At 42.1% G+C, this 144,179-nt stretch overlaps 3 protein-coding genes across 3 annotated transcripts in view; 2 read left to right on the top strand and 1 right to left on the bottom strand.

Annotated features, from left to right (window-relative positions):
• Window positions 1-38,965: 38,965 nt before the first annotated feature.
• RIGI (RNA sensor RIG-I) lies at window positions 38,966-66,794 on the top strand (the record flags this gene model as incomplete). Its single annotated transcript, XM_082497782.1, has 18 exons — window positions 38,966-39,071; window positions 39,221-39,352; window positions 41,229-41,407; window positions 42,762-42,912; window positions 46,758-46,877; window positions 47,695-47,808; window positions 48,793-48,946; window positions 49,858-50,116; window positions 50,901-51,063; window positions 51,481-51,582; window positions 53,712-53,869; window positions 54,928-55,063; window positions 56,133-56,281; window positions 57,566-57,656; window positions 58,374-58,544; window positions 60,103-60,254; window positions 65,440-65,586; window positions 66,209-66,794. The coding sequence occupies 18 exons, from the start codon at window positions 38,966-38,968 to the stop codon at window positions 66,506-66,508; spliced, it is 2,784 nt and encodes a 927-aa protein (XP_082353908.1). The 3' UTR covers window positions 66,509-66,794.
• A 1,944-nt stretch (window positions 66,795-68,738) lies between these two features.
• On the bottom strand, window positions 68,739-105,774 carry ACO1 (aconitase 1). The gene is made up of 21 exons (XM_082497471.1): window positions 105,746-105,774; window positions 95,259-95,379; window positions 93,458-93,626; window positions 90,339-90,476; window positions 88,406-88,475; window positions 88,113-88,296; window positions 85,185-85,324; window positions 84,000-84,171; window positions 83,397-83,497; window positions 82,243-82,359; window positions 80,809-80,968; window positions 77,427-77,562; window positions 76,827-76,911; window positions 76,424-76,580; window positions 75,737-75,861; window positions 74,889-74,993; window positions 74,061-74,203; window positions 72,455-72,602; window positions 71,915-72,037; window positions 70,707-70,892; window positions 68,739-69,451 (listed from the first exon to the last, which is right to left on the bottom strand). Exons 2-21 carry the CDS (start codon window positions 95,353-95,355, stop codon window positions 69,338-69,340), a joined length of 2,670 nt encoding a protein of 889 aa, XP_082353597.1. The 5' UTR covers window positions 95,356-95,379; window positions 105,746-105,774; the 3' UTR covers window positions 68,739-69,337.
• A 23,992-nt stretch (window positions 105,775-129,766) lies between these two features.
• DGKQ (diacylglycerol kinase theta) overlaps window positions 129,767-144,179 on the top strand; it is a gene marked incomplete at its 5' end in the record, with an annotated part of 91,020 nt that continues 76,607 nt past the window's right edge. The window contains one exon of the mRNA XM_082497516.1: window positions 129,767-129,983. Within this exon, the coding sequence (XP_082353642.1) occupies window positions 129,767-129,983 (217 nt within the window). The remainder of the gene's footprint in view (window positions 129,984-144,179) is intronic.

The following is a 144,179-nucleotide window of genomic DNA, read 5'->3' as shown; positions in this document are numbered from 1 at the left end:
ATTTGGGTTCTCCCTCAAACCAAACATTTTGCATATTTCTCACTAACATCTCTTCCTTATTTCTATATTATTTAACACACACACACCCCTTTTTTTTTCTTAAATTAGGTCCCATTTCCAAGAAAAATGCATTTTCAAAACTAGGAGTAAAAGTGTTCTCTTTTGAAAAAGGGGAACAAATGTGGACGTTTTCCAAATGGAATACATGCTGAAAAAAATTGTGAAGTTTTAAAAAATCTTCCTATGCTTTTTTTTTAAGATACATTTTGATAAATTTGCTCATGATTTGTGAGTATTTGTTCTCCCTGTGCTACTTCTTTTTCCAGTGTAGTGACAATTTATTTGAATGTTTTGTCCAGCTCTATTCCAGCCACTTGCTTGCCACACACAAGCACTTAAGTATCATCTGTGGTTCCTTATTCCTTGGATGTGGTGGAGAGCAAGAAAAGAGAAATCGTCTTACTTGAAGAGCTATGTGTTAGTTATTACTAATTTCCTGCAAAGCTTAGCCTAAGCATATCCACAGAACCACTCCTACTTGTATATACTATTCCCAGCTCAATTGTTAGTGTTCCTGCTGCACAATACTTTAGAAGATGCTTAGACAGTCTGTTCATCTTCAGGGAAACCCCTAGCTTTCCTTTCCTATTATTCATGGGGATTTCCCAGTCTGCTGCAGAAAAAACAAAGATCAAAGTATTGTACATGCTGACGGATATCTCCAGCTTCTTCATTGCACTTAAAAGCTTAAGCAAGCGAGTGGCCAGAAATAGAATTATTGAAACAATAGAAGTGGGAGGACTACAAGCAAATTTTACAAACTGTTTTATTAAAAAACATTCATAACACAGCTTGAGGGTTTAGTTTTTACTATATATCAGGGTGTACTGGAGAACAAAAGGAAGTCCATCTGCAGTTTTGTAACTGTAATTTTTCTAGCAAGTTAAGTAGTAGAGGGGGAATAAAGTTAGGGAGATATCTTAAACCCAAACGAATTAGAGATAGACCTGAGTGTGCTGTTTGAGATCTATTGGTGTAATCAGCTCGTTTAAGGACAAAGTATTCAACAACATAGATCTTTCAAGACAAACTGAGGGCCTTGGGCTAGAGCGTGGATTTGTGTCTGCTTTGTTAGTTAAATACAGCAGGAGAACAGCCCAGTTCTGCAGTTTGTTCTGGGTTTCAGAAATCACAGGTCTCCCACCTATGCATCTGGAGCACCTGGCCCTGCCTCCCATTGCTCACCAAGCTGTTAAAAGAAAATGTCATGTTATGCGCACATACATTTCCCTAAAATGTAGTAGAAAAGAACGCCATACCCAGAGAAGGTATTTGCACACGTAGTGGGTAATTGCTAGTAATTAGCCTGTTATCAGGCTGCGGAGAGATGCTAGAAGAAGCTACCTCAAGCGCCTCTACCCAGAATTTCTGCAGGAGCAGGGCACTCTCTGCTTTGGCTCATTTCCCTTCCTAAAAGAGTCATTTAGACCCTCAGACCTCTGTGCTAATAAAGTAATGATCCTGCAGGACTGTCTCTCCGTGGTGGCACCCTCTGACATCGCTGTAGTGGACAGCAGTGATGTTGCCAGACTTGTTATCTGCTGTGAGGGGGACTGGAGCTGGGAAAAAAAATGTTTCTCTTGCTGCAGTGGTGGTTGCTCTGTGCACAAATGCACATATGAAATACACTGCTCATGCGAGGTTTAGCTGTGAAATACGCATGCATTCAAATATTATTCTAATGCTTAGGCTTCCGGAATTATGAAAACGAAACTCCTCATTTCTTTTCTTCTAAGTAATATAAATAAAGAGAAAACTCTTATCCTAAAACCAAAGGCTTCATCCAGACCAGTCTGGACAATAAGCGTAAAGCTTAGCAAAGCAAAGCTTTCCAAGCCTGGCAGCTGCTTGATTTGCTAAAAGGTGAGCACTAAAATTGTCGCAGCATTGTACCTCTTTTTCTCGAAAGATGGGCTCCAGGATGATGTCATTTATTGTTATTCAGGTTGTTTGCATTACACGTTGTTCAGATGAACGATGTAGTAACAGAGTCCGTAACTCTTCCTGCCACCTTTCTTGTGATGGGACAAGGCTGTACAGGGCTGGGTCACACCGTGCGTTTTCCAAATGTCAACGCTAGATGGTGTCCCTAAACCTCCCGAAAAAAACACTCAGCCTGGTCTCAGCTTGGAAATCTCAGAAACAGTTAAAAGAGTGGAGTGATGCGATGCGATGCGATGCGATGCGATGCGATGCGATGCGATGCGATGTGATGTGATGTGATGTGATGTGTGTGTGTGTGTCTGTGTGTTCTAACTCCCACTCACTATTTACATGCTTGGTTAATGACATGTGAAACAATTTTCTCTGTTAGTCCCCAGTAATTATTTTAAGCAGGCACATGCTTTTCCTTTCCTGTTTTCCTCAAACACCCACACGGAACTGGAGGCGAGTTGATTTGAGGGCATGTTAATGATATTTCCAGAAGACAGGACAGATGTTAGGAGTTCAAGCGAGCACTCCCTATGTAAAGGGCAGCTCTCATAATGCAGGTTGCCTCCTTGAATTTCATGGCAGTGTTTCTGTGCGTGTATCTTTGCCAGTCTGGGATCTGCATGTCCACAAATGTCTCTCTAATATAACTTTTTCTACACATGATGCTGAAGCTAATAGCAATACACTTTTAAGGCTTGATTCTGCTCATACCTGAGAAAAACATACATAACTTCATTTGTGAGAGAAATATCCACAGGCATTCTTGAGTCTGAAAAATTGGATATGAAGGATTTTTCACCCTGGTTTTACAGTGCTTAGGGTGTTTTGGTTTGGTTTTGGTTTGTTTCCCCCCCTCCCCCATCCCCCGTGTACAGCAAATAGCATGGAAATTGCAGGGAGATGTGCAGGTTGCAGTGTGGATAAAAGAGGAACAGACACTGAATTTGCATTCATATTGTATCTTTCCTGAAGGTGCAGCATCTTTTAAAGAGGAGCCAGTTCAGTCATAAACACCTGCAAAAATCCATGCCCTGTAACTCAAGGCACCCACCTGCACTTGTAAAATCAACTGGCTGATTTGATTGTATAGACAATGAGCTGGGAAAGATGGACATTCCCAGCAGGTGACCTTGAAGAGACGTTTAACTCCTCTGACTGCAAGGGGGGAACCCCAGAGAGACAAGTTTCCAGTTTAGCTGGCATGAAGTAATTCAGTGGGTGTGGAAACCAAAGTGAAATGACTGCCACTCACCCAATTACTCACCACAGGATGCATTTGTTATTGATGTTAGCCTTTACTTTCTGTTATCACACTAGAACTGTAACTGGTGTTGCCTTATGGCCAAATATTTCAGGTTTTTTGCAAGACGTTGTACTTAGAGGTTTTCACAGAATCACAGAATCACAGAATCACAGAATTATCACAGTTGGAAGGGACCTCTAGAGATCAGATTTTCTTCAAGTCTTATTTCCTGAAAAAGGGACAGTGTGACATAATCGCTTTTTCTTCCCTGTTTAGTTAATTTCTAGAAAGAAAAGGATCATTTCAAGTTTTTATTATTGATTTGGAATGCCTCAACATTTGAAAGAGCTGGCGGCCGATGTGCTGTGGGTTCTATACTGTTTCACATCCCCTTGCAGCCTGCTGTGCCACCAACACCTCACCCCACCTCTGCCAAATGGCCCTGAGCACCTTCTGCAGAAATCTGCAAGCTCTCATCCCTTGGATGGATCAGCTCAGAACTGCATTGTGAGTCTGGCTGGTTCATCTGGGAGCTCTCTTTGCTGCCTGCACATCCCTGAAGGAAGTGATGGGAAGAGATGGACAGAGGTTAAAGCAGGAGTGGGTCCTGAGCAGCGGTTCACTATCGCCAGCACAGCAGGTGGCACATCTGCACTTTCTTTAGCATCTTCACAAGCTTTTCTGTAGTTGCAAACTGCAGGGCATCATCTGCTGGCAGTGCAGTGGTGGAGCTGGGTGACACCTCAGGACGAGAGGCTGGAGTCATGCCTCCAGTGCCCACAAAACACAGCAATCAGCAGTCGGGTCAGGTGTGTTTTGGTCCAGTTTTTGCCCCCGTGTGTGGCTTGCGCTGGCTGGCGTGCTGAGGGCTCCCTCTCCCGTTCCCACGCACCATGGCCGCTCACCCCCCCCCTTGCCTGCACCAGGCGCTTCCAAGGGTGGTTAATTCCCCAACTGCTCGTGGTCATGGCGTGTTGCAAAAGGTGAGCCATGCTGAGGCCAGGGCTGGTGACAGCTGGTTTGAACCCTCCTACTGCTTGTATAGCCTCGCTCTTGTTGCTCCGGGGTTAAACTCCATCCGTGAGTGGTACTTGCATGAGATAATTGTTCTAGACCTCAAGGGGAAATGAAGTAACTGCTGTAAGGAGAAGAGGTTAATGGGGCTGTGCAGCTGCTTCCCCTGACAGTGTCCACTGCTGATGTTAGCAGCTGCAGCCAGTTTATATCTCTAAGGTTAAGGATGCGGTGAGCTTTAGGGTCAGAATTTCTGGAAGGTAGAAAGTGTGAGTCTGGGTGATTTATTTTAGTTTTAGAAGGCGGAGTCAGATTAAGGTTGGGATTTGATCATAGCAAATTTGGGATTAGAAGTTGTTGGCATCTTGTTGGAGGAGGTGGCTATGCTAAGATGTTGGTAAGGACTGCCAGCCGCCTTTGGGAGAAGGAAGGCATGAAAGGAAGAGGAGAGTGGGCTCTGCTTACATTTCCTGCCAAAAAGTTGTTTCCTTATTGCCCTCTTTTCCAATTGAGTAGGCACGGTAGGTAAACTCTAAGGCTGGGATTACAGGCAGACTTTAATAACTGGGTTATTAAAGTCCTCTGAAAAGTGGGGGCAACCCTAATTCAGGACAGTTTCTGGTTAAGATCACTAAGCAATGGTCAGACCTGGGCTGAAATAGCTCACTATGGCTGAGCTTTTTTTCCTTTGAAAGGGAGGACTGTGGGGAGGTGCAAGAAAGGGCTGAAAGGTATCCCAGTAATGATGGTGTGGTGTGGCGTGGGCAGGGGAGCCATGTCCCTTTTATGGCTCTTAACAAATCACCATGTTCCCTTCTGAGTTAATAGGTTACCTGGTGGGTTAAGCTTAGGGAAGGTTTAGGGTTTAGGAATGGGAAATACATAGAGATAGGGTATTATGTGTTTGCAAAACTGGACCCAGGTGATTTCAGGAGCGGCACCAAAGTATTTCTTCAGGGTATTCTCCAGGGCAGGCCAACTGAGTAGGCCCTCGCTGATGTTTTCGTCAAAGCTGAATTTAAGTGAGCATCAGAAATTGTTGAGAAAAGTCTGTGCTGGGATGAAAAGGGGCAAACAGCCTTTTTTAATGCCTGTTGCCTAAAAGAGTTTGCTGGCTGCTGTTTCTTTCTGCAGTTGGTGGTTACAGTTGGGCCAAACTCTTATGCTGAGGATCTATAAAGGAAAAAGTATGGAATTAGTGCAGGAGTATCTTAGATGTTGCGAGGTTGCTTGAGGTTGGTTTGAGGCTTGCTTTTTGACATGTTAGGACCATTCTTTTGGTGGAAACTGAGTGCAAAACTCTTGCTGTTAGAGGGTTTCACTAGAAAAAAAATTGGGAGTTTTAGTGCTGCACGCAATTTCTCTCTTTTTACCTATTACTTTTCTGCTTATTTCATGGGGCTTATAGACACTGTTAGTATAGTGGAAATTTAGCACTCTAATGGTAAACACGTGTATTAATCACCTCATTAGGAGTACCCCATGTGAAAGACACATGCATTTGTGACTCTGAGTGACTACACGTTGCACTAAGTTTCTAAGAGACCTTCAGAAAAGCATAGTAAGCAAAATAAAACCCAATATGGTAGGACAAGAAAGGAGATTATCATTGGGAGAGCTTTGTTTGACTTCTAGTTGGTTATATCGTCATACAACATTGATCCCCAAGTCTTTCAATTTTTTGCTTTTGTAAGTCACCAGAACACCTGCAGGTGTTGTGTTTGTCATGTTTTTGAATATAGTGTTAGAATATCTGATCACTAGAAATTAATTACCCACAATAGCATTATTTAAACATCATTATGTTGTGATAGAATTGATTGAAAAAAGTAGGAATAGTTTAAATGTTGTTTAATATTTTTTTTTGGTTGGAATTTGAACCAGTCTCAACAGACTTCAAAGACATGTTTTGCTAAATGTTTATGTCAGCTGTGATTTGAGCAATTCCAAAATAAGGCTTTGTTTCATAAAGGATTCAGAATATGGATGACTCTTATGTGTGAAAAATAGGCAACTTAATCCATGCAAGGAATGTTTATACAACTACTTGCAATACCTCATTTTGCCAACAGATGCCGAAAGGGAAAAGCTGTAACTGAATTTGATGCTGTAAAACATAGCACCATCGTTTGGCTTCTTTGCTCAAGAGAATGGAGTCAAAATGTCTTCCCTGTCTGACCCCAAAATTGTAAGCTTCTCACTTCTCATAGTAATAGGGGTCAAAGAAGTGCTTTAGGTATAATTGCAAAATGGCTCTCTTCTGCTGTGCTGAAAATTTCCCCATATATTCCCTTCATACCCTAGGGAAATGCAGTTCCAAGCCTAAGTTATTGAAACTAACTTGTCTTTTGAACTCTTGGGTTGTTCTTGGTGATTCTGTGCAGGTCCACAAAGACTGGTTTATCATCCATGGACAAACCAAAATAACGAGCGAAATGTTCTTAGTTATACATTCCTTCAGAGAGTCAGAAGTGGTCTCCTATTTTGTTGAGAAAAATGTAAATAGGATTTTCACTAATCTTCTATCTCTTAAGTCCACATTTTTTCAGATTTGGCTTATCAATGTGTGGCTTAATGACAGAGGATAGATGTACATTCTAAAATATCATCAAAGACTAATCAGAAGGGGGGTGTGTGTATGTCTCTCTAAATACAACCATGCAAAAGGCAGTGACGCATTTAAAGGCCTGAAAGGCCTTACCATCTGGATTTCCAGAAGTTAGATGAACAAAGGAAGGAATAAAAGAGAAATATTAAACACTCTGAGATCCTTACAATGGGTTCTCAAAGGGAAAAAAGCCAAGTGGGAAAAGGTAATGTTTCATAAAAAATGTTCCATAACTTGCTTTTTGTTTCTCTGTGTGATTTAAAGAGAAATAAATCATTTACAGGTATATCTGGTGAGACATGTAAGTAAAGACCCAGATTCTGCCCAGTAGTGCCCAGTGAAAAGACAAGAGGTGATGGACACAAAATAAAATACAGAAAATTTTACTTAAAAACAATCGGTATTTTTTTCACTGTAAGGGTAATTCAGCACTGGAGCAGATTGCCCAGAGAGGTTGTGGAGTCTCCATCCTTGGAAATATTCAAAGCCTGAGTGGAAACAGGCCTGGACACCTTGCACTGGTTGACCCTGCTTTGGGCAGGGGACCAGACTATGCAATTTCTGGAGGTGTCCCCAGCCTCAGCTGTTCTCTCATTGTGTGAAATACATTTTCATATAGAATAACTTTTATGATTCTAGATTAACCACAGTAATAAGAAAGAGGAACACTCAATACACTAATAGGAAATTGTCAAGGTAATTAAGAACCTAAAAAAATTAAAAATGTATGATTGGGGTTTTAAGACCTAAGTGTCAGAAGTCTGTTTTGAGAGGTCAACACGTGCCCCATTCGATTCTATATTAGTTTGCAAATCTGGACTTCGGGTCCTTGAACACTCAACTTATTTTGAAAAACATACTTCAAAACTGCTGTTTTCCCGGAGTTGCATGGGAATTGAGCTTTACAATGAAGTTCTGCTCTGAACTACAGTGCACATTTTTCAGGCATGCTCTAATGGCTTGGTGCGCTGCCCACAAGCATAAACTGCTACTTGATCCAACCTGAACTCTGACAAAAAACATTTCTCCCCATGCTACTTTATCACCTGATGTTGTGACATTTGAAATGATTAGCTGATTACGTTGGGCTTTGTTCAGAAGAGCTTTTATAGCCACAAGCTCAGCCAAAAGGGGCAGATTTATTGTATTTCAACATTTTCTTCTAGATGTGCTTTCTTAGAAGAGTAAAAAACTGGTTCCTTAATTTCATTTTCCATTAAAAACTCAATGATATCTGCTCAGCACATTAATAGTTCTTGTAATTACAGAATTACAAAGTGAGGGGGTATTTTCCCATGTACAGTTATGTCTTTGTGTGTCTGACCAATGTGGCTCTGAGCAATGATGTCATGGATTCAAAGTATTTATCTTGCTGGAAAATAACTTCCAACATTTTTCAGGGAGGTTGGAAGAAGACCCCTGCTTCAGTGCCACAGGTTGCATACAGCAGCATCAGCATGAGCAACAACGAACTTCAAATATTAACATTTTAGAAATATTTCATTGTTTAATTCATGTTCCCAGAGGAGGGAGGTCTGTCACCCATGAGCAGGCACGTCCTCAGGGAGTGCCTTTGCCAAATGGTGCAGGTGTGCTCCTGGCCCTCACCCCTGGTGAGACGTGGGCAGGCAATGCCTGTACCGTGGGAGCAGGACAGCGTGGGAACTGCTGCCTTGTCTTCCCTCCCAGGTCTTTCAGATATTCTATGCTCACAGCCAATTTCTTGGCCTGTTTTCTGGGAGAAGGACCTTGCCTAGTAGATACATCAAAATCAGTTGTGTCACCACTGAGACCAGCAGATACTGTTGGTTTCCTAGTTTCCAAGTCTATAATCCATGACATATCACAAATTTCTGTCCAGCAGACCACTGCAAACATGACTTGGATGATTAATTATTTCTGAAATGTGCCAGCAAGCACAATTGGGTTAGCAAGTACAACTTGATGTTGGCAAAAACAAAGTTCCACACGTTTAAATAGACTGGCGCTCTGTTTTTCACAGGGAAGTTAGCCTTCGTGCTGTGGCATTTTCACAAGCCACCTTGTAGTGACTGGACAGTAGGATCACATGTGGGAATTTAGGAAACGTGAGAAGTTGCTGGGTACGTTCATTTAATGAGAACAGTGCATTTGTGCTTACAGAGAGAAATTTTATCAGAGGATAACAACGTATGCTCACAGGGTAGTACACCACAGAGCTGGTCATTGCCGAAGGACCCTGGGACTGCTTCTCAGCTTGCTGCTTGGATTGCAGCTCAGGGTCACATCCAGGGAGGTCAGTGGTGTCACATCAGCAGAAAGGTAGCCTGAGAGGGTAGTCAGAGGTTAAAGAACTCGTCAGACCCACGTGAGTCATCCTGTGCTTAGTCCACTGACTCATTCGTGCTTTCCAGTGTGACTACCTTTACTGTGTTCTAAGCACAGATGCTGAGACAAGAACTCCCGCTTTTTCATAAATTCTTGGCTCTGAATAAATCACAAAACTTGACAACAGCTCTGGACCTAGTGAGTTTTTTCCGTTGCACTTTGAAAATAAAACCTGTTACCATCCTGTGATAAATACTGAAGGGAAAAGTTAGATACTCAGGACAAAAGCTGAAGGAATAACCAGCCACATTTGGATGGTGTAGCATGCAGTTAAGTTCAGTTTCTGATTCAGGTCACCAGCCAATGATCAGTTAATAAAGGAGCATCTGCCTAACTGTATTATAGGGCTACCGTTGTTATTTTAAATAATATGATCAATTTTTATTTTCTGTAAATCTGATAATGGTTTCTGGCAAGAACAGGACAATATTGTCCTTTCCCAGGACATGTCTCCTCAATACCTGAGTGTGCTAGTTTTGAATGTACCATGGAGTGAAATGTATTGCACAGTTTGGTTGAACTGGTTTCAACTAAGGCATAAATCAGAGAATGGAAAAAGTAAGTGGGAAATTGTATGTGGATTAAAGAAAAAGGAGTTAAGAAGACTTAGGAGTGGCTGAGGTCACTTGGTTTGTTCAGCTTGGAGAAGAGAAGGCTGAGGGGTGACCACATGACAGTCTACAACTTCCTCAAGGGGGGCAGCGGAGGGGGAGGTGCTGATCTCCTCTCTCTGGTGACCAGTGATAGGACATGAGGAAATCGAATGAAGCTGCATCAGAGGAAGTTCAGACTGGACACTAGAAAAAAGTTCTTCACTGGTAGGGTGGTCGATCACTGGAAAAAGGTCCCCAGGGAAGTGGTCACAGCACCAAGCCTGTCAGAGTTCAAGGAGTGTCTGGATGACGCTCTTAGTCATATGGTTTAGTTTTAGGGAGTCCTGCAAGAAGCAGGGATTTGGAATTGATGATCCTTATGGGTCCCTTCCAACTTCAGATAGTCTATGATTTTAAGGAAAAAAACCTCTTACTGTAATCTGTGGACTGGAATGAAGAGTTTCCTGTAAAAGTTGACAACATAATCGAATTTCTTACTTTCATGCCACTGTATGAGGAAAACTATATTCTGAGACTACAATATGTGTGTGCATACATCAATGAGTTGAACATAATGTAGTGAATTTCACAGTTTAGGGTGTAGTACTAAAATTGATGGTGTTATTGACATATGACCAGCCTTCTTCCAGTTTTCAGTATTTTGCAGTAGACTGAGGATGTTTGATCTCAGATGAAAAATGTCTTTTGACCTTCACACAGAAGTGAAAAATACTTTTTCCAATTGCATAATGAAAGAAGCTGACTAAACTGACAGCTTCTCATAACGGAAGCTGTGCAGTTTGTTCTTGCTGTATGTCAAAGCTGCATTCTTCCTGTAAGCCATTGCATTCCAATTATCCAATTACTCTATTAAAGGATAGAAGTCAGAAAATGGAAAAAAAATAGGGGTTTTCATTAACTCTGCAGTCAAATCAAGTCATTGTTGATTTTAAAGTATTTATAAATTAAATATTTAGTGGAAAAGAGTTAGGTGTCATGCAATTTTTTAAATAGGGCTATATAAGAAAACAATTATGTAGTTAATATAATTGCCAATATTTTTTTTTTTTTTACTTAGTAGCAATAGAAGACATCATGACTTTTCTGAATCCATTGGTGGCTGAGTAAGCATGTAGCATGCTTGCTCAACATAAGCATTTTTCATTCATTTACTCAAAGAGGAACCCAAAGGAGGCTCAGCCAGGTACAGTTATGTTTATATACATATTTTTATATTTTTGCTCAGGCCACAGGTAATGATCATGAAGTCTGAACTGGCTGATAATTCTGACTATTTCCTATTCATTACCTCATGCAGGAGGGAGCCTTTTTGGCCAATCAAGTCTGTAAACTCTCTAAGGAGTATTAATCAGTTGAATATAAGTGCTTCTTGCTAACTATGGGACATGAGCGCACTGAATAATGCGGGGAATACACGTGATTATCCCAGAGATTTGCTTTCCAGTATAAGCCTTCTATTGATAAAGTGGACAATAGAATAACCGAGGTAATGAAGATTTGGGGTCCTTCAGTTGCTGTCAGTCATAAATGCCCACTGTCATCGTATTGCACTACTTCTCAGGATTTAAAAAGTACATTGGACCAATGGCATATTTTGTAGGAGAAGACTGTGGAGTACCAAAAGCCTGTTGAAAAACAGCACTGAAATATCATACACATTGGTTGACAGAGAAGCTTTAGAAGTCTTGTGAAAAATAAATGCAGCTCCCAGATGGGCAGGTTTTTTTGGAACTGAATAGCACTGCTGGCAGCACTCACTGGGTCTGCTCCTTGGGCCACAAACACTAACGGCAGTGGTCAGCCCCTGTGCTCTGCTCTCTGCTTTTTTGTATGTTAAACTCCCGGGTTTAGGTGTAGTTTCTGTCTCACTGTATCAGGACCCAAAGGGCTTGAGAAAAAATGTATTCGAATGAAAAATTATGTTCATTTCACAGGGGAATGCTGGAAGCATTAGAGGAGATTCAGGTTGTCTTAAATGACAGTACCTTGAAGAGTTTCCCGCAGCTAACGATAAAAGAGAGCAACAGGGCTCATTTCTCTGTTACAAAGCTATTTCCAAACTGTTCTGAATTCCTGACATAGTGCATGCAAAGATAATATAAATAATCTTTTCTTCCATTTCTTGTCCTTTGCTCTATCATAATTTTATTATTTTCTAAGAGCTTTGCATGGTCCCTTCCCATGCCTTTGTGAATGAGTGAATATAGAAACCTTCAGAAAAGAGAAACACTTTTTTAAGGTGGACAAAAAACAATTTTAAACCACAGAAATAATGTTTTTTTCCCATGAAACATAAAACATCATGCCAAACTTCACTTTCAAAGGGCATCACCTGCTCTTGCAGGTTAACCCTCTGGAAGGCTCAATGGAACCAAATGGAGATGTCACCAAGGAAGGAGAACAATGGTGTTTGTCCAAATGCTGTTCTGGAGCCTTGGCTGAGTGCCAGAGACCTGTGAGGATCCTGCAGGTGGAGGCTACTGGAGAGACATTAGATACTGCGGCGATGCACCTAGCCCAGGTGCTGCAGCTTATTTTGAAGCATACCCACGTGTTCTGCAGTAATGAAAGGATTAGAGCGTGCAGCCCTCCTCGTGTGGTGTCCTCCATCAAAACCTTTGTGCTTCTCTCCTGCCACAATGGAATCTAGCAACTGGTCTCACCTGTCATTAATTTCTATTTAATTATTAAATTTAATTATTTTTTACTAATTATTCTCTGCATAGCAGTAAGTTATTGATGAACTTACCTATAAAGATGGGCAGTTTTAAAGATCACCTTCGATTCATGCTGTAAAAATAAAACTATGCTCAGAAAGCTGCTATTGATTTGACTTTTAGGTCTGATACAAGCCTTGATCACCAGAGGGAGTTAGAGCATAATTTATTAAAGCATTTCACAGGCGCGTATACTGTCGTTCAAGTCTTCCACACAAAACATGAGGAACTTAACAGATCTACTTCAATTTGTATGGATGTTCATGGTTAGTGTTTCTTAACTACTTGCTGTACATATAATGCTGTGCACTCAGGACCATCGAAGAGCTCTTTTGGGTCTCAGGGCCAAAGAAACACTTGCTCCTGTGTACTTTACTTTTACCAGCATTAGGCATGGAAAGCCTGAGCAGGCATCTGTGCACGTTGCAAACAGCCAAGTGAGGAATGGAGACCCTTGGAGAGCGAGATGGGGATGCACGGAAAGAGCCAGGCTGGAAAAAGGGCAGTCTGGCTCCCACAGGGACCTTACCTGATGCCAGATCCCCTTGTCCCACAGCAGCCCCGCTCCCATGTTTTGGCCAGTTCAGTCCTTAAACACAGGCATCAGCCCACAAGCAGCCCTTTTGCCAAAGACTAGTATGATGGAAAGAAGGCCTCTGGAATTCCTGGGTTTTCCTGTTAATATTCTTTTGACTTACAGAAAGGAAATGCAATTACCCATGGAAGGCTGGCTTGTCCACCCGGGCACCGCAATCCATGTGCTGCTCTGGCTCAGGCTGGCTGGCATCAGGTTTGCATGGCAAGCTGTGACAAACACTTTTGCAAAGCTCCTTAGTGAACTTTATAGCCCCTTGTCTGGGCTATGAGAGACGGGCAAATGGCTGCCTACGACTCTTCAGTCTCTCTCCAGCAGCAAATCAAGGTCTCTGCGTATTCTGGCACAGGTCTCTCACCATAAGCTGAAACACAAGACAGTGGTTGTTGTCTCCAGCACTGTAAAAATAACAGTTCTAGACAAAATATGGCTACTTTCTCGTCACTCTTAGTTGACTTGTAGGACTGAAATATGAGGGAATAATTGTATTTTATTTTACACTGAAAGTTATTTAAAACATCGTTATGAAAACTGTAGGATTTGGATTCAAATGAAAGAAAACCCTACAGAGTAAAGCTGTGAAAAATCTGCTGAGACACCTGCAAGCATCTCAAATTCTAAACTGTGGGCCCTTTGTCTGTATGTGTGACAACAAAATTTGACCCGAAGTGTAAGCACTGCTTTGAAGTTCATGCCAGCAGTGTGCAGACAATCTTGTGAATCTTTCAGCCTAGAGAGGAAATTCATGGGTTCAGTGCAGAACTGGACATCTGTAGGATAATTACATTCTTAGAGGTGGCAAATTTTAGTGGCTGGTGCAAATTTTGGAAGAGATGTAAATGCCGTGCTTCAGATCTGTCTAATCTCTAGCAGTTAGAGATCTGGATGCTTGACAGAGCGGTCTAATATGAGGGGGTCTAGCACCTTCTGAGGAGATGGTACTAGAGAGGATGCTGGGATAAACCAACCTCATCTTTCATCTTACATAAAAACTCCTGAAAACTCTTGGGGCTTTATTTTGCCTTTTTTTTTGTTTTTATTTGAGGCCTGTGGTTACTTCCCGAATGTTCCCTCTTGACTTCTTTCCAGACTTCTTTCCAGACTTCTTTGACAACACCAGATGCCTTTTTCCCAATCTCAGTTGCTCTGTGCATTCAAAATGTAAGCTCTCCGTGGCAGCATCTGTCTCAGGCCACATGGTTGTACAGTTTCTGGAGGTGTCATACAAACAAACAGCAACAGCAAGCCAGATTCTGCAGTGTCCCCATTCATACTACGTTACAGAAAACTAAGATACGGCTGGAGGTTTCCCAGTTAAAATGACATCCTCATTGTTTGCAGCTACCAAAAATTTTATGCTCTAGAAATTGCAATCCATGTTGATTTGTTTAACAAACCATAACTCAAGGACAAGCATGTCAGTAAACCTTCAAAAAGGCTCAGCACACAGAAGAGTTGGCACATCCTTCCTTCAAAAAAATATATCCCATATAAAATTTATCCCTGTTTTTTCTGAAGGACTAAATTGTGTCTTCTGCTCTGCATTTTCTATGGGAGGAAAAGGTATAGCATTAGGTTTTCTGAGGGGGGGTGGCTTTTTTTTTTTTAAATAAAAGGTAGCAATATGCATCATCTTTACTGCAGATCCCTAAGGGAAATCAAACATATCACAGAATCCCAGAATAGTCATGGGAAGGGACCTCTGGAGATCATCTAGTCCAACCCCCCTGCCACAGCAGGTTCACCTACAGCAGCTTGCACAGGAATCATGTTGTTTTCTTCCAATATGTAACTCCTCCCCCCTGCTTGGACACTTTACATGACACAACAAGAACAGAGTTTTGAAATAGTGCCCATGGCTGTGAGCGTGGCGCATGGACAATACCTGCCATCATATGTCTCTTGCACTCAAGTAGAAGTGTCCCAGAGATGTGCTCAATCTGACCAGTCGCACGCGGTTCATTGCAGACTGTCTCTAGGCAGCACACAGATCTGGATGTAAGAAGTGTGTTATTTCGTATTAGCTAGTTGATTCAATGCATAGTGTCACCCGCAGCACAGAAAAGCCTGCTGCCCTGTTTGTTTTAAATCAGAGGCTTTAATATTGAAATCCAAGAATTTAAAACCTGGCAGGATTTGAAGAGACCAAGAACATGATATTATGCAAAAATTGCAGAAACCTGAGCTTCTCTACTCCCCAGCATTTCTTTGCCTGGATGATTGAATATACCTTACAAAAAAAAAAAAAAATCTTTTCCTTAGACAGACACTCTTAGTTTATTCCAGTGTGATATCTTTTTAGGTACCTTATATACCACTTTTTTGATATGGTGGTGTCAATTTAGGCATTAAGTTGATTACGAAAGAACACTCCAAATAAGCCTGATTTGCTTTCTGTTGATTAAATAGTGGTGTTCTTTGTATGTGCAGGGGTTTGTTTTGATTTGTTTTGTTTTGCTTTTATGAAATGTACTGAACACACATGTAAGTCTCTGGCAGCATAGTTTGTCTTGTTTTCATCCCAGAGGTGACAAAATTCAGTCTGACCTACTCTGTTGAGAAGCCTTGAGTTGGCTCCACTCAGATAAACCAGAATATAACTACACAAACACTTGGGCAACCTGGGACTACAATCGCCATTCTTGTGTACATTGTACTTTATCATACCCACAGAACAGATGTAATTATGTAAACAGATGTGACTGGGACAAGAACTGACTGAGAATGACTAAACCCAGACAGCCTCCAAATTATTACCATTAAGTGGGATTATTTATATAGATATCAATGATGGCATTTGTAAAATGTATCATCTGTATGTCTGCTCTGCTGAAGTGGTTTAGGACTCATAAATCATTAAGGCAACCAAGCACAAGTTTGTATTTTCAGTCAAAACAGTGCAAGCACTTCTTTTAAAGATCTTTTGCAATTGAAGATAGGTTAAATGGATCTGAAAATCACGTGGAACAATTTTATAGACTAGCGCGTGTTTAAATACCGACCAGTAGATTTAGCTACTTTCACTGCCCAGTTCCAAATGCAGAAAATTGAGTTCCATATTGGGGACAAAAAAATTCATTTTCAAGAAAGGATCATACGTGGTTGTGTAGAAGTGTTATAGACACTTAATTTCCTTTCCAGAAAACTATTTCTTTCTTGCTTGGAGCATAGCGATGTGCACCTTTCCATATGCCATTGTATGCCAGTGTTGTTTTTGTTCTGTGTTGTCTTTGCCTTTGCTAGTATTTGGTTCAAAATAAAATAAGGAGCAATTTATTTGCTAGACTTCGGTGTATGTGTACAAAAGTATTTAGGATATAAATAGTTGCTCAAATGGCTTCAGTAACCCATGTGTATGAAGCTCATATGTGTGTACTACAACAGACATGAGCTAATAATGCCTAATGAACTTCTCAGAAAATTAGGAAAAAGAGGAAATGTGGGGTTTCTCATTTTTTTTTGCTTTTGAGAGGAAGAAAGTGAAACATAATGCATCAAGCTTCCCCCCCCCCCCCATGTTTTGAATAGGAAAAAGATACTTGCCATTCCTTTTTCAACAGGCACTAGCCAACCCTCTGCAGTTTGGGGACGCAGGGAGACATAATTAGGTCCGCAATGAATCATGCCATATATTACACGGCAGTTCAAGCCAACTGTCTCCACAAATCACAAACTCACTTCTCCATCTACAGCACAGGCTATACTATTTCCTAACAATTAGCTTCTTGATCACCAGAACATGAAGAGCTGGTGATGCATAATTAACAGTCCAGTACAATCTTAAGTGGGAATAATGGTTTAGTCATTGCCACCATCTGCCTGTAGCTGAGAGACTAAAGATCTAATTCCTAAGGGTAAATTCTTCTCCCTTACAGAAAAGGAAGTGTGCTTGCATGTGTGGAGACTCCTGATGGCAGGCTAATTGTTTTTGGAGGTTTTGGAAGGACATTTTTAACACTTGACCTGAAAATTTGTTAGCTGAAATTTCTTTGAAGAAAGGATGAAATGCTGAAATTTATGTTTTCTGTTCATGGTGAATCTAAATACGTGTACCCATAAACCAATGAGAAAGACATCTCTGAAAATCATAAATAGGGTGAGTGATTAAAGAACTGTGGGTTTTTTATATGTATATGTAATGTATATAAAGCTATTTTATTAGAAATACCAAGAAAACATATATAAAACTTATTCTATACATAGGATATAACATAAATAGGACATACACATATCCTGTGTATCCTAATTTTAAAAAATTATACTGTGTTGCAAATTTTACAGATGCTGTAGTTGCTATGCAATATCTGCTTGAGCTGGAGTTAATTGGCTTCTAAAACCTGGAAAAATTAAGCAAAGCTTTTGCTTGCTTTTTTAGAATTGCATTCCCATTGACAAAAGCTGCTGAGTCCATCTGTGGCCCCTTGAAATGAGTTACCATGTTTCATTACGCATCAGCACTACCGAACAGGTTACTACTGTGAGGAGGCACAGTGCATTAGAGATAATGTCTGTGATTTTTTATTCTGCTTGTGTAAGTACCTGTAAGACTGGAGCAGCTCCAAACACTTCAGTGCTCACACCACTATCTTTCTGTCCTAGGGACTGGTCTTGGGGGACAAGAGCACTATGAAATCTAAGTTGTACATAGTTTTTCACTTCATATACGATGCACACTTCACCAGAAGATCACACAACGTCCATCCAATATCATCCCTCAGTGCCACAAATTCCAAACATAAAAAAGAGCAAGATCTTGCGGTTTTTGACCCATCTGTGAGGATAATGAGAAGGGGAACTGGCAGAAAAAAAAAAAGAGAAAATTGATTTCAGTTGTAGTGATTTGGCTTCTCAGGGTTTGTTCTGCATGAAGATAAAAACTTCCTTTGCTTTTTTTTTTTCCCCAAAAGGAGGCACAGAACTTTTCCTGCAGTGAAGTACTTTACTTTTCAAAATGCAAGAAATTTTGAAAGATCCTAATAGAGTAAATTTGGTAGAGATTTTGACCATGTCGCTATCTTCAGATATGATGAATAATCGTCATTTGTGAGTCACTGATGGTGAAACAAAAGACAGATCTGTGAGTGGAAAGAAATGCTTACAGCTTTGTTTTGTTAGCAACAGAGTATTTCGTTCAGCTCTACTGATGCGATTCCATTTTCCATTCCATTGTACCTAAGAGCACTTTACAAACTTCGAAATAATTTGTTTGAGGAACACGTTTTGCGTTGGTTTTATATATATATATATAAAATTGACTTGGTGACATTAAAGGGCTTGTTTTCACTGTACTAGTTGGACTATGTGCCCAGGAACTGTAGCTGTGGGTTGGCCGTCTGGAAAAACAAGCTGCTCAACAACCATGTAATTTGTCTTTTGTCTGGCTTCTGGTAGTTTTTTTGGATTAGTGCTGAGCAAACACTACAAAGGAGCTTTCCTTGAAGCAATCTCCCTTCTCTAAGTGGCACCTTATTCACTTACAAATTAACAAATGGTCTAATGCTGCTGAAAGCTTTTGTTAACAGCATTTCTGTATAACTCGATTCCGTAAGAGAAAACATGTCCTTTCCTTTCCCTTTTCTGTGACCCCAAAGCAGAAGTAATTCACAGACTTAACAGCTTTGGAACCAAAATGTAGCTGCCTGCCACTTTTCTTGATGGAAAGTCCTGAGAGGAAATACTTAACTCTGTGTCTCTCTATCTTTCATGTTAAAACAAGTGGTATTTAAGAAAAGAGCACCTTCTCTATGGAATAGCGCTCCATATCCCCAGTGGTGACCAGATCTGATCAAAAGGAGGCACTGACATGGGACTTAAGTGATTAATGTTTAATTGATTTGGTGAGACATAAAACATCAGAATTGGCTTTTGAGGGAATGTGGGTATTTAAAATCTTAATAGGAATGATTTAACTTACTGTCCTGGCCAAAATTCAGAGCTTGGCTCATTCTGTTAATTCTGACTATTAAGCTGATCTGGTCTGACATCCTGTAAAATGTAGGCTGAAGAACACAAACCACTTGCATTCCCTTCAAGTCAAATACTTTTTATTTAAACTACAAACATAACTTTTGAGAAAGACATCCAACTTTGTTTAAAGAATTCAAAGTAGTGAGAAATCCATCTCTTCTACTGGTAAACTCTTCCATTTAACTTATTGCTAAAAACCAAGTTCCTTACTTCCAGTAGGGGTTTTATTATTCATTTAATTGTTATTAAAATTTATACCACATCCGTCTGCGAGACTGTTCAAACCTAAGCTATTGCACATCTTTCTTAGGCTGACCAGAGGCTCTGAAAAAATATGTCTCAATTGAGCAACCTCTCCCCAGTGAGAGAGGCACAGGTGTTTCAAGAACAAATTTTATTTATGGAGATGCCAAAAAAACTCAGTCACTCAAAAATTTCCTCTAAACCCACAACCAAATCCTATTCCATTTGTGTCCTGTCCTGAAAATATGAATGATATTTTTTAGGCTAACATGTAAAACAGAAATAAAATAATAATCTATTTTTGTAGGAGAGAGCAGACAAAGCAAAAAAAAAAATGAACAAGCAATGTCTTGTTATGTCAGCTGCTGTAACCATCTTTTTGCTTATGTCTTATCATCTCACTCTGCATCTTGACCTAGTATATGGGAAAGCTACAATTATAAGAAACTAAAGTCACTTTTGTTTCACCTTCATCTAGGCCGGCTTTTGTTGTTTCTTGTCAAGTCCAATGAAGTCAGCCTGAGCCCAAGAATATATTTTTTTTAATACAACCTCGACTGCTCTAAATAAAGTGGTTACTCCTCATTATAACTTTGACATAGAGATAGAAGAATTGATCATTTGAGGTGAACCAGGAGCTGATGAGTCACTTAAGCCTTTAAAGTAAACAAAAGACAAATTAGGAATGTATAAGATTTTTTGTTTCTTCAAAGTCCACAGTGGTTTGAAAGTAATCTCAGGGTTGGAAAACTTGAGATAACTCTTGTTTCCGATGTTTTCCTTGTGTCTGATTTGCAATCCTGTCTGTACCTCTGAACATAAATGAAAACATAGGTATAGTTTTGCATTTATCACAAAAGCTCCTCATTTAAAATCTCAGTTGACTTTGTTAATTGGTCTGCTAAAGTCAAGAATGTGAACCCTGTTCTGTTTTGTTACACCTACTTTATGTCTGTGTCATTCACTGATTTCACCAGTGCCGTTCACGGAATCACGGAATCACGGAGTTTTCAGAGTTGGAAGGGACCTCAGAGATCATCTAGTCCAACTCCCCTGCCAAAGCAGGATTGCCCAGAGCACATTACTCAGGACTGCATCCAGGCGGGTCTTGAAAACCTCCAGAGAAGGGGACTCCACAACCTCCCTGGGCAGCCTGTGCCAGTGCTCTGGCACCCTCACCGTAAAAAAGTTCTTCCGTGTATTTGAACGGATCTTCCTGTGTTCTAACTTGTGCCCATTGCCCCCCGTCCTGTCACTGGGAACCATTGAGAAGAGCCTGGCTCCATCCTCCTTCAGCCCACCCTTTAGATACTTGTACGCCATAATAAGGTCTCCCCTCAGCCTTCTCTTCTCCAGGCTAAAGAGTCCCAGCTCTCTCAGCCTTTCCTCATAAGGGAGATGCTCCAAGCCCTTAATCATCTTAGTTGCCCATTCATTTGAAAAAAGAGAAGTCGTGATACAGACCTGAAGTGCAACTGGAATTGAACTCTCAGCTCTTCCAAGTCAGCCTTTTTCAGTAGATCTGGCATGTTTATTCTCACTTGGAGTTTCAAAAATAAGACTTAATGTCTTTGTAAAAGGCTTGATGTGACTTTTACACAGTCGATGGGCAAGAGGCAGGTATCTCTGAATGCAATTCTGCAGGGCCCTTTACCCAGAAACACAAAGCACACTAAGTCATCAAATTTTATGTTCTGGTATTTCAACAAAAAGTAAGGAGGAAGTGACAAGGAATAGTTAGAGGAAGGTCAAACTTTCAGCAAGAGTGATGACATTTTTCTCAGAAGAGATGTATAATTCACAAACCCTTTTAGACATCATAGCCTCATCTTTTGATTATTTTTTTTTGGCAACTGCTGTGCATTGCATTCCTTGTTGACTTACATTGGAAGAAGACGGTAGATGGAGAATTATCAAAGCTTTTCCACCACTGCCATAAACTACCTGTAGTAGCACAGGCAACACAACAGGTGGTACCTAACCCCTGTTCACAGACATGAAAGCTGGATGCCACTGAAATGGCAGAGAGTGCAAAATACAGATATTTGTATCTGGGCATATATTATGCCTTAGTTTCCTCTTTATAAAATGGAGGTGATATGAAAGTGGTGTTAAGAAAAAGTAAATAGGACAGTGAAAGTCTATGTTTTTTACATCTATGAAAATCAAGCCATTTTACATCTGGCTGAATATTCAAGAAACACTCAATTATTGGCCTTTTGGAATAATTACAATTCCAGCTGAGATTAAGGTAGGATGTGGGTGCTTAGCCTCTTGGAAGCCTGGATGCAACAGCATCAAAAGTGATATTGCAGTTGAAGGAAACAATCCTCCCTCCCAATGAGGGATTTGTTTCAACCTGCACACTCAGGAATTTTCCAGACACCACGGAGGAAAAAGCCCAACCCCACCGATTTTTGTCTTTAATGCATAGAAAATTGGTTATGTAAGGACCTGAACTCAGTGCTGGTTAGTATATATGTCTTGCCTTTACCATGAGAGTTAAACATAGTTGCCAAGATCTGTTCAATTCTTTGACCTGTGATTCTCTCAATGACACAACATGAAACCTGTTTCTTGAAGGAAAAGTGTGTATCATTCTTCACTGTTTCTAAGGAGTACTCTTCTTAGTACACATAAAGCTTATTTATGTTGTCCAGATGATGTACACAAAATGGGATACTTGCCCGGCAGCGGACAACCCATAAGACAAAAAAGAAACTTCAGTATTTTACTGTCACTAAAGTTTGATGTGGGACTGGAGTAGTGTTAGATTTTTCCCAGTGCTGGTTACAAAGACAATAATTGCGTGGACGTCCTTGACAGTTAGTATAGTAAAACAGAGACATTTTCTTGGTCATGTTTCTTAACAGCTTGGCAGTGAGTGAAATGAAATGAAATGAAATGAAATGAAATGAAAATGTTCTTTTGAAATCATGGTGGGTGCCCTATTCCCACTGGAGTTTAGTGGGATTTGGGTGCTTTTTTCCAGTTGGAACCCTGAAGTGAGGGCACGGGCCACAATAAGTTCCTGATGACGGATGGTCAACCTTCTTCCCATTACAGAGCTGTGCCTGTTGCACGTTCTTTTCTCCTTTTTTTTAGTGCTTATGTTAAAAATGCCTGGAATCCGCTACTGTAGTCAGTACTGAAAAGCAACAGAGAAGAAAATATGGCTTTGAGTAATTAAAACAATAAAAATGTTTAGAAAAAAGTGCAAATCTATTTGAGTCTGACTTAACATCGCTTATCTGGAGAGACAAATAAAACATGGTAAAACATTACTCAGTTATATAGCTTTGAAAACTGTGTTCTGCATTTTCCTCTGTATCTGAGATGAACAGTTCATAATTTACCTTTTACAAAAGGAAATTATATTAGCATCCTTGTATTCTGGTGGCCCAAGTAAGATATGTAGACATTAATTCAAATACCAAAATGGTAAGGTTTTGTGGTTGGGCTTGGTTGTTTTTTTTTCCTTCCAGAATATGCCCAGCTATTTATTCCTCCAAAGTGCACAGAGGTACCTGAAGGTGCCTGCACTTGGTAGCAGCTCCAGAAAATATGCTATTAAGCTTCAGCCTTCCAACTCATTTCACTTACATGCTAATCTGAAACTGAACAAATCGACCAACATTTCTCCCACATGACCAGGTGTGCGCATGTTTTCTGAGAAATTTGTAAAGCATACCTGTGCCCCACTGAATATTCTGTTAATATCAAACTGTAAGAGACGAAAAGCGGCTGTCATGCCTAAACAAACCAAAAATAAAAATAAAATAAAAATGGGGGTTACTCTTTGTGTTATCTTCATCTGAAGGAGCAGACAACTACTGGGGAAGATGGACACAGAAAATCATGGTGAGATTTCCATAGAGCCAAGTAGTTACCCTTATACAGCAGGCTGGTTAGTTAAAGCTATCAGGTGGAATAGAGTTGGGAAGTTTTTAGTTATTTAGAGGCAAATCTTCACTATAATCCTTTCTGCCTTATCCACTGTCTCTTCTCCTGCCTGCTTTTCCAATCTCACCGGCATTATTCTGTGGCAAGAACAGGGGGCAATGACTTTCGTGCTCTTTTCTTTGAGCTTTTGTGCATATTTTCCATGGTTTAGGGCTGCATCGTCATCTGGCTTTTCACTCCTGCCCTTAGTCATTGTCTGGAAATCAGCCGCACCTTCCCCAGCCGACCCATGCTGCAAGTGGATCATGTAACATCAAGTGTTATGTCATGTCTTGCTGTCCCTAGAGTTTCTGGGCTTCGGGAGAAACTGAGGACAGATGTGAGCTATGCTGGCTTATGTGGAGTATTTGCTTTAGATCTATGGGAAATTTTTACTACAAAGGATGTAAAAGGAAGAAAATAATAGGGAAACAAAAGGAAGATCAACAGCCTTTCAAATAGCACATTTTGTTTGGCAAAAAGAAAGTACTTTTTAAAAGCAACACTTAATTTACTCAGATATTATCATGATCTCTGAAGAATAAATTGTATTTTGGGTTGTTCTTTTTCCTGTTTTGCATTCCTACCTCAGTAAAGCTTAAACACATGTAACCGGAGAAGGTATTCTGAAGGTAATCCTGCCCAAAGGCTAAGCTTTTACATCTATTGTTATATATTTGTTCTTCTTCACTAAATCATTCTTGAACACACTGACCCTAAATTAACTCTTTCCTTTATTCTTCATATTTTTCCTTGCCCCATTTTTGAAAACGAACCATGAAAGAACACTTATCTCCTTCTTCTGCGTGTGTCTGCCAGTGTTTCAAACAGCAGGTTCTCCACCTTCTCCTCTCATTACATGTTTGTTTAATTGAAGCTTGCAAGGAACGAGGGAGGGAGAAGTCTTTAGCACTAATTCACACATAATGGTGTCACAGCAAATCTTAGATGAAGGTTGAGATCTGTATAAAGAATATACCTTTTCAATGTAATAGATGGACTGTTTCCTAGATCTTTCTGCTTAGCCCAAAGGGAAACAGGGTTGATCTGCAGAGTGACCAGTGCCAGTTTCAAAGGCAGAAGCAGCTCTTTCCTCCTCGTTTCACAATATTCTGGCAGTTTGGCTGTTGACCTTTGTGCAACCAAACTGAAGACTGCTTCTGTGGAACATTTGGCCCACCTCTTCTCAGCAGAGCCAATAACCGAATTATATGACTGTGTCCACAAAGCAGGAAGGATAACAGCCAAGCAGAGAGCCTAGGTGGCAAGGTTGCTCAAAGCTCCATCCAACCTGGCCTTGAACGCCTCCAGGGATGGGGCATATATAACAAAGATATAACAAAGCTATGTAGGGGGAAAATGAGAAGGGCCAAAGCTCAATCAGGACTCAGCTTGGCCACTGCAGTTAAAGACAATAAGAAGAGATTCTTTGAGTATATCAATAGAAAAAGGAAGACTAGGGAAAATGTAGGCCCACTGGTGAATGAGACAGGTGCCCTAGTGGTGAAGGATGCAGAGAAGGCAGAGTTACTGAATGCCTTCTTTTCTTCAGTCTTCACTGCTAAAGCTGTCCCTCACGAATCCCATACTCTGAAGGCAACGGGGAAGCTCTGGAGAGAGGAAGATTTTCCCTCAGTTGAGGAGGACTGTGTCAGAGACCACTTGGCCAAGCTGGACATTCACAAGTCCATGGGCCCTGATGGCATGCACCCGCGAGTGCTGAGAGAGCTGGTGGATGTTATTGCTAGACCACCCTCCATCGTCTTTGAACGGTCATGGAGAACAGGAGAGGTGCCTGAGGACTGGAGGAAGGCTGACATTACTCCGATCTTCAAAAAAGGCAAGAAGGAGGACCCAGGGAACTACAGACCAGTTAGTCTCACCTCTGTCCCTGGGAAGGTAATGGAGCGACTCATCCTGGATATCATCTCCAAACACGTTGAGGAACAGGAAGTTATTGGAAGTGGTCAACATGGATGTACCAAGGGTAGATCATGCTTGACCAATCTGATAGCTTTCTATGATGTTATAATGGGCTGGCTGGATGAGGGGAGAGTCGCGGATGTCATCTACCTTGACTTCAGCAAGGCTTTTGACACTGTCTCCCATGACATCCTCATTAGGAAGCTGAGGAAGTATGGGCTAGATGAGGTGACAGTGAGGTGGATTGAGAATTGGCTGCGGGACAGAACTCAGAGGGTTGTGATCAGCGGCACAGAGTCTAGTTGGAGGCCTGTAACCAGTGGTGTCCCCCAAGGGTCAATACTTGGTCCAATTTTGTTTAATATATTCATTAATGACCTGGATGAGGGGACAGAGTATATCCTCAGCAAGTTTGCTGATGATACCAAACTGGGTGGGGTGGCTGACACCCCAGAGGGCTGTGCTGCCATCCAGCGCGACCTGGACAGGCTGGAGAGCTGGGCAGAGAAGAACCTAATGAGGTTCAACAAAAGCAAGTGCAAGGTCCTGCACCTGGGGAGGAAGAATGCTAGGCACCAGTACAGGTTAGGGGCGGACCTGCTGGGAAGTAGCTTGGAGGAGAAGGATCTGGGGGTTGTGGTAGACAGTAAATTATCCATGGCCCAGCAATGTGCCCTTGTTGCCAAAAAGGCCAATGGAATCCTGGGCTGCATAGGGAAGAGTGTGGCCAGTAGGTCGAGGGAGGTCATTCTCCCCCTCTACTCTGCACTGGTGAGGCCACAACTGGAATACTGTGTCCAGTTTTGGGCTCTCCAGTTCAAGAGGGACAGGGAACTGCTGGAGCGAGTCCAGCGAAGGGCAACTAAGATGATTAAGGGCTTGGAGCATCTCCCTTATGAGGAAAGGCTGAGAGAGCTGGGACTCTTTAGCCTGGAGAAGAGAAGGCTGAGGGGAGACCTTATTATGGCGTACAAGTATCTAAAGGGTGGGCTGAAGGAGGATGGAGCCAGGCTCTTTTCAGTGGTTCCAAGTAGCAGGACAAGGGGCAATGGGCACAAGTTAGAACACAGGAAGATCCGTTCAAATACACGGAAACACTTTTTTACGGTGAGGGTGACAGAGCACTGGCACAGGCTGCCCAGGGAGGGTGTGGAGTCCCCTTCTCTGGAGATTTTCAAGACCCGCCTGGATGCAGTCCTGTGTAATGTGCTCTGGGCAATCCTGCTTTAGCAGGGGAGTTGGACTAGATGATCTCTAGAGGTCCCTTCCAACTCTGAAAATTCTGTGATTCTGTGATTCACAGCTTCTCTGGGCAACCTGTTCCACTGCCTCACCAACCTCACAGTAGGGAATTTCTTCCTAATACCTAATCTAAATCTTCCATCCTTTAAAACCATTACACCTTGTCCTATTGCTACACTCCCCGATAAAGAGCCCCTCCTTGTCTTTCCTGTAGGTCCCCTTTAAGTACTGGAATGATGCTACAAGGTCTCCCTGGAGCCTTCTCTTCTCCAGGTTAAACAACCCCAACTTTCTCAGCCTGTCCTCATATGGGAGGTGCTCCAACCTCTGACCATCTTGTAAACATCATCTAAACGTTGTCTTAAAAGTATGTCATTAAAGCTTAAGGTAGAATCATAGAATAATTTAGGTTGGAAAAGACCTTTAAGATCATTGAGTCCAACCACAAACCTAACACTGCCAAGTCCACCACTAAACCATGTCCCTAAGCACCATGTATACCTGTCTTTTAAATACCTCCAGGGATGGTGATTCAACCACTTCCCTGGGCAGCCTGTTCCAATGCTTGACAACTGTTTTGGTGAAGAAATTTTTCCTAATAACCCATCTAAATCTCCCCTGGTGCCACTTGAGGCCATTCCCTCTTGTCCTAGCACTTGTTACTTGGGAGAAGAGACTGAAACCCACCTTGCTACAACCTCCTTTCGGGCAGTTGTAGAGAGCAATAAGGTCTCCCCTCTGCCTCCTTTTCTCCAGGCTGAACAATCCCAGTTCCCTCAGCTGCTCCTCATAAGTCTCCAGACCCCTCACCAGCTTCATTGCAATTCTTTGGACATATTCCAGCACCTTGTTGTCATTCCTGTAGTGGGGTGCCCAAAACTGAACACAGTACTCGAAGTGGAGCCTCACCGGTGTGTACTCACAAGTACAGGGGGACAATCACGTCCCTAGTCCTGCTGGCCACACTATTCCTGATACAGGCCAGGATGCTGTTGGCCTTCTTGGCCGGGCACACTGCTGGCTCATGTTCATCCGGCTGTCAACCAACACCCCCAGGTCCTTTTCTGCCGGGCAGCTTTCCAGCCACTCTTCCCCAAGCCTGTAGCACTGCATGGGGTTGTTATGACCCAGGGTCAGGACCCAGCACTTGACCTTGTTGAACCTCATACTGTTGGCCTCAGCCTATTGATCCAGCCTGTACAGACCCTTCTGCAGAGCCATCCTACCCCCAAGCAGATCAACAATCCCACCTAACTTGGTGTCCTCTGCAAAATTCCTGAGGGTCCACTTGATCCCCTTGTCCAGATCATTGATAAAGATATTAAAGAGAACCGGGCCCAGTACAGAGCCCCGGGGAACAGCACTTATGACCAGCTATCAACTGGATTTAAATCCATTCACCACAACTATTTGGGCCTGGCCATCCAGCCAGTTTTTTACCCAGTGAAGCATATGCCCATCCAAGCCATGAGCAGCCAGTTTCTCCAGGAAAATGCTGTGGGAAACAGCATCAAAGGCTTTACTAAAGCCAGGCAAACAACATCCACAGCCTTTCTCTTATCCACTAAGTGGGTCACCTTGTCATAGAAGGAGATAAGATTAGTCAAGCAGGACCTGCCTTTCGTAAACCCATGCTGACTGGGCTTGGTAAGCAGAACGCTGTATGTTTGTAAACCATGATGGAGCCATATGAAAACAAGAGTTTCACTGAGAAAGTGCTTCACATTCACTCAGGGGACAAAAGAGCCCACTAAGTCCTAGGAGTTCATAGCAAAGGGTCAAATATGTCATCACTTTTGGCATTAAGAATATTTCCTATGCCTTTCAGCATTGGCAGACAATAAAATAGATAAAGAACCTCATTCAAGATATGGCAAGAGGAGCTTGGCTATTTCCCCATCCATCTGCACTCTGCAGCCAAATAGCTAGGTTTTGCTGTAAGAATAATAAGGATGTTCTTTTTATGTAGGAAATAATGCCCTGCTTAAACATCCGATCACCAGAGTCCCAAAGCCAGTGGTACACAAAGCAACATCACCAACACTGCTGTTATCACGAATCTTTATCTTCTGGATGTTCTTATCTAACAACACTAAAGAAAATTGCTAACATTTTCCTCCACCTTGCAACGAGCAAGCTACTCAAACTGTTGGACTTTTCTAAGGAAGAGGAGGTGCTAAGCAGGTCTGAGGTCTTCTTCAGTAGGCAAGGTGCTCCTGAGAGGCTACAGAGTGTTCCTAAGTGTGCTGTGCTTCATCTCTCTTTCTTAAATTCAGTGGGAAAATTTCTGAATAGCAAATATGATTCATGTTAGCTTCCAAAGAGGTAGAGTTTTACCCAAAAGGTTCTGATTTGGAGCAATAAGAATAACTGGTTTTGATTTTGTAAAATCAAACCAATATCAGCAACACTAAATTTCTGAAAGCAACCTCCTCCAAAACTCTGCCTTCAAACAGTGTATGAAGTCATAAAATAAATGTTATGCTTCATACTTCTACTTCATTTATGCCTTCTTTGTTAAAATAGAAACCACCAGACTATGTCTTAGTTAGAACAGGGGAAGAAATTTTAAACCAAATCCCCTCTTCCTGCAAAGACTTACACGACTGTGTGTCTGTAGGAACATGAACAGTAGCAGTGGATACAGTGGGACTGCATTTAAGAGAGAGCTGTGCAACAGCAACTCATTCTGCAACTAGTCCATCAAACTGCAATAACCTTAATATTACTAAGCATACTTTCTTATTAAAAGTTTCCTGTCAGTAATAGATTGCAGATTCTTCACAAAATATTGGGAAATTATGGTTATTTTCAACAACTTCTTGTGCTTATTGACAAAAAAAGTAAAAATTGGAGGCCTACAATTAGCCTAGAGAAAGCTTTTTAGGTGTATAGGAATTAGCAAGGCAGTATGATTTAGAAGGAATAGAAAAGGTAGGTGTAGCTTGAAGAGAGAAGAGATGAGACACAGAAAAGGAGTGGCAGGAACTAGCGATAAATAAATAACACTAGCCCAGGCAAGAAAAATTAAAAGACAAAGAAAATGAACAAGTGATTTGACTTAAGCAGATTCAGCTTTATTTACACTCACTGGAAGTGTGCATACATGGTCCTGACTATCTAGAGGCACCAAAAAGAAAGTATTTTAAGTGAATTCTTCAAATCTATTGGCTATTAAACCTCTGTGTGAATTCTCATTTAGTATTACATTTGATGTTCTTTAGTTCTAAAGTATGTTAAATGAAATTGAATCAAAGCCATTTAATTTTCATTAAGAGTATTCACAACAGTGTTTTTCTTTATTTCGATAAATCTACCTAAAATTCTTATCTTTGGACTGACTTGCTCATCACTCTTCATGCCTACAGATGTCCATGTGTTTCACTTGGATGGCAAGATAGAGCTACTATACAAATTTTACAAATCAGGATTTCAATGCTTTGATTGCAGTGGTCATAATAATATAAAGTTTGGGGTTTTTTTAAATCCATTTAAGAAATTCTCCAGGCTTCTGCAGCATCCCCAAAGAAAGCCACTAATAGAGAACACAAATCTATTTATGACGTCTGTCAGTCATGTTAAATAGTTCACATTTTACCATCTTAGGACAAGAAAACAGTAACAAATGAAAAAAAACAATACCATGTCAGGTGCATTAAATATGTCTATAGCCTGAAGCTTCTGCTGCCTGCTGGTACTTGCCTTGGTGTTGTTAGTGATGGCTGTGTACAGCTTCAGGAAGGGGGTAATTTTAATTTCCCCTGTTTTTGCTTTCCTTCCAATTAAAAATACATCAACAGTGAACATCTCTCTGTTGGCATACAGTCATAATTACCTCACAAAGTCAAACAACAGTTGCCTCGGTCTTCAAACAAATATAAAACTTTTCACAGCTGGTTTTCTTTGCAATTTGTATTGGAAAATAGCAACTTTAGCAAACCCAGGATGATAAACTGCTGTGGAATCTTCTTTTTTGTGCACTTCTCTTGCCTGTCTCTTGAGGTCCCAGTGAAATGTTAGATCGTGACATGAGGATGAAATGTAAACAAACCAACGACTGATGTGTGTGTTGGAATTTCCGATGTCTCGTTATTTTAATTAACTCTTACAAAAAACACCTGCCCCCTTTCATTCCATTGCCTCGCTCTCTCAGCAGTTGCACTTATGAGGGTAGGGACTAGCAAATTTGCCAATAGAGGTGATTGCAACCTCCTACTGTGGCTCAGAGGTACCTGACAAATCTCACATCACTGGGAGTGCCGGGGAGAGGGGAACCGTGGGGGCACACTACGCTCCCTGCTCCCATGGTGTGTGGGGACTGAAAAATGCCCAATTTTCAGGGTTGCCCAGCAAGGACAGCCCCTGCCTCTGTGCACAGGTGGGTATCTCCACAGCCCAGCAGCCTCCACACCAGTTTGCCAGTGCCACCAAGCTGTAGGATGTTGCCTCAAGACAGAGACGGCTGAATTGCTCAGACCCCTTGTTGCCTGGGGCTAAATGCTAGCAAATTGTGACTGAACACCAAAACTAAATGGGAATGTCAGGATCTCTCTCTTATATGAATATCAACTTGAAAACAGTAGCTAAGTGTCCACTAGGAAAAAAAAATAACAAAAAACCCCAACCCAACCCCCGGGATCCTAGAAATTAGTACAAAAAGAGTAAAGAATAAAACAGAGAATTTTGTTATGTCCTTTTACAGCTCCATGGTGTCCCTGCCTCTTAAATTCTTTTGGCAGGTCTGATTTCCTGCCCCCCCCCCCCGATCTCTGAGTGGCAACATGAAAGCTCAAATTTGTGTGATTGTTCCCCTGTGAAAACCAGACTATGGTCAAAAAAGCAGACATGAATATGGTAAAAATCTATAAAATCATGTGCAAGATGGAAAAAAGAAAAGAAAAAGTTCTCATGTATGGGAGCGAGAGAACAGCAGGTGGAACCAAACGGTGTCAGGTTCAAAAGGGAATGAAACAATTTTTCCCATAACATGTTGATAACCTGTGGAAGTGATTGTCACAAGACGTTGTGAGTGATGAAACTGTATAAGGATTCCAAGAGCTTTAGACAAGTTCATGAAAGAAAAAATAAACACTAAAGACTATAAAACATAAAGATGCCACCTCTGGTGAAGAAGTCCAAGGTGCAGGTGACTGGAAATGAGAAGAGTAACAACTGAGAGGTACCATTGTTTGTTTGCCTTTATCTTATACTTTTGTTTGACATCTGCAATTGGCTGCTAAGTTTGAAAGGCCTTGTGGTCCAAGAAAATTCTTCTGTGAAACATCACAAAAGACAGAGGACAACCGAAAATCAGACCATCAACCTGTGTTTTGGGCACTGGTGTCCCTGAAGTAGTGGCTTGATAAACTGCCATGAGACGGGGTCAGTTTAACAGAGCTGTGTGGACTGCTTGCACTGTGCAAAGCAAAGGAAAGGACTTGGAGACCAAGGCAGAGCGACTGGATATGGACTCCCAGGGCACTGCCTTACCTTAGAAGCACGTACACCTCACCTAGATGAATTAGTATCCCAAAGAGACCATGTCTTTCTTCTCTTGCCTTCTTCTCTGCCTTACAGGAACACGGAATACAGTGCTCTCCATGAGTCTGGCTTTGCTCTACAGACTGTTTTAGTACCTGATCCAAAGATTCACCAGTGTTAAATACATAAAAGAGTCTCCTGAGGCTTCCAAAAATATGAGACACGTGGGAAATCCTTAGTTCTTAACCAATTCATTAATGTTGCCAGGCTTCTGATATCTAGTCAACACCTCTTCTCATACATCTGTCTAAGCTCACAGAAATATTATTTATAGAAAAATGCATAGGAGGATACCAGGCACTGTTGCCATACAGCTACAGTGGCTGCTCCCTGGTTATGGAGATTTAACATATAAAAAGCCTTTAAAAGAAGCATATTTCTCTGTGTGTGAGTGCATTTGTATTCCAACAAAGTGGTTTCTACTTCCACTGCTCAGTAAGAAAACATTTTTCTTATACTGCAAGTTTTAAAAGCCTTTCTCAAACTTCCTCGTGTTGTTCACATGATTCTATGATATGAATGAACTTCTGTTAGCAGGACACAGAGCTGGAGGAGGAATTTATTCCTTTCAACTGCATATTTCCATTGCTGATCAGGTGTTTTCTGCCCTTGGATATACAAACTCAGAGGAATGACTGCCCCTCTCGGCTGAGGATGGACGAGGACTCTGGGCATTCTCTGCCGGGGCTGCTCTCATCACCAATGCTGAAGTGAACAGGGACTTCACCAGGGCAAAGCCAGAGCTTTCCTGAGCAGGTATTACGTTGATGCAAAAAGCTGGAACCCAAATGACGGTGGCACATTTATGGTGTGATGATTAAGCAAGTGACAAGCGTCTGCAGGCAAGTGCTGGACTGCAGAACGTACAAAATTCCTACTTCCCACCCTGAAGTTCAAACATTTCAGATGAATATTCTTTTGAATTGTGGCATTTTTAAATGCTTAGTTTACCTAATGTATTATAAAACAAGAAAACACAGTTTATTTTCCCACTAGAAATCAGCGAGCAAGTTTGAGTATGCTTTTTTAATATATTTTTTCTCAGATCTTTTATAAGCGGTTTCTGTAATGTTGTTTTGTTTCCCTGGCCCGTTTTTCCCTTGGTGTGTTCCATAATCGGAATATTTTTGTCATCATCATCATTACTGATCAACAGAGATTTTAAGTACTAGTTCAAGCCAGTTTCATTTTAAAAAGCTGAATAGTCCACCTATTAAAATCCAGTTCTCTTCAAACAATTCAGACATATCAGGATTAATTTTCAGGCTAGTTTTCAGAGACTCCTATCAACATTTTCTTCAGTTATATTGAAACACGTTTGTTCACTAAGTTGAACTAAGTTAACCTAGGTTGCACCAGTTCCTCAAATCCTCACTTTTCATTCAGTTTTAATGATAAGCTAACACACCCCACCCCGTATTTCTTTAAATGTTTTCACTCTGAATAAACACACTGGAAACCTGAGTTTCCATTTCTCTGTGGTGTGCTGTCCTTTAAAAATCTACGGGAATAATCTGAGGGACTCAGAAGGGGGGACACAGCTAACCCCGAGGCTGAGCAACAGGAGTGAAGGTTCAGAGAAGGCATTAGGAAGGCTGGCTGCCACGATTTGGGTGTCTATTGCAAGAGATTTCACAGAGCTGTGAAGATATATCTTCTGAACACCAGGATTCAGATTCTGTTTAGCTTGTCAAATTTGAAGTATCAGAATGGCATTTTGAAGTTTCTAATTTAGAAGATGGCATTTTATTTCTCATTTCTGCTGTGGGCTCCTAGTATAGCATCTCGATTAAGATTTTTAGCTTTTTCAAATGTATAAAATTATCTAAGTCACACTTCCAAGTAATTAATTCCTTCACAACCCTTTAAGTACTTCTTACTCAGAGAATACACCTATTCCTTTGTATATACCATTTCTGAACAGAACATTTCCTTCATTATTCAAAACCATTTGATTGAGAAATTAATAAATCAAGGTGGATTTTTTTTCCCCCATTTTGAGCAGCGTGGGAAAATTTGCAGAATTTAATTGACACCTTCTATTACTGAACTCTGCCTTGGCTTGTAAGTTTCCTTGTATACTACTACTTGTCATATTTTATCTACAAAAGGAAAACATTACCAATATTTCTTTCTAATTCAATATTTAATTCTTATTCCCATCCTTTGTTAAGGTTTGTACTGGCCATAATCGCAGTGTATTAGTGAATTTCATCAGGGTTTTGCCTAAGGTCTAGTAGGGAAAAACCCCCAATTATTCTGATTTCAGGCCCGGTTCTGACCTCAATTCCAATGAGAAAAGGCACGGTACTAAAATATTATGAGGCAGGCTTTCACCTCTGGTAAATCAATGGAAGTTTACCAGGGGTATTGGGAGGAAAAGAAGATGTCAGACAAATGTTGATTATGAAAGTGACTGCTTCAGACAAGTCCTGGGAAGGGCTCACTGGAGTTCTGAGCAGGAATATTCAGTATCTGACACCTAGGAGATATGCAGCAGATATTCAGCAGAAATCTCAATTTCTGAAGAACACCCATGATAGTTATACTTTGAGGTCTGCTTTAGGCTTTTTATTTCACCTATTAAATAACGTTAGCCAGTACAATTTTAAAGCATTTCTCTTTATAGACTTTGTGCTGTGCACCAGACCTTCGTCGAACCTTGGAAAGACCTACAGAAAGCGGGCGCCACCTCCAGCCCATGCTGGTTCACCGCAGCTAGGTATGTTGGTTTGTAAGGATTATTTTACCTGCAGAGGGGCAGGTGTTTCTTCTACATTGGTAGCCGAATTTTTTCTTCCGTGATTAAATTACAGAGTTCCCGGTTGCGACTGGTTGCAGTACATACGAAAACGTGTGTCTAGGAGTGTAATTATCAGCAAACAAGGCTGATGCAAAGATTTATGTCTGCTGCCTTTTCCTTTCTCTCCATAGTATACCGTTGAATGGAGGGTCTTGAGTGAGATCCCTGTAACTAGTGAAAATGCCTCTTAGGTACGGTGCTTTGACATGTGTCATTCAAATACTTTGCTTTGGGCATGTTAAGTCGTCCTCTTCGGTGGAAGCATTTGTATGAGCCAAGTTGTGTTCCCATAAGCTGTTACAAGGCTGGAGACACAAAGCTATGCCCTCCCTAGGGTTGTTAAACATTCAGCAATCACTGCACTTTCAAGCTGGTTTTGTTTTTCCACGTAGAGGAAAAAGTGTGGGTGCATATTTGTGAGTATTTAAAAAGGCCAGTTAGTGTCTCCATCAAGTGCTGGGAATTTTGTAAGTGCTCAGAGGACTCAGTTGAGCAAAAGGAAAGTTTTAATGGGTTATGAAAAAGACTATATTTAACAGTACTTGTTAAATTGCATTTTTAAAAATTAATTCTTTTCACTGAAGTATGGAGCAATTTAATCACTGAAGTATGGAGCAATTTATTCTCAGTGGAAGGGCTGAGTGTGCTTTAGGGATGAGGGGTGATCTTCTGGTGAAAACTTCCTAAGACAATTCACTAGATGTTTTTACTTAATTTTCTGATGTTTTAGGAACCACCAGGATTCAGAAATGCAGTTAAACGTGTGCACAGTGGGTACCTGTGTCTAGGCTAAAGACCATCGCATACATACACACACACACACAGAGTCTGTAGGTCCCTACAGTAACTGGCCTTACATGCTCAGTCTACCCAGCAAATGTCATTGGCCTGGTAGCCCCTTTCCCCCATTTCCCCCCTCTGAAGTAAACAATATCTGCCTCATTCATGTTTTCTTCATTTGCCCACGTCCTGCTGACTCAGCACCCTTATTTACTGACTCCACACTCATGCTCAGCAACACCAGTAAATCTTTTGTTACCCTTCAGCTTCCCGATAGACCCTTTCCACACCTTTGCTGTGGTAGTTTTTCCCATTACTGCCTTACTACTCCACGGGCAGGTCACAGCTGGCCAAACACTCTTTTGTCACATGCTTGCCATGCTTGGTAGTTTCTTTCCTTGTGTTCCCATCAGTTTAACTTTGGGATAAGGCTGACCTTCAGCCTCAAGACCACCTGTGGTGCTTCACACTCTGCCATGTGGACGATTACTTGGCACTCTCCATGTGGTGATCCTGGGGAAAATCTACAGCTGGCAACCTCTAAGAAGTTGGACCTGAAAAATCTAAAGCGAAGGATTGCAAACACAGGCTCTGCTCTGAAAATGGCAGAAAAATGTGACTTATGGACAACAGCAGCAGCGTTCCCCTCATCAGCTGCTGTGCTGCACTCTAAAGCAAGATCTGGTGCATCGCCTGTGGATCTTTCCAAGCACCACAAGAACTTCAGAAGGAAAAACTAATACTTTTGCTGCATCCTGGCCTAGAAACATCTCCAAGAAACTGCTCAGTGCCATGACTTGCAGCAGCATGAGCAGGTTAAGGTGTTCCCAGCGCCATGGCCACCACAACCCACTGCTTGCGCTGCAGCACCCAGACACCAAGTGCAAGAGCAGCATAAAACAGCCACCACCATGGACATGAGTGTGAGAGGTTCAACTGACCACAGCCCAGCTCACTACACCGCCACCCTGCAAACATTTAAAGGCAGACACAAGCCCGGGAGAGCTGCCTGCTCTCACCAGGTGCATCTCCAGCCTGGTGGGACTGGGCCCCACTCTCTGTGGGACCCAGCCTAGAGCCACCCTGCCAGTAGGTGCCATCCCACCTCCTGTATGCAGGTGCTTTTTCCCCGGGCCAGCTTTGAGCAAGAACAGTGTGTCTATCTGCAAACCCGGAGAAGCAACCGGCAAGGAGAGTGTTTCCCTCTTGCCCTCAGACAAAGCACATGACTGGGTTTCTGCACGGCAGGGTGTTTCCTACCCAGCTGCAACACTGGCTTTTGAGTCCCTGAACACACTCTCTGGTAGACAGAGCCTGAGTGCTAAAATCTTTTGTCACTGGTAGAGTGAAAGCTGTAACAGGCACTTCTGAAGTCAGCTGCTGGTCGGGAAAGGCTCTCTGCTATGTCTGTTATTGGCCCATCCGACAGCTGCGCTCTGCAGGGTGAGCTGGGTGACTAGCATGAAGGCTGACACTTCCACCCTGCTACACGCAAGGAGACTAAGCCCTAAGGGATCTTCTTACTGCAGCAGAACGGATAAACAAAACTAAAAGTGATCCCTGAGAAGTCAAAGCAGGCTGTTTGCTACATAATCAGGCTGCAAATTAACCAACTTCACTCATTTTATGGAGGTGAATGGGAACAGTCGGTGTCCGTCCTTTCCATACCAAATAAGAAGATGGAAGGTATAATGTCAAACCAGAATCCCAGACTCATTACCTGACCAATTCTGTAATTATGTATATGATTTATTGATTGAGAACCATGTATGTGCTCTTGAAGTGTGGGTGTACTGCTTGGGGGTATTCACAGAGCTAAGGGGCAGGGTGGCCTGTGTCTCTGCCTGGAAATACTGGTGGTTGGAGGGAGAATAATAATTTGGGGGCTTTTGGAGGAGAAGGTTTGAGTTCTCAGTTCTAGGAAATCTGGGCTCCCCTGGGAGGGTGCAAAGCATGATCAAGGGGAAAAAATTAACCCACCTGTTTGCTCATTTTAATATTGAACTCATGAGTGGTTATTTCTATTCTGTAATTGAGTGCTGATGTGCCTTTCTGTGGAAGCTGAGCTCAGGCACAGCGAGGTCCAGGAGCTCCTGCTTTTTTCACAGCTCAGGAGAAACATGTGGGAGCAAAGTACAAAGAATGGAGAGTTGACTGATACTGCCAGTTAGGGCTTATTCACCTGTCTTTTTCTTGCCATAGAAGCTGCCCTCTCCCAGTTGTTTGACATTTCCCCAGCTAGGGAAGGGTAACCTTCAGCTGAGTGTGACATTTCCCTGATCTGTTTCACTGCATAGGCTTAATACTAAGAGTCCAAATGTGAGTCTTTCCTATCCTAGGGCCCTTTGAGAGGACAATGGCCAATGATACTGCATCATGGTGGTAAAGGGGATGTTTCAAATGAGATTTCCTATAATCCCTCTAGAACTGGGTGGAATAGACAAAAGAGGAGACTCAAGAGAAAGGAAAGAAAGAGTATTAAATATTTGAGAGTAAAGATGCACTAGAACAGAGTAGAAAATGTGATGTCAATGGTAGCACTTCCTTCTGCCTCCCCCCATGCATCCTTCCAGTGCAAGCCTATCACCCAGTGGTCTTGTGTTACCATGGCTTTAGAAAACGGTATCTTGTATTTGGGCCAGTAGCTGTTAGTGGTCCATTTGAACATGAGATTTATGAAGCTGCAAACAGCAGGGACATCCACTCTATCCATTAATGGTTAGAGGGAATCTTGCATATTGAGTTGTCATGTTTAGCAGCACTTATGAACCATGGGTGCTTTCAGCTCTGCAACCTACTGGCCCTCTTTGATGCTCACTTTCCCAAGCTATACTGATACCAGCGGCATAGCAAGCACTTGCTCAGAGCATGTAGAGGCCTTGCCGCAGAAAATTATTTTTTCAGCCTCTTAAAAAACAGGATACAGCCTGCAAATCCAGTTCAGGGTTGTCTAGGGGCAAAAAGGGACGAGGGGGTAGAGCGTCGCCTTTATTTCTATTACCTTGCTGCGCCCTCCCTCACCCTGCCTGCCCTAAACGGCTGGCCGCAGGCTCTCCTACCGTGTGCATATGCTTGCCTTTTTTTTTTTTCCTGTTTCTCTTGCGAAGGGCAGACGGCAGCACACTCCATGCCTGCGCCGGTGGCCCGGCCCCTTCCTCCGGGGCCGCTTTCGGTTTCTATTCTCCCTCTGGCCTCAGGTTTCTTTTTCCCATCCTCTCCCAGCCTCCGGGGAGGGAGGGGTGGGTTGTTCCTCTCGCGCCCCGCCGGCTCTCTCCGTGCCAGGGCAGGGTGCTCCGCGCCCCCGACGCAGCCGGAGCCGGGAGCGGGAGCGGTGGTGCCACCGCCGCCGGCGGTGGGGAGCCGGCCTTGCCATGACGGCGGAGGAGAAGAGGAGCCTGCAGTGCTACAGGCGGTACATCGAGAAGATCCTGAACCCCGTCTACATCCTGAGCAACATGACGGAGTGGTTGCCCGACGGTGAGGGGCCGTCAGCGGCGTGCTCCCCCCCCGGCGCTGCCCCGCGACCGCATCCTTCCCGCTGCCGGCGTGGGTGGGGGGGCTTCCCGCGCCCCGCCGCCCCTTCTGGCCTCCTCCCTTACTTTTTCCCTGCTTCGGGTTTTTCCTAGAGGTGGAGGAGAAAATCCGGAAGGAAGAGGAGAAGGGGGTGACGGCGGCCGCCGCTCTGTTTCTGGATGCCATCCTGCAGCTGGAGGTGGAGGGATGGTTCCGGGGCTTCCTGGACGCCCTGGGTGCAGCAGGTCAGTTCCCACTCGCACGCGTGGTCTCCTCCGCTTCTCCCTTTCCTTGCCAGAGCCACAGCCGCCCGCATTCTGTTGGGCAAACCAGCCCAGCGCCCCCGGGATGTGAGGCATCGCTCCGTTATCCTTCGGCTTCTGCTGTCGGGTCTTGTCACATCGGATGTAGTGTGGTAGGGAAAACTAGGTTGATAGAGAACGGAAATTAAACTCCTCGAAGTCACGGGGAAAGGCCCATCTGAGAAGCAGCTGGAACAATTTAGCTTATGGAGAAGGTCAATGAAGGATGAAGGGATGCAGAATAAAGCCTCATTGACAGGAGACTTGTCTCTCTTGGGGCGTTTAGAGAAGACACATTGTTCTCACCAAATATAATTAAAGAAAGCTAAATCCTCTGAAAGAGAAAGCTAGATTGGTTTCAGGATGTGCACGTGGGTTAACTGGTAGCATGGGATAACTTAATTCAAGGACAGAGTCTTAAATTAGAAACTGATTTTTAAAAATTATTCAGAGGTCTTAAAAGTGTTATGTTTCAAGAAGTAAGTAACCATTAATATTTTATAAATGAAATGATTGTTCCTCAGTAGCTATGACTGCTTGATGCGTGAGGTCCTACTGCAATTTCCTTTCTAAAATGTGACAGAGGAGATTGTGAAGGTGTAAAATTTCCAGGATTTGCCAGCTTTCCCCTATACTTGTAGGTTTTATCATAAAATCTTGTTGGTAATTTGTTAGGTATCTTGAACCCCAAAATCTCATGCCATAAGCCATTTATTTATTTATTTATTTATTTACTCATGATTAACTGCAGATATTTCCTATATGTCAGTGAGCAATTGTTACAAAATTTCTTATCACTTTGATGTAGCCCACTCTCCCTGTAAAGCAAATACTAGGTCCAGAGCAACTTTTTACCAGCCTGTGATAGTCCTAATTTGGGAATTGCACAAATACCTTCTTTAAACATGTTGATAGCGTTCAGTTTGGTGTATCTTCAGCAGAAAATTGAAAAAAGTTAGCATTCTGACTCCAAGTGCTGTCCCAAGTACTCACTGGCTCGGCCGGAGACTAGAATATAGCATTACTCTTGTATTTGCCAGATGGAGAGATAGGTGATAATTAGATTAAAGAGATTGTGGTGGTAAGTATCCATGCTTCTCTCCTGCTCCTCCAAAAGGAAATAAAAAATTAGGCAAATTCCTTCGTTTTGCCCACAGTTCCTCTGGGGCCCTGACCTGCCTTCTTCCACCTCTGGAGCCTACACAGCAAATCACACAAGTCCTCTAAATATGATTCCCTGCTACTGTCTGTTCCAGGCCGGTATTTTCAGCTGTTTGCTGACCCTCTAGGCGGCAGGTGTCTGGGTTGCTTTCAGTCAGGGACTGACTTGAATCCAGTACAAAAAAGATTTTTGAAGGAGGGTGGAGCCAGGGACAGGACTAAAAGGTAAAGGGCTGGTAAGTAAAAGAAAGGGGGACCAAAGGTGCTTGTGATCCTGCGCAGTGTCCTGTGGTCTGGGAATTCGTGTGGAAGAGTCTCATTGCCTGTAGGGATCCAAGGATGGTATGGATCAAAGGAAGGGGGTTGTTACAGTTGCTTGGGTGATGTAAGCTGTGACATTGAGTAGCTCCTTTTTCTCTTAGCAGGTGTTACTGCTCTTTTAGCACAGGCTTTTTCATGTTATACATACAGGTGCTGTAAAGGAAAACAACCACTTAATATATATAAATTGTTTGCGATTCACCTAGATTTTTGTCAGTTACAGGCCAAAGTGATTTTAATTTCTCCAGTGTGACTGAGAAAGTGTTTTTTTCAGCTTGTTCCTACCTATTCTAGCTAGAGAGTGAATTCACAGTAACAATCTCTCTTTTTCTGAAAGGTTACAGTGGACTGGCAGAAGCAATTGAAAACTGGGACTTCAGCAAACTGGAAAAACTGGAGTTGCACAGACAGCTGTTGAAGCGGATAGAAGCAACAATGCTAGAAATTGATCCAGTAGAGCTCATGCCCTACATAAACACGTGCCTGATAGAAAGGGAGTGTGACGAGATCCTGCAGGTATGGTTAATGGTAACATCCAGCTATTTGCCCAGTTTTGCTGTGGAGAAGCGCTGGCTGCCTCACTTGTGGGATTAACTGGTGCCCATCCATCAGGCTGCTGAGTGAGGAGGATGGCCAGCCACGGTCCCCTGGGGAGGGATGTCACTTTCTTCTGCTTAGAGGAGGCTTTGCTGTGTGGCTGCAGCTTTCCACAGCAGTGCTGCCTGTAACACTGGCACATCTCATTCTTCACCCGTCCAGCCCGATGGATAAGGTGGTGTGTGAAAGGGCTGCAGGCAGGAAAGCAGGATGGCTTTGGCATTGACAGTGCTCAGCTGTATGTCTTTGCAGAGTCCAGGCTCCCATGAAGAGACCACAGGGCCTCTGGAAGGTACCATGGTACAGTGAAATGGGTGCCTTGCCATGCCTTTGAAATAGAACCCTTTCTGGAGCGTTTACACTTCATTAACACTCCTAAAAATACAGATGGAAGTAGGCAAAGTGGCATTTAGATGTTGCCTCAATTGATTCCTGTTTGTCATGGGATTTGATGTAGTCTGTTACCCTAACTGTGGCAACCCTTAGAAACTTTGTGTGGCTCTTTGAGTTTTGTCAGCACCCAAATTACAGAGGAATGATTATAGAGTGAAATGAAACTTCTGGTCTGAAGCCATTAGATAAATGCTGTGGCACAGAAGTCAACAACATTTTCATTGGCTTTGGATATGAATCTGCTGTCCTGTTACCCACTTTGAGCTCAGTGTCATTATTGCTGACTGGTAACAAGTGATATTACCAATCACTCATTGTTTACAACTGGTTAGTAATAAGTTATTGATGCCATGTGAAAGAGTCTTTTAGGTGTTCTTGCTCCTTGTGACTCCTGAGAAGGATTGTTCGCAGTTATTTTATTTTTAAAGCGGTATTTCTTTACAGAGATGCATAACATTTGGAAAGCTATTGTATGTCACCAAACATCAAGCCTCCATAAATTCTGTACTTTGGCATTTTCCTATTCTGAAATGTTTTTTAATCAGTTTGGCCTCGGCGGTTTATGGCAGATACGGCCTATTACAAGGACCTTGCCAGATGAAAATTCACAGAATAGCTCTGCAATGTTTCAGACCTTGTGAATATTCAAGCAAATAGCCTACCTGTTGATGTAGTTCAGCTAAGTTTAATGTATGCCTAAGATGGCAGAATTGCAGCAGTAGTAGGTAAATGACTGAATTTTATTGGAAACCTTTTATTCTCTGAGAAGGAAATGCAATTTTCAACTGAACATCAAACAAAACAAATCAAAATATCAGTCAAAGAACACTGGTTTTGATCACTTGGAAGCTACAGCAACTTCTGTTTGTTGTGTGTGCAGATTAGCGAATACAGAAGCAAAACAGCCGGGATAACTAAACTCATTGAATGTCTCTGTCGATCGGATAAGGAAAACTGGCCGAAAAGCCTTCAACTGGCACTAGATAACACAGGATATTACAATGCAAGTGATCTGTGGGATATGAGAGAAGGTAAACTGTGAATTGTTTTTATGATGCTCTTTTTCAATTCTTGTACCAGAGAGTAATTTTTTTCCAGGAGAATAAGGCCAATTTAAAAGGATACCATCAGACTGCATTGCTTATTGTTGTTTAAAACCAAAACCCTTTTTAAAAAAAAATAAAATATCTTTTATATAAAATTAAATATAGGTACTACCCTACAAACCATCAGAAACTATTTTTGGGGGTATTTTTCCTCCCATGTAACTCCTAGGCAGATTTACTGAATGCTGCCTTTGCTTCGGTCTTTACTGCTAAGGCCACTCCTCAGGAATCCCAGACCCTGGAGATAAGAGAAAAAGTCTGGAGGAGGGAAGACTTTCCCTTGGTTGAGGAGGATCAGGTTAGAGATCATTTAGGCAAACTCAACACCCACAAATCCACGGTCCCCAATGGGATGTAGCCACGAGTGCTGAGGGAGAGGCAGATGTTATCGCCTCTCTCCATCGATTTTGAAAGGTCCTGGAGAACAGGGGAGGTGCCTGAGGACTGGAGGAAAGCCAATGTCGCTCCAGTCTTCAGAAAAGGCAAGGAGGACCCAGGAAACTACAGGCCAGTCAGCCTCACCTCCATCCTTAGAAAGGTGATGGAACAGCTCATTCTGGATGTCATCTCTAAGCATATGGAGGAAAAGAAGGTTATCAGGAGTGGTCAACATGGATTCACCAAGGGGAAATCATGCTTGACCAATCCAATAGCCTTCTATGATGGAATGACTGGCTGGGTGGATGAGGGGATAGCGGTGGACGTTGTCTACCTCAACTTCAGCAAGGCTTTTGACACTGTCTCCCATAAGATCCTCATAGGTAAGCTTAGGAAGTGAGGATTAGATGAGTAGACAGTGAGGTTAACTGAGAACTGGCTGAATGGCAGAGCTCAGAGGGCTGTGATCAGCGGTGCAGAGTCTAGTTGGAGGTCTGTAACAAGTGGTGTTCCCCAGGGGTCAGTACTGGGTCCAGTCCTGTTCAATATATTCATCAATGACCTGGATGAGGGGACAGAGTGTAAGTTTGCTGATGACACAAAACTGGGAGGAGTGGCTGACACACCAGAACGCTGTTCTGCCATTCAGCAAGACCTGGACAGGCTGGAGAGTTAGGCAGAGAGGAACCTTATAAAGTTCAACAAGGGCAAGCGTAGGGTGCTGTACCTGGGGAGGAATAACCCCATGCATCAGTACAGGTTGGGGGCTGACCTCCTGGAGAGCAGCTCTGTGGAAAGGGACCTGGGAGTCCTGGTGGACAACAGGATGACCATGAGCCAGCAATGTGCCCTTGTGGCCAAGAAGGCCAGTGGTATCCTGGGGTGCATTAAAAAGAGCGTGGCCAGCAGGATGAGGGAGGTCATCCTCCCTCTATACCTTGCCCTGGTGAGGTCACATCTGGAGTAATCTGTCCAGTTCTGGGGTCCCCAGTTCAAAAAAGACAGGGAACTACTGGACAGAGTCCAGCGGAGGGCTATGAAGATGATCAGGGCAATGGAGCACCTCTCTTACAAGGAAAGGCTGAGAGACCCGGGTCTGTTTAGCCTGGAGAAGAGAAAGCTGAGAGGGGGTCCCATCAATGCTTATAAATATCTAAAGGGTGGGTGTCAAAAGGATGGGGCCAGACTCTTCAGTGGTGCCCAGCGACAGGACAAGGGGCAACAAGCACAAGCTGGAACAGAGGAAATTCCTTTTCAACGTGAGGGAAAACTTCTTCACTTTGAGGGTGGCAGAGCACTGGCACAGGCTGCCCAGAGAGGCTGTGGAGTCTCCCACTCTGGAGATACTCAAAATCCTCCTGGACACTGTCCTGTGCAACCTGCTGTAGGTGACCCTGCTCTGGCAGGGGGGTAGGCTAGATGACCTCCAGAGGTCCCTTCCAACCCTGACCATTCTGATTCTGTGATACAGTTATGAATGATGTCTTTTTTTTTTGATAAACGGAATCAGACAGCATACAAGGCTCTGAAGGCACAAAACTAACAAAATGTAATTCACCTTTTGCCATCTTTTTGGTTGCTTGAGTTGTGATAGATGCAAAGTTTTCTGATAAAATATGATTAGTAATTTGATATTCTAGAAAGTGATATACTTCTGTGATCCAAAGAGCAGATCATACACTTTTTTCTTTGAGAAATCGATAAGGTGCATTTACTACAGGATTGTGTTCATTTTTTGTAAAAAATGCAGAACTTCACCTCATAAGATTTTGCTTTTGTCATTGAATTTACCTTTTTCCACTTGAAAAATACCTATGTGAGTACCCTGCAGCATGGGAGAATTTAGAGCGGAATACAGTATTTCACTATAAAATAACTATGAAAGACAAGTGATTTTAGATAAACAGGATTGTATTTCTTTATATCCACATTTGTTGTCTCCCAAACCATAAATGATTGTTTGAATTGTTTTTAATTAGCAACTGGGACAAGCTATTTTTAAGTTGCTTCTTAAACAGTATTTCTTATTTTGAAATGTTTTTATTGCTGTGGTCAAATGTGTGTAATTTCTTATCTGGATAATTAGTTATATATATAAAATTATATACATAGTTAATAAATTTATAAATAATTATATATAAAATATATAAGAATAATACTTATATGTATATAGATATTGTTTTATGTAGCTGGTGGCTATACATATAGCCATAGTCTCCAGGGACTCTTTAGCCTGGAGAAGAGAAGGCTGAGGGGAGACCTTATTATGGCGTACAAGTATCTAAAGGGTGGGCTGAAGGAGGATGGAGCCAGGCTCTTTTCAATGGTTCCCAGTGACAGGACGAAGGGTAATGGGCACAAGTTAGAACACAGGAAGTTCCGTTCAAATACACGGAAGAACTTCTTTACGGTGAGGGTGCCAGAGCACTGGAACAGGCTGCCCAGGGAGGTTGTGGAGTCCCCTTCTCTGGAGATTTTCAAGACCCGCCTGGATGCAGTCCTGAGTAATGTGCTCTGGGCAATCCTGCTTTGGCAGGGGAGTTGGACTAGATGATCTCTAGAGGTCCCTTCCAACTCTGAAAACTCTGTGATTCTGTGATATTATTTAGTTAACAGCTATATTTTATAAGTTAAAGATATCACTGTCTTTTGGGGCAGCTTCTGCTAACATCCAACTTAAAAAAGTCACAGTCAGTCTACTGAAGAAACCTTGTCCTTATTGGAAACATTTTAATGCTAGCAGTTAAGAAGCATTGCTAGTAGAAATTAACTGGAGATACTATATGCTTTCTGGAGCTGAATTAGGGTGCAAATGTGCTCTTTCTCTCCAAAAGCAGCGCTTTGTGATCATGTTGTCTGTTTGCAATGAGACTCTTCATGCAAAGCCCAGTGACAGTTCTTTGAGAAGGTAATAATCACACGGCCAAATAAAATTTTAGCAAGCATCTTTGGAACCTCTCTTGATTGTCATGTAAGATAAAGGATGGAGATAGTCTTGCAGTTTCTAGGTCCTTCCAAAAGGTGGGGGTAAAGGGAGAACAAAGTCTTGAATTTACAAAGCTTCTTTGAACTCCTAAGTATTTTTCATGCTTGTGGTTAATGTCCATGTTAATCTGTAATCTTGTCACTAAACACAAAGGATATAACTTTTCTCCCATTCTGTTATCTCCCTTGATTTTTAAGGGATAGATAAACGTGCGTTAAGTATGTGGGTCTTCTGAACACAAGACTCGGTGCCATCCATCTTACTTGAAAGGGAGCCTGTCTGCAGCATCTTTTTATGTAGTCTTTCCATGCTACCAACCAACTTCTTCACCTTGTCATCCCAGAAAATACAACATTTTGAAATCAAAAGGATCAATAAAATGCCTTTTTTTTTTGTGATTGTACAGACAATGGCAAAGATGTTGATGGTGAAATCACAGATGCCTCTGAGAACAGCTTTGAAACGATGACATTTTCTGAAGAAGCAGAATGTGATAATCTCAGTGAAAATCTCTGTTCAGCTTTAGGTAAGGCTTAGCACCTCAAAACAGCTTGTGGCAGGAATTCTCCATTTCCTTAGACTCCTGAAGCATGCAGATGCAGTGCGCCACAAAGGAAGGTACTGAGGAACCAGTACAAATCTCTGACTTGATTTAGCTGTTTTCTGTTTTAAAGAATCTTGTACTGGGCATTGCACGTGTTAGGGATTGCTCCTCACTCACCACATTTCTAGTGCAAAGTTGATCTGTCAGCACATTATGAAAAAGGTCTCCAAAACCAGACTGTTGTTGATGAATCTCTTCTCTGATATAATTTACATGTGACCTGATGTTAGCCAGTTTATAGAGCTGAACGTGGCCGCAAAGGATCTGTGCAGTGGCTGTCATGTCTTGTATGGGAAATTTTGCTCCACTAGTGGTTTCTAGTTCCAGTTCCTTAAGTGCAAACCCTCTCATAAGACCACAATTTAAGACAATATTATCTTCAAAAGTCTGCAGAGCAGAAGGCAAAAATGAATACTGTGCATATATCTGGGGGGAAATAAGCCCTTGTGTTTCCTTTCTGAGTTGAAAAAGACCAGTTGAAGGTGAGAGCTGTCAGCCAAGACCTTCAAATGAGTTCATTTTAGGAAGCACAGTCGAGTGGTAACAAAAGTGTGCTATTGAACCTACACAAAACTCATCTGGTGTGTATGTCCTGTTAAAAGACTTGTCTATCAGAGAATGCTTTGTGTAGACTGTGAGGACTCTACCTCTATCATTTTAGATAGCAACTGTATGGGGTGCAATATATTTTACGCATTTCTGTTGCAACACTCTTCACAAAAACATGGTTCTCTCCTAGAAGGGGTCTATCAGTCTTCACCTGCTTATGAACCAAAGAAGGCTTGGAGCTACCAGACTGAACTGGCGCAGCCTGCTATCAATGGGAAAAACACGTTGATATGTGCCCCCACAGGTAGGACAACACATGTTTCTTAGAAAAATTCTCTTGGTGGAGAAGGTTATGAAGGATAAGGAAGGGTAAAGGTTGAATCAAACTTTTCTAGCTGTTTATTTAAAAGTAGTCTTCCTTGCAGGAATAGATCCAGATCTAACCTGAAATTAATGACCAAGCACAGCACAGAGACTGAGTAAGACAGATGAGTCTCTTGGCACTTCAGTGCCATTCAGATTCACATGTTCTGTCCTCTGATTTCTCACTTCCCAGTGTGGACTTCTGAGTTAAAATCACTCACTGATCTCTGGAGATCTTTAAGAAATTTGGCTTGCAAATTGAAGGAAAAATAGGACGAGTTGCCCTGAGACTCCCCTGTCTTCTGCATGGCAATGCCTGCAAAATCCATCCAAACAGCACAGGAAACTTTTGCAGTAGGTCAGGACTGAGTTAAGAAGATTGAAGTTCAGCAGCGAAAGAGAGGTCAACCAGCTGTTCCTCTGCACCGGTGTTTCCCATGTTGCTAGCCTGATTCTCCCCTGGGCCCTGGAGAGGCAGGCGGGGTCGCAGAGGCAGGGACACAGAAGAGCTCTGGGTGGTCTGCACAGCCAGCCCAAGTGCTGAAGGAAAAGACATGCGAGAGGAACAAGGCTGCATAGGGAAGGATGGAACTGAAAATGCCTGGTGCTGTACCATGGTCTGATTTGATGTGGCAAACGCTCTAAGGGCAGAAGTAGACTCAATGAACTCAAAACTGCAAATGGATTTTTCTTCCCAACGACTGCCACACGGTCTTTACAGACTGAGACAGCAAGAGAGAAAGGGATGATTACCCACCTGAGTAAGCAGCAAGCGTGTGTTGAAATCTGTCCCCAGAGAGTTTGGAAGTGTTACGGCCCCCTTGTCAGCTCCCCATGGTTATAGGGCATCCAGATGACCCAGGCTCCTGCTTATAAACACGCCCTTTCATACTAGTGCATTGCCTTTCATGTTCTTTGTTTAAAGGATCTGGAAAAACTTTTGTGGCGCTTCTGATTTGTGAACACCATTTCCAAAACATGCCTGCAGGACAAAAAGCGAAAGTTGTGTTTCTTGCAACTAAAGTGCCAGTGTACGAACAACAGAAAACTGTGTTCAAGCAGCATTTTGAAAGAAGCGGGTAAGTGTAAATCTACCTGGTGGCTTCCTCCACAGAAAATCAACTGCCCTCTAGGTCAGCTGTGGCCAGGGCAAAATGTAATGGGTTTACTGGTGAGAAGAGTGTTTGGCATTAACATAAGGATGATGCCTAGTGGTAAAAAATGGCAAGTTACCATGGTAGACTTTGTTTAGAGAGTCTGAAGTCTGCTTTTGGTTTAAGTACTGGTTGTGCAGCATCTATGGAAATGGACAAACTATACCTGTGCTTGCCTCTGGAAAAGGGTGAAGTGTGTTCCCTCTTGAGACTCCTTTCAACCCTCCTTCCAAAGATGAGACAGTTCCAGGCAGCAGCAGTGGGATTTTTCTGGTCATTCTCAAATGGCAGAGCTTCTCCTTCTTTTTCAAATGGAAGGGCCCAAACTTCTTTGGGTTTTCAACCTCTAATCAGAAAATGACGGTCCACCTCTCAGATGGAACTGAAAGTTGCTTAGGGGAATACCGACAGCCCATAGCTTCTGATTTTGAAGGAACTGATTACTGAATATCCACATAAGAATCCTTGTAGTTATGGGAAAAGGAGGGTGCTGGACAGAAAGCAGTCCCGTGCTGCCAGACATACACAGAAAAGGGATGAAGGGCAGGTTCTCCAAATACAGCTTACGTGTGAATTGACACATAGAGCTTAAATGTACAAAATCACCACCCCTCAAATCTAATATATTTTAGTTAATCAGAGTTGAAAATCCAGTTGTTTACCCTCAGCCATTTGTTTTTTTCAGCTTCTGTGGGTCAAACTGCTGGCCCCAATAATTTGACATTCTGAATTTAGTCAGTACCCTTCAGGCTTGCTGAAAAGCCCACCCTTCTAGATTTTTTTTTGCACTGCAAGATATCCTTTTTCATACTCTATCTTTTGCTTCTTCTTCCTAGATATTCTGTTCAAGGAATTAGTGGTGAAACAGTTGCACATGTGTCTGTAGAAAAGGTTATACAGGACAGTGACATCATTGTGCTGACGCCCCAGATTCTTGTGAATGCTATCGAGGAAGGGATCCTGAGCTCCCTCTCCATCTTCACTCTGATGATATTTGATGAGTGCCACAACACTACGGGCAACCACCCTTACAATGTGTTAATGACCAGATACCTGGAACAAAAATTTGACTCCTCTGCAAAGCAGCTGCCTCAGGTAAGGGTCAGCCTGTCAGTGGTGGAAACATTAGAGAAAAGTATTTTGCAGTGCAGCTGGCAAAGCCTGACTGAGGTCCTGCCTTTTGTGTTAATCCAGTTCAAACTCCCATTTAACAATGGCTGCAAATTGAAACGGTAGCATCTGCCATGCTTTTTCCCTCTTCTTGGACACCTCCAGGCTGTTTTCCCATGTTAAATCTTCTCTCCAGCTGCCAAGAAGGACTGATCAAGCATGACAGGGGGGACTGAAGTACTTGAGTGCAACAGGATTGCTGGTCTGGGAAGAAAGCAGGTGCCACAGAACGTAGTAATCTCGTTGTCACCTCTCTGTTGCTGTCTTCTGCAACAATAAAATGGGGCCACTGCCTCCGCTCACAGGAGATTTTGGTCCAGCTGAGAAGACATGTTTTCTCAGAAGAAGAGAGCAGGAGAAGAGAAGCATGATAAGACAATGAATGCGGAGGACAATTGTGGGGGTGGATTTGCTCTTTCTGTGTATGATGAGCACTAGCAATTACAGCTGATTATGGATTTAAGTGGGTGGATAATTTATTTATTTTCAGTTTGAATACTCTAAGTGTGAGTGCCTTGGAGAGGGTGTGAGTGGGGACGAGGTTTGGCTCTCGAGATTTAGTCCTTGCACTCATGTTTACTTCAGCTGCCTATTTTGTTTCCTTGTTTTTGAAGACGGTGACAACTTGGTGATTAGTAACAATGTCTCCTGATTTTTTTTCTTCATTTGTGACAAAGGAACAACCACTGCTATTCATGTGTGTGCTCAGATTGTAGGTTTAACTGCTTCTGTTGGAGTTGGTAATGCCAAGAGCATCAAGGAAACGATAGAGCACATCTGTACCCTCTGCTCCTACCTTGACATACAGGCCATATCCACTGTCAGAGAGAACAAACAGGATCTGCAGAGATTCGGAAACAAGCCAGAAACATGTAAGCACGCTTCATTTTTATTTTCCCATAAGATGCAGAGCACTGTAGTTAAGGCAGCTATCCAATTCCCCTTTGCTCAGGTGAAGTTAAAAGTTTAAAACTAAGCTGGAGCTTTGCTTTCTGCTAGCTTGAAAGGAGTTTAAACATGCATTTCACTGTTGCTCTGCAGTATGGCAGTACCCATTTGGGCAAATTTTTTCTTTGCTGAGATCCACAACCTCTAGTTTTTATTCAGTTCTGGCAGTGAAGATTGAGGGCTGTTTCTTTCTGTGCAACTATAATGCTTATTAACAGTAAACATCATTATGATTGTGTAGAGCACCATATGTAGCATTCTTCTAGACAAGAATTTGTTTTGTGCTGCTCAGGGAAATGTTTTACTTATTCAGGCCACTCACTCACATTTCTTGTCTCTAGATGTCAGATGGGTTAAAATGCGAGTTCAGAATCACTTTGCAGACATTATCTCAGGCCTGATGTCTGAGACAGAAGTGTTGATGAGGACGATTTACTCAGTGGGTAAGATACTGTAATATGCCTATAACTGAGATTCAGTCTGTGATTACATCAGTGTGAATCCTCACGGCTGCTAGAACAGTCCCTCTTTTCCCACTTCTCCTCCTCCCTTTTTATTTGCCTCTAACCATTATTTCCTAAATAAGAAATTACAGGTAGAAGAGTCAACTATTTTCCTGTTATATGGGATTAGTTTGATAATCATAAATATTTTTGCTTGGATTTCAACCTGTGTTTCATGCAGCTAAGAATGATCTGCTTTTCACACTGTGAAATCATTTTGAATGTTTAAAGAATCTGAAATAAAACTACAAAAGGGCTTGCTTTCAAAATGCAGTGAGCTGGATTTCATTGATGAGAGATACCTGTATGTTCTTATTTAAGCATTTCTCCAAATGCTTCGTACCTAAATCTGTCTCTGTTAAGGAAAACAAGAAGGGTGTCAGTAATGGTGTTACTCTGAATGTTGTGATTTCCTCCTCTCAGCAAAAGTTTCCTTTCACTCTTGCTGCTCTGACACTTCTCATATTTTCACTGGCCTCTCTGAGTTGCGCTCAGAGTTATTTCTAGGGTGCCCTGCCCACCTTTTCTGATCAGCAGTTTGCCCTCCTTCTACCTCTAGATACCCCTATTTCCACTGTTTATTTGTATTTGCTTCCTTGTTTTCTACTGAAAAGAATTCAAGGTAATTTTACAGAGAAGGATCTGTGGGACATGAACACCACCAGAGGATATGGCTGCCTAAGAAAGGAGACACTTGTCTGTAGGATTCCAGCCCCAGGAGCTGCAGTGGTGTGAAGCTTTGCAGAGATGGAGGTGCATGGCTGTGAGAAGAGAACAGGTCTCACAGTCATGAGACCTAATTCTGCAGCCTTGCAGAAATTGATTGGTATTTTCTGCTTTTAAAGAGTTCCTAAGTGGTATCCAGTAAGTGGCTGTTATCAACAAGTTTGAGAGCTACAGGGGGTACAAAGCAGAGACCAATAGATGGCTATGATCAGGATCAGCCTTGGTCTGTCCAGCTCTGAATTACAGGATATTTTTCTGTGCTTAGACTGGCTTTTGCAAACTGACTAGGGTGCCTTAAGCCTGTTACCTCAGTCCTATACTTTCTAGATTTCGCCCCCTCCCCCCCTACTTTCCAGATATTGGAGAGTGAACTATATTCTGGGGCACGAAGGGAGAATTAAAAAAAGTGACTGAAGCAAAAAAACCCCACCCAACCAAATAAAACCCAACCCAAAACCCAAGAAACACCAACAAAGAGCAAAGACAGTGGGATTTTCAAACTGAACACTAAATGAAGCAAATACTTCTGAAACTTATCTCTGCATCACTATTGCTCTTGCATGAACACCATTGGCTTCCCTTCTGTGGACCCTCTGATTACTGAAGTTTGTGAATCACTGAGAAAGAGTATGTATGTGACAAATAGGTACTGACTAGTTCTGCCTCAAGAACAGGTCCTTGGATAACATACCTTTAAGTACTATGGACCGTTTAGCAAATGAATACTTCACTACTGACTAGCTGCTAATTCAAGGAGCAATGCCTATACAGTGTCTTGAATACTGGAAGCTTCTTACAGGACAAGTGAGTTCTAATTTTATTGCTAAAGACTCTGCAGATGTGTGTGTGTACACAGATCCTCAGTTGAATTGTACCAGGTTAATTTTAGCCTAACATCTGGGTATGCATTGAAACACAGGGAGTGAAGAAGACAGAGCCAAACTCTTCTCAGATGGTTCCAAGAGGCAGGACAAGAGGCAGTGGGCACAAACAGAAATACTTAAACAACAGGAAGAACTTCTTTGCTGTAAGAGTGATGAAACACTGGAATGGGTTGCCCAGAGAAGTTGTGGAGTACTGCACAACTTGGAGTTGCTCAAAATCCATTTGGACGTGATACTGACCAACCAGCTCTACGTGACCCTGTTTTGAGCAGAGGGTTGGTCTAAAGACCTCCACATGTGCCTTCCAGCCTTGGTGATTCTGTGACTATATCATACAGTGTTATTCTGCATAGGCTTTTGAGACCTAACATACACAGCAAATGTGTTACCTTCTAACAAACTGTTCTGTTTTTTTGTTAGTGAAGATGCAAAAATGTTTGTTTCCTCCTTCTTTACTAGATACTATCTCCCAAGTCAACAAGAATGATTTTGGAACACAGAAATATGAACACTGGATAGTTGCCACTCAGAAGAAATGCAGACTGTTGCAACTGGCAGATAAGGAGAAGGAGAGCAGCATTTGTAGAGACCTTTTCATTTGCACTGAACACTTGCGGGTAAGTGCATATCCTCTTTCCTTCCATACAGAGGTGGAGCCATCCTGTTCCTTCTGATACAGGTATGCTCACCTATGAGCAGGTTTTGAACATAATGTGCAAGGTCCTACATCTGGGACGGGATAATCCCAAGCACAAATACAAGCTTGGCAGGGAATGGCTGGAGAGCAGCCCTGAGGAGAAGGACCCGGGGGTGCTGACTGACAAGAAGCTCAACATGAGCCAGCAGTGTGTGATCGCAGCCCAGAAGGCCAACCGTATCCTGGGCTGCATCAGAAGTGTGGCCAGCGGGTCAAAGGAGGTGATTCTGCCCCTCTACACTCTCGTGAGACCCCACCTGGAGCGCTGCATCCATAAGAAGGACATGGGCCTGTTGGAGCGCGTCCAGAGGAGGGCCATGAGGATGATCCGAGGGCTGGAGTACCTCTCCCGTGAGGAGAGGCTGAAAGAGTTGGGGCTGTTCAGCCTGGAGAAGGCTGCAGGGAGATCTTATTGCGGCCTTCCAGTACCTAAAGGGGGCCTACAGGAGAGCTGGGGAAGGACTTTTTACTAGGGCATGTAGCGATAGGATGAGGGGGAATGGCTTTAAACTGGAAGAGAGCAGGTTTAGATTAAACATTAGGAAGAAATTTTTCTCTTTGATGGCGGTAAGGCACTGGAACAGGTTGCCCAGAGAGGTTGTTGAGGCCCCATCCCTGGAGGTGTTCAAGGCCAGGCTGGACGTGGCCTTGGGCAACCTGGTCTAGTGGGAGGTGTCCCTGCTTATGGCAGGGGGGTTGGAACTCAATGATCTTCAAGGTCCCTTCCAACCTAAACCATTCTATGATTCTATAATAATTTTATTTGGCACAGGCTAAAGCATAATGTGTAAGAGTTATGTCTTAAGATACTCACTAAGAACAGTATAGTGCAGAGGAGACTTTGTAATGCTTGTGTTGTCATGCAAATGGAAGAACAACACAAGTTTGTAATACTTAATCTAGCTAAATAAAACCTGCGATTATCCCCTTTCCCATGCAAAATGAGACTTAAATATGTATGTCTCTCTTTCTGAGCAGAAATTCAATGATGCTCTCATCATCAGTGAAGATGCCCGCATCGAAGATGCTTTAGCCTACCTAACTGAATTTTTCACAAATGTCAAAAATGGACCATATACAGAGTTAGAGAAGCAACTGACAGCCAAATTTCAAGGTATTTCACACAGTCCCTGTGACAGTTGCAGGGGAGAAGAGGGCTTACGGTAGGATGATCCAAGTGTTTTCTTCAGAATAAGTGCAGTTGTTTTTCCAGAAACTTTACACTTTTCAGAAGATCTAGTGTCCACATGGGTGCAAATGTAGTGTTAGAGTAGGTAGGGGGGAATGTACTTTCTGGGACTTTAAGATTCCAGTGCAGGAGCTAAGGAAGTAGTAGTAATTGCAGCTAGATGCTGTAGTAGGTTCTTACATGCCTGACTTGGAGATAAAGCAGCGGTGACTTGCTGAGACGAACAGCTCTGGTGCAGGCACGTCTGCAGTGGAGCCAGCCGATCTCAGCAATAAAGGGGCTTTTGCTGAGCTTTTTTGAGCCAGGGAAGTGCCAGGGCAGTGCAGGGACGTGCAGGGCATTGGCAGCTTGAGCGAGAGCAGCTGAAGTGACATGATTCTATGATTTTATGTCCTTAAGGGTGTGCACCACAAGTAGGGGGATGGTCTACAATCATGGCAGCATTAGATAAGGCAACACACACTGCTGAGTGCACTGCCTAGCCTCCTCCTGCCCAGTGCTCCTGGACAAACCCCAAACTTCTGGGAAGAAGCAGGTGGCCCTTGTATGCTTCTGATTTAAAATTAGATGTTGCACGGTTCTCTAATTCCTGATTTAGTAGCAGCATGCTGCAAACCAGCCTGTGATCTGGTGTGTTGCAGTGTTGACTGCAATTTCAAATCACTGGGCTGTCTGCCCCTAGCGTCAGTTGTTTCCTAAGAAACAGCACCGCTTTTGCAAGAACTGAGTTTATTTTGTTGCTGTCTTCGGATGCATAGAATGTCACAGAAGTTGTCCTGTCAGTTTTCTACAAAATGTGAGAGATTCAGATATTTTTTTTTTCCTGGGGATTTTGTTGCATTTAACCAATAGCTTACTTTGCTTGCATCTGAATGAATGGTATAGAAAATAAAAATAGATGCTAAAGAGAATGTGGGTGGCATTTGAAAGTAGGTTTGGGTGAGAACTGCATGAAAGAAGGTAAATTATTCAAGACACTGCTGTTTTCTTCCAGACAAAGAACCGGAACTGACTGCCCTTTCAAAAGATGAATCAAATGAGAATCCCAAGCTGGAAGAGCTTGCTTGCATCCTGGATGAAGCATACCGCTATAACCCACAGACTCGCACCCTCCTCTTTGCTAAGACAAGAGCCTTAGTAGCTGTAAGATGTTTCTTTTTAAAGGTCCTAAAATGGGAAGTGAGAAAATATAATGCCTTATCTATTACTCTTCCCATTTTGATCTGGAAATAGAAAAATATGCATGTATTTGATCTTCCTAAGAAAATAGATAACTTTCTATGTCTTCCTAAGAACTGATGCTCTGAGACAGGATGAGTTTGTTTTTTGTTTATTCTTTTTTCTAAAAAGTACAGTACGGGGGTGGTGTCCTTCATCACCTCTCCTTACTACATATCATAGTTGATCATTAAGACATCAGATTTTTACTTTAGGTCTGAAGTCAGTTTTAACAAGACATGTTATAATGTTTTGGGCTTTAATAACCAGTGTTATAAACCAGCAGCTCTGCTCTATTACTGACTGCACATCAGGAGGTATTTAGAGGTTTCCTGGAGGATTCCTATGGGCCCAAAGGAGGTCTGTGCCCTAGCATGTGTTCTTGATCAAGACAATGGAAAGACTTTGTGGAGCAGATGTTCTCTGGACCCTTCTGATGCACTAGTCTATTTCATACTTGCCTAGGATCAAGGATGTAGGCTGAATGATCTTTTCTCTCCCTTCCAATACCTTGTTCCCAGAAAAAGTTCATGCTTGATGTAAGTGTGCAGCTAATCATTAGCTTCAGTAGCTCTTAAACATTTACTGCAAGGTAACATAGTCTCTGGCTACTGTAAACAGATTTATCGGCTGAGAGTCCCAACCCCCATTTTATCCTTGGGTATAGACATGCTGGATGAATTGCAAACCAGAAAAAAATTAAAGGCAGGCTAAAGTCCAAACTAACAACACAAAGCATCTACTGGCAATTTTCCATTATAGATGTAAAAGCCTACTGTAGGTTGACTGAATTTTGTTCTTAGGTAAGAGCAGTTTTAAGGTGCTACTTTCACTGTGCAGTGATAAAGTGCAGTTTCTAAAGATCCTTTAGATCCCAGAGGCGTAGTATTCAGTGATCTGTTGGTTTATAAGAGAAAAAGGCATACTTTGTAGCAGTGAAAGGCTGCTTGCTCTCTAGCCGGCCTTTAAGTTGCAGGGGTGGGAAAAGTGGAAATCAGCTGTGGGATGGTTGGATCTGGCATCATGGCTGTGACCCTTGCTTTCTCACCTGTTAACAAATGTTCCCTCCAGACACAGACTTCCACCTTTTTTTCTGCTTTTGTTCTTGGAAATATTAATTGTCTAGGCAAGCATGGGCAGGATCTACCTATCTATCCCAAACTAGCATTTAGTCTGGACAGGGATCTAACTCCCTGATTTGCTTTCCAGGCCTTGAAGAAGTGGGTAGAAGCAAACCCTCTACTTAGCCACATAAAGCCAGATGTGTTGATGGGTCGTGGAAGAAGAGATCAAAAAACAAGTACGCAGGTTTGCACTGAGGAATACCAGTTGCTAGACCTATGGCGGCTACACTACTAAAATTGTTCTACTCTCCCTTTGTTCACGTCTGTGCTTTTAAACAGAGGAACGCCATGCAAGTTTGTGCTATGCTTTCTTCCATATCTAGAAGACTTTTAACCAATCCTAAGAAGACGCTTGCTATTTCTGTCCAGAATTTTTGGTTAAAGCAGCAGTAACACTGCCAGTGACCCTTTGCTCCAGGATTCTTTTGCTAGTTCTGAAGAAGTTTAGAAACCGTTTGCTATGATGGCTTCTTGTCATTACGTCTAGTGGTATTTTCTCCATTCCTTTTACAGATCTCTTTTTTTGTGTGTTTGGTGGCACAAAGACATTTTAAGGTAGAATGGAAGCTACAGCCAAAATGAATTACACATGGCTTAAGTTAAAACTTAGCTTGGGCTTAAAATAACTAGGCTGTATGGGTCTCTCTAATAAAGATCAGCTAGGTGTTGTGTTGGAAATGGTGTTCCCCAGGATGACAATTCTTGTGGCACATCGACAGGAATTCCTGGTCAGTGGGTAAAGTACGCAGCCAGCTGGATATGCAAACTTAAAGTACTTTTCTAGATCAAAAGGACATGCTCCTTTTTAATTGCTTAAGTAAGAGCAAATGCAGGGATCTTGCTCAAGGAACTCTTGAGTGTGTTTTTTTCCTGACAGTTTCTTGGTATTGTAGGTATGACCCTCCCAATGCAGAAGGGGGTACTGGATGCATTCAAAAACAACAAAGACAGCAGACTGCTAATTGCTACATCTGTTGCTGATGAAGGCATTGATATTTCTGAATGCAACCTTGTTGTGCTCTATGAATACTTCGGTAATGTCACCAAAATGATCCAAGTCAGAGGTACGGAATTTTAGCTATTACTTTAGAAATATTATATATTACGTTAGTGTTTATTGTATATTACTTTAGTGTTTTGGCCCAGAAACGGACATAAAGTGCTAGTGATTGGCACTTTGGAAATACTATAGTAATATGTGCATGTCTTGCTGTTGTTCCTCTGTGCCCCTGAGTGAAATGAGATGAATGATGGTATTGGACATGACAAATTCGTTCACAGAACTGAGTCCTTGATGTTGTGTGACTTTTCTTTTGCCATGCAAATTAGCCATGCTGCACAGGGTTATTGAACTGTTGAGTACTGATTCCTCAAGTGGATAATTATACATGTAAGCAGAAGTATGGCTAGAAGAGCTGTAGTCAGAAATAGCACAAATCATTCTGACTGTGGCAATTTACAAAGGACTGCTGCAATGGAGTTTCACGTATTGCCTTGGCTTCTGAAGACCTTCCCATGTCCAGTGGCTTATTCCCAACTCAGCTACTCATGGGTTCCCCAAGGCCTTCGTATGTGCAGGTCTCTAACATTCAAGACAAAATCAAAGCAACCAAACAAAAACTGGTTTTGTCTTGGTTTGTCTAAAAAAGTCTGTCAAGACTTTGGTCTTGAATCTTGGTGATTTCACCATACGGCCAGTAGAGGGGAATGAAGAGCCACGCCAAATACCGGGTTTTCTTTAACATTCCTAAATGTCATAAAACTGCCTACATCTTTCAAGGGTGCATCTGCAATATTTTGTCATCTCACCCGGGTAGTTAACTTCATAATTTGACGGGAATAGATCTCCATTGTACTTAGTCCTTTGCTTTCAGGGTTTGTGTCCTGTGATTTTCTTATTTTTGTCCAGAATTCACCTGTATGGGTGAAAGGGTAGTGTTTATTCTTAACAAGCCATTAAAAATGCAAAGAAAATAGGTTGTGTCAGTTTTAAACCACATAAAATCATGATCTTGGGGGAATGGGAGCTCAAAACCAAACGTGAACATTTTTTCTAACTGAAATACTTCTAAACTGGTATAAAATCCCTGTAGTTGTTAGTTTGCCTGTGCCACAGCAGCAAAAAGCAGGCAGGCAGTATGCATAGACAGGTGGAAGAGATGGCACTTGCTCTTGTTGTCTCTTTTCTTGCCAGCACTTTCCAGTTCCCCGGGATTTTTGTGATACTTATTTTTTTTTTTGTGGACACCAATTAGTAGGGCAGAAAGTAAGACTAAGATGAACTTTTCTCTTCTTGCTTTTGTTTCCACAAAAAGGCAGCAAGATGCTGTACAATAACTGAAGTGTCAAGCATGCTTGAGCTTAACTGAGGCATGCACAGAAGTAGGCAATACAGCACTGGGGATATCTGTGAGAAGACCTGGAAGGGGACATCTTGTTCTGGTTTGTGATCAAAGAAGAAAGCGTTGAGAGAATGTTGTTTAGAAGCAGTATTATCTGAATCTGAACATGGGAAACAAAAGCAGCCACTCAGGAAGTCCTTAAAGCTCTTTTATGGCATAGCTGTTCCTTTCACACATCTTGTTAAGAGTAACTAAAGAGAATAAATGTGTTTCTGTATAGGTCGTGGAAGGGCAAGAGACAGCAAATGCATCCTTGTGACAAGCAAAACAGAAGTGGTTGAGAATGAGAAATACAACCGTCATAAGGAAGAAATGATGAATGAAGCTATTGAGAAGCTACAGAATTGGGATGAAACAACATTTGCAAGAACGGTTTGTACTTCTGTGGAATTTTCATACTCTACAAGCATAATATATATCAGCCTTCATCTACAAGGGCTCTATCTAGGACCAAATGATAACCTGAGGAAAGCGTTCACTGTATTTGGTTTCAGACCAAGGCTAGATCAGCAGAGAAAGGGGTAGTGTGTAGAACCAGCTTCCAGAATGTCATCTGTACTGTAACTGCAAAAAACTTGGAAGCTGAGGTAGAATTTATACAAAGTTCTGAGCTTAGAAATAAAATATAAATATTCCGTCCACTGAAAGGAAAATATTGCTCTGTCTGCTTGGGATAGTGGACAGGGAGATGGGAAACTATGCAGATGGTGGTAATATGTCTATCCATAATCATGTTCAGAAGCACTTTATCTTTGCTGCAGGTCAGTATAAGTGCTTTTTCTAAAGTTTGTTGTCATGCCATGAGCTTGTTGATTTCAGAGCAGTGGTTTCTGGGAGATTTCAAGAAACCATTGCCTGGAACAGTAATAGGATGACATTTGGGTTTGTACATGCTCTTCTGCTGGTGACTTCTTTTGCACTGCCTACAGTACTGTTCATCTTTGCTTCAAGCAATGTCTGACAGATGAAAAAGCCTAGTAGAACACCTCAGCACAATGTTCAGTGCTTTACATTCACGCTGCTGTGTGCTGCACACTTACCAGATCAGAAAACATCATGAGTGTAGAAAGAAGTGCCAAGAAGTTCTGGTGCTGAGGTGATATGCAAGAGGTGTCGCGGGCTAAGCCAATGATGGACTTTTGGTCAGGCAGGGTGCTGCCCAGCGCAGCAGGCGCATATGCTCTGTGACCACCCCACCTTCCCAGGTGCCCTTGCATAACAGGTACAAGGCTTTGCAAGTGGAACAAAACAATGCCAAGGATGATGGTTCATCTAGCTTAGAGGCATCACCAAGGTTAAGTCAGCCTATGCCCTGCATCAAAACCACTTCCATAAAGACAAAAAGATGAGTTATTTTCATAGGAGACTCTACTGAGGGGAACAGCAGGCCCAATATGCTGACTGGACCCACCTACTGCCTCTCTGGGGCCCAGGTTTAAGACATGAAGACATTAAGACATGACTTCCTATCCTGGTACAGCCCTCAGATTATTATATGTTGTTGATTTTTCATGTAGGCAGCAGAAGTCAAGAAGTTTGAGTGCAATCAAGAGAGACTTCAGGGCCTTGGGACAACTGGTTAAGGAATTGGGAGCACAAGTAGTGGTCTCTATTCTTCTAGTTGCAGGGAACGATGAGGGAAGAAACAGAAAGAGCCAGCAGATTAATACATGGCTCTGATCCTGGTGTCACCAGCAGAATTTGGGGTTTTTTGATCACCGGTTGGTCTACACAACACCAGGCCTGCTGGCAACAGAAAGGATATACCTGTCTTAAAAAGGGAAAAAAGATCTTTGGGCAGGAGTTAGCGGGGCTCCTTGAAAGAACTTTAAACTAGATTTGAAGGGGAAAGGGATAAAACTAGGCTCACTAGAGATAAGCCTGGGGGAGGCATGTCAATGTTTGAGGGACAGTGTGCTACTGAGGTCCTTTGGTCTGCTGTCTCAGTGGAGGTAGGTGATGGAGATCCATGAGGCAGCCAACACACAAGGGTTATTGACATTTTAGAAATCATGGAAGCACCTCAGAACACTCACATAGGAGATAGGGCTTCTCCCCCCAAAAGGTGGTGGGACCTATAGCCCAACTGAAGCACATCTACACTAATGCATGCAGTATGGGCAACAAACAGGAGGAATTGGAAGCCATTCTGCAGGTGGAAAACTATGATAGAGTTGCAATCATGGAAATGGTGGGATGACTCACACAACTGGAGTGCTGCAAAGGATGGCTATAAACTCTTCAGAATGGATAGGCAAGGAAGGTGGGGTGGCCCTGTATGTTCTGAAACTAAATGATGGTGACAACAGGGTTGAGTGTTTAAGGGTAAGATTCACAGGGAGGGCCAATAATGCAGATATCATAGTAGGAGTCTGTTACAGACCACCCACCCAGGATGAAGAGGCAGATGAAATATTGTATAAGAAGCTGGGAGAAGTCTCACAATTGCTAGCTCTTGTCCTTGTGCGGGACTTCAACTTACCAGATGTCTGCTGGAAATACAATACAGTGGAGAGGAAACAGTGTAGGAGATTCCTGGAGTGTGTGGAAGATAGCTTCCTGACACAGCTGGTGAGGGAGCCAACTAGCAAAAGCACCCTGCTGGACCTGTTGTTTGCGAGCAGAGAAGGACTTGTAGGTCATGTGATGGTTGGAGGCCATCTTGGGCACAGCAATCATGAAATGATAAGAGTTTTTGATTCTCAGAGAACTAAGCAGAACTGCTACCTTGGACTTCCAGAAGGCAGACTTTGGCCTGTTTAGGGACCTGGTTGACAGAGTCCCTTGGGAGGCAATCCTGAAGGGCAAAGGAGTCCAGGAAGGCTGGACATTCTTCAAGAAGGAAATCTTAAGGCCGTCCCCATGTGCCAAAAGACAAGCTGCCGGGGAATAAGACCAGCCTGTCTGAGCAGAGAGCTTTGACTGGAGCTCAGGGGAAAAAAGGAGAGTTTATGACCTTTGGAAGATGGGGCAGGCAACTCAGGAGGACTACAAGGATGTTGTGAGGTTATGGAGAGATAAAATTAGAAAGGCCAAAGCCCAACTAGAACTTAATCTGGCTACTCCTGTAAAAGACAATTAAAAATGTTTCTATAAATACATTATCAACAAAAGGAGGACTAAAGAGAATCTCCATCCTTTACTGGATGCAGAGGGAAACACAGTAACAAAGGATTAGGAAAAGGCTAAGGTACTTAATGCCTTCTTTGCCTTAGTCTTTCATAGTAAGACCAGGTGTTCTCTGGCTACCCAGGCCTCTGAGCTGAAAGACACAGACAGGGAGCAGAATGAAGCCCCCATAATCCAAGGGGAAATGGTTAGTGACCTGCTACACCATTTAGACACACATAAGTCTATAGTGCCGGATAGGATCCACCTAAGGGTACTGAGGGAACTGGTGGAAGTGCCACTAAGCAACTTTCCATCATTTATCAGCAGTCCTGGATAACCAGGGAGGTCCTAGTTAACTGGAGGATAGCAAATGTGGTGCCCATCTACAAGAAGGGTTGGAAGGAGGATCTGGGGAACAACAGGCCTGTCGGTCTGACCTTGGTGCTGGGGAAGGTTATCAAGCAGATCATTTTAAGTGCCATCACACGGCATGTACAGGACATCCAGATGATCAGGCCCAGTCAGCATGGGTTTATGGAAGGCAGGTCCTACTTCACTAATCTGATCTCCTTCTATGACAAGGTAACCCGCTTAGTGGATGAGGGAAAGGCTGTGGATGTTGTTTACCTGGACTTAAGTAAAGCCTTTGACACCATTTCTCACAGCATTCTCCTGGAGAAACTGGCTGCTCATGGCTTGGATGGGCATATGCTTCACTGGGTAAAAAACTGGCTGGATGGCCGGGCCCAAGGAGGTGTAGTGAATGGATTTAAATCCAGTTGGTGGCCGGTCACAAGTGCTGTTCCCCAGGGCTCAATACTGGAGCCGGTTCTCTTTAATATCTTTATCAATGATCTGGACGAGGGGATCAAGTGCACCCTCACTCAGTTTGCAGATGACACCACGTTGGGCGGGAGTATTGATCTGTTTGGGGTAGGAAGGCTCTCCAGACGGATCTGAACAGGCTGGATCAATGGGCTGAGGACAATGGTAGAGGTTCAACAAGGCCAAGTGCCAGGTCCTGCACTTGGGTCACAATAGCCTCATGCAGTGTTAAAGGCTTGGGGAAGAGTGACTGGAAACATTCCCAGCAGAAAAAGACCTGGGGGTGTTGGTCTGCAGCCAGCTGAATATGAGCCAGCAGTGTGCTCAGCTGGCCAAGAAGGCAAACAGCATCCTGGCCTGCATCAGGAATAGAGTGGTCAGCAGGACTAGGGATGTGATTGTCCCCCTGTACTTATGAGTACACACTGGTAAGGCCCCACCTTGAGTACTGTGTTCAGTTTTGGGCCCCTCACTACAAGAAAGACATTGAGGTGCTGGAGCATGTCCAGAGAAGGGCAATGAAGCTGGTGAGGGGTCTTGAGAATAAGTCTTAAGAGGAGTGGCTGAGGGAACAGGTTGTTTAGCCTGAGGGGAGACCTTGTTGCTCTCTATTACTACCAGAAAGGAGGTTGTAGCAAGGTGGGGTTCAGTCTCTTCTCCCAAGTAACAAACGATAGGACAAAAGGGAATGGCCTTGGGTTGCACCAGGGGAGGTTTAGATTGGGTATTAGGAAGAACTTCTACACTGAAAGTGTTATCCAAGATTGGAACAGGCTGCCCAGGGAAGTGGTTTAATCAACATCCTTGGAGGTATTTAAAAGACGGTAGATGTGGCACTTCGGGACGTGGTTAGTGGGACTTGGCAGTGTTAGGTTTGTGGTTGGACTCAATGATCTTAAAGGTCTTTTCCAACCTAAATGATCCTATGCTTCTATCTGCCTAGACCTTTGTGACAGATTTCCCAGAGAAGACTGACATAAGCCAGTGGTAGCCACTACAAATAAAAAGGCTTTGTACAGTCCTGTCATATCCCTGTGGATTTGCAGATCACCCCATGTTTTCAGGCAAGCTTTCAGAGACTGAGCTGTTTAACAAAGAATGTCCAATGTGAAGTTTCTTCTCCCATCTTTGAGGCTTGGTTTGGTTGCTCTTGCTTCTTTTCAGACGGTTCTGTTTCTGCATAAGCTGCAGGTTCCCAGCTCTAGGCTGTGGCTTTTGCCTCTTTCTCTGTGTGCAATTTCTGTGGTCTCTGGAGCCTACTTTCCAAATGGTGATCTTCCCAGAGCAGCAGTGCTACTTCTGCTGTAGGGAGTCTCATATGACTTAGTCTTCACATGGACTTAACAGCATTATGACCAAAGGGGCTATAGGAGGGTTGGGGGGAGAAGGAACAGATGGCATAAATGCTGTCCATCATGTAGTCTTATTCTAGCCTTGTGTTCTTAACCCGACAACCGTACCACTTTCTTTCTTTCGTATGAGTTGCTAGAACAAGGCATGTTTTGTTTGTTTGCTTTTAAGTAACAGAATCCAGATGTTACATATCTTGAGTCATGTTTAGACAGACATTGGGGCTTCTCTTAATTTCACAATGATCTTGATTTTTATTTATTTATTAAAGATACATGACCTGCAAATGAAGGAAAAGGTATTGCGAGATTCCAGGAAGAAAGCAACAAGACCTATGGTAGTGGAAGGGAAAAGAAATCTTCTGTGTGGAAAATGCAAAGCATATGCCTGCAGTACAGATGACATCAGAATTATAAAGGTATGTCTCTGTATGGAAACCTACATCCATGAATAACCAGGGAAGTCAGAATTAGTGAACTAATGGCACTATTTATCAGTATGGAAAGTAGGCTATTTTATGCAAAATGGAGCAGAAAAAAATCCAAGTATGTATTATATATTGTATAGGTATTGTATATCAAGTATTCTTGATGATGTCCAAGGTGTGTAAATATGTAATATGATGGGAATCACTTCAGTTTTCCTGAACCCCCTTCTGTTAGAAATTGATTAATTTTGTGAAAAAACATATGATCTTCAATGACGTAACCTACTTGTGTAACTGCTGGATATTTACTTTCTCAATTAGCATAAGATTGGAACTCTTCCTGCAGTTGAGAGATTTCTCCCACCATTTCTGTTGACTGAAAATTATCCATACAAAGTACTGAGATAAGCTCACTGTTTAAGTCCTTGGCTTATGGGCCAATTTTCAGTTTTGAAAGGAAAGGAAAACCACGTTTTTACAAGAGGAGGTAAGCCTCCTGAACAGGACACACCTTACCAGGGAAATGGTATTTGTGAGGGGAAGGGGAGTGTCAGGAAAAAAAATGAGGAATGGTGTTTTTACTATTAAGTGGTTCTGGCCTGTGTTGTTTCAGGAATCTCACCACACTGTCCTTGGAGAAGCATTCAAGCAGCGTTACATAACAAAGCCTCACCAGAAAGCAGTCCAGTTTGATTGTTTTGAGAAAAAAAGCAAGATGCATTGCCAAAATACTAGTTGCCAGCATGACTGGGGAATTACAGTGAAGTACAAGACATTTGATAATCTACCAGTGATCAAGATCAAAAGCTTTGTAGTAGAGAACGTTGAAACTGGGATACAAATGGATTTTCAGAAATGGAAAAATATTAATTTTTCTTTGAAGAATTTTGACGTTGAAGAAACATCCAATTGAACTCAGCATTTTAGTGAGTGGATCACCCTGTTGCACTAAGCTGAAATAGCGGATGATTTGTTTCCACGTAGAAAAAAAATCTCTTGTTCTTTATGCTGCCTGATATGCTAGGTCCCTCATCAGCATCTGACTAGATTAAAAAATACCAACATGGTCAATAAAAGAAAATTGATACCTAATGAAATGTTTCACTATTAAGTTTTAATATAAGCGTGGAGAAACAAGTGCCTAAGCATACAGATCTTAATGCTTGCTGCTGTGAAGAAGCTGGTCTGAAAAAAACAAAATCAAGTTGAATGACTAAATAAACATATAATTTTAGGTGACAGGCCACAACTTCAAGTATTTCTGTGTGACTCAATCTTCTTTGTTACTGGTAACTTCTGGTTGGATTGTACTTCCATGCAGACAACATCACTTATGCACACTGACACTTTAAGCACTACCTTAGCTACTTTTAAAGCTTTTTAAAAATTACTTTTAATGCTCTAGGCATTTTGGTACATAGAAAATTAAGAGAAAATGTCCACTAACTTTTCTGTAAGAAAGATATTGCATCTTTTAAATCCATCTTTAATAGAGAATGCTTCTGCAACAATATGAGAAAAGCAGTAGGGCTTCACAGAGCCCTCTTGGAAGAGACATCTTCTGGATTAAAATGGTAGCACTGTTTTCTTCTACCACTGCACATTTGTCAAGTTGCTGTTGCTGAAACTGCAGAACGAACACCTTTCTATGTGTTACTTAACTGAACAAGCCCCAAGAGGGACAAGGCAGTGCCTTGTAAGATGGGTGAAGGCTTAACTTAAATGGTAATTAGCATTTCCCCTGATGTCCTGTCTCACGAATTGTCATCTGAAATCTCTCAAGACACTAACATTAATTCTGCAAGTTTCCTGTCAGAGCTGATCTACAACTGGAACAAAGTCTGGGCGTTAGTGTCCTCCCCACCCAGATCCCAGACTTCGCTCAGAAAAAGAGAAATTGCTTACAGATGCAGTTACGAAACAATTGTTAAACTTTAAAGCACCTTTGTTTCTACATATCTGCAATGAGCTTAATCATCAATATTTCTAGATCCAAGATCAAATATATTTTCTGTTCACTTTATGCATTTGATAGTGTAGTAAGGTATGTATGTAGAAGAATTACGTGTATGAAACACCTGAACTCTGAAGAAAACAAACCACCTTGAACAGGAACCTAACTCAGAGCCCCAAAATTATTTAAACTACCTAAGCCCTAATCAGTGAGACTTGTGGTGTTGTTTTAAACATTGTTATGTGGCATTAAAAGCAAAACAGCTTTTTAAGCACTGCTTCATGTTCCACCCCAATCCATGTCTTTTACTGTGAAAGCTGTATGCACTGTACAGGAAGCCTGAATCTTAGTCCTACAGTAACTTACTCTGTGCTTAGTTTTTACCTGGTAAATTTGCTGTTCTTATAGCTGCTTCCAAAAAGGAAACACAGAACAACAGATAAAGATGACTTGTGGTTGGATAATGCCTCCCCTCCAAAAATACTAGGTGCTGGCTTGTTCTCATGAGAGATGCTTCAGACCCTGCAACATCTTATTGGGCATCTGCTGGACTCACTAGAGGAGCTCTGTTTGCTGTAATCAAGCAAGAATAGCCTGTTGCAGGAACAGTGCAATCTCTATTCCCTCCTTAAGCCTCCTGAGGCTTAGTTCTTTCAGAAATATTTGCGCTGTTTTTTTTTTTTCCCTAGATACAGCTGGAGCCAACTGCACTAAAAATACATTAGGATATTACTTTGAAAGAATTTCCCCACTATATTAATTGTTGTGGCAGTTGCTCTAAATGAATTTAAGAGTAAGAATTAGTACTATAACTTTGTTTATCTCTGAGTAAGAGTACTTTTGTTATCACTGTAAATAGATTCATATGGTATTGTGGATTTGGCAGTCAATTTAATGAATGCATTAGAGTAATCACTGGTTGCTAACTGCCATCAAAATTGCTGACAAGGATCTTGAAGTTGTGGTAGTAGTATTTTGTTGGGTTACAGAAGACTACCAGTATCTGACAGTATTTGTATTCATCCTGTCTCATGCAGATTATTCAAAGAAACAAGAATTAAAATCTGAGAAATCAAAACTTGTATGACTCTGCTCCTACAGGGACAATGAGAAGAGTTTGAAAGTCAAAGCTTTGTTCTGCATCTCTGTACTGAGGATAACATGACAAAACACACCAAAAGTTCTTGAAAATAAATTTAATTTTATCCATTAGAAATATTATCCCCAATAGGTCCACCTTTCCACAAAGGCTTAGGTTTTAAACAACAAAGTTCACATTTTTTAGAATTAATAGACAGCTAAATAATTAACTTCAGTATTAGATTCAGATTCTGGTCAACTGAATAAGAAAGCAAGTCAATATCAGGTAATTAGGAAAAAATAATAATTATTTTTTATACTGTCAGTTAATTTTTGGACCACCGATATGAGCATAGAACTTAACTTCAGAGTCAAACTAAATGGACCAAATATATGAAATCAGCACATGATCTTCAACAGTTCCACAGATCCCAGCAATATTTTAATGACTTTTGCACTGTATTCTATGGTAAGTCAAGCCAACCACCATACAAAACAAATAATAAATGCTGTTTACTTAAATTGGGCAAGTGTGTCCAGTTTCCTGATACACAAAATAATTCAGCATTGTAAACAAGCCTTCTAATACACTCCATGAAAAAATTTGTTCACTTTATGGTTCATGCTTTCAAATTTATGATTACCACAGTTTTATTGTGCTCACCAGAAGCAGGCTTGTACCTGGACGTTTTTGCTTAATGTTTTTGATTAGGATGCCATTTTACGGATCATGTAGTTCAGAATGCCACCATTGTGGAAGTAAGTGAGCTCCACATCAGTGTCAAATCTCATGATGGCTTGAAAGGTTTTCCCAGTATCCAGCTGTTGGGGTCAAAGAAAGTCATTCAAGCAGCAGAACCTTCCATATGTTACATGACATCATAGTAAAATAAGGACTATTACAAAAGTGAACAAGCACTGGACATCAGTATTTCTTTCCACACTAAACTACAGCCAGCTGCTTAAGAGGAAAGTGGTTTAAAACAAATGATAATAAACACAGTATGGAATCTCCTTGCATTGCATTTGCTGCCTTGCCTCATTTAGATTTAGTGTTGATATAATCCTAGAGGCATGAAAGCTGACCATCCTTTCAAGTGGTTATACTAATTCTTGCTGTTCTTCTATGTAGTCATTCTTCTGGCTTAGGTACAACTAATTTCATTAGCTGTCTCTGAGGTCTAGTGTTTGGGAATCAGAAAAGCACAAATACAAGTGCATGAAGTGAATTATGTTTTACTGAAGAGTCCCCTAGTCAGGTACTTCCAGGTGAATGCACAATGTTCATCTGTGACTGATAAGCTCACCCACTCTTTGGGATATAAACTTTCTGAATTTCAGGGCAATTAATGAGGCATATGTAAACAACTATTGTTAGAAACTAATCCAGGTAGACCACCTGCATTAAATGAACATGCTGTAAGTAGATTGTTTTACTAACCACATTAAAAAAACCAAACAAACAGACTTTGATGCTATTAGGTTAAATAAGTCAGTTTTACAGATATTCCAATAAAGGATAAACAAAATTTTTATCGTAGATGCTAATATTTTTCAAAAAAGGGCATAAGTTTGGAGGCAAAGCTAGACAAAAAGCAGTCTTTCAAATACAGGGCCTGAAGTTTACCTAGATTTTATGCTGGGTATGCTTAGACTTCACTTTGAATGCTGCAGCATACAATATTCTGTCAGTTGAATTGTCAATGAACTACTTTAATTCTAAATTCATTTAAATAAATTAGTTTAATTTATTTAATTTAATACTTACAGTTCACTTTTTATTGTGCTTCAAATATTTAACTGAGACAAAAAAATTTATAATGGACTTTGAAAGACTGGTCCAAAACACAGGACTGCTTTGTGCTAAATAAAGCAGTCTGGGCATGCTGCTTTTATATCCCATCATAGCAAATCCCTATTACAATGACTGTTTAAATCCCCTTCACCATCTCAATTCTTCTCCTTTCCTCAAGTAAGAGGAGCTTACTACTATATGAAAGCACGTTGTTTGAAGAGACAGTGAATTTTGAGTGAAATTACAGTGATTCAGAAAATTCAGCCCATAGGTGTTGCATACCTTAATCTGGATCTTCATCTGCGGTTTTAGTTTTTCAGGAATTATAATGGTGTAACGCTCCCGTCCAGTGAGTCCTAAAGTTCCTGCATCCTCTCCAGGTAAATACTGCAGAGGAATCACTCCCATACCTACTAGGTTGCTTCGATGAATTCTCTCATAGCTTTCAGCAAGCACAGCCTTGACACCCTGGGAAATACACAACGGGTATAGTTATCCTCATGGTTCCTGATTGTCTTTCTGTGCTCATAGGAGGGAAATTGTTATGTTTGTGGTCCCCTCTATTTCATTTATCAGCTACTGGTAGAGTCAGCAGATCTGTCTTACAGTGAACTGTCCAGGATGACTTGATTATAAGTTAACTTTCAAGTATTTTTAAAAGAAGTCTGATCGTCAAAAAATTACATAGGCTTTCTCAGGAATACCGCATCCTTCTTTAACATGTCTCATGCAGAGCACCACTAGTCATCTCCATAACTCTTGCTAATTCAGTCTTGCCCTCCTACACTACAAGCTCCAGGATGCATTTTAATTAATTTCTGATTTTTTACATGTTAATACAGTTAAGACAATAAAATCACCACTGGAAAAAAAAAAAAAAAAAAAACAAAAAAAAACACATAACCCAAAAAACTTAAACAAATGTAATCTTAAACACCAACTTTGTTAAATAATACACACACTTTTGCCTTCACAAACTCCACACCAAGAAAGTTTCAATCAGAGTTGGGCTGGTAGGTCAGGACAAGGAACAAAACAGATATTTCACTGTACATGGATTTCTATTAGGCTCCTGTAACAATACTGCTAAACATCCCTGCATTCTGCATGGTGAAGCCATGCTAAGTTTCATTTTCACTGATACTACTTTTCTCTTACACTTTCTATCTTCCCTGCTAAGTGAGCTGAAGGAGGAAGCTGGAAGCAGACCCAAGGTTTACAGAGTTATGGGAAGCAGAAGTAAAGAAACTGGCTTTCTGGTGTAGCCTTGTGGATTTCTAGCTGAAGATCAGTCAAGGTTTCCAGTCTGGATGGTATCTATCAATATTTAAATAGCTTTTGCAACTCTGGAGGCAGCTGGGATTTCAAAATAGCTCTTGCTACCAAAAGTGAGAATGAGCTACCCAGGATGTTGGTCATAAGCTAGTCTTCCTGACAAATTAATGCACTTTTAAGTACTGTCCTCCTTCTAGTTTACTGTAGTTACTCACCAAGAGGAATGGTCCTTTAGCTGCCCAGTCTCTGGAACTTCCTGCACCATATTCTTTCCCAGCCAGCACAATCAGGGGATGGCCAGCCTGCTTGTATCTGTCTGCAGCATCAAACACATCCAGCTGGAATGAAAATGCCAAATACTTTATATACTTTTTGGGGGTGGAATCACAGTTCCAGGGAAACAAAGAAAAAAAGGGTCCCCACATAAACAGCTGAAGCCCACACTTTTTGACAAACAGGATATTTAAGGACATCAACCATACAGTGCTTTGTGGCTTCTAGCCTGATCTCAGTCCGAACACAAACCTACACCTTCCACTACGGCTTCTACAGTGGCTGTACTCTCCACTGATATGCCTGGTAGCACATTATGTAGGTATGTGTGACCTGCTTCCCTAGGTCAATACAGCTCCTGTCCCCTCATGAGCTTTACTTAAAGGACACTTCAGTAAATGACCTAAGCTGTAAGAAGGAAAGCCAGTACTAATCCACTCTACTGTCAGTGAGTCTCAGTTTAGAGCAGCCTGTGTACTTACAGTTTCCCCAGAAGGGAAATGGACAGTCTGAGGTCCTTGTTTATCAATAAATTTGTTCACCAAGCGAATGTTTGCAAATGTTCCTCTGGCCATGACAGCATCGTTCCCTCTGCGGGAGCCATAAGAATTGAACTCTCGAGGAGTCAAGCTATTAAGGGAAAAGAAAACAAAGAAAAAAAGGAAACCGTGTTGTTTTTAGACTGAAGTACTCTGTGCTTTAAAAAAAGAAAGTAATGAACTGGTGTTTCTGAGGCAGGTATGTACATAGTTCCCATCATGGCAGTAGCATCCAGTTAGCTGGTACTTCGACTTTTAAGATTTTTTTTTAAGGAAAAAAAAAATAATTAAAAAAATAGAAGCCTGTCTACACCTTGGTCACAGAAAGCAGCTTCCATAGTATTCTCATCCCTTACCCTAGAAAACAGTATCTGACAGTGATGGAAGGATATAGCCCATGTTAAGAAAAGAACTGTATTGCATCTTCTGATCTAATAGCTGGCTACTGAAAATCCTCCTTGTTATTTGTATTACCATAGCATCTTGAACAAACATAGAGACACCACTATGCTAACCATCCAAAAGGCAGAGAGAGCCCCTGCTGCAAGTTAGAACTACAGAAGAAAAAGTTCATTTGCAAACAGAGATATGGGAATAACGGGACTGTCCAGCCTAACCAATAAATAAAACATGTGCTGGAATGTGACAGAAAATTGGACTGTTTGCATTGGGCTACATCCAAACAGCAGCTATGACATGCAACATCTGTTTTGTAATGTGTGTAGGGCTGTTTAGATATTTCAAAGTGACTGATAGCAGAGGGCCAAAAAGTCCAGAGCAGACAGTTTTCAGTAGATCACGTTGGTTTAATCAATTTCCTCTCCAGAATTATGAGGTCTAGTGAAAATATTCTTTTTTATATAATGTCAGTGCTGTTCCTCAAAACACCTTGAAGCTGTAAGAAGTCCTAAACCAGAGAATAAAAGTATTATGTTATCTGTGAAGACTGAATGGGGCAACTCAGCAAGTCCTAGTCTTGCCTTAAGTTGCACCCAGAGTACTAAACTGACAAGCTGGCCATAGAAAAAGACCAACATTTTACAGCAGTTTGGACTCACAACCACAATAGTTTTGCCAGTTTTCACAGCTACGCCGAAACCTAAATCTCTAGAAGTTCTGTAGCTCCTGATAGCCTAGATCTATGAAATAGTTGCACATGCTAGAAGAAGTGAGTATAAAACCAATTTTTCGCATGAAGGACCATGATTATTTTGCTACGATAAGAAGACAAATCCTGATTTTGTTACTTACAAACAGGCACTGCAAAAACTAGCCTGGGAGTTACCTTCTTCCCCTCTGTCCCTACAAAGGTCTTCAGCTCTCCAGTGTAATAGACATGCACACTCTATGCAAGTTCTTACACTTGCTGAGAGCTGCTGAAACAGCAGAGAAAGAAATGCTTTTCTTCTTTTATATATTCTGCAGGCATCTGTCAAATTATACAAGCGTATGTGAACAGACAGCAGATGTGTGTGCCTGTAACACGGTATAGTAGCTGTGGCTTGTTTGCCCTTCTCAATTTATAAAAAGAACATGAAGTAGTGCTTACCCTCTGCTAGTCAAGTAACGGGCTGCAGGACTATTTCTTGCTATATTCCCAGCTGGAGATATGTGGTCGGTTGTCACAGAATCCCCAAAACTCAACAAGACATAAGCATTTTCTATTGTTTTTGGGGTCTGAAGAGCCAAAGTCTAAACAGTCATAAGCACAAACAAAATCATTAAAATATGACACAGAATTCCTTTACCTTTCTCCAAAGCACAAATTACAAAATAAAGTCTCCCTTTTTATATAAGGTAGAAAAAACAAAAGACCCATGCAGATTAAAAATGTTTATGTTCTCGAATAAAATATGATGTTCTGGCTGTCTGTCAGGAAGTTCATGCATGAAGAAAATAGAAGAGGCAAAAAAATTAGCTGAGGCTTCCTGTCGTACATGCATGAACACAGACAAAAAATCCAGGATACCTAGACATCTTCACACATTGAAATCTGTGTTTGCTTTTAAATGGTACTGAAATAGCAATCTGAACACTGAACTACTTGGTGCAAAATGCAGGCAGGCAGAATTGTGGGTTTGGTTTCCTGTCCTTTTCTCTCACTTGCTTTGTGACTATTTAAAAGTATTTCAGCTTAAAACGAAAAGGAGACTTTTCAAAAGCCCTGAAGTGACAGAGAATCCTTATAATTTTCAGATTCACTCATGCCTTTGTATTACAATGAATACAATAGTGTAATTCTAACATTTGAGAACCCAGGCCTCAATAGGCTATGAGGGATGCTCCCAGGCCCCTTGAAGTGGCTTTGCTTCACCTTTAACATTAGTCAAGGTCACTACACACTTTGGCTTGATTCAAAGGGAAAGCGTGCACGTACCAGACCATCAAAGAAAGGTGGAGACTTGATGTAAGTTGACTTGGGATTCCAAGTATATAGTTTATCTGAAGGAGCATCTAAGGCATTCCAAGATTTGTTTACTGTCTGAAAAACACACAAAAACATCCCACTGATTTATAAGTTCTCAGAAGCAACAGAATTACTTCAGAATCCAGGTAAAATTACACATTTGACTTCAACAAAAGCCGCGCGTATTTCTTAAAGCACTTTGGGAAATTCCTATGACAATATACATTATGTTTGTTGGTTTTTTTTTTTAATGATTATAGATATTAAAAGACTTAAGAAAACCCTCACTTCATTACAAAAGAAGAGTTGCTCATCCAGTTTTCTGACAGTAATCTGTTTTATGTACACAGATAACACTTTATAATTCTCAAGTGTATTTATCAGTAATCTTAAGAAGCCTTCCTAACATATAAACCCTACAAATATTTTGTTTCAAGACCTGAGAAAGGCTTCCCAAAAGGCATTACCAAGTACAATTTTTCTTCTGATGTGAATGCTATTAAGTAATGCAAATGAATTTTATGTCAGCTGAAAAAAACCCAAACATCTGTAAAGCTGGAATATCTCACTTTCTAATATCAACCTGGGACGGCTGTTTAAAACACATCATCTCTATGTCACATTTAAAAAAATCATTAAGGAGCAATTTTCAAGACATGATTGTCTGTAAGAACCAATTAATTAACCAGAAAACATTTAAAAAAAAAATCTCATTTGACTACTTGTCAGAAGGTTTGTTTCATTATCAAGACCAGCTTATTTAACATCTTCAGAATAGCACACTAACTATCAAACTACTGCCCAGGGGATTAATTCACCTCTATTTTTTGGTAGACCTCCTTGAACATTCCAGGAATAACAAACTGACGCTCAACAGCCTGAATCTCGTTTCTTGTTGGCCAAATATCTTTCAGGAAAATCTTCTTCCCTGAAGCATTTATTCCTGTAGAAAATGCTATTGTTATGTTTGTTGCAAAAGTTTCCCATTAAGAAAGAAAGAAAAAGTTTAGCATGGTGTCCTTTAGCAATGTGTTCCATCTAACCTTGCCAACACTCATGAGACACTTTATTTCCCCTGCAAGGATCTGACAGAAAAGGGCCTCATAAACTTGATGATGCCTGTACATACACCTTCTTTTGTGATTTTCAATGGCCTTCCAGAATAATTTATAGAATAATTGACATTGGAAAGGATCTTTGAGGGTTGTCTAGCTGAACTACCTGCTCAAAGGATGTCTACAAGGTCAGGTTGCTTATGAGAGACTGCCACCCAGATATAACCAAAAAGATGCCCCTGTGAAATTAGAATACTGGTCAGGCTTGGCTTCTCCCTTTCTCTATCATACAGTCTCCTTGCTGCTCTGTTTCTTAACAATTGCATGCTTTGTGTCTCAGAAGTACTCAGTCATTTGAGGCATCTCCCTAGGACAAATGTTGCCGAAGGGCTTAATTCCAACCAATTTAGTTTACAAGCTGTGAAAAGAAGCACCCTGATATTGTCTTACCCAAAGGCTCTTTCTCAAAGTCGATCCGGACAGTCCCTGCAATTGCATAGGCTATTACCAGTGGTGGGGAGGCTAGGTAGTTAGCACGGGTGTTGGGATGGACACGCCCTTCAAAATTCCTATTGCCAGACAACACACCCACTGCGACAAGGTCTCCCTGTAAGAGAGAGTTTGAGACAAAGGTAGCTGAGGTGCTTGCAGACTCCACACACCCATCAGGTCTGCAGAGCTGCACCATGCTGCGACATCAATGACTGGACAGTCACAGAACTGTCTCATCCAAACAATCCCAACGAACACTTCCCACAGAAAAGAATATAGACCGAATTTACTTTGCATGCAGCTGAGAGGAGTTAGTGCACAGGATACCACAACTCAGAACAGCACACAAAAAAACGCATACCTGTGTAATGGCCTCAACAACAGACTCTGGTAGGGGTCCACTATTACCAATACAAGTCATACAGCCATAACCCACCACATCAAACCTAGACAGAGCACAAAAACGATCAGTGAACAAAAAGCTATTTTGGAGCAAGACGTTTAACCCCTTAGCAGTTGGCTAGGGTTACTTTCAGAAGATGTACTGTTTTAACAAATGAATTGCTGCCGAAAACAGCGTTTTTGAGAAAGCTCAATTTTTATCATTTCAGTGACTGTCCATGCACACAGAATGAAGATCTGGGAAATGTGTTATCCAGCAAGATGAACAACAATATAGTGTCATTTATGCTATTTTAAAACCATTAGTCTTGAAAAATAAAACATTTTCCTGCTTAAGAACATGTGTCTTCAAGAAGCTACAGCAGGCAACAGGCCCCCTCTCTCGTTTGCACAAAGTCAGCCAGCACAACAGCAATGCATTAACTCATGCAGGATCCTGCCATAGGGTACCTGCCATATCTTTTATGCTGTACGGAGAAATAGTTATTCTACTGCATCGCTTGTTGTCAATGCTTTTAGTTAAGCAGCCATAGGACAACAGTAAGAAAAGCACTCTTACCCTAGTTGGGAAAGGTAACTCATAACTCCACTCTCCCTCAGATAGTAAGTGACAACCCCGCTTCCTGGGGACAGGCTAGTTTTAATGTATGGCTTCACTGTCAAACCAGCTTCAACAGCTTTCTTAGCAAGCAATCCTGAAAAATGCAAAGGATAGTTGCAGTTTTTCTGGAAGTGCAACAGTTTGGTGGATCAACAGGTTAACAGAAGTACCATTAAATAACTGGAAAACAGAAAAGGCTCAATTTCCAGCAATAAAATGGTACAGCGAGCCAACAGCACTAATCCCAGAATAACCAGCTAGAGGTCAAGTGCTCTGTTGAACTGTAGGTCTAGTCTGCAATTTCCCCTCCACTGGAAAGTTGCTCGAAGTTGCATATAACAAAATGAACTCACACTGGGGCAGCACGTAGACATTCAAAACTCAGAACACTATTCATAAAACAAGCGTCTCGCAAAAAAAGCAATGAAGAATTGTTAACTTCCCACTTATGGCAGTCTAGAGATCCAGTGCTGAAATAACTGCCAACATATGACCTGCTGTCCTCAGAAGCAGATGGTTATGAGAGCATCAACTCTGGCCCTTGTCACAAACAAGCTATCGCACAAAATATACAGCTTGTTGCAGGAGCGCTGTTTTACCACTCCTGGATTTGTAACATGCTTACAGATGTTTTAGTGGAGTGTACGTGTTACCAGAAACATATTTATCCTGAATTTCTTCTTTCAAATGAATTGTCCATACACGGATAGAGGGCACTTGTTTTCTGAACATTCATCTCTTTCCCAAGATGGCCCATAAAAGAAGCAGCAGCTATGCAAACTGTGCAAAACTTCACATTCCCATGCCTCCTCATTCTCTCTCTCTCACACATCCACTTAGATAAGAAAAAATACATCAGCTCTGCTTTGAGGCAACATGATCTCCAATAGGAAGACATCAAACTGTTTTGTCTTTGCCAGCTGTTTGGCAGCTCTGTTAGACATGACTGGAAACATCCACTTTTAAGTGTTGTGTGAAAAGCCCTACACTGATAGATTTGGATTCCTAAAGGTAGATGAATTTAAAAAGCAGTCCTATTTCTGAAATTGCTGAGGCTCCTTCGCCACCAGAGGAAGCTGTTGAAACGGAAGCTCTTGGATACTTTTGAAAATGCGACCATGAACAAGTGATCATCCTAGGACCTAAGGGCCTGACAACATTTTTGAAAGTGTTGGCTTCTGTTTTCCTGCAAATACCAGTTCTGAAAAGAATGCAAGGTCAAACTCTAAAAACTGGCAAGGAAATGCCAGGACTTAGGTTGCTTTGAGCAACCTTAATCCAACACCTCTGTAAAGTCAGATTAGGCTGTCAAGGCTACTACAGCATACAGTCAGTATCCCCACAGACACAGCCCTTGCACATCATTTAGTGCACAGGATATGCAGTAGTAGTTAGAAACAAATATTCATATTTTGGATTTCTTTTAGCTTGGTTACTTAGTGTGGGAGCAACGTATGTTTTATTTACTTTCATTTCAAACCCTACTCTGAAGATTGAAGAAATGTGATGTTTCTTGTGAGTATCTAGGGGGCTCTCAACACTGTAGTGTACAAACAGTTACCAGAGACTGACAGAATTACTTTTTTCCTCCTAGTCAAGGTCAAAGCATAAGCACTGCTGTATGGAATGGCAGCAAAGGTAAGAGTACTCACTAAATCTGAGTGCATAGGATGAGATCCTTATGACTATATTCTTCAGGCTGCTGTGCATTAAGTAGTAGTGAACATGTTTGAAGTACCAACTTTACTTGTATATGCAGAGCATTCTCCACTTTAAACACATAGAGCTATTAAGCCAAGCAAGCTGAAAAATCAGCATCCCTACTGCCACACAGAGAGTTAAAAATGCATGCCATTAGCCTGGGAGCCAAACACTTGGAAAAACTATATCCTAAGCAGGCAGCACAATTGAGGGCACACCTACGTCTTGATCCTTAGAAGAAATAAATACAGCTCTATTTCTGTGATCATGATCAGGACAGACCTAGAGATAGTAGCACACAGATTTGTCTGTCCCGTCAAGGGCAAGTAAACTCTGAGACTGTGTTCAATTCTGTTCCTCTCAAAGGGGTAAAGAAATAGAGCAGTTCTCTCCTCCGCTTCCCTTTCCACCCCACATCCTGGTTTATGATGGACTTTGTCCCTGTTGCTAGGAATTAAAAGACCTTTTGTGCCTGGGAACAGGGGGAGGGCTGGTACTATAGAGTACCCAAAGAAAGATGCTAGCCCAAGAACAGATGACAAATACCACATCAACAAACTAAACACAAAGCGATTGCTGTCAGAAGCTATTCACAAGCCAAGATCTTCCCAGCAACACACAGGAACAAAGGAGAAAAATTACATGATTACAACCAGTAAGTAATCCTCTCTGGTCAAGCATCCTTGCATTACCCATTGCACATCCCTTCCAACCTTTGTAGAAAATAAGCCTGCATCCTACAAACAGTCTGACAGACTAGGAAGCCCTAATGCAGTGATGATCTTACAGTGACAGATAACATCTATTTATATGTTTGCAGATGAGAGAAAGAAATGTGTGAGCGTGTAGCCAAGCACCTGAGAAAGAGGGCTGAACTGGGCTAGTATAGACTGAACCCTTTGAGGTGACTATCTTAATTCATATTTTGTTGCCAGAAGCACACATTTGGAATGAGAAATTTTCTGCCCAGCAAGCCAGGTTAAAAATGAACAACCTCCTAACCTGAAATTTAACACAACAACTCAAACCAACCATTTTATAGTATTTGAATGGTGATAACCAAGAAAGTGGGGAGATATAAGGCTCATCTCCGACCACTTCTTGGATGCAGATAAGATGCAAATGGCAAGGCTCTGAAAGATGGCAATCCCTGAGAACACAGTTTTCCTCCTCTGCTCACCCCCCCACTTGCCCTCAGACTCTTGCTGTAACAACTCGATACACCTCTAGCTAAGTGTGTGTTTTGTACTCTGCTGCCAGATCAGAGCACCTTCAGACTTAAACCCATAGACTGTTCTTCACTGTCCCTCTTCTTGTGGCTCTGATTTTCAATAGCCTCTTCTCAGCTCTATATAACAGCTTCTGTGCATTTCAACAAGCGTCAGAGGTGCTGGTTAATTCAGTTCCAGCTTGCCCTGTAGAGAAAATGGTGCAGGAAAAGTACATTTTCTTCAATCCACGCTTCCAGCTACCATTTCCAGAATCCCTTCTGCTGCCCTTAGGGACTAAGCTCAGTTTTAGCACTCCAAATGACAAAAACAGCACTGTGTACGTAGAATTACATCAGAGTTGTATTTGTCTTTAGGACGCACAGCCAGAGCCATAGAGAAACTACTGCACATTAAGCAAATAAACTTACCTGCTCCCAACATAACTGAAGGGTTACTGGTGTTTGTACAGCTTGTAATGGCAGCAATCACTACTGAACCATGAGCAAGCTCGAAGTCACAGCCCTCAAAATTAAATTTGACTACGCTGTTGTGTCGGTCTGGGGCAATTTGGAATCCCTTGAATCCTTGCTGTAAGAAAAGAAAGAAAAGGAAGGACAAAGAAAAAAGGAAGGATGTGGTTAACAGAGATATTTTGACTGGAAATTAATATGGGCTGGGAATTTCACAAATAAGAAACACCTGTCAGTCACAACCATACTTGCACTTTTAGGTCTGGTGGTGAAGGCTTGCACCTCTGGTCAGCCAAAGTGGAGGACAAAAATTATTTTTCTAGGGTCTATCCTATTCTCTGTTTACCAGTAAAAGAGGCAGCCTTTGCAGCAAAACGTATTTGTGTTTTCTTCCTGCATGAATATATCCTTCGTCAGATTGCTCAGATGTTTCTTGCTCCCATATGTCCAGATTCCTTACCACATATAGTCTTGTTACACAAACTAGTCCTGAGATTTCTAGCAGGAACACTTAAGATTTGTAAGCCATGAATATCAAACAATTCAAACTTATACTAAGAGCTGACTCGAGAGGCTAAAGCCTGATAGTTGGAAAACAAAACAAAGAGCAAGAAGGCACTGTTCACACCACGAAAAATTACGATTAGACACCCGAATGCATAAGGTTATTTAATGGAGTTTGGAACATGTACCAAACCAGTAATTGTTGGGAATTGCTTTAGCTTAGGTTTCTTGATTTACATCAATATAATTCTGCATTGCCTTTAACAAAGGCCGTTACTGTGTCAGGTGAGGATTCAAACTGATTTCGGAAACTTAAGTGTCTGGGTATATTAATTCAAATTAAAATCTTGCTCTTCTTTCGATAACCATTTTTGACTGGATAATGTAGAAAGAAGTCTTTTTTTCTGTCTTTACCACCAACATCAAAGAGTCATGGAGACACATGCAGTTCTGATTGGCTGAATAGATTCAGTACTGAATGCAAAACTATGTTGGGGTGCTTATGACATAACCTGCTTGGAAAGCTGAAGAGCTGGGTAGTTCGGACAGGGCTCAGTGCAGTAGCTACTTGGTCGACTACTAACATCACCCATTGTGGCTAGTTCACAGAAATCCCTAGTGGATGTCAAAATCACGTTAGGTCTAGGACTGATCTAAAATCAGAAAGTACTACTTCAGTAGGACATGAACACCTTCATGTGTTCGTCACCCCAACTTTAAACTACCCATTGTTGATGTCATCTCCTAAACTGCATTCAAACATCCTCACTTACTTTTCAATAGGCAAACAAACAACACACAAGTTAACCCCAGAATGTAGTTCCTGAACACCAGACAACATTTAGAAACATGCATTAGTTTGTATGCCCAAATGTTCCTAGTCCTTACCTTGGCTCCCAGACAAGCCTCAAAGTCATTCTTCATATCTGACACAGCAACTTTGTCCTGAGGTCTTTTTGGTCCACTGCAGCAAGGCACAACAGTATGGAGATCCAACTCAACAACCTATTCAATAAGAGGAACAGAGAGTGGTTGAGCACTCCATGACAAGTTGAAGCCAGTAGAGCCACAGATATGCTTACCTCTGCTGCTGAAACAAGGCTAAGTCTGCACATCTTTATGTTTGTTTGCAGAAATTATCAAAGAGAAGGGAAAGGTTAGAAGAAGAGGAACAGTTCTACTTTTAGATCCTACCAGCTCCCAGGTATGGCTCTCAAAAGTACCCCAGTTATTGAAAACCCAAGGTGTGACTACAGCCTCTAAACAATATAGATGATTTTGAGAATTATGTCCTTTCACATGCTAGCAGCAGGGTCCTCTTCAGAAAACAATGATGTGAAGAAATCCTGGCACTGGCATAAACCAAAGCAGACTATTCATCTTGGCCTTACGGAAAACGTTCAGTTTATTATGAAACAGAGATTATCATATTTTCCCGTTGCTCACCCATGTTTCAACTTTGTTTTTATAGTGTCATGCATCTTTCCATATTTACTAAGGTTTTTGAATAATTGTGCAAACTTGAACATAAGTTACAAGGTAAATTCTTACTGTAGAGAAAACCAGGAATATTGTTGAGTTTCCTAGACACAGAGTAAGATCTTGATTTTACTGCATAGGAAATGGCTTGTGTGGTCTGTGGTTACCACACACAGCTTCTAGGGTGTCCTGATTCACACAGCAAAATAAGTTGCTGAACAGAAGGGTAAAACTGGGACAAGGCTTACACAGACAATATCCACATTTTCTTCATAGCTGTTTTTGAGTCTGGACTGGACTTCTCAAAACTGCATGGATCAAATTGCACAATCTGCACCAGCCGGAGCTCAACTGAGAGCCAATTTATACCTATGCTCAAGTTTTCACACCTGGAGAGACAGCTGACTCATTCCACTGGGCTCTAAGTTAAGACAGCTCTGTGGACCAAGCCAAAGGATAAGGAGTTCCTTGACTACTTTTCAGTTTCTGTGAAAAAGACAATTGTCACACTAAAATAGGGCAGGGCATAAAGCAAGGAATCAGAAGACATAGTAGTTTCTAACCTGTGTGAAGTCCGGATCCTGAGAGGAATTCTTGAAATCTCTTAGCATTCCCACAGCCTCGAGATACTTTTTTGTGCATGTAACTTTCTCTTTATCACGGCCTACAGTGAAAGCCAGATAAAGCAAAATAAAAATGCAAATGAAACTGAGGAACTACTATGTGACAGAAAAAAGAAAAAAAAGGCATAACAGGCTATTTCACTGTTCACACTGTATTACCTTGCACTACAAATAGGGCACTGTTCACACTGCACAACAAGACCCTTCCAGAACAAATATTAGAGACTTACTAGAAACAAAGCAATAGAGCAGACTTAGTGGCTTTTACAGAACAAAAACCTAGGTTCCTGTACCTGTCATCTGGACAACTTAGATTTGGGCAGGGCTAAGCAGGCAGTTAGCTGTGAAACAGTCTAAAACTCGTTTTTTCCTAAACATGGACTCTAAGCACAAGACACATCCTGAATAAGCCAGTATGGATAAAAAAAGCACTCAAGCTCAGAATGCTCCACCTGATTCAACCCCATTGCTTACTACACCGTATATACCTGGAGTCCTTGCTTTCAATTACACATTTAACTTGTGGTCTCTTCTTACACTCACCAGTTTGTATCAGGTACCCGATGCTAATATCATCCACTGGAAAATAGGCAGCTGTTGCTCCGTACTCTGGACACATATTGGCAATGGTGGCTCGGTCAGCAATTGACAGCTGGGCTACACCAGGACCAAAAAACTCGACAAATTTACCCACGACTCCAACTTGGCGAAGGTGCTGTTATAAAAATACAGTGCCTGTGTCAAACGACCTGAGCATGTATGTTACAAAATCCAGCTTCCAACTTTAGAGAAACCTTTTTAGAAGGTTTCTATAGCCATTTGAAACCAGGAAGCTTGGGTAAACTAAACCATGAAGATGAGGATACAGAGATGTAAAGTTTCAATAACAGGATACAACACAGGGATGTATTCCTTCTATACTTGTTCTTCCTCTCATTTAAACTAGAGTCTATATCAGAACAACTGTATTTTTCTCAACATCACTTTCTAAGGACAGAACAGCGTGGGCTCTTTAGCCAGCAAACCCACAAAGATAGGGAAACAGGAAGAACCAACGGCACAAGTACATGAATCAAACTGTAAATGACTGAACACACACAACATCTAGATGAACTCATAAAAAAGACATTGGCTTTCCCCATTTGGAAGTTCCCTCTAGAGACAGCATCCCATGGTGACCGTGTGTACCAGATTTCTGACCTCCAACAACATTAATGCTGACCCAGTAATACCCATTAGTCACAATCCACAGAGTGAATAAACATATTAAGACCATATGACACGTGTGCCAAACACTTGCAGATCAAAGAAACCAGGCTGCAGCGCTTACTGTCCGTTTTCAGGTTTTACATTGTCTTATTTTAAGCAGGGACTTCAAAAAAAAGAAAGTCATCATGTTTCTTTCAAGGCAGTAGAGAAACAAGATTCTTTTACAACCACAGTTGTTCCAAAACAGGTCTGCACATGAGGATTTGAATAAGCCATGAGATACCAGTTCTCTGTTCTATTTTGTCTGGCTTCTGGGAAACAGATTTGCCTAGCAAATTTCTGTTTGTCCTTGGCCAGCTGATTCCAACCCACACAGACTGATAAAAGCTTAAAAGAAGTCCAAAAATCACTACATGGAAGCAACACACAGGACTCCTAAGCATGCAGTACAGTGTCTCTGTCCTACATAACATGCACAGCTTCCAGTAGTATGGGCAAAATAGCAGACATGCTCATTACCTTGGTAATGGTGAGCACAATGTCAGTGGATGTTACCAGTGGCTGAGGGTTTCCTAGCAGCTTATAGCCAACCACCTCAGGAAGCACCATGCTGATCGGCTGGCCCAACATCACTGCTTCTGCTTCAATGCCACCAACACCTGTATGAAACAGGAGTATACAATCCAACTGTTCAGAGAGATAGTAACATGTCAAAGATAAACCCATGAAGTACAACTGACTGATGATGACTTGATTTAAGGTGTGAAAGGGGAGAGAAGGGAGAGAGCTGGGGGGCTTAGCCTTCTGCTAAGAGGCACTCCTCATGTTGCTTCAGTTTCTTCAAGGTTGGGATTTTTAATTTCTTTCCATTTCATATCTTCATCCTTGTTCTTCAACCATTAGACAGGATATTAGGTAAGTCTAAGTAACTTACTCTGAGGATGCCTGGCTTTTACAGTAACAGATGTAAAAGGTTTATTAATGACTTGAACATGCAATGCATCAACAAAAAACGACTGACATGGCATTGAACGCGGTGTGCTTGAGTGAAATGTATGCAGACCATGACTATTGGTCACCAAACAAAACCTTAGAAGCTATTTCAAATGAAGGAAAGATTATTAGAGTCAAGAGTACAGAAAAACTACTCATTATGACAGAAATATCTTCCTTGCATCTACTAAGTTTCAAGAGGGCTTGGGCATGTACAGGTGGTAATCTTTGTGTAAGCGCACCTTCAGTATTAAAGGAATGAAATTTAAGTCGACTACTTCATTTTGCTAATTTAATAAGGTAAAGTGTCAAGATGTCATTATCATATGCAATCTAAAAAACCCATGATGTTTACTACCAATTTGGCATTAGGCAGCAGTTTTATAAATTTTTGCCTGTAGAAAGTCCCTCTCATGTATATCTTTCACTTTCAAACCTCCTTCTACCTTTTGTTTAGCTTAATTAATACTGAGATAGAACAAATTACGTGTAATAGTTGCTTATGTATGCCAAACTACTACTCCTATCCTTTTTCCCCCATTAACCTAATAAAGGTTCTGAACAATAATTTCGAATGTATTTAATACAAAATGATATACCTATTTAATTAAAAGGATAATTATGTGACAGATCTAATCATGTGACTTCTTTCACTAGGTGTTGAATCATTTTTAAACAGTTGAGTTAGTCAACATGACTGATGCACTACCACAGACAGGCACAAAGTAAGTTCAGCATCACGAGCCACTAGCAAGAAATGCTGGAACCAAGAGCATACGCTTTGAGCATATATGGTATGGACTATGCCCAGCCATACTTTTCAAATTCTGGAGAAAAATTAGGCTAAGTTTACAGACACACTCTTTCAAGCAGCTATTGGTGTTGCAACATCATCTAAATGATGACGCCACGTGTAAGGTGCAACCAAATACAGAATAAGAGAGATACCTCTTATCCCAAAGATGTCATGGTTTTAAATAAATTGAACTTGTTTAAATTTGTATTCCAAGCCAGCAGGAATTCTTCAACCATTGGTAGAAAGTTTCAATTGACCAATATTGCTACAGTAGTATAGGTGGGGTTGAAAAAACACTATGTCCTATTTCTATCACATGTGGTACTCAGAACTTGACAAGCACCTTTGTGAACAACTAGCAAATGCTGTTTAAAAACAGCGCCTTCTGTATTTGTACGATATCTATTTCAATAGGGCTTCTATCACTATATCACAGGAAGATAAAAAGCTCAACTGAAGTTTTGGTTACCATATGTGTGATGACTGCAAATACTTTCCTATCTACTTATTTAGTCAATGATTCAAACACTGCAGTTTGCCACTACAAGCAATGAAATGAATTATTTATATTTATTTTTGTAACAAGTATTCTGCAGACTACTAGTATTAGAACATACTTCATAGTGCTGTTTTTCACAATGGCCTCTCTGGCCATATTAAACTCACTCAGATTCAACTTTCAGCATCTTCATTCTAACAGAGCATTTGCAGTACTTTTTGATAAGGCGACATTTTGAAAGTAGCTAAGTGACTAAGGAACAAACGGATGTTCAGTGATGCTTCAACTCCCTTGCTTTCCAAAATGACATAAGATGCTTCCAAAAGTCTTATTAAATATTTTCCTTGCCTGCTTCCTTGTGATTGAAATGCAGAACAGAAAATATATATAAAAAAACAAACAAACACACACCACTACCACCTGCACCAGAAATCATCTGAGGCTGTTATCAGAACAGGGAGCTTAGTTACAAAGCCTTAAATAACTGTAAGAGACCTTATCAGGTTGCTTGAATTTGGGGTTAGTCTGTGTACTGTGTCTGGCTGGCAAGGAGATAACTTTTTTTTTACAGCAGCACACACAGTGTTGTGTTTTAGATTTGTGAACAAACCAGTGCTGATAACACACCGATGTCTTAGCTGTTACTGAGCAGTCCTCACAGTGTCAAGGTCTTTTCTGTTTCTCACTGTGTCCCTCAGCACTTAAGCTGGGGTGGGCAAGACACTTGGGAGGGGACACAGCCAGGACAACTGACCCAAACTGAAAGAGACATTCCATGCCATATAATATCATGCTCAGCATTAAAACTGGGAGGTGGAGGGTGGGAGGAATTTTTCCAAAGCAGATGTTGCCCAGGGACTGGCTGGGCTTTGGTGTGCTGGTGGAAGGTGGTGACTGATTGTCTTTGCATCACTTGCTTTTGTTTCCTTCCCCATCCCACCCCTTACCACCCTCCCCTTCACTTATTAAACTGTCTTTGTCTTGACCCATGAGTCTTTTCTTGCATTTGCCCTTCTGATTCTCTTCCCTCATCCTGCTGGAAGGAGGATTGAGTGAGCAACTGGGTGGGGGCTAACCTGACATCCAGCGTCAATTCACCAGAGTCTAAAACACAGCTCAGTCAGCCAACAGACTATGCACGATACGCTACTGTACATACCCCAGCCAAGCACTCCCAAGCCATCTATCATGGTGGTGTGCGAGTCAGTGCCCACCACACTGTCTGGATAGTAGTAGCCGTCCTGATCCATCACCACTCTTGCCAAGTACTCCAAGTTCACTTGGTGGATGATCCCAGAGCCTGGCGGAATAATCCTCATGTTTTTAAAAGCCTGAGAGCCCCACTGAAATAGAAGGAATTGCAATAAAAAATTTTCAATGCACATGGGCACTGGAAAAAACTTTTGTTCATTGCTCTTTTCTCCATGCAAATAGGATTAATTCTTTCAGTACCTTTAAGAATTCAAACCTTTCTTTGTTCCTTTCAAATTCCAGGTCCTGATTTTTTTGCAAGCTGTCTGATCTGCAAGTGAAAATAATCAGCTGTCAGAACCAAATGTTCTAACTGAATTTATGTCTGGTCAGACCTGAAATTTATGTCTGGTGAGATATACCCAAAGGTTGAAAAAAAGAAGAGTTATTAGCTAATGTTAATGCTGATCAATCTCATCTTTATAATCTCACTGCAGCTGTGAACTGCAGGCAACCAGTGAAACAGATTTAAGAAATCTTAAGAGGTAATACCTGAAGTCTGGTTCAAATGTGAGTGCTAATCTGCATATACGTGGCAGGCCTAAAACATGTAACTTGGGGAAAGCAAAGCTACACTACATGTTAGAGTGTCACTACACACTACAGATTCCAACACCTAAATCAGAAGACAACCGCCCCGCAACTTCAGTTAAAAAGAGGTTATCACTGATGATACAGCACTGCCTGAAGTCCCTATGCTTCAAAGTAGACAGGGCTAACAAACTTTTCACTTCAGTCAGCTGCCTAACTTAGGCCTGAAGAGTTTGGCCAATGTTCTTTCCATATATACATTAGCCTAACAGAAGTAAAATAAGGCTGTGACAAAAAGTAAGTATTAGCAAAAAATTATCTAAATGAAGTCCCAGATACTACTGATAACATAAAATGAATGTTATTAAAATAATACAGAAAAAAATGTAATAGTTCATTTTGTCCTATGGTAAAGATGAAATCATATCTTGTCCACAAAGAAACACACTGTTTCCCAAAGGCTGGGTTTCTAGTTTAATAGACTAGTGCTAGAACACCCACTACCCCAGAGATCAGACTCTGGATGATTACTTCTAATTTTGCATCTGTTTCTAAACTCCTTAGCGTTATGTTAAGATTAAGAATAGATACAGCATCTCTAGAAAAAATGTTAAAAGGAGTTAATTTTCGACAGTTAACATAAGTAAAAATTACTTTGGCTTTTTTTCTCTCCTGCCAACTATGAAATGGCATCAGTGAGAATCTGTATCCTGACTAGTTACAGTTTAAAAAAAAAGTAGGAAAAAGTTATATTTGAAAACTGTCTGGCAACATTCTTCTATGAAGTAGGTTTCACAATACATTTCTGCTCAGAAGTTCAGTATTTTTATTCTACAGAAGCCTCTACATATTGGCACTAAGAAAGTGCTCTTTATGTTCTTTAATTTCCACCTTCTATGAATTTCCTTCTTTGCAATACTGTAACTTAAGTGGCCCACCTCAGAACTGTCTCCTATAGAAGACAATAAATAAACAGAGTATTTTAGCAGGCATGGTAACTGCAGACCAAAAAACTTCAGGAGTTTGGAAAATGGAAGGAAACCACCGAGAAATGTGTAATTGCAAGATCTGTTTGAAAGAGTAGTTCAGTAGGCCCATGTTTAGATATCATGGAGGGTAGAAGGACCCCTGTGCAGTGGTCTTGTATTTCATTTGGGTCTGAACTCGCAAACATTTCCTCAGGGCTGGGCTAGGGCAGCTCAGGTCTAATCTTATATAAATAAGGAGACATTTCTCATTTGTCCTTTCCAAAAAACCCTGCAGGGTCAAGAAAGTACATGTGGAAAAAAGCTATTTATGAGCAACTAATAATAATGCAGTATTATTATGGAAACTTATGATCACCACAGGTCTGGACTGAGTCTGTTTCCATTAACATTTAGTCCAGGCTTGTGCTGCCGAGAGACACACCACAGAAAAAAACATAATTCCCCCATCTAGTTCACAGCAAGTGATAAAACAGTCTAACCTAAACACATCTTACAGTCCAGGATGTTGTAGTCCAAACGCTAAGAATATCACCAGTGGAATTACCTGTATTATCAGTAACTGGATCCACCTTACTTACTATCATTAGGAAGTAAGAGTTACTTTGTATCCTTACCGCCTGTTAAAATCAACCTGGATGGAGTGATCTATCACTAGATCAGCAGGACAGATAGGATTGATTTTTTCAGGGTCCCCACCAAGTTTCTTCACAGCATCACGCATCGCAGCAAAGTCAACCACAGCAGGTACCCCACTAAAAGAGAAGAGAAAAGTGAAACAATTTGGAAAAGAAAAAAAGAAAACAAACACAACCGAGATCCTGAGATGCAGAACAGACACCTACTGTCCCATACAAAGCAAACCACAGCCTTACCCTGAGTCTTGGGGTCATTACTCTTTTGGCAGAGACAGGACCCCTGGGAAGACAAAGTCAGAAGAGCAGAAGGGACAGAATTGTATCTATATCATGAGCACTGTAAGAATGAAAAGCTAAAACCAAAATTCATCAAGTAACAGAAGCAGTTTAACATGCTTGGCTGGGAATCTGGAAACTTAGCCCTAGTCAGCATTCCTTTGGGACCTTCAACTGGTTTCTCTTCTTTTGCTCTGTTCCCTCTCTCCTCCCTAATCTGTTTAGAACAGAAGGAGGGGGGGGAGGGAGAAAACAACAATGTGCCTTCTTTGATTATTTGCTATGTTTATTTAGCTGATTTTAAGGCAAGGGTCATCTCTTCCAAGTTTTGCAAAGCACAGGAGAATCTTCTCCATCATTAGGACTATTTGGTACCTTCCACACTTCAAGTGAAACTGGCAGAGCAGGGCATCATGTTTCTTAAATTACAAAGGACATGACTGTAAAACACCCTTGCAGAATAACTGTATTTTCAGAAGTGGATTTAATTGCCCTGGCAGATCACCGGACAAACATGAAAGGCAGAAATAAGATGTACCATTCATCTTTACTAACAAATTCTTGTACTTACCACTGACAAAAGACCTTATATCACAAATTACATTCAAACAGCAGGTTTTCAGGCTATGGGCCAAGATTCACATTTCTGCCTTCTCACATTTCTTGTGACAATCCTGCAAGCCCTTGAACTCCAAGTGACTCAGAAAAGAGTTAAAAGACCTTTTTCTCTATGTCTGTACGTTTCACTCATCCAAATCAATTCTTAAATCCCTAAATTAAGCCTTCCTTCCTAAGTGAGGTAGATAAACTATGCAGAGGGTCAAAGTAATGCATCTGAGAGTCTTTCATCTATCCACCACTTCCAATCCAAGTTTAGCGACAAGCAAACAAGGAGTAGTAATAACCAAAAGTTCTGGCACTTTAACACCTGCCTTACCTAACAGATCACACTCGTTTCCATATTTATTTTAACAAAGCTTCTGGTGCTTCTCAGCACATACATTCTCAGCTTCTACAGAGGTATGTTCTACCATGACACGTTTCAAACAGTTTGAGAAACCCTCTTGCATACCAGCCTGTCTGATTTTGCTGGCTGCTGAGACAAAGAGATGTCTGATGTGCTCCTAAGGATTTGGCATCATTCAGTAACTCACCAAGAACACTTGTTTCTGCAAAAGCAGCTCAAAGCAGTGAGAGTTTGTCTTCAACTCTGATTATAAGAAAACTATTACAATTTTAAAATATATCAGAAACAATGTAAGAAGAGAAAAGGCCTTGTAATTCCCAGACAATTTTACCTTGAAAATCCTGAGTGTTTACAAACATAAACAGAAAAAGGGGCCTAAACTATGTAACCTCGACACGATTAACTGATGTTGTTCAGCAGTTTGAAGCAGTTTGCTATTTTCCTTGGAATATGCATATCCTGGGTCAACAAATTGCTATTATGCTACCTAGGTGGATTTGGGGGAGCGCAGAGGTGGGAGGAAGGAAGTGGAAGAGTTATTTTGCCAGCTTACAAACATTAAACAATCGAAAAGGAACAGATACAACAGCCATCTACAGTCTTGGAAGAACTCAGGATAATTACAGAATGATCAGATCTAGGAAACCGAATAATTCTAATCCAGGACACGTGAATGTAATTGTTGAACAGCTTCTGGAAAGTTGTCAAAGCTGCCTTTTCCAAAAGATTCCACTCAAGAGTCTGTTCAATAGCTTGTTTTTCATGAATGCAGCTGCTCTGCAGACTTATAGGCAAATCTTTAAAACTCAGCAGGAGAGTAGGGGGCAAGAAAGAAGTGCCATAACAAAGGGAGCAACTTTTGCTTAAAGGTTTGGCTTTCTCAAATGTTAACAACAGCCAGTGGGTAAAAAATAGCTAGGAAATCAGCACTTTTTTCAATTGAGGTTTTGCCAATTTTTCCTAACGTCTTTAGGAGTTGAGCTGTACTGGGTCTCTAGCACCTGGCCAACCTTTGGGAAAATGCAAAACAGAAGGTATGACAGCTAAGATACCTTACTGTTCTGAGAAATAAAAATCAACTGACAGCTTGGCAGCATGGGGCTTACCATGGATGAGCTAAACTCCGTTACAAAGGCAGAGGACAAACGTACAAAGGACAGTGGACTTGCAAGTCAAATGCTGTATTAAAAAGTCAGAAGCTACTGTTCCATTTGAAAATTGAAAGTCAGAAGCTACTGTTCCATTTGAAAATTGACTTTCCACTTCTATCAGAGACTATTACATGCTGACATACAGGGACTAACCACACTGCAATAACAAGGCAGAGTTTTCAGAGTCTATTTGGTAGGAATCTTAATTTGCATTTCTGGAAAAAAAACAGACATTCATTTTTTCAATAGCAGAGAAGTCTTTAAAAATATACTTGGATTAATATTGACTTGGAAGAGAAAATAATGATGTCGATTATAAATGAGATTTGAAAAGGGTAGAAAACTAAAAAAAAAAAAAAAAAAAAAGAGACATCCTTCTCCCCACCCAACAACAACAAAACCTTTAAACTCTGAATTCCCTCATTTGGATGCAATTTATCCATCCCATTTTCTTCCCCTCTGTTTTGAAGAGTTTCACAAAGATATTTATTTCTCCATCCCAGAAGCACTTAATTTAATGTTATTTACCATGACTGTTTGCCTATCCAAGTGTTGTCTGCAGCATGACAACAAGGAAAGCCGAAAAAGGTCTTTCCAAATATTTCACTACTATTCTTTCCCTCAGCTCACCCCTCCACACCAAGCTGAGCATTGCTGCACTTTCAAGAGCCCCTCTTCCTAGCTTTGGAGTGCATCAGACTCACGTGAAGTCTTGCAGAATAACTCTTGCAGGCTTAAATGGAACTTCAACATTCTTATGTTGCACCACTTTCCAGTTGAGAATATTCTCAACATCTTCTTTCTTCACTAGGAACTCATCACAGTTACGGATCGCTGCTTCCAAGAGGACTCGAATAGAAAATGGCAGGCGTGCTGCATGGTAAAGAGGCAAGAAACAAATTCAGTTTTTATTTTAGGGCATATGTCAGCAAGTGCAGGGTTCCACACTTGGGGACAGTGCTCAAGGACCTGTCTGACCCATATTTTCACAAGGCTTTATCCCAAATTATCAGACACCCTTTTCTAGCCTCCAGCTTTGTCAGGAGGTCAGTACTAACTGACCTGTTCCACTCACTTCTTTGAGCAGATTTATTATCTCAGTCCCTGTGAGACAGCAGACATCTGTGCTGAAAGGACTCTTTTCCACAGCTCCTCCATCCTGCACAGCAATATGACTCCGAAAACAAGCTGTGCTCACCTTGTTCCTCTGCAGTTTCCTCTCAGTCTTGCTATTGAACAGTCATATAAATGCACTAGAAAACCATCATTTTCTACCTGACCAAGACAGAAATACTTGCAGAAGATGACACAAAATACTATTAGAGCAGTACTGACAATTTTGCTATAAGCAATGGGTGTGAAGAAAAAAAAATAAAAGTTCCTGTGTCCTTCCTCCTGTGGCCCACTGTAATAATAGCTGTTTGATTTCCTTGCAGAATATTTACATTAAAAAAATCTCTTGAGAAGTTTGTCGCAACTTTCTTTACAGAGTCCCCAAGACACAAAAGTTGACTTAATCACAGTGAGACCTCATTATTAAAATCATAAAAAAAACACCAGCTATTATTCAGGACACAGTCATTCAGAATAATTTGGGAATTTTTGGTTGGTTTTGGTGGTGGTGGGTTTGCATGGTTTTTTTGTTTGGTTGGTTTTGGTTTTTGTTTTTTTTTTTTTTAATCTTCTGCTCCCCCTCCCCCCGTTCTTCTGTTGCTACGTTATTCCATTTTTCTGCTGGACAGTGAGAATTGCATCCTTTTTTCTTTTAAGAATCTGGAGTTTATCACTCTTGGAATCCCGGAATGGCTCAATTGGTACTACCATATATGTATTTGTCTATTTCTTAAGACTCATCTCTGCTTTTCACATGCCAAGTCCGACATTAATTGGTTTCACTATCTGAGCCTGCAATGGATGTGTTGCTGATGTTCAGAGAAAATGTCCTTCCTCTTGCTTCCTGAATTCTCCTTAATCACCCACTTCCTTTTTGAAAGAGAACATAGACAGCTCCAAGCTATAAATACTCGCTTTGTAAGTCAGTGACACAGATTGTAAGATTTTTACCAGTGCCATATGGAAGATGCCTAAGTACATTCAGGAAGTCTCAGAGGAACTAAAGAAAAAGCCTCCTCAGAAAGTATTTTCTAGCCACTACTTTTTATGGATGATTCAGTCATATCAGCGTGAGGTCCTTCCTGGCCTTCCACAGTAGCATACCAATAGAGAAGAAAACTTGTGCTCTTAGTTTGCCTAGTCCTCCTCATCCACTCAAGAAAAACAAGACTGTTGTGTGCACATCATGTTGAGAATAGAATGCTGTGATCTTGCCAGTATTTCTGTAGTTCTAAACTTCCAGAATTAAACTTTGCTAGAATTTTGTTTTCAAGAACCATCTTTTGAATTCACAGTTTTGTCCACAGACCAAATATCATCCAATGCTGCAATCTCTCTTCAGGTTCTGTTTATCAATGGTAATGAAATGCTTTCCTTATGTTGTCAACATACCATATCTCTCATCTTCCAACTTGCTCAGATTAAAGAACTTCTTCAGAGGCTGTTTAGGGTCTAACGGCTCCACAATCCGTACAAAAGGGTTGCTCATGGTTATTCAAGACCCTTAGTGTCCCTAAAACACAAAAGAAAAAAAATCAAAAGCCATTTTCACAACATCTGTCCCTCATACAAAGAATACGTCCCACAATGTATCTGTCCCCAGTGCATGTACCAGACAGAAAGGTACTGTCTGTGTTAATCATGCCCTTTCCCCTACAAATCTACTTGTAACACATTCTCAGAGATAAAAAGTCTGCAGGAAGATAAGAGCACTGTGAAAATATGGATACACCACGTGGTTCACAAAGAAACATTCATGTCTGCACTACTCTCTTCTTTATGCTGCTTCTAGACAGCCCTTTGTGCCTCTGTGATCCACGAACCACCATTACAATGTGGTCCCATTTCTTAAGTGGCATTGGCCCAAAGCTAAACAGACAAGCATTTGCATTCAAAATGAAAAACAATTTAACTAAACCAGAAAACACAATAGTTTTACTTGAGCCAGGAAGTTACAGACTAAGATTACAAACCCTATCAGAGACACAAGGAACCCTCCTGATTTCAGAAAGATTCGTTAGGATCACCACCAAAAAAAAACACCCAAAACAGATTCTATTGTAAACATCATTTTAGTTTGAAAGCTTTTCTTTTTTCTGGCTACCCTAATGGTTTACCCGATAGAGCATTCCACTGTGACCCAGGACTTTTAGGGTTCACTTATACAAGTTAAAGCACCCTGAGATGTCCCCAATATCAAGGCCAACAAGCATAGAGGGGTCTAAATTCATTCTAGAAACATCTCTCGGTCTCCAGAAAAAGGTTAACTGCATGCAAATTGCCTAATGGAGCAGTTCCTAGGACACTCTTAAGACCTGAACTATGTCCAGGGCTCTTTTGCGAGGACTTGCTTAGGCCAACACATGCCAAGGAACAAGATAACGATTTAACAGTAAGGACAATTCTCTTCCAGTGAGAATTGGCAACGTTCCCAGTCATGATCAATTTTTTTTTTATTTTTTTTTAAGAGAGATAATTACAGGTCTGACTTCCAGATCTGTTGTTTTCCCACAGCACTGTTCCCGTCTTCATTCAAGTAATAGTATATTCCTTTGCCACACTTTTTCAAACAAACAAAAATAAACCCAACAAAGTATGAGATGCACGTCCTTTGACAGGCCTTGGAGACTGCTTGGTGCAAAGGGATGCACAAAGCCCAGTATTTGTAAAAACGGTTAATGCAAGGCCAAAGTGTGAATTAACTTTTCTCACCTGTCAGTCTCATTGACTGTTCAGACAATACTACTATGTGGAATACAACTATGGGGTATTTTTAAAGTATTCCAGCACAAATCATATTTCATGTATTATGAAGACAAAAATGAAGTCTGAGGTTAGACAGAGATGGAGAGAGAGCAGAAACAGTGACAAAGGAAGGTCCACGGTGCAAAGCAGTAAGACACTGTAAAAGAAAGGAAAATTTCCAGAATTCTGTCAAACAAAACAACAGAAGTTTCTAGATAAGAAGCTGCATGCCCAGGGAAGGCAGAAAGGTAAGCAAATGAACAGACTGCAAACACCCCTCCAACATATCGTCTCTCACATTCACATCTACAAGTTACTTTCTGAGATTCCTCTTCCCAGCTTTGCTGATAGCCATCCCACACACAAGCCCATCAAGTTTCAGGTGTCATCTTCTTTAACAGCATTAACTACTCAGCTGTTCTCTTCTAAGCAAACTCTGTGCTTCTACGATTAAACATGATCAAAATAAATTGTTTCCCTCCTCTCCTCACCAGCTATGCTCCTGATGAGCTTTATTTTCTGCTTTCCAAGCGGAGAACTTTATATTTTGCATATTCACTTCTCATGGGAAAGCGTAAGAGCAGCCGAAGAAAGAAAATGCTGGGATATTCCCTGACAGATAAATCAGGAGATCATTGCTTTGATATGACTGTAACGAGTCCACTGTACTCAGCTCACATATTCTCATCTAAGTATAAATTGCAGCTGTAACATTTCCCATCCAAGTCAGCATCTTGGCAAACCGCAGCAGCAATTAAGGATGCTATGACACACTATCTACTTGTTACCTTTTCTTTGCCAGCCATCACCCTCTTCTCTGAACACAGCTTTTTTTGTTCACAGTATGAGATACATCAGTACAAACCTTCTTTCATCAGTGAGTTACACAAGTATGTCAAACTGTGGGGTGACCAAGGCCTAAACACATGTTCTTTTCACCTGCCTGGTCACACTGATATGAACAGCTCTGTTACAAACCATTTAGAAATCCCAGCAAAGAGGTCAAGTACCTAGAAAAAATACCAACTCACAGCATTGCTATAGCGAATTTCACAGAGCTGGAGCAGCCTCAGTCATACCAACTACTATTTCCAGACAGTAAATTATAAACCAAGTGGCCACAGCACAGAACTCAAGCTAGTGATCCGCCAAAGAGACGCGAGCCAGCAATACTCTGGAGATTGAGTACACTCATTTTTTTTTTAAGTAATCACTGCAATAGATACAGATTAACTTGTGATTGCAGCACAGAATATTTATTGACCTTTTGCAGGCACTGAAATGTAAATATGCAAACAGCCAAGCACACAGGGGAGCACACACCTGCCTGCCTGGGACCAGAGCAGGGTCACATGCATTGACCACGGCCAGTCCCACACAACCACGGTAATAGCTGATCACACGTACCAAAGAAAGCACTTGATCTTCTGCCTAACAACCTCAAAACTGCTTGCATGGAGGTCACATCTGAAATGGGATTCCACATAGTGGCCCTCAGGAAGACAAAAGTACAGATTAAGAGGTTTCTAATGATAACAGCAACCAGCCACCCACACATGCTGTGCTCATCCTGGCCTTGGAAAACAGCAGCAACTCCAGCCCAATCTATTCCCCCTCTGCAATTACCCAGACACGCGTCATTTGGTGTTTGTGCAATTCTGGATACAGCCCTAGGACTCCAGGGGTTTCGGCTGACTGAAATCTATGAAAATTGTTGAACTGTGGAGATAAAAGAAACAACAAAACAGCAGAATCTCATTACTGGAACTTTTTCAAAGGGTTGCATGCCTTGTATAAAGTGCACCAGACAAACAATAGCTTTATTTTAGCCCTTCCTGTGCCTACTAATACAATTCTGTGAACACTGATAATTCAGCTCATACTAATGCTTATCGTCTTTAAAACTACACCCCCTATCAATACTGTTTTCCACTCATCTTGTTACATCAATGCAGTTGCTTAGCACTGTGCCACCTAGCTCCATCTTTTATCAGAGCATGCCTTGAAGTCACCCACAGACTGCACATCAGCTCATCACAGCCTCATTGCTGGCTTTTCTCTCTCCCAGCTCCACTTCTCTCTCCACGAGAGGAGCAAAAGTGCAGAAGGATTCTAATCATGAATACCAGGAGGGGCAAACTTATTTGGACGAGGTCATAACTTTCCAAATATAAAAAAAGGAAGCTGTTTTTTGTGCAAGCAACATTTGCCCTTCAGAGTAGAGAATGAACCCTTTGCTGTAACAGCTGTTTTTTTTTTTAAAAAAAAGAACCATTCATAGGAGATTTGAACATATGTTCCATGTTTTGATTTCAAATCTTAAGTTGATGTAACTTTTCTGAGTATCCAACATAAACACAGTACTAATCACATCACAACATCTTCTTTTGGAAACTGACTCAGTTCAGTAATTAAGGTATTATTTAAAGCATGTTCTTGATTGACTATGGGTCCTGGAGTCTCCTTCAGAACCCTTTAAAAGCAGCAGTGTGACTTGGAACAATTTCAACAAGCTGAAATTGTACTGAAATGAATGGAATTGAGAAAGTATCCTGATATATCCTGTAGTTTTGCACTTGCAGAAAATACCTCATGCAGACCACAGAGAGGGCAAAGGTGTGCTGTTTAGCCTCCCACTGTAAGAGAGAATCTGAGGACACCAGAGCTGTTCTAGACATCACTTCAACATATTATTCTATTCTCTTCAGAGCTGCACGAGACCCTGAAGGTGAAAATGAATACAGCTAATCAGACTAAAAGCAACTATCTCACACCACTAAAAAAAAAAAGATATATTTTTTAAACATAACTGCTGTTATCTTTATTTGTTGTACCAGATCAACACCAGCAACAATATTGTTTTGGTTTTATTTAGGGATCTCAGGACCCCACTCATGTGTCGCTATCCAGAATAACTGAAAACATTAGCACGTAGAATACTTTTCTGCTAAAATACATGCCAATAGTAAATCATGTTCTTCCTGTAGTACATGACGTGTTGACAAAAGACTCCAGATTAGTAATAATCACATTTATTACAGAAGTGCCCGAAGACACACCAAGGACACAGATTTATTTTGTTTGACTTGTAGAAAGGGAAAAAAGAAAAAAAGCCTCTGGATGAGAAAGCTTCTGTCTAAGCTTCAGGCCATAAAGTAGGAACAGAACATGCAGTCATTCAGCATTTTAGTACACACACATTAATCTCACTCAGGGAAGAGGAACATGCCTCCACCACTGCCTTTTCTATTCCATCTTTGGTTTCTTAGTTGTTGTCTTTCAAATTATGCGAGGCTGCCTACATTATTAACAGGAAGAGTTTATTTTAAGCACCTATGCATAAAATCAAACACCTCACAGCTTGACTAAAACAAAGTTCAAGTAGTAAACACTTTTTTCTTGGAGAGTGGGTAAATTCTTGGCCACCACTGGGAAGCACACACTCAGCAAAGGAGCAGTTTCATTCAAACACTCCACCAGATGCTAGAAACACTAGAAAAGGTTATGCTCAGCTAAAGCAAAGATGGTATTTTATCAGGCATCAAGAAAAAGGGGAAGGCTCAGACTTGCCAGTACTTGCAAGAAATCTGTGAAGAAACTTGCAACTGAATATAGGGAAAAGGAGAGGTGAGCTGGTAGGACTGCTATGATAAAAGCCCTCACCTGGTGATAAGGCTAGAGGACACAGGGAACACTCGTGGCCTTGCTTGGAAAATACAGCATTTTCCACGCATGCTGAATCTAATCTTACCACCTTCCATTGCGATCATCATTCCTACTACTACTACCTCAAGTTATTTCACTTAGTTTTGTTCACTCAGCTGATTCACATTGTGTGTGCACATGTATGTATGTGTCTGCATCTATACTTAGCTACCAAATATCTGAAAAGCAACTCTAAATAGCAAAAGCAAGTAACTAAAAAAATCTAAGGGGAACTGATTTTGTAATCAAATTACTGAGTTTTAAATCCATCAAGACAATATTGAGCATGCATTTTCTGACATTACTAAGAACTACATACAGCTGAACAACACTTAAACTGACAGCTATTGCTCAGCTCCCCAACGGAAAATGAGTTTCTGCAACTTACATAGCTCTTCTCATGGTTCCACATTCTACTCTGGAACGGGCCTTACTTAAAAATGTTGATGACTACTTCCAGTTTACCCAAGTTATAGATTGCTTAGCTATGAACAAAGATCTCTTAGCAGGTCCAGCATGTAGAAACTTCTGTCCTATTGGAATTGCAGCATGCTCTGTTTAAAAGCAAGGAAAGAAAATATCCATGTTAAGCATGTTGCCAGAAGTCTGCATTTTTGATATGGAAAGATGAGCTCTCCAATATTAGTTATGTGTCTGCAGCAGTAAAACTTTGGTTTCAATTCAAGTCAGCTTAGGAAAGAGACTAATACAGGTATTTGTGTGGCAGAAAAGAAAATCAGCTTAAATATTCAAGTTGCCTAAGAAAAATGTTTTTGTTACCTTGGGAAAAACAACACCACCACAACAAAAAACAGCACACACACACAAATCTGGCAAAAAAGCCCCACAACCAAACCCCCACAAATGTCCTCAGCATTTGGATAAAGTTTAACACCACCACTAGAACAAGCAGAGTCTTGTTTTATAATGTATCTAGCTATAATTACTTTTGGATGGGCATAGAACAGATGACTACAACTACTGTTGCAATAAACACAGGTCTCTTGTTTTCAGAGAAGCTCATACTATTTAACGCTTACACTACCTGTGACAGATAAGGCCCCTGTGTAAGAAATACACAGTGCCACACTGCTGTTGGCAGTCAGTGATGGGATTTCAGTGCTAACAGATACTTGAGAAAGAATCTTTGTGTTTCTCTGTTACATAAAGAAAGAAGTCCCTTGTTACATATAGATCCTTAAAGAGAAGAACACTAACAATCTAATGACTGAGCAATATTGTGCTGGTATAAACTACACCATTATTGCACACTGGAAGACAGTGCAGTAATATGTAAAGTAGGTTTTTTTAAACACTAAGCAAAGTTTCAGGAAGACTTTTTCAACTTTGACACTCAAGAGGAACTCTGTACTAGAACACAAACAGGACTCTGGATTGCACGCTTTACTGCTTTCTCCTGATGCCTAAAACTTTGACTGCAATTCTAAAATATTTATTTATTCAGAGCCATAATGTGCTACACTTCCAGTGCACTGGACAAGTTACCATTATTCTCACAACCTGTATATTTCACAGGTGGTCATAAGCATTCTGACCATTTCACTTTAACAGCACAGTATTGCACATATAGGACTTGAAGATTTAGTTCAGAGATCAAGCTTGCGAAATCAAACCTTTAAGTCTTTCTTTATCTACAGCTTCAAGTGAGCTGGAAGTTTATATGTGTGCCCAGTTCCAAGATGTGGACATTAAACTCCCTCAAGTCATCCCAAAGGCTACCTCCTCCCTCACTTCAACACAGGTAGTTCACTTACTGCTTAAGTGACAGCCAAAACACTTCTCTTTCATACATCTCACCAGCTTTTGGTGAGCCGGGCAAGCAGATACATCTAGTACCCTCTGCCACCCTCTGGAATGCAATCTAGCCTTATAGTTAACAAAATCCAGACCCTAATTAAGCAGGCATAAGCGTTAGGGGAATGCTGCGTCAGCACCACTGAGTGTCCTAGTTAAAAGGTAGAGACTAATTTTCTTCTTACTGCAGGAAAATGAGCAGTATTATGCCTGAGAATACAGGGAAGCTTATTTGGAGGATATAGAACACTGAAAAATGAAGCCTTGAATATTATTTTTTTTTCCCTGAAAAGGCAGCTCTGAACTTTAACCTACTTCCTACCTCTGCACAAACTTGCTGCCCATTTCCCCTATGTTAGCAGTCTTAGACTGTTCATTAACAAACATGCAGCACAGAGCAGTTTTAACAAAGAACCAGCTTTCAGTGCTAGAAAAAAAAAAAAAGTAAAAATCCAGCATAACACACAGAAACATTCCAACCATTAACACGGAAGCGCTGCAAGAAGTCTGGAATACAGAGCACTGTAACTGTGTACAAAGGTTTGGTCTGAAATTTGCTTTCAATTTCAGCAGGCAGGATGAAAAGACATCTCACCATTGGTCTGTTTGTTTCAAAAGGCTCATGTGAAGTGTGGCAGGAACGCTGCAGCGGTGCATGGGAAGGGGAATCAAAATGGGAGTATTGAGAGTCAACCCTCTACTCACACCATTACCATAGTAGCAGCTCTGTAAACTGCTATCTCTACACCCCTGAAACTCCTTTTGTGCAACCTGCCATTTGAACTGTTTCAGAGCTATCAAAGATATGTAGGTGGAAGGAGTCCTTTCAGGATGAAGAACTGATGAGAGGATTACTACTGTTGTGAAATAAATTTGGCATTGTGGGAAAAGAGTCCTGACTTTTGATGCCATTTCAAGACAAATCCTGAATTTGTGCTCTGGAAACAATGGAAGATAATTTTCTCACAACAAAAATTGCTGCCTACAATCTCAGCAGCTATTCAACCATTCACGTGGATGAATCCAGCTCTCAAACACCCCTGCCTTCAGTCTATAAGCAGAACAAGCATGAAGATTTCATCAATTCCAACTAGCTGTTACCAGAGTTTACTAGCCAAGCTCCCTGGGGAGGCAAATCAAGTTTCCACAAAATATTTTTAATTCAACTGGCTTTTTCAGAACAGTTTGCCATAAAAAGGCCAGGGGAAAAAAACAAACAAACAAACAAACAAACAAAAACAAAACCCAACAAAAAACCAAACCAAAACTAAACAGTTTTTCACAAGCTTCTGGAGTCCTGAACCTAGAATTGTGGGATGTCTCAATTCCTGCGAGGATGTGCCAAATACCTAGAGGAAATCTTCTGAACTAACCACTCCCTAAGACAGCACTGAAGGCAAGAACCCTGAAAAATTCTTACCTCCTACTCACACAAACAGAGCAGACTGGAAATGAAGACTCCTCTCTACCTCCTCTGTTTCAAAAGAAGGAAAGGGACCACTCTTCAACTCATATCCTTCCAGTGATCTTAAATGGATCATTACTCCAGGGAGTGAGAAAATTTCCAGCTATGTGGTGAAATCCTACAGTGAGAGTCTATGTTTGAAAACACTAGCAAAAGAGATTTGCTGCTATTCTTACTATTTAAATATTAATACTATTTCTTCTGTGGTTTTTCTGCAATTATTGTTTCAGCTCTTGCAACATTGCTATAAAAACTTCATTGAATAATATCAAAGTGCTATTGTATTATCCTCTGGCTAAAGGAAACCAGAGAGAAAGAAAGGTGCCAAATTACAAATGTGATATGGCAAAAAATGCAGTTTGAAAGCCCTAAAGTCTTCAGTTCAGCAGGAGTCTGCACAATATACTCTGCAAAGCGCTGCTAAGTGATGACTCCTTCACACACCAAAAATCTAACCAGGAATTTCCTCTTTTTTTTTTTTTCAACGTCCAGGATGAGTACAGTATTGACAATTTTCTGAATAACTCCACACACACCACAGATCCTGGAGGGCACAAGAGTCAGCTGCACTTCCTACTCTATGCACATTAAATTCCTCTCACTTTCTTTGAAGAAGTAACAATCCCCAGAAGTTTATTAGGACATTCTGATGGAGCACAATTGCTTTTAAGCAAAGCAATACTAAATAAACATTCTAGTGTTAATATTTCTCTAGGGTGGTCTTCCTTTACTTCGGTTTTGTGGATTGATAATGAGCCAGTCTGAACAATAGTAACAGCACTGAGTCCTCAGAGATATTAATTCAATTCCAATTGTTTGGAGAGAGAATCCTCTGTTTTAGACCAAGTTTCCTGCTGATACTAAAGAATACTGAACTCCAGACTTCTCCATGTTCGCCCCCCACCCCCTCAACCCTATGCTAGCTTTAGAGGTGGAAACCAAATATCAAAGTACAACTTCCAGTTAAAAAATAAGAGGGAACTGTGGTGGTGTTATGAAACACAGCAATGTGCTGAACACATACGTAGAGACTAATCCCAACGTATACCTAATTCAGACTCTGAAACCAGGCATCTCCACAGCCACGGTCCTCAGCCAGGTGGCTACAAGGCAAATATGGGTGCTACAACCTCCACGGCTGTTATTGTTACCCAGCATGTGCACCTGCTATCTGTGCCATGAATGCAAAACAGATGATTTTGTCACTCAAAAAAAAAAAAAAAAAAAAAAAAAAAAACCAAAAACCCCCAAACTATTAAAACCTGTCTCTTCACCTTAATACAGGCTTCATCTCCTAATGCTCTTCTTCCACCCCTTCTCTGTCTTACCTACTCACGTTGCAGTTTTGTTGAGGTTTTGGGTTTTTTTTGCAACACAGCAGTGTTGCCATGTGTTTGATATGAATACACTGTGCACTACCCTCTACTGTTTAGACGCTACTGAAATACCAACAGACAAGGCTGGAGCTGCTCCAGTGGGAAAACTAACGAAAAAGCCTTGCCTAGATGAGGGCAGGGCAGCACAATTTCTCCTCCATCCCCGCTCTCCTCCTCTAGCTACAGCTATTCTTGTCTCCCAGCTCTGCAAAAACCCTCTCCTGCACCCGATATGAGCAGCTTCAGCGCCGGCTCAGGGGGAGTGACCCGAGCAGGGCGGGCCGGGGCCCGGTCAGCCGCTCGACTCCCTGTCCCCTCACAGCGCGGCGGGGCGGGGGGGGCCGCACTGCCGGCTGCTGGCCGCAGATGGTGTCCCGAAGCCGCCCGCAGGGCCGCTTTGCGACAGGCGCCCTCCTTTCCCCGGCAGCACCCAGCCGCTCCTACGCCCCCGTGCAGCCTTCCACAGCCCGGGGCCGCCCGGCCCCGCCGCCACCTCCACCACGGGGAAGCGGCAGGATCCCCCGTCCCCCCACCGGCCGGGGCCGGGCCGGCCTGGCCTGCCTTGCCGCCGATCCCCGCCCTCCGCCCGGGCCCGCACCCACCTCCGCTCTCCCCCAAGGGGCGCCCCTCAGCCCCCCACCTTTCCACCGCGGCCGGCAGGGCCCGGCGTCGCCGGGGAGAGGGGGTGCCGCGGCGGAGGAAAACGGCTTCAAGGCGTCCTAGCCGCCGCCAGCGGGAAGGGAGGAAGCGGGACGACGGGGGCCCGCACTCACCGAGAAGCGAGGAGGAACGGAGCGCCGCCGCCGCTGGCCGTCAGGAGCCGCCGGGCGCAGGGAGGGAAAGGGTAGGGGCGGGCTGGCTCCGCCCCGCCGCTCTCAAGGCCGGGCGCGGCGGCATGGCGGCGACGGCCCGAGAAGGGAGGCGGGAAGCGAGGCAGGGCAGGCGGCCAGCCGGCGGGGGCGAGGAGCGGGCCGGGCTTCCCCTTCCTGTCCGCAGCACTGGCCTGGGCTCGCCCCTCAGGGAGCCGCTGGCTCCGAGCTCCGAGGACGAGTCGAGGGAGTGCTGCTCTGTGCGGAGGGGTGGCCGCCGAGGCCAGGGGCTGCGCAGGGTGGTGGCACGGGGGCTGAGGCCACGCTGACCCATGGCAGAGACGGGCACAGTAGAACAGGCAGCGGGCCACGGTCTGCTTTGCACATGCTGTGGGTGCTGCAAGCTCACCTCCTCGGGCTTCCGAGGGGTTCCAAGAGTCCCATTACCAAAACCAGGACCTGGACTCAAAGGGGTCTCGGTCAGGACACCACCTGGCTGCTGGGGGACACGGCTTCCTCGGGGCTGAGGGATAGAAGAGGGGCGTTGGGTTGCCTCTTGGGGCCGGGGGGAGAGCTCACTGGCCTGCCTGTCAGCAAAAAACAGCCTGTTACTTATAAACTGGTCGAGATCAATATCGTGACGCCAATATTGAAGAACAATGTCAGAGTACAGGGCGTCCTAGAGGACCTAATTAACATCAGCCAGGTGCTGTGGGGTGTTTTTCAGTGCCCAGCATGCCCGCAATAGAACATCCTATGGCTTGGGCCTGAATAACATAAATTAAAAAGCATCTAATTATAAGAAAATCGTTAGATAAATAGTAAAGGAGAGCTTCATGTAAAGAGTGTAGGTGTGTCTTACAAGTCTGGAGAAGGTCTTGGAGAGCAGTGGCTAGGAGACTTGCTAACCATTGAGAGTCGGAGCTGGAGGAAAAGACAACCAGTAATGTTTTGGTTTTTCTCTAAAGAATCATAGAATGCTATAGGTTGGAAAGGACCTTGAAGATCATCGAGTTCCAACCCCCCTGCCATAAGCAGGGACACCTCCCACTAGACCAGGTTGCCCAAGGCCACGTCCAGCCTGGCCTTGAACACCTCCAGGGATGGGGCCTCAACAACCTCTCTGGGCAACCTGTTCCAGTGCCTTACCACCCTCAAAGTGAAAAACTTCTTCCTAATGTTTAATCTAAACCTGCCCTCTTCCAGTTTAAAGCCATTCTCCCTCGTCCTATCACTATATGCCCTAGTAAAAAGTCCTTCCCCAGCTCTCCTGTAGGCCCCCTTTAGGTGCTGGAAGGCCGCGATAAGATCTCCCCGGAGCCTTCTCTTCTCCAGGCTGAACAGCCCCAACTCTTTCTGCCTCTCCTCATAGGAGAGGTGCTCCAGCCCTCAGATCATCCTCGTAGCCCTCCTCTGGACACGCTTCAACAGGCCCATATCCTTCTTAGGGTGCAGTACTCCAGGTGGGGTCTCACGAGAGTGTAGAGGGGCAGAATCACCTCCTTTGACCTGCTGGCCACACTTCTGAAGCAGACCAGGATACAGTTGGCCTTCTGGGCTGCGATCGCACACTACTGGCTCATGTTGAGCTTCTTGTCAGTCAGCACCCCCGGGTCCTTCTCCTCAGGGCTACTCTCCAGCCATTCCCTGCCAAGCCTGTATTTGTGCTTGGGATTATCCCGTCCCAGGTGCAGGACCTTGCACTTGGCCTTGTTGAACTGCATGAGGTTGGCTTGGGCTCACCTCTCCAGCCTGTCCAGGTCCCTCTGGATGGCATCCCTCCCCTCCAGCCTGTCTACCTCGCCAAACAGCTTGGTATCATCGGCAAACTTGCTGAGGGTGCACTCAACCCCACTGTCCATGTCGCTGACAAAGATGTTAAACAGTACAGGCTAAGAGCAAGCACAGCTTCTTACCGGCTTTGCTGCAGAAGAGCAGGTCTCGGATGAGCAAGCTAATGCAGAGTGAAAATGGAAGTGCTTTGCTCTGCTTGGAAAGAAGGATGAAACCTAGAAAATGCCCAAGATGCCTTTCCTGGTTGTTTGGGGGTTGGATTCCTGTACAGTGACCTGTGCTGACAGATCCTCCTGCCTACACGCTGTCCAGCTGGAACTTGCAAACCAGGGAAAATCAGTGGAAGGATCTCAGGGTCTAGCAAACAAGATGCATTGTATAGGGTATTTTTTAATTAAATACTGAAATCCTGGCTTTGGCACACATGCTACTGATTTTACTGCTACAGATCAGACTTTTAGGGTCCCACTGTAGTTAAACTTACTATTCTCTGACTTGATACCTCTAAACCTGTTGTGGTCTTGCAGGTAACGCTGCCATCTACAAAATACAGTACTTTTGAGTTACCATTCAAAATCTTTTCCGGGTTGTCCTGTTTTCTGTTCAGCATAATATCTCATGGAATACTTCACATGCACTAACGAGTTTTTAGAATATGTGATTTGCTTTAATAAATGGTTAACTTGGACATGAAACTGGACATTCATTCATAAGATTCTTTTCAAACATTTGGCCAGAGAGGTTCACAAGACTGAGTTTGTCAGAACATAGTAATATTTGTAGTTTGGCAGTGGAAGTAAAAGGCCCATGTAAAAGGCCTTCAGGACACCACAAAATAGTAGATTACTCTGGTAGTATCAGAAGCCAGAGAATTTCTAAAATATCTCATTGCTTTCCTAGAGGTTTAGATGTTTCATTAATTGATAGAATTTTTAATTTTTGTGTCTGTTTAATTAATAGTAATAAAAACATTTCAATATGTTCCTCTTGGTGAGATAAAGTCCTGCAATAACTCTTTGGGTCACTTCCTTAAAAAAAGATTGTGATTTTTTCCGTTGTTGCTGTTTCTAACAGAACACAATTCCAAGGCCCATGGGCATTACTGAGTTTTGAATCATGAATAAAATCCTTCATACCTAGATACCAAAGCAATTGCTGCAAAATCTGATTGACCTAAAATCTCTTGGGCAAAGAGCAAAGACTAGTGAAATAGCAGGTCAGCAACAGAAATGGGAAATCCATTCATGAGCTCTGACTTCTCCCAGTGAGTATCTGCAAGGTTTGTATTTTCTGTTCTGTGTGGAGGGGAAGCCCCCAAGGTTGGGGGGGTGGGAGGGAAGATTTCTTATCACAGAAAGAGCACTGCTGCAGCATCTCCTGGTTTTATGTAAAGACACAGAGGCCATGATGGGATTGGGAGATAGGCTGTCCGTTCAAGGGTTTATGGTAATGCTGTCTGAAGGTTATCGCAGGCTGGTGCTTGCTGCAGGAGTATTTGAGGCTGTCGTTCTTCTCAGCAAGGCTGAGTTTACAATAATGTGGCTGTTTAGCAGATGATTAAAAGTTTGTGGGTTTGTCTCTCTCCCAATACTGCTAGGAGGTGAGTACTACATTAGATCCATTGTTTGTAAGAAAGATGTTTACTGAAACGGGATCTTGGTTTTCATATCAGATCACAAGGGCGTCCAATAGTTTTCTTGGGCAATCATACATTGTGCTGAATCAGGGTTAAAGGAAATGACTTTCAGTTCTTGCACTAAAGATGGACACAAGTAGGAGTAACACTGCCTTTCATGTTGCAGTCATGAGCATCCCAGTGCTCGTGATTTCCTGTTTTTTAGGGTTTTTCATTAAATTGTTTCACAGCAGATGAGGAACTGTGTGTCAGTCCTTTGTCTTTTCTGTCTTACTGTGGAAATCCAGTTACAAGAGGCTTGGCCTAACCTCAGATTCCTTCCAGAGTGTTCTTTGAGGTTATTCACCAAGCAGCATCCTAGAAGTCCAGGGAGTGTATCGTGTCTGTTCAATCCCTAGCTGACTTCACTGTCATGAAACATATTTCACTCATTCTGACCCTACCAAGAAGTTACAAATACTTGGCATTCCCAAGGGGTAGCTTTCAGCTCATTACAGCAAATAAAGCCTTAATGTACAGCAGTTAGTAGACTTCTGTGTTGTGGTCATCCTCCATGCAGTCTCAGCTGATCACTGAGGTTGCAGCAATCACAGGATTGCTGCAATCAGTCCGAAACTGGGCTAGGACTGGGATGAGGGAGAGACAATAAGCTAGAGCTGTCAGCCTAGAGGACCCAGAGCTGTTTGCTCTCTGAAGTAGTCATCCCAAAGACGTGTCCGTCAGTAGCACAATCTGCATGTGTCCTCCTGCTTTTCCTGGCTATCTAAAGTATAATGAAATCACCTGATGAGGTTTGCTCTGGAGTGCTGTTTTCCCATGAGCAGCACCTAAAGGTACATCATATAACATACTCTGATCTGCAGAGCATGGTATGAATTAATATTTTCAAATGAAGCCAGCACTCAGTAAAAGTGTTTCACTCCCAGAAGCCATCTACGAACAAGTTTGGGAAGGTGGTAGCTTGCAGATTGCGGCCTACAGCTTATCCCGAGTACAGGAAAATAGATTTGTTTGGCAGCTCACAAAGGAGTTCATGCTCAGATTTCATGGCCAGTCATATACACCCAACTGTTTTAAGCTGTTAGAATTTACACTGTGCAACAGTAGTACAAGTCGGAAAAGAGAGAATCTAGCGTCTCTCAGAAGACCAATTAGAAACACCAAAGTGGGTTCTGGTTATTTAAATAAGTGAGGGCCTGCTGCTTCTGGGTAATGAGATGATTGTGCATCCTCTAAAGGAAATTCTGTGGTCAGCATATTCTAAGAAATATATTATAACTTGCTTCTGGTCTTAGCACTGATTTACTTAAATGCCTTTCTGTAAACGAGTCTTTGGTTCATATAATTGCAGTAATACCTATGGAACGTCATAGTTTAACTTCAGTATCAAAACAAAGATTGAAGTTCTGCCATCTACTGGTTAGATGAGGTTGAGCGGAGGCTTGGTGACGTTCACTGCCAGTAACAGGGCATTGACTTGGGAGTTCAGATCCTGATTTTGCTCCCGAGTCGAAATTCACACGGGTGTACTGTCAAGGCACCATACAGTTCTCTTCCAGAATAATCTCTTGCAGTTCACTCTGCCTGAAGGAAAGTTCACTCTGAACTGAAGGAAAGGGAGTTGAGGAAGGGTTTATGTACACAAAATCAAAGCATAAATTGAGACAAGTAAAGCTGATGTCACTCAACTGTTAGCACCATGCCTTCAACACCAGACTACATAACAATTTGCAGATTTTCTTCAGAAGTGGATAATCTCTGATCAGCTTATAGTTGCTTCACTGAGCATCAAAAAGAAAAACTTGTGTACACCACACAAGTGGGAGGGCAGTTCCTGTCCCTATTGAGAGCAATGATATAACTTGCAGTAACTTGCAGTAAATGCAGAAGTCTTTGCTGGCCACCAGTGTATTTCCCTGCATAGCTGGAATGGTGTAGAGAACTTTAACCTGGACTAGATTCTTGGGTATGCTCACCCTAAAACAACTCATATTCAAAATATTCTTTAAACTGTTGATATATACACAATGTGCAATACCCTTGCAGGCAGGCTGGATCTTTGCTGTTCACAGTTTGTATCACAGTTGCACTAACAGTCCCTACTGAGCTCAGGACTCTGACAGAAAATGTTATTCATCTGATACAGTGGAAAGGGCATAAAGGGGGGAGTAAACTAATGCAGAAATTCGGTAGAAGAAGCAAACTCTGGAACCCGGTCTAAGCTACCTGTTTTCCCTTTGCAGCTGTAGCAGCCTGCAGAACTTGCACACAGACTCTAAACCCTACCTGAGAGGCATCCATCCCTTTCTTACCACATGTTCACTATCACCATTTGGTGTCTGGTAAATGTACAGCCTTGAGCATTCACTACAGCACTATCCTTCCATACCTTGTACTGACTTGTAATTATTTCTAGTTGCCCTGACATCCAGAACTTAGTTTACCCACTTCCCATGGGGCCTATTATAGTAAGTTCTCTCACTTCTAAGAAATAAGATGATGGTGAATTTCTTTTTTGTAGCTCACAATTCAGGAGTTACTCCACTTAAATAGCAGGGAGATTTCTTAGAAGAATAGGAAGGAGAAACAATAACACTGTCTTTGCTTTAATTTACATTTTTGCTGCAATGTGGGAACAACTTCACGTTCAAAATTCTGGATATGATAATGTTGTGTACATACAAGCAAATTCTGGGTTAGGACTAACTGGTTTTTAAGAACAGCTTACAAGAGCTGTATAATTGTGCGGATTTAGCCAAAGTGATGTGCTGTTTTCATAAGTGAATAAAAGCATACAAACTTGAAAAATCCTGTGCCTTTGTCTCTTAAGAAACAGTGGTTTTCAGGCATCAGTTACTGCCAAAGTCAGGGAGAAGAGGGAACGTTTGTGACCTACCTAAATTTGTTGGATGCATTATCACTGCTGCAGTGTTCTGAATTAACTGGGATGGAAGTTTTAAAGCTGTTACTGGTAGAAATTACATAAAAGCAGTTTGATATAAATTATGAAAGTATTGCATAGAACACAAGGGTGATGTCAGAACAGTTGTGGTGATTTGCAGTCAAATTAAGATAATTTTGAAGGCAATTGCGTAAGATTGTTTAGAAAATAAACGTTATGTAATGATCCTCCAAATGAAGAGTGTGAGAATGAGTCACAAGGAATGCTTTGAGAATAAAAGCAGGTAGAAAAAGAGGAAACTGGACAAAAAGAAAATGTGTTGAATTCAAGACAGGCACTGTTAGTAAAATGAGTAGGAAACCATAAGTAAATACTACTACTATCATTAAAATACGGGTTAACTTCTGGATAGATTGCACAAGGGTTAATATACTAGCCATAGTTGATGGAAAAAGCTCAGAGTAATTAATTCAGCAAATATTAAGCTATTTTTGTGCTGGCTAAATACTCAAAGTTTGGAGTTTGACTTGATCAGATCCACGCTGCTGTAGCTGCTCAGCTTTTGGTGAAGCTGTTGTGACTTTCACCAACCCAGGCATACTGTCACATTTCACTTTTATAGACTCTGTGAACAGCACTTTAGCCCTGCAGTGAGGGACTTAATCTGCAAAATAATGTACAAAACTTACTGTAAGCCTCTCAGAAGAGTACGGTGCCTGGGGTCTAAATCAGGAGGCAAAGCGCTGCCTTTGTCACTGCCTCCAGCGCAGTAGCAGCAGTCAAACAGCACAAGACTTCACTAAGTAGAAAGGACACTGTACTTCCTGTATCCCTGGTTGCTCATTTCTGAAGGGAAAGAACATCTGCACGTCTTACTACCTTAGCAAAGGCTCTGCATTAACGAATGTCCTCTGGAGTCCCTGTGGATAATAATTGTACTTAAATGGAGCAGTTAAAGTCTTGCTCTAATAAGAAATAAAAGCTACTACATTACTAATGAAATATAAAAGAAGAGCAGCAGGGAATATTTCACTTTCCTTAGCTGTCATTCATCTATGTGCATCTTTAATCCACCCACTGACATTAATGTCAGTGCTTACTTAGGCCTTAATTGCAAAATACCATTTTTACCCTTGGACAACTCATTCAGTCATAGTAGAAAGCTATGCCAAACTTTTTCTTACAGAACTGAGAGGAAAGCAGAGCCAGGTTCAGTGCAAAAGCTAAGAGCTGAGGTTCACTATTCTCTGCTTTCTACTTATACAGAGATGGAGGAGGAGGAGGACAAAGAAGCATCTGGAAATAAATCTCACTAATCTCTCTGAAGTATGGAGGGCAATAGAAAAACTTGCTTTCAACCTGGAATTCATCAATTTCCAGTCTCTCTCTCCTGTTATTATCCATTTCCATATTCATGTCATAAGAACAACTGATGTAAGTTCTAATAATTTCTCCAAAGTGTGAAAATGAGAACATTCTTCTGTCACTTTGACATTAACTATTTGATACCTGTATCAAAAGCAAACACTTAATCATAGCTGTAAATAACAGCTGGCACATTATAGGAGGCAACAGAGAATGTGCTCCTTGAAAAGAGGTCTGTATCTTATATGGCCTATACATGCTTGTTTTGCTCAAAGAGCATTAAAGATACAGAGAAAAGCAGTAGAAATTCCTCTGCTGCACCCTAATGGTGGCTATGTTTGTCCATAACATTTCACTTGTCTTTATGCCTGAACATGGCTGATTAACTTTTCTTAATTACTTTTCAATGAAAAGTTGGATATTGCCTATTTTTTCCCCAAATGTTTGTACTAGTACTTTGCTTTTTGATTTCTCAATTTTCCTGCAGAAAGTTAACATTCTGAATAAATCCATCAGTCATAATTCAAGAATTTTCCACTAAGTTTCTTCCAAGGCTTCCTGACCAGAGCAGATCACTTATGATATGGCACAGTCAGGCTGGATGTTTCTCTGACATATTTTCCTGAGGGAAAATATTTCCTCTGAGGGCAGAGAATAATGCATCGTGAAGGATATACCCTGACCCCTAGCAAAAGTGAGAGCATGGAGCTAAATTATGTCTCACACCAGGCACTGCAGTATTATTTTTGTTTAAAAAGTTGTCTTTTTTACCCCTTTGCAAGTAGTCCAAATCTTCTCATACAACTAAGCCTTCATTATGATCTACCCACTGAACATAGCAGCTGAGAATAACACAGTGAAGAAGACAGAGTTTGGTATTTCTTTTTATCCTGTTGCTTGGCACACCATTTAGATGCTATGAGAGTAATCCTCTACTATGGCCCTGTGTGCAAATAGTATCTCCGTTGTTGATCTGCCTTTCAGTGAACAGACTGCCTCATTCACCACAGACCTTAATCAAAAGCTGTGGTTGTGCCAAGAGCAATCTACCCAATGGGACTTCCTATGAAATGTTAATTTGAATGCTACTGGGCTCTTAATGCTTCATTTCCATTGGTGAAATCCCATTCAACTTGTTTTATTAATGCAGTATCTTAACTGACCACAACCACTGAAAATCTATTTACTAAACACTGATATTTCAGTCATGTTCCCTGTGCAAGCAGTACCTGAACTCTGTGGTGCTTTCAACATATACCAAGGCTAAGCCTCTTCTTAAATGTCCACCTCCTAAAACACATTTAGTATTGGCCTGATGCAGCTCTTCTTGTAATTCTGTCTTTTAGATTTTATAAATGTGTTATTTGGAGGGTAATTACTCAAAGGGGCTATTCCACACTGAAGTCCCATCTGGATGATCTTGTTCCACACTAAAAATGACACTGGCAGTACTTAGTTTAGTCCATTTGCAAAGAAAACTTAGGTAGGCTACAGAACTCTGGGTCTGAAGTAAGTGTTCACATGAAAGTTAATGGAGGAGTATCTGCTGTGCATCTACTGTGCTTTAATGTTCTCTTTGCTCTGGCTACACCCCCAGGCAAATGGCAAGCCATCCTAAAATCCCACCCTGAAGTCTGCCTTTTCAACCTAAATATAATGCTAACACACCAGAAGGAATAGTTGAAGGCTGTTTTTTTTCTATATGAAACTAATTTAGCATTAAATTGCCAAACCTCAGCAATTATTTGATGTGTCTTTGATCTTTGAAACTTTTGTTAATGAATAATTGTGATGATGCATTCAAGTATTTGTTGGTAAAGCTTTCAGAAACAAACATAAATGACTTTATATTCCAGTGTTCTGAGTGGGCAACTGGGAGTAGAGGAGCCTTCTAGGAACATGTAATATGCCGATTTAAAAAAAAAAAGCAAACACTTCCCCCCCCCCCCCCAAAAAAAAAAAACCCAACAACTAAACAAGAAAGAAGACAGTTGTTGTACTTCTTTAGTGAAGAATGGAGTGTAGCATGAGTGCTTTGGAATGTAATCATTAAAAAAAAAGGTTAGGAAAAAAACAAGAGGACTTAATATTGAGAGAAACATTTTACTCTTGTGTGTGGGTTAAACCTCTCTGTAGGTACCCTTTATTTAGATTAAAGTAACTAAGCATACAGAGCAATCCAGCAGTTACTGATATTAGTAGGGTCTGACTCCCAACAAATCCCAAGCACCTGCAATAGCACTTTCTGGGGACTGAAGTGTTTTTGAGGTTGAGCCCAACTCATAGATATGGTCAAGCTGAACTGACTCTCTCATCAGCTGAGCAGTGCTCATGGAAGGGGAAGAGGCTGACTTGAAGCCTGGGAGTCCACCACAGCCAGAGGTCTTGCCAGGAGCAGCATCTTGAGCCAAAACAGTGGTTCATAAGGAAATTCCTGGGCTGAAAGGCAATGGCTCTGTGTTGGTGGTCTCTGAGAGAAGCCAGGCTGGGCTCCAGTGCTTAGACTTTCATGATGCCAGTGGTCTTGTGCAGAGGCACGAGCTGGAGCCCTGTGCAGCGGTGACAGGTGCATCCACTCTGACTGAGCAAACAGGTTCAGGCATCACTGACAGGCAAGCCTGACTGCAATCCGCCCTGCTGTGTGAACCTTGAGAATTGAGGACTAGGGAGAATCACAGAATCGTAGAACGGTTTGGGTTGGAAGGGACCTTGAAGATCATCAAGTTCCAACCCCCCTGCCATGGGCAGGGACACCTCCCACTAGACCAGGTTGCTCAAAGCCCATCCAGCCTGGCCTTGAACACCCCCAGGGATGAGGCATCCACAACTTCTCTGGGCAACCTGTTCCAGTGCCTCACCACCCTCACAGTGAAAAATTTCTTCCTAATATCTAATCTAAATCTACCCTCTTCCAGTTTAAAGCCCTTCCCCCTTGTCCTATCACTACATGCCCTTGTAAAAAGTCCCTCTCCAGCTTTCCGTAGGCTCTCTTTAGGTACTGGAAGGCTGCTATGAGGTTTCCCCAGAGCCTTCTCTTCTCCAGGTTGAATCTTCCTCCTTTATTGGATGCAGGGGGAAACACAGTGACTAAGGATGAGGAAAAAGCTGATGTATTTAGCAGCTTCTTTGCCTCAGTCTTTAATAGCAGGACTAGTTGTTTGCTGGGCACCTAGCCCCTTGAGCTGGAAGACAGGGATGGGAAACAGAATGAGATGTCCATAATCCAAGAGGAAATGGTCAGTGACCTGCTGCACCACCAAGACATACACAAGTCTATGGGGCCAGACGGGTTATACCCAACAGTGCTGAAGAAGTTGGCAGATGTGCTCACCAGACCACTCTTCACAATTTGTCAGCAGTCCTGGCTAACCAGGAAGGTACCAATGGACTGGAGATTAGCAAATGTGATGCCCGTCTACAAGAAGGGCCAGAAGGAAAACTACAGACCTGTCTGTCTGACCTTGGTGCTGGGGAAGGTTATGGAGCAGATCGCCTTGAGTGCCATTACATACTATTTACAGGACAATTAGATGATCAGGCCCAGTCAACATGAGTTCATGAAGGGCAGGTCCTGCTTAACGAACCTGATCTCCTTCTATGACAAGGTGACCTGCTTGGTGGACAAGGGAAAGGCTGTGGATGATGTTTACCTGGACTTCAGTAAAGCCTTCAATACTGTTCCCCACAGCATTCTTATAAAAATAACTGGCTATCCAAGGCTTGGGTAGGCATACACTCTGCTGGATCAAATACTGGCTGGATGGCTGGGGCCAGACAGTAGTGGTGAATGGAGTTAAATCCAGCTGGCGGCCGGTCACGAGTGGTGTTCCCCGGGGCTCAGTACTGGGGCTGGTTGTCTTCAATATCTTTATCAATGACCTGGATGAGGGGATCAAGTGCACCCTCAGGAATTTTGCAGAGGACACCAAGTTAGGTGGGATTGTTGATCTGTTTGGGGGTAGGAAGGCTCTTCAGAGGGATCTGAATAGGCTGGATTGATGGGCTGAGGCCAACAGTATGAGGTTCAACAAGGCCAAGTGTCAGGTCCTGCACTTGGGTCACAACAACCCCATGCAGCGCTACAGGCTTGGGGAAGAGTGGCTGGAAAGCTGCCCTGCAGAAAAGGACCTGGGGGTGTTGGTTGACAGCCAGATGAACATGAGCCAGCAGTGTGCCCAGGTGGCCAAGACAGCCAACAGCATTCTGGCCTGCTCAGGAATAGCGTAGCCAGCAGAACCAGAGGAGTGATTGTCCCACTGTACTTGGCACAGATGAGGCTGCACCTTGAGTATTGTGTTCAATGTGCCACAGTATAAGAAGGACATTGAGGTGCTGGACAGGGTCCAGAAAAGGGCAAGGAAGCTGGTGAAAGGTCTTGAGAATAAGTCTTATGAGGAGTGGCTGAGGGACTTGGGGTTGTTTAGTCTGAAGAAAAGGAGGCTGAGGGGAGACCTTATTGCTCTCTACAACTACCTGAAAGGGGGCTGTAGCGAGGTGGGGGTTGGTCTCTTCTCACAAGTTACAGCTGACAGGACAAGAGGATGTCAAGCTGCACCAGGGGAGGTTTAAGTTAGACATTAGGAAAAACTTCTACACTGAAAGGGTTATCAAAGATTGGAACAGGCTGCCTAGGGAAGTGCTTGAATCGCCATCCTTGGATGTCTTTAAAAGCCATCTAGATATGGTTCTCAGGGACATGGTTTAGAAGTGGGCCTGGTAGAGCTAGATAACAGGCAGACTTGGTGATCTTAAAGGTCTTTTCCAGCCATAATGATTCTATGATTCTATGATTCTAATTGTGCTAGGCCATGATCTTCTTAGGAACCAACGAGTCTGGGCCACATCTTATCAGGTGGTAACAGTACCAGCCTGAGTGGGGACTAGACAAAAATAAAACTGCATGGCTGTAGTCCTGCACATACACCAAATGGGGATTTGACTATGAGTCCACCACTTTATGCTACAGATATCTGTAGCCCCCCCAAGCCCATTGCACTCTCCTGTACAGCAGCAGGCTGCACAGCAGTAACCTCCCTTTGAGCAGGAATGGCTCTCAAGGTTACTCTTTGAGGTTGAGATACCTCTCACCTGGCACCTGCTATCTATAACAAGGTAAGCGATATTTTATATTAGGCATAAAAGTATACTGTATGCTAGCGACATTTATATATCCAGATATAGCTTAATTATTAGAAGTGTAGTAAGTAGTAGAGTGTTTGACCACCATCTAATCATCGTTTAAGTAATTTAAATAATTTTCAAATCATCAACAAACCACTGTTTAATTACCATTCAAGTATTGCTTAATCACCATTTGATTACTATTTAATTGTCATTCATTGATTAATTATTATTTGATCATCATTTAATCATCAATAAAACCCTTTTAGTTAACCTCAAAACAATGTCTACTCTTAATAATTCACCTGTGACAACTATGTAAGAGGTGGGACAGCTAAAGGCTGTGCTTGACTTTGTAGTAGGTTGGGACTCTTAAGGTAGGAAGGTTGGGACCTGGTGACTCCTGGCAGCAGGAGAATGGCTCCTGTTCATGCAGATGTGAATGGAGAGCATTCAGGTGCAACACCTTGAGAATAGGTGAGCAGGAACAAGCTTGGTTAGGAAAGACATCTGAGCCTGGAATGCATGTCCCTTCATGAGGACAGTGAGTGATGGTGGCTGGAGACTCTACTTTTGCTGAGAAGACTTACTGTCTCAGGAGGTTTGGTGCTTGCCAGGGCCTTAGATCTGAGATGCTTTTGTCCAGCCCTGGGACCATCGATCTCTGTCATCCAAGTGGACACCCATGACACTGCCAAAGGCACGTCTCATGTACAGGATGAAGGGAATGGGAGCGCAGGTGGTGTTTCCTTACATTCTTGCTATTGCAGGAGTGGATGCATCCTGTGAACTGACAGGTTCAATCAGGCATAAAGAGAAATAAGGCATTATTAAATGGTGTTTTATACACTGGGTTTCTGATACATGATTAAGGTATAGAAACAGAAGTTGTAATGTGGTTTTAACATCTTTGTGGCAATTTTTTTTTTCAGTGTGAACAACTCTTACCAAACCTAGACAGCAATCTGTTATTCCGTACGTGGATGCTTCTGCATATTCTGTGTTTCAGAACGCACTGAGTTAGTTACTCCATTCATAAGAATTGCTTACATATTCCCTAGGTCCACAGAGCTTAAATAAATTAAACTAACAATCCTTTACAATAAATAAATTAAACCCTAGTTGGGTTTTGGTTTTGTTTTGCTTTATTTTGTGAAGAGAAGCAGTTCCTTAACTCAGGGCAAATCCCTTATGTTCTTTGTCAGGAAGTTATTTGTGATAAAATGTAAAAGCTGGAAACAATCTATAAAATGTTAAAAATCAGTGTATTTGGAGTACAAATGGCTTGCCTGTCATATCATCATATATGCTTGCTAACTGGACATAAAGCTTCAGCCTCTTGACCTCGCTGTGGTGTTACACAGGTTTTTTTTCCTTTCAGCTCTGATATGGCTTATTATCTACAAGTCTCAAATTTTGTCAGCAGAACCAGAGAAGCTCCTGAGATAGCAAGGAGTGCAAATGCTAAATATGGTATGAGTTCTGCAGTTATGTCTGCCTGCAATAAGCTTCTCTAGCTTTTTGTTAAACACCTACTAGTGCTGATGATAATGATTTTGTAAAAATAAAGCTGTATTAATTGATGTTATCTCTGTAGATTTTTTCCCCACAGGAGATGGATGTATTTAAACTGAAGCACTTTCTTCTGATCTAAGTCTCTGCACTCATACACAGATTTTATTTATAAATATTAATATATAATATAATATATAATTTATTTTCTGGAGTTCAAGAGGCTAGACATTTTAATTTCCCCCCTTTTTTTAAGCTTGTGTAGTCTAATGTGTTCTTTATTATAATGTTTATCTGAAAAGGTATAATCTGTTAATCTGGCTATATAAAGAATCAAATCAAATATTGAAAGACATACGAGCTATCTTACTGCTTAGCTTGAAACTGAGCCAGAACTTTGTGTTGGCTTTCCATATCTGAGCTTTTGCTTCTCGTACTCAAGGGCAGTTGTCGGTGCTTTTAACCAACAAGTCTGCACTTGATTTATTTCTACTATGATCAGAACAATTGTTTTAAAGCCTTTTTTTTTTTCAGGAAGTAAGCTGTAGAACTACTACGAAGCAAAAAGAAAACTAATTTAATGCTAGCTACTTACTACTACTTTTTTGTAGTGTAGGTATGAGAGGTTGCATTTCTCTTTTGCCCTCCGTTGCAGGCCGTAGAGTGCACAAACATGATCTAATATTTTCCTTATCTCTTCAGTTGTGACATTTTTGCCAAAAAAAAAAGTATCCCATTTAAATGAACACCAGGATTTGGTTCAGACATCACCAACTTAAATTATGGAGAGGTAAAAAGCTACAAATTTGAAACTTCTCTTGCCTAGGAAACTGATACTTCCTGTGCCAAACCAAACCAAACCAAACCAAACCAAACCAAACCAAACCAAACCAAACCAAACCCCCCTTAGCCCTTCTTTCCTACTACCTGCCAATGGTAGGACACATTCAAAGCCCTGTCTGTGTTTTAAATTCTTCCTTCTTAGAAGCCATATTTTAAATTTTCCTTTTCTACCTCCACATATACTTCATGTCATGCCTAGCTTTCAATGCCTAGTGCTAGGGAAAGAAATTCAGAAAATAGAAGTTAACGATATAGAAGATCCAGCTAAGCTCAGAAAGGCTTTTGCTCACAACTCAGCTGTGAGATGGCATACCATTGGGTTTCATGCCTCACCAATATGTAAAGAAAACTTTATACAGAAACAGAAATTTAGCAAGCTGATCTGGCATTTGGTAAGCTAATGGCTCTCACACCTGTTCTGCGAGTGGAGGAAGCTGTTTGAAGCTCTCCAAGAAACCAGGAAATTGGAACACCAGGAGAGTCTATTTTTTCAAGAAGCTCCTTATACCTATTTTAGGCTACCACATTTGGTACCACTGCTTCAGTAGGAGCCTCAGTTAAAAGAAGGACTGGTGCCCTAGTGGTGGAAGACATAGAGAAGGCAGAGTTACTGAATGCCTTCTTTTCTTCGGTCTTCACTGCTAAAGCTGTCCCTCATGAATCCCACACTCTGAAGGCAAAGGGGAAGGTCTGGAGAGAGGAATATTTTCCCTCAGTTGATGAGGACCAGGTCAGAGACCACTTGGCCAAGCTGGACATTCACAGGTCCATGGGCCCTGATGGCATGCATCTGCGAGTGCTGAGAGAGCTGGCGGATGTTATTGCTAGACCACTCTCCATCGTCTTTGAACGGTCATGGAGAACAGGAGAGGTGCCTGAGGACTGGGGGAAGGCTGACATTACTCCAATCTTCAAAAACGGCAAGAAGGAGGACCTAGGGAACTACAGACCAGTTAGTCTCACCTCTGTCCCTGGGAAGGTAATGGGGCGACTCATTTTGGACGTCATCTCCAAACACGTTGAGGAACAGGAAGTTATTGGAAGTGGTCAACATGGATTTACCAAGGGTAAATCATGCTTGACCAATCTGATAGCTTTCTATGATGTTATAATGGGCTGGCTGGATGAGGGGAGAGTCGCGGATGTCATCTACCTTGATTTCAGCAAGGCTTTTGACACTGTCTCCCATGACATCCTCATTAGGAAGCTGAGGAAGTATGGGCTAGATGAGGTGACAGTGAGGTGGATTGAGAGTTGGCTGCGGGACAGAACTCAGAGGGTTGTGATCAGCGGCACAGAGTCTAGTTGGAGGCCTGTAACCAGTGGTGTTCCCCAGGGGTCAATACTCGGTCCAATTTTGTTTAATATATTCATTAATGACCTGGATGAGGGGACAGAGTATATCCTCAGCAAGTTTGCTGATGATACCAAACTGGGTGGGGTGGCTGACACCCCAGAGGGCTGTGCTGCCATCCAGCGCGACCTGGACAGGCTGGAGAGCTGGGCAGAGAAGAACCTAATGAGGTTCAACAAAAGCAAGTGCAAGGTCCTGCACCTGGGGAGGAAGAATGCTAGGTACCAGTAGAGGTTAGGGGTGGACCTGCTGGGAAGTAGCTCGGAGGAGAAGGATCTGGGGGTTGTGGTAGACAGTAAATTATCCATGGCCCAGCAATGTGCCCTTGTCGCCAAAAAGGCCAATGGAATCCTGGGCTGCATAGGGAAGAGTGTGGCCAGTAGGTCGAGGGAGGTCATTCTCCCCCTCTACTCTGCACTGGTGAGGCCACAACTGGGATACTGTGTCCAGTTTTGGGCTCCCCAGTTCAAGAGGGACAGGGAACTGCTGGAGCAAGTCCAGCGAAGGGCAACTAAGATGATTAAGGGCTTGGAGCATCTCCCTTATGAGGAAAGGCTGAGAGAGCTGGGACTCTTTAGCCTGGAGAAGAGAAGGCTGAGGGGAGACCTTATTATGGCGTACAAGTATCTAAAGGGTGGGCTGAAGGAGGATGGAGCCAGGCTCTTTTCAGTGGTTCCCAGTGACAGGACGAGGGGTAATGGGCACAAGTTAGAACACAGGAAGTTCCATTCAAATACACGGAAAAACTTCTTTACGGTGAGGGTGACAGAGCACTGGCACAGGCTGCCCAGAAGGTCCCCTTCTCTGGAGATTTTCAAGACCCGCCTGGATGCAGTCCTGAGTAATGTGCTCTGGGAAATCCTGCTTTAGCAGGGGAGTTGGACTAGATGATCTCTAGAGGTCCCTTCCAACTCTGAAAATTCTGTGATTCTGTGATTCTGTGATTCTGTGACTGCCAATCTTGACTCTTCATTGTCAAACCTGCCTCACAGGACCACAGACCTGCAGAGGCTGGCAGGCCTCTGTGGGGTCATCTATCCCACCCACCTCTCAAAGCAGGGCCATCTACAGCAGGTGACTTAGTGCCGTGTCCAGTTGGGTTTTGAGTATTTCCAAGGATGGAGAGTCCACAGCCTCTCTGGACAGCCGGTTCCAGTGTTTGACCATGCTTACAGTAAAAAAAAGCTTTTTCTTAGATGTAAATGAAATTCTCTCTGTTTGAGTTTGTGCCCATTGCGTCTCATCGCTTCACTGGGCACCACTGAAAACACTGTGGCTCTATCTGCTTTCCACCCTCCAATCCCATATTTATATACCCTTATAAAAGCCTTCATGTGCCTGGATCTGACCTGATTATTTATTGTGAGGCTTTTGCAGCTTGCTTACAAATAAATTGCTTCATGAAAGAATTGAGTAACTGGACTTCATCATACTGAGTGTCAAGAAAGCACTGGTACAATTTACTGTATCACTTAAAGGATAAAAATATGATGTGATATTGACAGCACATAAAACTCATTTAGTCCTGTACATAAACTGGGGGTAATGTACCAGAACTTGCGCTTCTCAGCTGTATCAAAGACTTTCTATCTGTCACGGTATGTTCTCTCTCTAGATACAGAGAGTACAAGAAAGTTACAAAAGGTTCAGAAGATCCAAGGTGTAAAGTTTCATTGGTTTAGAGAATACACTTCTACCAAACCAGGAAACTTGTAAAAATTAGGATTTTCCTGTATTGCCTGCCCTACAGTTTTATTACTTGAGTTTAATGAGGTTATAGCATACCATGTACTGCAAAATGTTTATCTGGGTATAAAACTAAGTAAATTATCTTTTCAGAGGCAGTACATTTTGACCCTTTTTACTAATCTTGTCAAAATATAGAAAATGTGTGCTTTTAGAATTTTGCCTATTTTCATTTGTAGCACTTCTTTATTAAAAAAAAAAAGTATATCTAAGAAGTGGTAGTTGTTCCTGTTGGTTCCATCTTTCAGTTATCAGTCTGTAAAGCAACAATTTCTGCATGAACAAAAACCCCCTCATATTTACTGTAGTGTGGAGATTTATGCAGATCTTTTGAAATAGTCCATTGAGGCATGATGGGTATCTCATCATTTTGTATATACTTATACGTATACATACATATATATATGTATATGTATATATAAAGACTGGAAGAGCCACCCAGCAATATTTAACAAAGGCAATCCTTTGATATCTGTCAGCTCTAGGTTCTATGATTAAAGCATAAAGGTAGAAATTACTTCTTCACCTATTCATGGGTATCTATATTCTATGCTAGAGTATGTGGGAATGTTGGTTCTGAATTGAAGGCATGCTGGAATTCCACAAAATCCTGTAAACTGGAAATGCTCCAGGACACTTATCCATGAGAATGTAGTATTTTTTAGCATTAACCGAGATGTTCAAGGTCAGGCTGGACAGGACTCTGAGCAACCTGATCTAGTTGAAGATATCCCTGCTCATTGCAGTGGGGGTTGGACTAGATGACCTTTAAAGGTCCCTTCCAGCCCAAACTATTCTATGATTCTATGTTTCTTCCCCATAATGTGCTTTCACTGTTAATGACATCGGGTTATCTGAAATGAGTTCCAAAGCAGATCTGAATATAAAGTTGACTATTGACTACAGTTTCTGGAGGATCATGCCCCTCAAATAGCCTGAACCAGACAACCAAGCACAGCTTGACCACAATCAGCTGCCAGCCAAGAACACACTGCTGCTTAAAATGGGTGATAATTCTGTCCCAGCAGAACTGTCAGAGACAAACAGTACTTGCCCAACTTGACATAAATATGTTCCAGCTTCTCATCATTAGGACTGTGACTATAACTGTGACCCTGACCAGTAGAGGTCCTTTTGCATGCTTTGCTATGATCCAGCCACTTCTAAACGTTTATTTAGCCCATCTTTTTTTTTTTTTTTCTGGCTTGACCCTTCTTAAACAGGCAGCTGCTTTTATTCTTTTATTCTTTTTAGCTGCACAAGTTCCTGCCACTGCGAGAGTGCAGAGAGTTACGCTAGTTGCATGTAACTCCATCCTCTTTGGCTCATGCAAACTGCTGTTTCTTCAAAAACACGTCAACTAATTCTTTTATAAAGATCAGTTTATGTCCTCCTTATAACAAACCCCTTGATAGCTAAAAAAAAAAAAATAAAAAAAAAGAAAGAGAGAAAAAAAAGGCTGGAATTGCTTCCAAAAGCTGGAATTGATTCCAGCTATCTTATCATTATTCTGGTTTTGGATGAGTACCCTGAGTGAAGACATAAAGGCAGTAGAAACCTTGCAGTTAAGATGACGGGCTCTGAGTCAGGAACTGATATCAAATTCCTCTAGTGAGCTATCACATTTATGAATGTGACAGCTCTGATAATAACTCTTTATCTTACTCTTTCCCACTGTCTAGGACTGCATTCCTGCTACTCACGTGAAATGGAAAGGATGGCTAGTCTTCAACTGCTGCCATATTCCGTGGCTGCTGGCAGCAGAGGCGGTGGCAGACTTGGCTGAAGACAATCATCAGATGATTGAGGTTGTTTTGACTGGTTAGACTGGTTTCTCAGAGATAGAAGGGAAGTTAAAGCACAACAAGTATAGGTCACACAGGCCTATGTGTTACAGTATATAAATATGTATCCAAGGAGGCAGATATTAAAAAATAGCCAAAATCTCACATTCCATTTGCACCTTAACAATAAAAACTACCATTGAACAGGTAACTCTTGGGAAGGAGACCCTGTGACGACCTGGGACTGGTAGATGATGCAGTAATGTATCTGAATTACTTGTTAACTGAATGCATTTTCACATTTCTATAAAAGGATGTATTGATTACTTCCTCAGGCTTTTGAAACAGGGCCAAATTCTGATGCCCTTTAGAAGGCTGTTCAGTGTATTTCCCTGATCATAGGAAAGATTTGTTCATACGAGCTTAAGCTTTCCAACTCTCAAGCCTCTGTCTCTTGAGAGGGGAAGGACTATTAGATCCATACTAAAGAAAGGCAGTTGAAGAGGACAGTCTATGTGGAAAAGAAAGGCAGGACAGGCGAATGGAACAGGTGAGGCAAGATGCTTTGTAGACAAACTCTTGAAGAAAAGCAAGAGAAGAGGTGTCTCTGTGAGAATACAACAACATGGGCTAAGCACGTGGGGAAAGTGATGGGGAAAGTGCTTTTTCTGCTAAAGAAGGAATAATGTCCCAAAGAACAAATCTGACAAAGAGCACTGAACTCCATCTGAAAAACCGCTGGCACTTCAAATCTAAAGACAACCTTGGTCACAATATAGTCAAATCAGCTTGTCTGAAAGCACTGAAACAGACTACATGGGAGTTAAGGAAAGCAGACAGCACGGCACACAGGCTGCTTTTGTAAGTCTCAGTTTCCCTTTCCCCATGTTCAACAGGAATTCAAATGTACCTGTAGTCTCTCTGAATTCAAGTGTCCTCTGTGAACGTCTGCACTCTCAGCTGGTGCACACAGAGATAAAACTCAAGAAAGTCTGTCAGCTCATACAAACTGACAACATAGCCAGGCCTCTAAAAAAGATGGTATTTTTGTGTGTGTGTGTTGAGGTCCATTCACATTTGAAATGGCTGAGCGTAACATTTTGAATCATAGTATCATGGGACAATTGAGGTTGGAAGGGACCTCCGGAGGTCACCTAGTCTAATTTTCCTGCTCAAAGCCAGTTGACCCATGAGGTCAGAGCAGGTTGGTCATTGCTTATCCAGTCACGTCTTGAAAACTTCCAAGGATGGAGATGGCATAAGTTCTCCATGTAACCCGCTCTGCCTTTAGGGTGAAAAGGTTTCTCCTTATATCTAGCCTGAATGCCTTGTTTGAAGTTCTGCCCTTTCTCTCTTGTCCTCCCAGCAGGCACCACTGTAAAGAGCCTTGCTCCATCTTCTTGAAAACCTCTGTCTCAGTACTAGGGGGCTCCTATGAGGTCTCCCTGAAGGTCTCCCTTCTTCAGGCTAAGTCCTGCTCCCTCAACCTTTCCTCACAGGGTAAGTGGTCCAGCACCTGACCAGCCTGGTGGCCCTCCACTGAACTTGCTCCAGTTTGTAAATGTGCTTCCTGTATTGGGGGCCAAAACTGGATGCAATACTCTAATGAGTGCTGAGGAGACAGGGATCATCCCTTCTCATACTATTGGCTGTGGTCCGGAACAGCCCAGGATGCTGTTTACCCTGGTTGTTGCCAGGATGCACAGCTGGCTCACATTAGCTCAGTGTCAAGAGAGACACCCAGGACCTTCTCCACAGCGTTGCTCCCCTGCCTGTCTGCTCATTTCTCCTGCCTGTCAAGGTCTCTCTGGATGGCAGTGTAATGACTGTTCCCTCCAGCTGGATGTCATGTGCAAACCTGACAATACTGCTCTCTGTCACCTTCTCCATGTTGTTGATAAAGATGCTAAATGCTACAGGTCCCAGGAGAGACCCCTGCAGTACTCCTCCCGCTACTGGCATCCAGGCAGAGTTCAAGTATGACCCATCAAACGCTACCCACTGAGCCCAACTATACCAGTTTTATTACCCATCTAGTTGTCCACCCATGTTGGACCATAATATTCCAGCTTGGATATACAAAAATATTGTGGGAGACCATGTCATAAATCTTGCTGGAGTCAAGGTTCCACTAGTCTCCCCTCCTACACAGATCTACCCATTTTGACATGGAAGGCAATCACATTGATCAGGCGTCACTGACTCTTGGCAAATCCATTCTGGCTGTTCCTAATCATTGTCTTCTCCATGTGCCCAGAAATGTGTTCCAAGAGGCCTTTCTCCATGATCTTCACAAAGATCAAAGTCAGGCTGAGTTTGTGGAAGATGGGACCTATCATTATGGGCTTTGGCTCATTCATTGTATTCAACAGGCACACGTCTTCAAGGGAAAGGTTTTCATACTGCTTCCCTCTTCCCCATCCTCTTGTGTATTTGAGAATCCATAAAGCTGTATAGTATCTTAGGTATGTTTTCTAGACCATGTTTGCAGGGGCAATTAGAAATATTTCAAAGCTTTTGTATCTAACTGCTCACTCTCTCCAACCATAAAAAGACATACCATGCATTCTTTAGTCTCTAAGTGATTTTTACTGTTTCTCTTTGAACTGGTCTAATCCTTCTTGCTCTTGATCATAAACACGTTCATATTACCAACATGGAAGGGAGATTAGTAAAAATTAGAAGATGCTAAGAAATTTTAGGACTTCAGTGATGGTCTACAGGACAACAGGATGGTTTATTAAACCTGGCACCAAAATACAAATAAATCAGTCAGAGATAAAAGTCTAAACCACTCTTTTCTTGTCTCTCATGGCTTAATGAAGGTACCTGGATGCTGTTTCAAGCAGCTTGGTGGAGATTCTCACTTAATATGAAGTGAGATCTAGGACCCAATCAGACAAGTGGAGATGTGGACAGCATATATCTATATACACAAAATCCAAAGGCTTGTCCCAACCTACTCCAGCCGTGATACATTGCCTAATGTAACACATCAAAGAAACAAAGGCATCAAAGGCATTTCGGAGGCAGAGGAGGAGACCAGCAACATAGAAACATCCTCGTGTGTAGATGTTTTCAAAACTAGCAACAGGAAGGTGAAGTGAACATCAAGGACAAAAAAAAAAAAAAAAAAAGAGACTGCTAGGCAGGACCCTTTATCTTTTCTTATAAAGGCAGAGATGTTGAGAGTAGAAGGCAAATTCTATGGCAAACTGCCTTCCTCTCCCCCCAGTGCCTCATCAGAAAACATTTTGAGATGGAGCTTTGTGCGCTCCAAAATTGCACGAGGCTGGGAAAGCAAAACCACCCAGTTCAGTGCCATGGTAAGAAACGGGAGGTCTTCTCAAGCTTCACAGTTTTAAGTCGCAAACTGAACCTGCCGCCTGTTTGTGAGGAGACCTTCTCACAAGCTGGTCTTTCTTCTCTGCCTCCATGTTTCTTCGGGCGGCTTTGTCGTGGATTGCGATGCACCGGCAGCAGTGGCGGGGGCACTCAGGCATGCCCATCACCTCCGATGCGTCTTCAACCACCGGCACCGCCGCAGAGGAGCTCGTTCTTCAACGCCCTTCCACCGCCTTCCCCAGCGCGCACCTGAACCTACGCGCCCGGGGCGTAATTCGCACCCGGCAGGAGCGGGGACACCAGCACAAGCCCAGACCTCACCAGCAGGGCCTGGAACGAGGCAGAACGGCGGCGGCCCTGAGGGAGGGGGCTCCGGCCTGCAGGCAACCGGCGGGGCGTCCCCGGCCTCCCCTCAGGGCGGGCTGCGCGCGGGGCGGCGGCGCGGCCGGCAGGGGGCAGCGCGGCGCCGCCCGCCCCCGGCCCGGACGGGGCGCCGCCCCCGCCCGCCCCCCGCCGCCGCCGCCGCCGCCTCGGGCGGAAGCGAGGGAGAGCGGCGGCCGGCGCCGCGCCGCGAGGAGCGGGCATGGCGGAGGGGACGCGCTCGCTGCGCGGCGGCAGCCCGGCCTCCAGCCCGGTGCTGGGCGGGCGGGGCCGCTCCGCCGTGGCGGCGGCGGCGGGTGGGGGGAGCAGCAGCAGCAGCCCGCCGGGCCACGGCTTCCGCAGGGTGACCCTCACCAAGCCCACCTTCTGCCACTACTGCACCGACTTCATCTGGGGGCTGGCCGGCTACCAGTGCGAGGGTAAGGGGATGGAGTGAGGGCTGGGGGCGTGGGGGACGGAACGGAACGGGAACGGGAACGGGAACGGGACCGGGCCGGCACCGGCACCGGCACCGCCGTGCTGTTCGGGGCGGGGGTGTCGGTCGTGCGGGACCTGCTGGGAAGGAACGACCGCCGCGTCCTGGGCGAGATGGGAAGGGGGGGGAGAGGAGGGAAGAGAAAAAATTGCCTAAACCCACGAATAATAAAAATTATTATTATAAAATTATTAATAATACAATTCTAATAATAAACATTATATTAATAAAAATAATATGTTCTACTACAAAAAGAAATCTAACAATAGTAATAATAAAAGTTCTAGTAGTAGTAATAAATTATCGTAATAAAGTCTAGCGACAACAGTGATGCTAAAAATTCTAATAATAGTAATACATTCTAAAATAAGTCTAAAAACAATGGCAATTCTAAAAATTCTACTGTTAATATCAGTAAGTTATAATAATAATACATTCTAATAATAATTCCAATAATCACAATAATAAATTATGACCATAATAAAATTGTTGGTAGTAATAATAAAAATTCTAACAATAATAATAAAAAATTGGAGGTGCGGCACTGCCTGTGCCAAGAATGATAGAAGATTTTGGGTTGGAAGAGGCCCTTAAAGGTCATCTAGGCCAACCCCTGAGAAGGTTGCAAGAACCAGTGTGGTGATGGGGGTGTTTGCCATGATCCAGCATTGCCCCTGCCCATCCCGGGATGGATCCGCTGCAAGCGGATCCACCGGGGTGGTTGGTGGCTTGCATCGCATCCGTCCCGGGGCTGCCCTTAGCTGCTAAAATACCCGATGGTGTGGAGGAACTGCAACCTGAGTTTGAACCTTCTAAACCTGGGCTGATGCCAAGGAGGGGAGAAGGAATGTCAAGGTCTCCTTGCTGGCCCACACAGCAGATGAGGTTCCTGGAGGCGACAAAATTGTGTCTTGCTCTGGTGCAGAGAAACCAAATGGTGTCAGAGGGAAAAGGGGTTCTCCGTGTCCTGCTTTTAAGAAAAAAAAAAAAAAAAACAAACAAAAAAACAACCCACCACTAAACCAACACCTTGGTGTCTTCTTGAGACTATGCAGCCCAACTGGCTTGAGTTGCATCTCCAAGACCACATCTGTAGGAGTCGGGTTGTACAAAGAGTCTCATTGTTCGGGTGGTATCAAACAAGGCCGTGGGTGTAGAGCAAGTACCCTGCAGTGCTTGAAGTAGCCTTTGTCGTCATTGTGGGTGAAGAGGGTGCGGGATTAAGTTGGGTGGAAGTCATGTTCCTGTGTGGTGCAAAAAAAAGTCTCGCAAGAACCGTTTTGTCTTTGCTTACTTAAAACTCAGTGGAGAGATGTGTTGTTCTGTCTGCATGGCAGAAAGTCACTGCCTACCCTCACAGCAAAAAAGCCCCAAACTTCAGTGAAAGTTTCTTAAGTGATGAAAATGCACAAAGCTAGTCTTTCATAGTTAATTTTATTATATCACTGCCCTGAAAAAAGGCACATTATTGGAGTCACAAAAGTGGGCATTTGAGTCCCAGTTGTGGTACTTGAAGAGCTGAGCAGTTTTGGTGTGTTGACAGGTAAGAAAATGTGAAAGGCTTTCGTCCAGGCTGTCTCGCTTTTTTTCCATTCACATACTATGCATATAAAGGAAGTGAATAGCTGTAACTTGAATTTAGGGTCTTTTCCTAGTTTGAAAATGTCCCTGACAGTTTGTGGTCTGGAATTGTTTTTCCCCTTTGGCTTTTCAGGCTGAATTTTGGGTAAGGATCATTAGCACCACTGTCTAATGACTGTGTGCTAACGGGGCACTTCCAAGCTGCACTGTTAAATTACCCCTTTTAAACCTACATCTGAAACCTCCACCCCAAGCAAGTAGTGTGTGTGAGGGGTAATGAGAGAGAGAAAAGTACTCTTAGTCTTCATTAGCTGAAATGTTTCCTGCTCAGAGTGTGGGGGAAGACCCTGTAGTGTCTCCTCTGGGTGAAAAACTGATTTTTTTGTTGTTGTTCATTTGTCTGTTTTCGACCAGCTACACTCAATGTCGTGTATGTCCTTTCCAACAACTTCCTGCTAAACAACAAATTTCAAAAATACCTGATGGGTCATTTGCTAACAGTGTCTGCTTTTGCCAGCCATATGTACAGCCTTGTACCTTGTTGAATAGCTTGGCAACTTGTTCTTTCTGAGTTATTTAATAAATGCTAATATGATTTCTTGAATGATATTTTAAGTAAATTCTATTTAATAATTGCCTCCATGTCACATTTGCTTTAACTAATGGAGTTTGATCATTGTTCTTTAGAAAGTAATAAAGGAGTGATCTCTAGGAGTGCCAGGCTGATTAAAAGTAAAAAAATAACCTACCCAGCTTTTAGTGAAGGAAATGTTTGCAGTAGACTGGAAAAACTCGGTAGCTAATTGCTATGTCCTTTTTCTTTCCCCCAGAGAGACTAGGATTGTGGATGTAACTGCAGCTGAGCTGATGTTGTCCTTGTTTGGACTCCTTTTGATAAACCACCTATGGGCTTCAAAATGAAGCTGTTGAGTGCCCAGTTTCTAGGTGAATTTGCAATGGTTTCTCTTCCGTATCTGTGGGTCAAAGTGTTCAGTCTCCTCATGCTGTTTGTGTTGACATTCCCTGAAGCTGGTCTTGATTGAAACAGAAAGTTTCCAAACTTTGAAGGGAACTGAGCATGCTGATGGGAAAACTCCATCAGTTAAAGAAAGAAGGAAAACAAAAAGAAAAAAAGCTCCTGCCTATCATTATTTTGAGTGGTTGTGCAGCCTAAATGACCCAGATCTGAGTTTTAATTATGTTCGTGCTTTTGGCCCCTGGAAAAAGGCACCTTCGAAACATCAATGATATGGAGTTTTTCAATAAACTGACCAACTACTCAGCAGCCTGGCCCATGCCCCTGTGGCTTACATGGCTGTGTAGCAAAAACGCAAGAAAGGACAATGAGTTCCTAACACATTTCTGGCAGTGAAGGCCAGTATAAGTGGTCCTTCCCTTTTCTTCTTGTGGACTCTGAAAAATGCAGGGAAGAGGTGGTCTGATGCTCTCTGTACAAGGCACAAAGTGTCCTGGACCTAATCCCTCTGTTTTAAAGATGCTGCTTCCCTCTCCGGTTCAGGGCCAGTACTGCTGTTGCCAGCACTTTGTACAGGACAGAAGGTACTCCTGGGGATAATTGCAGCTCTCTTGCTAGATTGGCAAAGTATTTTTATAACTGAAATTTTACAGGGAAGACAGTAGTCTTCCTGTGTGGATTAGGTGTTCAGCTGGGTCTGAAGATGTCACTGTGTTAAGCTTTTGCGCACATATTTACTGTAATCTCAGTCAACCAGGCTTGCAGCTGTGGTTTATTTTTTCTTTCTTTTTTTTCCCCCCACTGCAAGTTTGTTTTCTGTAAGCCCTTGGTAAATGACTATTTTTCTTGTCACTTTACTCTTTGTAGCTGTCACTTCCTTTGATAAGTGTGTGTGTGAAAGAATAAGTGATGTTTGGCTTGTAACATGAACAATTACTCTCTTATATTGCTCCTGCTTTCCAAAGCCTGGTCATTTAAGTTTTGAGTGGGTTTGGATTTCCTCAGGCTTGGCAAGGAAGAGCCAGTGTAAGTGACTGGGTTTCTTTGCATGTGTGTGGGCACCTTAAAAATGAAAAATGTTAAATATATGAAGTCTGCATAAGAAATAAAGAATTTTGAGTTCTTACTGGTAGTGCACAGAAGAACCAATTTCATACACTAAAAAAATAGCAGATATTTTAATTTGGAGCTTGGGATTTATTTTAGCCATCAATAAATGTATTTCTTTTCACAGTGCTTTTTCTTTTCGCATAAAAGACTTAAAAAAAACCCAAAAAACCAACAAACCAACGTAGGAAGAATTGTGGGTCTGTACATTTTGTGGGCTACAAATATTTCCAGTGCTATAAATCTTTCTAATGTGAACTTGATTTTGTTTATTTTATTTTAGCAAAAGGTAAAAGTAATAAGCAAGATGGTTAGCAGATTTAACAGAATTGTTTAGCCAATTTTATGTTGTAGGTGTATATATATCTTTCATTAGAGCATTTATTGGAAGCTACTGTCAGGGACTTTTTGGTATGTTTTGTGTCTGTTTCTACTAGGGAAATCTCATTTGAGCAGGCAGGGTACTTGTCTTGATATGGACGCATGAAGTCAAATAATGCTTTGGGATAGAGCATCCTTGTTTTCTGTTTTTGTATTTTTGGGGTTTTTTTGTTTGTTTTTCTAGGCTTTGTATTCTAAGGAGGACTTCCAAACTTGTTCCAAGATGCAGAAATCCCTCCTTCTCCTGATCTGGTTTAGATATTGGCTGACAACAGCGCGGCTTTTCCAGAATAAAATGTAAATGGTGAATTGGAGTGATGTTTATGCCACTAATCTCTGACTTAGACAGCCATAAAGCTGCTGTGATCCATACAGGCATGCCCCAGACATGGGCAAGCCACGTAGTGCCTGGGTGGTGTAGGAGGCAGCATCTCTGCAGCAGCCTGGGGATGCACATTCTGGATGTGTTTTGAATGGAGTCTGCTCAGTTTAAAGGCTGTCCTAAGTGAGTGGAGTCAGAGAGGGGAAGGCATGTTTTAGTTTCAAGCTGGGAGTTAGACCAATAGGGATTTTGTCTCTCTAGGGATATGGAAATAGTCGTAGGGAATAAAGGGATGAGGAGCAATCCCCTTGAACTCTCATCCTTTCTGTTTAGCTGGGACAGGCAGCTGGAAAGCTGCAACATCCTTGACCCTGCTGGTGCTGTTCAGCTCAGTTTTGAAGGAAGTGAGTGATGTATGAGATTCCCCAGAAAATCTTAATGCTTGCAGTTCAAAAGGAAAAAAAATTTCTTCCTTCTTCTGACAAGCTTTGCTTGCTTCATGGGCATTTTGAACTACAAATAAAAGCTGCAAGAAGGTAGCACTGCAGTAAAATCTTGTTTCTATCCCACAATCAGTTTGGATTTTCAAGACTTGTTCACTTTATTCTTTGGTGGGTTCCTTGTCAGTGGCAGGGCCTTTCCGTGCAATGATGTTTGATGTTGAGATGCAATGTGAGTTTGTGGTTGGGGTGTTGTTGAGTGGGTGTGACTTTGCTGAATTTAAAACTTACATTGAGCTGTGTGACTCTGAATCCATCTGGGGAACGAACGCAAAGACTGTCAAAAAAGGAAAAAAAACAAACAACCCCACCCAAAAAACACTCCCCAAAAGAAACCCTGACACAGAAACCTAGCTCAGTTCTGGTCAAGCTGAAACATGTGTTGGGAAAAATGGTTGGAGGATTGACTGACACACTGAAAGGTGCAACTTACTGGTGTGGATTTGAAGGAGAATCCGTTTTGTACTGGAGAATTTATGCTTTTCTTTTGCCCCGCCTTCCTCTGACAGTGCTTGGGAGGACAGTATCATTGTCACCATCAGTGTTGGAGAGGAAAGGACAGGGTGCTCTGCATGAATGCACACAGCTTTTGGAGCTGGAAGCTGTATTTTGTGTTGATACTGTTATCCCAAATTTCAGTCCAGACTCAATTATGTAGGAAATAACTTACCACAGAAATTGCTAAAGCCAGCAATCCAATACCAAGCTTTGCACAGCACTTTCATATCTCATCTGTGTTACTGCCTCAGTCTGACTCAGTGATAAATGATGAAAGCAATAAAGGTGCTCTTCAATCCATCATGGTCTGGCGTGGCTGCGGCTTGCTCTCTGCAGGTTTCCTCTCTAGATGATCTTTCATCTAATATTGTGTAGACTTCATATGCTGAGGTGTTCCTCAGCCATCTTGTAAGCTAATACCTGCTGGTTCTTTCCGTCTCACTACAAAATTTTTCAGTCTCCCTCTGCGAAGTTTCGCGCAGACCATGGTTCTCACAGTGCTGTGCTAAGCATCTAAAAAGCCTTTTGTTCTTTCTTGCAGTTGTGTGGGAGATAAATGCCTGACTAGTTATTTCTTTCTGATAAACAAAGGACGTTGCACTCTAAGGCTTTCACCGTAAAACATTCCCTAAGCACTGTACTGAGCCATTTAACAGCATTTTCTTTAAAACTTGAGTAGAGTTTTAATCAAAGTGAGCTCAGTAATCCGTGGGTGCAGAAGCACTTGCCTGTTCTTACTTTCTGTGATGTTTGTTTGCATTAGGGATGTGTTTCCCCCTGGTTCAAGGGTGGTTTCTTTTTGGGAACCAGTACATTTTGGTAACAACTCCCCTTTCTCTAGAGGTGGTGTGTATTCCTTCTTTATAGATGTAGAAGTTTGTATTAAAATAGGATATAGGACATCTTACTCAGCAACGCGCTTCTCTCGGTGATTACTGTCCTTCAGTTTTAGTCATTACCATTTTTTTTTTTTTTTTTTTTAGTAGTGACGTTACTTTTATTTCACTAGAATACTGGATACCATTAGACAGTATCCTGGGGTTTTCCATGTGAAAAAAAAAAAAAAACAAACCACAAACACAACCCACTGAACAAGCACTGTGCATTGACAACTGCTTTATAACAAGGGATGTGTTATGTACAGCGGGCATTTATTACCCAAGTGTAGGTGCTGATCTTGAGGTGTGGTCTCCTGCATATAGGGCTGTGGAGGATGACATGCAAGGTTTTTTAGTTGTCATTGTCCTTTTGGCAGTTTGTAACAGATGTTTCTGTTGATCCTGCCCACTCCGTTTGGAATCCCAAGTCCAGGGATAAGGAATTTTGCTGTATTGTTTCCAGTGGGTTCCCTCTGGGCAGGGTTCCTGTTGCTTCTCTGTTTTCTCCTCTTTGATTATGTGCTTTTTATAACTCATCCATAATGTTGCTTTTCTGCTAACTATCCCATAGAAACCTGGTTCTCTTCCTGATTTTAGAGTTCTTTTCTCAGGTGGCAGCTTTGGATTATCTTTGAGTCAAGCTGTCCCTGGATGACCTTTGCTTTTTGGTTATGTCACTGGTTTCTTCCAGAGTTGTTTTTTAGCACTGCATTTCATCAGCTCAAACTGTCTTCCTTCTGGGCTACTTGTTGCTCATTAGGGCCATTCTGAGCTGGCTCAGGAAAATTGCTTTGGTGAAACTGCTTTTGCAACACCTATTGAAAACAGGTGACTACAGTCAGACTATTTTTTTAATAGCACCTTTCAGTTTTGAGAGAGGACTGTTAGGAAACAGTCCCAAACAGAGAGCAAAAACTAAGATTTATATATCACAATGTGATAAGGAACTAAGTGGAAGTGTACTTTTTTTTTTTCTAAATGTGCCACCACAGTATTCTTCCTTTTAAACCATATTGTTGCCTACTGTTGTCTCACTTGTGGAGGTTTGTTATTCACTAGAGTACAGTCAACTCCTAATTCCACTTCCTGTTTTTATTTTAATTTACTTGGCTCTGGAAGAATGTGGGTGTGTGCATGTGTGTGTATATATTCATACATATATTCACATACATATGCACATGTGAAGAACACATGTATTTTTATGTATGTTTGTTGCTTTTTATCTGTTTAAAATTGAATATGAGTGATTTACTTGGAAGTATGTTTAGGGTTATGAATCTAGACTGCTGATATTGCTCACCTGCTTGGCTTCTTCTTAAATACCACTTGTATGACGTAAATGCCATGAGACTTGCTATGTAAAAATAACGTTGTTTAAGACCTAAAGCAACTAAAAGTGACAATAAAAATTACTGTATTTGACCACAGTTTAATCCGTTCCTGGAGGTTTTACATACAGAAGACTGCTAGAGACATTCCAAATACTTTGCTAAATAGATGTGCTTGGGAGAAACCGAATGATTTGAACTTGAGGTGTTAATCTAGGAGCAGTGTGTTGTTTTGCAGGGTGGTACTAGATTACGATGGCTAGGAAATAGGACTCTCAGTTTAAGTACAAGAATGTATAGCAAAAAAAAAAAAAAAATCTCTGTTCCTCATTGCATTTCTTTCTTCTTGGCAGAATGTGTCATATTTGAATGTCTTGCTTGGTTACAATGTAATTCAGGAAATGAGTCTGTCCTTTTTCTGCAGTACTTTCTCTACAGCGTGTGGAGATAAGAACTGGTACACCTTGTTAACCAGCGAGCGTAGGATTACTCCACTAACCAGTTCCGTAAGTGTTTCAAACAAAAATACTTCCTCAGTGCTGAAATCATTGCATGGTTGGGAGCTTCAAAAGAAGGCAGAATAATACAAGGAAATTGCTAAGATTCCTCTAAGCATGAAGAGGGCACGAGAGAAGGATCTGAACATAAAGTGAAAAGGCTAGTCCCGTGTGAGACTGTGGATGCTCTCTTTCAGAATGAAAAATGCTTTTTGTGAGATGAAATATTTTCTTCAGAATCTAGTTAGGATGCCAGAATGAGTACAAATCATCACACATACAAATTTGCATGGGAAACTGCTTAGGACCAACAATCTTGGAATGTATCTGCTGTAGAAAAAAAAGCCCTTAGACTTGAAACAAAGGTGTGGGCTGAGTAGCATGACCTAGGAAAAACTGCTTTGTCACATTAAATCTCTTCTCAAAACATCGTTGATATGGAGGACTGGAAAAGCTGATTTCAAACCTGTTTGGATATAGAGAATTTTCAAGTCTCAGGACACTTGATGTTGGTGCACAAATTTTGGATGGCCACAGGTGCCATTGGATATACTGGTGGCATAGTACTGCACTGAGACACTTGTGGCTGGCAGGTGTGCATGTGAGCAGTGTGTCTGCACTCACTGCTGGAGAGTTGTCATTGGTGGTAACAGCAGCCCTGCCAAAAATAATCACAACCTCATTATCCTAGAAGGGGTTGAAACTTGAGGAAAATGGTGCTTACAATTATGTTTGATGCTCCAGCCCTCTGTCTGGATGCTGGGGAAACTTAACTCTGCAAATAGAAATGCTGAGTGACAAACCGAGCATGTGGCCCCAAAATGAGGAGGTGTGACAGCAGAGACATAACCTTAAAAACAAAAAGAAGTGGAACGGTTCCGGCTTTGGTTTCTGTGCTATTGACTTACGTGCCTGTACTTTCTCTCGTGAAGAAGAGAAGTTAATCAGTGCCTCATATTCCCAGCAGCACCTGGGATTATCAGAGCTCCTCAGTCAAATTCTTTTTCAGAAACAGGCCGAAGTAGGAGGTAAAAATACTGTAGTGTTAAAAATGCCCTTTAAAACAGCTAAGTATCGTTGTGTCTCTATTGATTTTGAACTCTCATATTCTGTTCCTTTTATCTTCTCTTTGCTCTGGAATAGCTCCTGTCTGGCAAATGCCTTACAATTTCTTGAAGCTATTGTATTTTTCATTCAAGCACTTCTTCTTTTGGAGGAGCAAATAGATTATTTTAAAAATAGATCCACCTCCCCTTTCTTTTCCCAAGTCTGGAAAGATAATGGAGTTTATTATTATACTTATTCAGTACTTTTGCTCAGTGTAACTTTTTTTCTAACTATGGTCTCATGGGAAGCCTTAACAACCTTTCAGCATGTGTTGGTAATTCATGTGTATAAATTAATAGCTGATTATGTTACATAATAAATTAAGAGCAAATGCTACAAGAACTTGCCCTGCCAGTATGATTAAAAAACAACACAGCAAAACAAAATAAACAAAACCTTGAGATCATTTGGTCCCTCTTTAGGAACGTTTTATAGTTTCTTAGGGGTAGATTTTGACTTCTGCTGTTTTGTGAACAGAGCTATTGCACCTCAGAAGTGTACTCCTAAGTGCTGTATATAGCTTGACATTGCAGGCTTCTGTTCTCCAGATAGATGTAAATGCTCAGCTTCTATGAATTATATATGATCTTACTCATGCGAAAGTGACTGTTCTTTAAATTCAAGATAAGTATAGTCCTGGGCCTCATCAGTGACTCAAGCCTAAGTGGTAGAATTGATTTCCTCAGTCTTTCTTAAGAGGAATCTTTTTTAAATGCTTGAAATTCATAATAAAATTAAGAATGGTGATACAAAAAAAAAAAAAGAAAGTAGCTCAGACACAGCACCTTCAGTTTGCCAGCCTTTCTGGAACTAGTGCCTTGTGAGTGTTTTGTTTTCTTCTGATTCACCACTGTATGAATCATGTGCCTTCAGTTTCCTGGCCATGTCAATACCCTCGTAGCAACCACGTTGGAGAAAATGCTGAATGTACTTACCCAGCTGGCACAGGATGCCTTTTCTTTGCTTTTTGCTCTTTTTTTTTACCCCTGCCCCCCCCCCCCCCCCCCCTTCTTTCTGGCTCTGGTTTTCAATCAAATCCAACAGTTTTTGTACACTTCTGTCTGTGATGCAGCTTGGAAATGAAGCCCTATAGGAATGAGAGGTAGAGGTTGCCATGGCAACTGGGGTGTTTTTGTTGGAGGTTTTTTCCTTCACTTGTTTTGTGGTGGTAAGAAATGTTGAGATGCCCTAGATAATGCTGCGATTACCCAAGTTAAAAGAGGATGAACACTTATCTTGGGGTTACATATATTAGTAACTTGGCCTACATTTTAATTGTACTCAGCTTTTCTTTTAAAATTATAACTGTGCTGTGGAGGTAAGTGGATGCTGTTGTAGCCAAGATTAGCAGTAGTTTTTATTCTAGTCTCTTCAGAATTTTTTTGTTAAATGTTTGTGTTCTGTGTTCAGTTTTTAAGAGGCAGGGTGGAAGCAAGTGCACCTCCTAGGAATTGCAACCCTCCTGCTTACTGGTTACATCACAGAGCAGAGGAGGTAGGTTTTAAGTAAAGTGCTGCCTGTCTCTCCTTCCTTGGTCCATTCAAAGGCTTATGCGTGTTTTGCAAGATATTCTTGGGGTTTTACCCCCCTAGAAGCACTGAGCAAACTGATGGAGGCTCTGTGCATGCGGAATGCATGTGCGGTGTATGTTGTGTGCCCCTGGTGATGCACCCCATAGGCGCAGGACTACATTGTGGCTGCTCTGAATGCTGTAGTGTTGAGAATGTCTGCAAATCTTTGAGTACTGTGAGGGATTCCAGGCAACTGTGTCAACATCATAGTCTTCTGCCCAAAAGCCATCATGGCTTATGAAGACCTACCGTGCATTAAATTCTGCTATGATCCGCCTTTTTTACTTAAGTGTAACTCAAATTTTTCTTTTACAAAGCTGAAGATGGTCTACTGTTATTTCCCTTTCATAAGTGGGGATGCATTTTGGTTTGAATATGTCTAAAATTGCAGAAGTGTTAACAGGACTGATTTTTGTAGTGGACATCTGTGTTCGCCTGGGTTTTCAGAAACTAGTTGTTGAAGTATGACATTGACATTGCGGTGTGTGAGGTTATATGTGCTGTACTGGGCAACCAGTGATAGTGATGCAGGAGGCCATGTTTGTGGGGGCTGGAAACCTGCAGGGTTTATGTAGGCTCCCTAAGCATGATGAAATTTTAGTTACAAGGAAGCTTGCAGTAAATGTCAAATTGTTTTAGTGGATTTTCCTTAAAACTGAGGGCTGGGCCAGACCGCCTTGTGGTTTTTGTTGTGTTACTCTGTTCTGAATACTGTAAGCTGTAGCTGTGAGTCAGCTGGAGACTGCTGATAAACAATTGACAAAGTTTCTCTTTGTAAAGCATCACCCTGAAAGCAGTGAATTGGAGAAGTTATTGCAAACAACAGCTGCAGGGAGTTAAGTACCATGTCTTTAGCATTATGATGCTGGTGTGCATGTCCTACAGTAGGTGGTTCTGTGGTCTGGCTGGGTCTTCCTTGTCACTCTCCTGGTTTTAACCATTACACCTGCATTACATTTCTCTACCCCTGCTGTCCTGTTTCACTTAAAGATGCTGCAGAGCTAGCACCAGCCGCTGTTTTTTATTTGTAGTTCAGCTGATTGCATGGGCAATCTGCAGCAGAAGACAGAACAGGCTTCAGCTTATGACAGAGCCAGGGGGAAAGGCTGATGTTTAGGTGGTGTTCAAGAGGCTTGTCTGTAGTGGTATCTGGTACTTGATTTTTCTTCTTACCCCCATATCATCTTGCTGAAATTTTGAGCTGGGTGTCACTGGAAGAAGTCTCTTCTCCCTTCAAGAGTGTTAGGAGCTGTCGCCTTTCACTGCAGGTGCAGTGTGGGTTATTAGAGGTTTTTGTATCAGACTTCAAGCTGGCTTGACCCTGTCTAGCAGTGTGAAGGCTGCAGTCCGGAAGACTCTGCAAAAAGCTACAACTGTGTTACATGGCTGACATGTGTTACTATGCAAGAACAACCCAGTGGAAAGATGAATTCGGGGGACAGAGGGCAAAAACTGTGTTCCTCCAGGCTCCCTGTGCAATTCCACATAGTGAGTGGGTTGCCTCTTCCTCTGGCGGATCATTTTGGGGGACCTGTCAGGAGATGAGCTGCTGAGCTCTATTCTGATGTTGTAGCCCTCTTGGAGATTCCTGGTTTTCTATCAGTGAACCAATGCCTTGTCCCAGGGCACTGTCCTGTCTTTGGCCTAAACCTCAAGAAAAGAGAAGGTGTTGGTGCTTTCTGGATCTGAATGTGGGTTTGGCACTAGCCATCTTTCATCTGACTGAAGAAGAAAAAGCTCGCAGTGTTGGGGACCTGTTCTGTGCTAAAATTGCACACTTTCGAAATTCTGTGCCCACCTTCGTTTCACAGGTTGGAAGTCTGATCCAGCTGTCTTTCAAGAGGGAGAAAGTGAAGTCTATGCAGAACTTGCCTTTCTCACAGAATTTCACAGAATAGTTTAGATTGGAAGATCATTTAAAGATGACCTTTAAAGGACATCTAGCCCAACCTCCCTGCAATGAGCAGGGACATCTTCAGTGAGATCAGGTTGCTCAGAGCCTCGTCCAGCCTGACCTTGAATGTTTCCAGGGTTGGGGCACCTACCACCTCTCTGGGCAACCCGTGCCAGTGTTTTACCACTCTCATCATAAAAAAATCTCTTCTTTATATCTAACCTGAATCTACCCTCTCTCAGTGTAAAATCATTACCCCTTGTCGTATGGCAGCAGGCCCTACTAAAAAGTTCGTCCCCATCTTTCTTATAAGCCCCTTTTAAGTACTGAAATGTCTCCCTGGAGCCTTCTCTTCTCCAGGCTGAACAATCCCAACTCTCTCAGTCTGTCCTCATAGGAGAGGTGGTCCAGCCCTCTGATCACTTTTTTGCCCCTCCTCTGGACCCGCTCCAACAGGTCCATGTCTTTCCTATGCTGAGGGCTCCGGAGCTGGATGCAGTACTCCAGGTGGGGTCTCACCAGAATAAAGTAGAGGGACAGAATCACCTCCCTCAACCTGCTGGCCATGCTTCTCTTCATGCAGCCCAGGGTGCAGTTGGCCTTCTGGGCTGCAAGCGCACATTGCCAACTCATGTCCAGCTTTTCATCGACCAGTACCCCCAAGTCCTTCTCCTGGCTGCTCTCAATCCCTTCATCTGCCAGCCTGTATTGATACTGGGAGTTGCCCCAGCCCACATGCAGGACCCTGCACTTGGCCATGTTGAACCCCATGAGGTTCACACAGGCCCACATCTGGAGCTTGTCCAGCTCCCTTTGATGGCATCCCATGCCTCAGACGTGTCAACCTGTGGTGGTACAGACCCCCCTGGGCCATGTTGCGATGTTAGGACTGGCTACCATTGTGTTCTTGTCTTGGTTACTAATGCAGTGGGTTAGGACAATTTGGCACTTTCTTATCTTGGTTGCAGGTGCCGAGTTTGGACAATTGGGTACTTTCTTGTCCTAGTTACAAGTACAGTAAGTTAGGACAATTAGGCACTCCTTAACTGTGCCTGAAACTCCTGTTGCCTGGATCGTAGCCCACTCTGGAAGGTATAGAATCTTGCGATCCTATAAATGGCGATCCTAAGTGAGACCCTTTGAGCTCTCTGGCATCACAGCAGGCTATGGCCCAGTGTCTCTCCCTGAGTTGGGTCACCTCTCAGGGTAGATTTTCTGAGGATATTAAAGTATAGATTTCATGAGGGTTTCAGAGGTCATCTGCTGACAAATGCTGAGGAAAGAAAAAGAGTAATTCCTTACTCCTGGATTTCTTGAGGTTTCAAAGATAGTTTGGTACCAATAATTTACTCCTTTTTGCAAAAAGAGAAACTTCTTAATTATATAGGTTAACCTCTATATCTGTTTGTGTGTGTGTGCTTTGATTTAGGAAGCTGTTATAAGTTTCAGGTCAACCTTGCCATTTTTGAATCTTTAACTAAGTCACTCTGTTGATTATAA

Source organism: Vanellus vanellus (genome assembly GCF_965231255.1).
Source record: "Vanellus vanellus genome assembly, chromosome: Z".
NCBI classification, from domain to species: Eukaryota; Metazoa; Chordata; class Aves; order Charadriiformes; family Charadriidae; genus Vanellus; species Vanellus vanellus.
The sequence above is the reverse complement of the archived record's forward strand: the minus strand, read 5'-3'. Positions and strand labels throughout refer to the sequence as shown.

What these genes read in the sequence shown, in the direction of transcription:
- ACO1 (XM_082497471.1), bottom strand. Translation starts at nt 95,355, where the DNA reads ATGAGCAACCCTTTTGTACGGATTGTGGAGCCGTTAGACCCTAAACAG. An exon ending in ATTTCCCTTCTGGGGAAACT is followed by an intron (nt 72,038 to 72,454) that starts GTAAGTACACAG and finishes TTTTCATTCCAG; the next exon opens with CTGGATGTGTTTGATGCTGC. An exon ending in AGATGAAGATCCAGATTAAG is followed by an intron (nt 69,452 to 70,706) that starts GTATGCAACACC and finishes TGACCCCAACAG; the next exon opens with CTGGATACTGGGAAAACCTT.